This window comes from Poecile atricapillus, chromosome 6 (genome assembly GCF_030490865.1).
Source record: "Poecile atricapillus isolate bPoeAtr1 chromosome 6, bPoeAtr1.hap1, whole genome shotgun sequence".
In the NCBI taxonomy this organism is placed as follows: domain Eukaryota; kingdom Metazoa; phylum Chordata; class Aves; order Passeriformes; family Paridae; genus Poecile; species Poecile atricapillus.
In genome coordinates this window covers 9,809,930-9,954,108 of record NC_081254.1, presented here as the reverse complement: position 1 = coordinate 9,954,108, position 144,179 = coordinate 9,809,930, and the positions used below count along the sequence as shown (strand labels likewise).

Sequence of the window (144,179 nt, the reverse complement as noted above, 5' to 3'; positions counted from 1 at the left end):
AATGCTCCCCCACCTGCCAGCCCCAGCCTTTGGAGGCAGTGACCTGGCACTAAAATGGTGTGGCTGCTCCCACTCCCTCCTCTGCCTGACCTCCTGGCTCCGTATTCATCCCTTTGGCCCTCAGAGACCAGCTCCTCTCCATGTCACAGGGAGTGCTACACCCCTGCCATCTGGAGCAGCATTTTTGTTGTTCCAAGCCTAAATGAATTTGAAGAGAAGCAGGGAGCTGGTCCTGAGGAGAGACATTTCCTTACCCTGCCTTATGACCCTGACTCCTCCCAGTGCAATGTCTGCTTGGAAGATTAAACCCCTCCTGCAGATCTGTTCCTTTTCCCCCTCCACAAGGTCAGGGATTGCCTCCTATTTACCCTGTGGACCAGCACATCACGGAATGATGTCTTTTTCCTTCAGCTGACTTCCACGTTAACTTCCACAGAGGAGCCCCTTCTGTGACAGGAACATCCCACCATTAGCCTGGTCTCAATCCTGTGCACTCAGAGCAATGAAATCTGCTTTTTCCCCATGTGGAAAGCCCCCAGCTTCCCTCTCACTCTGAGCTGTAATATAAAAAGATCCCAACAGCCTGGAGGAGAAACAACACCCAGACACCAGCAGCCCTCCACATGAAAGATGCAAGGAACAAAACAGGGAATGGGTTTGCTTCCTATGGCACCAGGTGAGCCATGCTTAATGAATGTATTTATTTTATGGCTGGTGAAATCCAGCAACAAGAAATCTCTAATCACTGCTCAAAGAAAATACAAATTAATGTAAATTAACACATATTTCAGATGTGCTTACAGATGCCAGCATTCTGGCAATGTCACAATATTAAGTACCTTATTCTTAGTATCCATTATAATATTAGACAGACATAAATTAGAATCAAGTCTGACCCAAGCCAAGAACAGTTCCATGCAGGCAAGGAACAAGGCACTAAATTAAATTCCCAGATAGAGAAGGAAAGCTCAAGGATTTCTGATGATCACTCCTCTTTGACAAGCTCCTGTCCAAACCTTTGAGGAAACTTCTTCCTGAAATGGTTTGGCATTACATTGCCCGAACCCCCAAAAGGAAACTGGGCATGGGAGCAAAAAGTCGAGGAGCTGCCAGTGCAGGACATCACTTATGGGACAGGCTTCTCAAACCACTCTGTGCAGAGGCAGTCCTAGAACCACAGGATATCCTGAATTGGAAGGTACCCACAAGGATCACCAAATCCAACTCCTGAGTCCTACTCCAAGCAGCTCCCTGGAAAGCTGTACACTCACAGGGAGCACTAACAAGGTGGTAAAAATTTAATTTCCCACTGAAATCTAAAGACAGGACTCAGCAAGAAATGGCCACTGGTCAGGTGGTAAGACAAATGAGGCCACTGTTAGGAATAAATCTGAAAAGCTGGACACCACCAGAGCTAACCCAATGACAGTCACAGTATTTTAACTGAGTCTGACACACAAGTAGCTGTGTCAGCAAAGGGAGAGCACTGAATTAGTTTCCCCCTGAGCTTGTGGCTGCACTTTCTCTGCACACACATCTCTGTGTCAGTGTAAATTCAGTCCCAGTAAGCATCATCTGAAGGGTGGGGGCTCCCCAAATCCTCTGTAGTCCTGCCTTTGCAGTGCCATCACCTCCTGTCAAAGTACCTTCCAGATGCCCATCCATGAGTGCAGGGAATTGGCCATGGGGACTGGGTGTCATTTGCATACAGCAGAGGCAGGGAAAAGGCAATCTCTCTTATCCCTGCCCTGGATAGCTCAGTATGTGCCACTGAAGCCATCTTAGTTTTCCCTTTGAGCTCTAGAGGCTTCACGGGGCGATTTATTGGAGTCTTTTCATGGGGATGGAGATGAAGCCATGTGGCTCTGGAGTCAGGACAGAGTCACATTTGCTGTCCAGGCCATGCTGGAGCTCTAACAGATAACCTGCAATCTGCAGAATGTGAGGGTCAAACATCTGCCATAGGAAAGGGAGCACAAGGAAAATGCAAAAGAAATCCCTCTTGCACCAAAGAGCTGAGCTGTGCTCAGTCACTGCTGCTAGCAACTGCCTGAAAGCATAAATGTTAATGTTATGCCAGATCCGGCACAGAGGAAGAGAGATTCATTCCATTTCATAATGAAATGATACAAGCACCATAAAGTGTCAGCTTTCAAATTCATAATTTATAAATTAAGTGTAAATAGCATATTCTGACCTCCTCCCCAGCCACTCATTTATCCTTCCCCCGTGAAAAATTAATGAGTCTATAAAGTAGCTTGTAAATTTAAAGCAGTATTTTTATTTTTTTTTTAAATCAACAGTGTGATTTTCACTGAGGCCCTGAAGCATTAGCTGGCTGCAGCCACTGCTGTTAATCACTGTTCTTAGGTGTGCTACTATGCCACAGGAAAACCTCCTGCTAAGATTTCCGATGCAGACCACTGTCAGGGAGCAGATAAAACTCTGAGGTTTTTAGGCTGTCCTTGTAGAGCATTCCCCACTTTCCACAGCCTGGCAGGCTGCTTCCTTCAGGGGGTGCTTGAGGACTTAACATCATATCCAAGACATCAGAATAAGAATTAGCAGACAATTCTTAAAATAAGACTTTCTAAGTGGAAAATTCACCCCGGGCAAAACTTTTGGTCTATGGGAAGGGAAGTAAGCAGAACCAGACCAGCTAGCTCCCTGTTTCCACTACGAGGATTCCCTAAGGGGGTCTTCTGCTATTTGGTGACCTTTAAAGCTTCCCTTTGTACAAAAAGCTGCATTGGTCATTTTGCAAGGCCCTCTACAATTTTGGGAGGACCTGTATTCCTGTCCCTTGGTGTGTGCATTTACCAATTCCATGCAAAGATTGGAAAGGAGCAGGTGACAATCAGGGAGGAGAAGGAGACAGGTAAGCTGAGGAACAGATGGGGTAAGCACAGCATTCCAAGGTCTTGGAGAACCACAAGGAATGAGTGCACAGAACAGGAAACAGACTGGGGTGGGCCTGGAGGAGCCCACGTGGCTGTGAAGGTACTTTCCATGCAGCTGAGGACATGGCTAAATAAAAAAAATGTTTCACAGAAATAAACTCTTATTGCTAAGGTCTGTCATAAAATAACTATCTCTTTTTAATTGAACAGAAAGAATGCCACACACTGAAGTAAACAAGGCAGAAAAAAAGCATGGAAAAAAACTTTCTGCTCCTATAGGCCCAAGTATGATCATGTTCAGTGTTCCTTCTCGCCAGTCTGATTATCATGAACAGAAAGTTACTGTGATGATTTATGACAAAAGTGGCAGATTTTATTCATCAGATTCCTACAATCAAACATTAAAATCAATACCATTCCTCTGGGATCAAGATGGAGGGACAAGCATAATGAATTTATCTATGCTGCATGTAAAATATTTGTAATTGACCAAAAAGCCTTTTCTCAAATACTTAAAAATATACGGCTAGGGCAGCAAATGTGATTGGATTTCTTATAATCTAATCATTTTCATCCATATGCGGCCCCCAATCTGTTTAGGATTGTTAAAATTCCTGGATATTGTAGTGCCTTCCCCAGAGAACGCTGGGAAGAGCTCCGGACAGCCTGGACCAGATGGGATGCCAGTGATTCCAGCCAGCAAAGGCAGAAAAGAGGACAGTGGTTAACTCCTCCTCTGCCAGCCACCAGAGAGGAGGTCTGGACAGGGAGATTAATGCATGCTGCTTTCCAATGCTGCTAAAGGCAGGTTTTGTTTTAAAGCTCTCAGGAGCAAAGTGGCATAGCCCATGGGGACAAACAGAGCAAGGACCAATAATCACATTCTGAAAAACTGTTCAGTGTTGTGGGTGGAAACTGGGGTTGTTTGCAAACTCCCCTGGCTATGCAATGGAAGGAGAGTTCCCAGCAACCCAAGAGGAAAGTGAAATGCTGTAAATGAAACCTAGGAGATGAAAAGCCTCTTGGTCAGACTGAAGAGGTTTTTAAAAATCTCATGGAGTTGCACAGGACCCGAGAGCATTGAAAGATGCACAAAAGTCAGCAGGCCCCTGCTTGTTAGAAGGACAGTCTGTCTGCTCAGCATTCCCTGCCCCTCTCTAACCTGATGCTGAAAGGAGTGACTCAACACTTCAGAACCTACATCACAGGAAACACTTGGGTGCTCCTTGTCCACCAAGCTGGATTAGTTCTGTTTGCACAAGTTTAATCCTTTGTCATATAAAACAAACAACACTGTACCTAAAAACCAAATACAGAATTACCCTACTAGAACAGTGTACTGATTACAGACAACAACACTTCATTCTGCCTGTGACTTTCTTAACTGAGATAACCAGCAGTTTTCACTAAGCTGGAAACATCACCTTATTTTTCCATACCTGCCCAAACTTTATGCTGCTTTGATGACTTCTAGGAAATTCTGTAGGTGTTTTCTAAGGAATTATTTAACAGGACCTAACCCAAAATCCTGGAAGCCTGGGGGCTATGGTAAAAGGAAAAGGAGATGAAAGTAGCAACTCAGGATTTTCAAAATGTTTTCTTCTTTAACTCATAGAGAGGCTGTCAGTGTGTCAGTGTAATACTGACTCCTAGCTAAATACTTTAAGACCTTTCTATTGCACTGAATTTACACTTGTGGAAGAACAAATTTACCCTAAAAATCAGGAGTTTTCCCATAAAGTTGAATATACTAATCTCAAAAGCAATTTCTCACATCCTGCAAAAATCAGCTTTACACAGGAGATACTCCCTACTTCATCATTTCTTGAGAGACTTGTGTGAGCAATTACAACCATTCTTGAAAGTATGGAATATGAGAACAGTGAGGAGCAATCAGGCATTCATAGTATTTATTTTGCTGGTCACTAAAAGACCCTTCAAGACCCCATTTGGTTTGAACAGCAACAAAAAAGATTATTTTCAAGTGCCAGCATCTTATCCTGGCGAGAGACTGCTGAGGAAAAATTCAAGTAATGTTAGTGGATATCAATTATCACTGTATCATTCCCTGAGAAGTTTTCAACACAGAGATGCCACAATAGGAGCTACAAGTCCAAAGGGTAGATCACTGACTTTTTATCCTACAAAGCCACTATATACTGTTGGGGTAACCCACCAGCCCCCTAAACAACCTATTCCTACATTCTCACCTGGGTACAGGCTGCAGCAAAAGTTCAAGTCTGCCTTTGACTTAGAAGCAATTCCCTGTTTCTCCTGCTTCTTAATGCCTCTGAATAGGATCAGAGTTAGGGCTTTTCTCATTTGACAATCCTTTGCATTGCCAGGATTTGACAAAACCCGGAAGAAATAAAAGCAGCTGCCCCACTAAAATACCCTCACAGTAGGTTTTAAGGGCCAGACTTTTGCTTAGGATTGACTTCCACAGCTTCAAAGGAAAGTGTGATTCTTTCTAGAGCCCAGATGTGTGTCTAGGATGATATTTTTTGAGCAGTAATACTAACCACAAGTACATTAAATCATCAAAGACGTGCTGGCTCCAGTAACTATCGAGCAATGATTTAAACAAACTTTCTACTCGGAAGGGGATTTTTACAGAAATTTGCATCCCCCTTTCCATAGCCATAAGGAAAGTCAGATTCTTCTGCTAAGGGGAATAGATTGCAACTTATAGCCACAGAAAATGCAGAATGTGTTTGGATGCTATAATTCCCCCCACTAGACAGCCACAGCAACTTCTGCTCAGGGTTATGAAGGTAGTTTATGCAGGAAGATTAGTTCAAAAGGCATTTTGCAGGCAGACAGGTAGCTGGGAGCCAAAGACTACCTCAGTTGTTAGAGTACATATGTGCATGTGTAAAAGACAGAAAGGGAGAATACTGTTCACCTAATACCTGAAAGATTAGATTTCTTTCCCCATGCATTTTTAATTTGCTTACAGAGTTTCATGAGACAGAACTCCCTAGGCTGGGCTGGGGGCACAGGGAAGTTCCCTGTGCTTGGGAATTGCCAGAATTAACAGCCAGGGGCTGATACAGCTGGGTGGTGGATGAGAAGACACTGCATCCCTGGTCCCACTCTCCCCTGTATCACTCTGACAGGGAGGACTGGAGCTCTCCCTGCCTTTTCCCACAGTTTCCTGATGGAAAGTGACCAAACCAGCTCAAAGAAGGGTTGCCAGGGCAGGGAAATTCTTCATCAGAAATACCCATGGTCCATGTTTTTGCATTTCCCTGCCCAGTCCAAAGCAACATGATCCAATTCTCAGAGCTGCGGGATGAGCCTCCAAACACCCCTGTGCAAGGCATGCCATGAAAGAGCAAGAGAATGCTGCAGGCAGGGCCTGCTATGGGACACAGCTGCCAGGACTGCAGGACACTGCCCTGGCCTGCAGAATCCCTCACCTGAGTACAGAACTTTGGACTGCACTTCCAGGAAATGAACATCTGAAGCGTCTTTGAGAGCTTCAAGCTAAGCCCCCGAGTCTGGCTTTTTGCTCCCTTTTCAAAGCACCTCCTTTGTTTTAGGATTACCAATCTTTTAGCAGAGCTACTACATAACTGAGTATAAATCAAGTCTCTGGTGTCAAAGGTGCTCTGTCTCTCACATTTATGAACGGTGTGGATGGGCAGCAGGGTTGGAACAGAAGTAGGATCTCTGAACAGCCCTCTTGAAGTCACCGACTCGGCTCTGAGGGGAGCAGAGCCTGCTCATTACAGACTTTTTCTACTGAAAAGGCCATTGTACCAATTTTTTGCAAAATCAAGGACTGATTTATCCCTGTTGTAACTTCACTGAGTTCAGTCAAGCTATACAAGCCATGAATTTAGCTCTTAACTTTCTCCATAGAGAATACCTTTTTCCCCTTTGATAGTGCTTCAGTGACTCTCTCTGAAAATTGGTGAGCACAGATTCTGCTCCAGCAAAGCATGTAAGCAGACACACATGGGAAGTACGTGAGAAACTGTCCAGAGAGGAACTGGATTATTTCCATGCTTAAACCATCACCAGCCTTTTTTACCTGATATCCTTGCTCGTGTTTTATTCAGTGGGAGACAGAGGGTTCCTTCAAGAATTTCACTCCCAACTCTGGTATGATGGTCAAAGGAAAGACTCCCATCGCCTCCCCTGGAAGGTGAATTTTGCTGAGGGTAATGGTTTGTTTTGATGGCAGGGGGGAGGTTTGGAGAGGACAAGACCAAGAGTCTATCCCTTCTACAACAAAGATGTCCATTCTGTCCAGATTTAGGGATTTTACCAGACATGAGTAACATCTGCTTCTGAGATTTTCCCACAGGGATCCCTACTTAGCACAGGTTACTGGCCTACAATTCTCCCTGCTGTCTTCCACCCATGAGTCCCTCCAAATTCCCAGCAAAAACCAGACTGTAGTCTCTGCACTTATATTGTGACCAATATTTTTTCTGTGAAAATAAATTTCATGTCCTGTTTTCAGGGCACATTTTTGATGCACCTCCTCTGACCTACATTTCCCTCTTTCAGGCCTGCTCTGGGACCTTACTGGACTTTGCACCAACATCTTTTTCTCCTGTTTCTCTTCCATTAAGGAAACAGTTTTGTTCTGGCTAGGTGCTTACATTTGCATTAGTTCCCAGATCTGTTACACAGACTTGACCTGGACTGGATTTCACACCAGAATGATGGTTTGTCTGACAGACCCCATTTACCATTGACCCTGCTTTTGCCTGTTTTCTAGCATATGTCCAGCAATGTCCTCATAGCTTCACAGTGCCAGTACCCTGATCATACAGTGCCTGTACCAAGGTTCCCACTTGCTGTCCCTTTTTAAAAGGCCAGTTGCTCAGCAAAATTTTTCAGCAAACAATTCATGAACACCTTAATTATTCCTGCTATCTTCTACACTGTAAATATTATTCTTACATCAGTTGATGAGCAAATCTATATTTTCAGAAGGATCTGCTATGCAAAATATGTTGAAACATCTTTCTGCTTCTCCCTTACCTCCCCCTCTTAGCAAACACTTAGTCTTGGGAAGGTTTAAACAATCTAACTCTGAATCCAGGGATACAATAATAAAGGGTTAGTGCAAGTCACTCTTCAAACACTGGACAAGATACTTTATTTAAAAATAGAGCCTCCCTGCAATATTGATTCTTTGCCCCCTGCACATTGCCTGCCTGCTGCTGCTTCCTGGGGCTTGCCTTTCTGAGCAGACATCCCCACAGGAGCAACCCCAGGGCATCTCTCCCGACATCCCAGGCAAGAAGTACACACAGCATGTGAATCCTGGCCATCCACTGCTCTCACTCAGCAGGAGAGGCATGAAAAGAACCATGGCTTTGCTATAACTGCTTTGTAGCCCCAACAAGCAAGTGCTTGGCTTGCTGTGAGCCATTTCACATGCACCCTTTTGCTGCCTCCTCCCTCGGCCACACTGCTTTCACATCAGAAATGCTCCCCCAGCCCAGACACTTCTGGAGTTTCTTTCTTACACAGCCTCTCTAAGCCAAGAAAACTGCTCAGCTCTATTCAGTAGATTCCTGACAGCCTTCAAAGGATTGCTAATTCCAGTCGGCTTTAAAAACGCAGAGTACTCTCTCCCAAAAAGCAGCTTTTTTTGCCTTCCCTGCTTTAGGTCAGCACTTGTTAGGCCCATAAAGCACCGCAGCAGAAGCTCAGTACACCTGAAATTATCTGGAGCTTCTGCAGTGCTGAGGGCAGGGAGATCACACACTCCTTGGGAGGGCCATCAAGCTGCTAACACAAAAGTAGTTTTCTGGAGGAGAGTGGTGCACCCCTGGCTGGCTTGGATTAAGGGCTGATAAGGGTTAACAGTGTTTGCTCCTCTCTCCATCTCACCCCCTCCTCCTCACTGTGCATTTCAGTCCCAGACCCCGGGCAGGCAGTGCTGGGATTAGGCTGCAGGAGCAGTCTGGCTGACACTCGGTGCAGGAGCAGCGTCCCGGGCTCCGCAGGCAGCACAGCCCGACTGCTGCACAGCTCCAGCAGCGCAAGGACTGGAGGAACAACCATCAGGGCTCAGGAGGCTGCAGAACTGGGCAACTTTAAAACAACCTTTGGAAACACCCAGCTGAAGAAAATACCAAAATCCTGTTGCATTTCTTAATTTTATTTTATTTTTTTACTTTTCTTGAAGGACCGCGAGCATTTAAGTTGCTATATCTGCTCAGGAGCCATATGGAAAAATCAGTTCTGTCCTGTTAAACTGGTTGCAGAGTTTTGATTTTCATCTGCCTACAGAGATCTGAAAAGTCTGTGTTCTTTTATGCTTTTTTGGCAAAGAAAGCAAGTGCTCTGAGGATCATCTAGCCAGGAACACAATAGGTAAGCACAGTATATTTTTGTGTAACATATTTCCAACAGTCTGAGAATATGTTGTTTTGTGTAGTTGAGTGAAAATAGCCTTTGGGATAATGGTCTCTTTGGGATAAGCTGATTATAGGTTTGTTGATCGCTTGGTTTGTTTGTTTTCCTGGAGAAGAAAAGCTGAGCTGCTGTGGTATCAATGTGGTTTGCAAGATCCTGTCATTTAAGCACCAGGAAGATTTTTTTAAATCCACTCCAAAGCACAGAGCAACTCAGATTCCACTGTCAAAGGTAAAGCAAAATATTTGGGGTTCTATTTTAAATCTCTAAGCTATAATTAGACATCAGGAATAACAAAGTGGCAAAGCGACTCAGAGTCATAAGGAAAAGCTGTTATAAGATCATTAAAATTGAATTTATATAGAAATCTTAATATTCTTTCAACTTGTTCAGATGGTTGTTTAAGCTGCATTCAACCAGGTGCTAAAATAGTATAAACAGAGAATAAACCAGCTTTATCTAGATGTTGAGAGGGACATTCAGATGACATCTGAATTTTATGGAAACAATAATTTCCATGATCATCTCATTGATACTAAAGATGTGCTTGACTATGGGAATCCAAGATTTTGTACATAAAACCCCTCAGATGTATTTTAATGCTATATTTAAATGTGTGTTTGAAATGGATTTAAAAAGGAAGGGGTCCTTTTATAAAGTCACCTTAACTGCACTGGACAGTGGGTGTGCTGAACTGAAAATTTGACCACCTGAAATATTCCACACTTTTACAGGCACTGTGGGGAAAGAGCTGATCTCAGAAAGAAAAAAAAAATTGCAAAGAATTGAGCCTTTGTCTTGTATGTTTTCTCCTATCACCAGGCAGTAATCAGATTTAACCAGGATCTTTACTCCTAGCTGCTTGTAAGATGCAATAGGCTACTTTTTCCTCAAAAAAGGGATCTTGCACACAGAGCTCCCTCTGCTTTCCAAATCCCTGAGCTACAGCTGGCACATTTATTAAAGGTCTATGCCCTTTCCACTTTCATACTTTCTGAAACCAGATGTGGCAGACAAAGGAATTGTAAGTTATAATTGATAACTGCACATAGTGTACCATCAAAATTTCCTGTCCTAACTGGAGTCTCTTCCTTAGTGTGGCTCTGGGCAATGCATACAGCAGCTTAAATAATGCCAGTATTTGCTGGGGACTGGTTTTCTACTTTTCTTTCATAGATTCCAAGCTGATAATAAGGCCTGTTACAAAAAGAGACATTACTGATTTTTTAAAAATATCTTGCCAGAGTGAATATAATACAGTGGTTACAGCTCCAGTGAGCAGCAAATGCTGAGACAGGCTGGAAGTGATGCAGGTATGAGAATGATAAGCAATACAAAAGTCTAAGAGTAAGATTGCTGCCCTTCAGTGATAAAGTCTTCTTCCAAATGAGATACACAGAGCTCAAAATCTAAGTACCAGTTCAGGGATTCTTATCCAGGATTCTCCACCTTTGACCAAACAGTATCTTACACAGCTCTGGATAAGGTACAATGATCCTCTTATCTACCACACACCTGCAGACAAAATAAAAATTCAATGACCCCTGATAGAACAGCAGAAGCAGGGTTTGGGACATAGTGACCTCCTGTGACTTTTAAAGGCACAGTTCCACTACATCTTGAAATTTAGTAAGGGAACATCAAAAACTAGAAAAAAATATTTTAAATGTAATTTTCCACTCATTCTGACAGCAGTAAAAAGAATATTCTGAATCACTCTCATGTTGCACTTGTGTTGCATTGACTACATTTTTTTTCTCTAATCAAAGATTTCATAGTAGTTGCTGCAATTAAATCTTTGTAGAGAGATTCTCTGAGGAGTATTTCCATGGACTTTAAACAATTCAGCAAAATGAAGACTTGCACTATTTGAATTCTTGGCTTGCTGGGACTATAACAAATACCAGAAAAGACACAGAAAAAGGGTCACATGACTTTCTCTCCCATGACAGCCATTTCTGTTCACTTATGTCATCTCATTTTGCAGTACTGAAGATGTCCTGGTTCTGGATTTACCTTCCTCTCCATCTTCTCACAGCAACTTCTCTGTGCCATTCTATAAAAGCACCCACCACCAGTTCCCAACAGAGCTTCAAGACCAATCTCTTCAGTTTCTACCACTCCCTGATACTTGCAGATGGTAAGGAAACTACAATTCACCTGCTGAAGGATATACCCAAAAGGTAAGAGCTTGTAAGCCACTCCTGTTCTCGGGTACTTCCCCGTGTCACTGGACACTGCGCACTACCAGGCTAAGCCAAGAATCCCTGTGTGCCTGCAGGGCTCTATCAGTGCACACTGAAATGCCAGAAGAATGCACCACTCCTCACACGTCATTACACTGCCCAGAATCTGGAATGGACCTCTGAGATGGAGTTTAGATTCCTACACACATTTCAGCAGCTCTCTGCTGTGTTTGTCAGAGCAGCAGCAGAATTGATACAGGATGGGTGGGCTCCAGCAGCAAACAGCTGTGTCACTAACAGCCCAGCTTCAGGTCTGCAGAGACAGCAGCCATCCTACATCTATGGTGAAACACAAACATTTTACCCAGCAGATTAACTATCCCAAAAATCAATAAAAAATCTGCACAGATATCTTATCAATAAAACTTCTGCCACTGTGCTGCACACTAAAAGTATTTTTGCTGAATGGCACTACAAGTTGCTAAGATCAAAAGTGCTTTGCATGTGGAAATTCCACATTCTTCACCTTTCCAAAATATCTACAAAGTCTTCTGCCATACCTTGATATCTAGGTGATTAGCTATCAACTGGTACTGCATCTGGGTACCAAAGATCAATCTGCTTGTTTGGGAAGAGATGCACTTTGGACAGAGACCAGCAAATACAGATTTTGACATATAGCCAAATGGTCATGGAGCAGAGGGTGAGCCAGACTGCTCAGTCTTCATGTGCATTGCACAGAAAAACTGGAACATGGCACATGTTATATAATGTGACCATGCTCACAAAAACATAACTAGGGGCTCTCCTAGTTAAAGGACAAGGGGTATTGAAATCTCAAAGAAAAGGGAATTCTTCTATGCTCTTGCAGCATAACACTAAGATTGCAGTTAGGAAGCAGTTTAGTGTGATCAGGAAGGTTCTTTTGAACCCCAGCCATCCCAGCAGGAAGACAAGTGATGACAAGTTTTGGCTGAGAGTAAAAGACTCAAGAATGTGGAACTGGTTCCAGTGAAGCTTCACTCTGGCCTAGTAGCCATACCCTGAAAGTAATCCAGACCTCTAGGCTGACAGGATCTATCCATAATGACTAGGCTTCTCTCACTGGTGAACAACAAAAAACCCTTGGATTGCCAATTGCCTTGGCTTAAGTGCAGAGTGAGCACCCAAATCCAAACTTTTCTATGGCCAAGCCCAAACATTATACAGTCTGTATAAAAACAACAGAAATAAACAGAGCAAGACAGGAGGTTGGGCTTTTTCAAGGCAGGAATCAAAACCTGACCAAAGAGACTGATGTCCCTTTGTGGTACATAGAAGCCTCTGACACAAAGGCAATCAAGGTAGGACTGGCAACAGGTGGTTATGGAGAAGGCTGTCAGCTAAATCATATACTTCATCCAAAATAACCAGCTAAGGATGTTCAACCAGTAACCATGTTCAGCTGAAGTGTGGAAAAAAACTCAGAGGGGAAAATATTGCCTTAATATTTTAGAAAATACATGTGGATTAAAAAAAATGACCCCAAAGTGTGTTTTCTTCCTACAGCTGAAGACTGCAGAAGGCTGCAGACACTCATCATCCCTTTGTGTGGATGCACCTCAGAGAACAGTTATTTCTACCCAGAGCAAAGTGACACACATCAGAACGGCTGATTACAAAGAGTTTTGGGAAAATTTGAATTCCCAGATACATTCCCTCTATTTCTATTCACATTTACAGGTACTACTTTGTTTTGGAAGAGGGCAGGGTCCTTGCCCCTTTCTCAATAACAGTGACGCCCTGTGATGTTCCCATTGAATGGAGCATACTTGTGTACAAGTCTCCACCAGGAAAAGCAACACCAGGTAAGGCCTTCAGTCTGCCTAAGCAGAGGCAAAGGAAATAAAAGTTACTCATAAATAACTGTGTTATAGGAAATTTCCCACAAACCTAAACATTTTGTGGTCTCTCCTTTAAGTTGCCAGGGATTGATCCAGTCTCCATGGATAAAACATGGAAACCCATCAGATCTTGCCTTCAACACAAATAAATTAAGGATTAGATATGAAAATGTTTAAATCTAAGGTTAATGTTTGTACAGATTGTCCAGGCCGCACAAAGAGACCAACTGCATAAACTCTTGGTACTGGATTGAATTTCCCTATGTTGCCTCAGTTATTTTTCTGTGGCTTATGTTACTTGAGACAACAGTTTGCTCCCCACACGAAGCAGAGAAGATCTAACCATTTATTCTTGCCACTTCTACCATGGCAGTGGGTACTAAACTGCCTTTACCCTAAAAGGAAATTCCTTTCTCTTGCATGATTTTTTGAATTAATTTTTCAAACTAAAAATCTAAAAGCTGCCATTAACAAGTTATTACCTGTCAAGCAGGTACACCTGACAGAGGAGTTCAAATTACACTCCTTTGAATTGATAAGTTTTCCCTCTTCATGAGACAATGGCCTAAAACTAATCCAAAGGAAAAAAATCCTACCATAGAAATAGTAAGTCTCCTTAAAGTAAAGTACCCTAAGAGACACCAAATAGAAGAAAAAAATTGTAGGGGCATCAGTCATGATATAAGCCAAGCTTTTGCAAGTTGTGGTTTCATAATTATAGTATTTTTGAAAACATAATTCTACAGCTGCACTGCTAAAATAAAAGCTTCTCAAATTTTATTTTAATAAATTGCCAGTAGCAACATAGTTTTAGTAAAACATATTTTTACTTATAATTGCTGCTTTCAAGAAGAACATATAATGTTCCCTAACAGTAAAACTTGTATGAAGTGCTTTATTTCACATCTTTTGAAACAGAAGTTACAAGTCCGCTTTTTGCCTGCAGGTGACCATGATACACAAGAGATCTCCAAATCTCAGAAGGCTTCAAGCATGGTGTCCACTATCTTCAACTACAAGGGAAATTCTGTAGAGACTTACATGGGAATGTCTTCCCATTCTGCCCTTTACCTGCTCGAGTTCTTATCCACTGAACGAGACACACACATTACCGTGTACTTAACAACTGACACCACGTCTGGGCACCTCTACCCAGAGCTTCCGATGGATCCACGCATAGATGTCATTGCCATCGGCCATACAACAGTGACTCTGGCCTGGAAACACAGCCCTTCTGTCTTGCAGCACAGGGAAAGCATCCAGTACTGTCTCCTAGTTAATGAAAAGCACAACTATAAGAGCTTGTGTGCTGCTGAGACAGCCATCAGATCCTCTGGAATGAAGCTGCCCCCCACACTAGCTCTGTCCCTCTCTCCATACCTTCTTGAGCCGCAGCAGGTGATGATATTGTCCAACAGCGAACTGAGCATCATCAACAAAGTGAGCAGTGGGGAAGTCAGGCAGGTGTGCATGGGCACCAAGAACACTTACACAGTGCCCAATCTCAGCCCCAGCACTCAGTATTACTTTGATGTTTTTATTGTCAATCTCCTTACGAATGCCAGCGCTGCATACACCGGGACATTCGCCAGAACCCTAGAAGAACCTGAACCCAAGGTGACAGAGCTGAAAGATGGCAAAGTGATTCATGTGGTCCTGGATGGGAAAAAGCAGAAATTGTACAGTCTGCAGTACCAGGCGAGGCACAAGAAAATCCATTTCACCTTTCAGTTGTGTCAGGGCCAAATACGGGTTCACATAGCAAGAAATGGCAGAACAGTGGCATCAGAAAATCTCTCTGGGCTGAGGTATTTCTCCCTGAAGGGAAAGCCACTAGACATCTATTTGGTGCAGCTGAGGTCCACAGAGGAATCTAACTCTTCTGTGAAGGTACAGGCATCCCCCCATTTCCACAAGCCCTTATTCCCACTTCTTCCAGAGAGCTTAAAAATCAAATCCTTCAGTAAACTGAGAACGTGCAGGTCTGTGACCATCGCCTGGCTGGGAACACAAGAGGAGAGCAAGTACTGTGTGTATAGAAAAAGGATTGAAGAGGATCAGATCTGGAGGGAACTGCAGAGTGCAGACAGGTGCTCTGGGCCTGAATCTCGGCACAAATCAGAGAAAGTGCTGTGCAAGTACTTCTATGATCTAAACCTCCAGCGAGCCGTCACCACAGAGACCATCAAAGGGCTGGAGGCAGGGACACTCTACTTGTTTGATGTTTATCTCTTTGGGCCATCTGGCATCCCTGTCAGGTATCACAGCAAAGTTGTGAAGACTAGGAAAAAATGTTGAAGGTTTTTAGGGGAAGTTTTGAAGTGAGTGAATGAAGATTATTATCAAAATCTACACCAATCCAAGTCAAAATCCCTGCAGTTTGAGCTAACAAATTCAACAAAAACAAAAATTTAAAGCCATAAAATGCTACAGCAAAGCACACCTTGGATGATTACACTTCTCTCTCGTGTAAGGTGGGGTGCTTTTTTTTCTTTCCCTATCTCATTCAAACATTAAAAACAGAGCTGTGAAACAAACTCATCCACATGGAAATAAAATAGGCCAAGAGCACTAATGAGAAATAGATTGGTTACCTAAAATGCTTCTGAAATACAGCGTAGAAGTGGTGGGGAAATACTTCACACAAGTAATTTTCAAGTCCCAGAGAGTTTTCCGCTTTCCCTAACTCATGCAGCTAATGAGGAACTGAGAGACCCCACAAATCAGACTGCTCTTGAGAAACAGATTCCTCACTGCTTGAAGAAGAAAGGAGACAAAAAGAAATTGAAAAAGCAGTGGAACTGATGTATAGCTCCACACACTGAGTAAAGCAGGCTGCACTACATCTTCCCCTATTACCTGCGTGCTTGCTTGGTTTCATGCCTACAGACAAACTGTGTTTGGTTAGAAACAGACAAAATTCCAGCCAGTAACTGGCTCTGGATCTGGCTTTTCTGGGGAGTGTACAAATACACTGCTGTGCTACTGCCCATGGAGGAAAGCAGCAACTGAAAAATCTTGCCATGGAAATATTCATCACCTCTAGCCTCTGATGTCAAGCCCGTGTCTATGACTCTGACCCCTGACTGTAGTATATTCATTCTTTGCATCCTTAAGCCAGCCTATATCAATGACTATATTGCTTTGAGAAAAATTAAGTGTGGTTTTCCTACTAAATATCATGGAATGAAAATATTTGTAGTAAAAATTCTGACAAACCTCTTGGTTGTCTTGTTTCCTTAATTGCCTTCCATATATGACATGAGACAGTGTAAAAAGAAAAAGAAAATTAAGCCTTCATAAACTCCCTCAGGTTCATCTTCAATTATCAGTAGAAGGTATTTTGCATTTTGCAGGCTCTTGGCAGGCCTGGAATTTACATATAAAGAGATACAATAGCTTCAATAACTCAGAGGTTGCCAGAGAAATCTTGCCTGTAGTAATTCTTTTTCCCCTACAATTACACTAAACACATACATAAATGATTAAATCCATTATTTTGTACTTGAGTCATTCTCTTGCAATTCAGGGTCATCGAAGTCCCAGTTTACTCTGAGCAATTATTACATCCAGGCGTGTTTGGAGGCCCTTGGTAAGGAGCGAATCAGTCCCATGTGCAGGCCAAGGGTTTTGTTTCCTGCTCCAAAGGCTCTCAGCCCTGAGCACCCTGTCCAGGGCACACTGAGACTGCTCAGCCCCAGATGAGGGGCTCAGGCCTCCCCAGGGATCAGCTGCAATATCTGGGCTTGGCTGGGCTTCACATTCCTGCAGGCGCTGTTCTGGACTGAGCAGTGCCACGGCAGGAGCCACGTGCTCTGCAGCCTCCTGTCCACACTCCACAGGCCTTTTGGCTAATTACAGGGGCTGGCAGCTGCTCTGCCTTTCCAAGGCAGGCCCTCGCTTCATTTGCCTCCTGCCAAAAATAGTCTGAGCTCAGAGAGCAACAGAGGTCATCTTCACTTGGAAATCTCAATGTTTTCTGCCTTCCTGCTCAGTTTCAGGCATTTATATTGTGGATGAATTTCACTTAGATGCCCTACAACTGACTATAATTACAACCATAATTATAATAGAGGAAGAACAGGAAGATCTGTCTAACTGCAGATACAATATATTCTTAATCCCCTGACCTCAGACCATCAGAACATTAACCCTTGCTTTTGCCCTCTATACAGAAATGCCACAAAAAAGTCCCTTGGAAGAAGACACATTGGCACTTTGACCACTACCAGTGTTCCTACTAAAGCAGGTTTTTGCAACAGAACTGGCCTTGGGCTTCTCAGTAATATCTTGGTTTAGGGCTGTAGTCAAGAGGCATGAGGAAGGGATAGAAGGAGAGCCTGAAAGAGAGCAGAGAGCTGAGCAGTCAAAGGTGGCACAGAAGCAAAGGCTTGGTGTTGCACCAAGGTGACTGACAGTTAAGAACCTGTAAGGAAGGAGTTCAGGTTTGGAGGACAGCAGCTATTTCAGAGGGACTTGGAAAAGAGTCAGGAAATTCTCCCCATATTCACCAGCTCCACTTTACTCCTCCTCTCCCTGGCCATTGCTCCATGAAGAGGACCGGCTGAGGCAGAGCCCAGTGGGAAGCTCTGAAGAACACAGCTTACTGGTCCTGCAGCCCAGGCTGGGAGCCAAGCAGGACAGTGACCACTGGTGCTGCTGGGAGGGCTGATGCCAGTCCCTCATTCACAGGAGGAGCTTTCTCCCACACACACTGGACCTTCCATCAGCCAAGGCCCCTGCGCTCAGGAGAGAACTCAGCTGTACAGAGGAACATGCTGTTCTGTCAAAACCTATCACCTCTGACACAAGCAGAGCAGTACCTGCCCTCCAGGTAGCAGCCCACTTTGCTCATGTGCACAGCCAGACATGCTCTGCAATAGAGCCCAGGAGCAGCAGGGAAAATTCCTCTCCACTGATCTTTCCACTGTGATTGTGCCTGTGTGCACCAGGCTGCAAACCTGTATTCAGTTCACTCACACCCAGACCCTGCTCCTGAGGTGGCCTCCAAGAGCACTGGTTTAAGCTGGGTCTCAGTGCTGACTGCTGTCCTGGAAGTTTCAAAGGTTTATCCACAACAAAACAGAAGGTGCTGCATTACACCCTTGGTGCTCTTCCCACTCCTACGTAGGCAGCTGCTTATGAGCACAGCTCCCCATCTTCAGCACTAACAAGTCCTTTTCTTTCAAAGCTCTTTGGCATCTTTCCTCTTCCCCTCCTTCCTAGTTGACTAGTCCTGGCCTACTAAGCTATTTCTGACCATAAGCATTTCCCAAGCCACCTCTTTTCTTGTTTTTACACTTTCTGCAGTCCTTCCTGCTCAATTCTTTAGAGAGGCTCAATGCCTTCAGTTCAGCCCATCCTAAGCTGTCATCAGCTCTTCCCATGTGCTTCCCGTTCCTGCTGAATCTGAGTCACTTCAGAAGCACAAACAAATCTTTTCATGGAGAACATTTTAGAGAAATGTTTTGGTCTTGTGGATCATTTAAAATAAGTCATCAACATTATTATCAGGCCGAAGTATTTTCCCTGGAGTTCAGTAGTGGGTCCCAGGTTTTCTGTGTAGTTCTAGCTAAAGTATCTCAAGTCCTGTCACAGCTGAAATCAAAGGCCATACATCTCTTCCCAGTAATTTTACAGAATTGCTGTCACTGCTATGACACCCCCTGCACATGGGAAGTGAGGGTCAGAGTACCAAAAACAGAGAAGGCAAATAAGAGAAAACAGATTCAACTCCACATCCTATTTCCCAGTGGGCTCAGCCTCACAAATTGAAACTTGAACTGGCAAAATGAAGTGCTGGTATGTGAAACAGTGAAATAATAGAGCATGGGCCTAAGTTTACCATTGTGTGTTGCTGTTTGCCACAAACCAGAACAATGAGGGACTCTTCAGCATCTTTGTATGTATGAAGCATCTTCAGCGTCCACATGTGTGAAGCCTTTCAGTGCTTCCTACAACTGCTACCAATAGAAACTTTGAAACGTGACCCAAGTCAGTAACAACTGCTTGTTTAATTTATACACATTGAAAGATATTGCTGTCTAAAACCAGTGTAGAGGTTTCAGACACTGGGTTCATGGACTAACGGCATTTATGAGTTAAATATTAACTGACAGCAAAAATAATCTATATTACCATTTATTTCTTCTTTCCCATATATAACAGCTCATTTATTCATTCCCTGTTACTTTGAGTTTGCTAATAAATTTAAATATCCTTCTAAGTGGACCTGGTAGTTTAATAAATTGTTCCTTATCTGCCCACATTCAGGGATGCATTCTCAGCTTTTAAAAAAATAAATAGCTCAATTTCTTCTTTGTATCTTGCAATTTCTTTTTCTGACTGATGCTTTCTCACTTGGAAGAGAGAATCATCCTTCTAGCTTAAACAACATGTTAAAATATTCTTCCTAGTTTGGCCTGTGGTGCTGAGGTGAAATCCTGCTTGTTATTTGCTTTGAAAGACACAGAGCTGAAGTGTTGGTTTGCATGCACACACATCACCCCTGTTTTGGGCTTCCTTACTATTCCCTGTTGGGTTTTGTGGGTTAAAAATTTATGAACCATGGACACTGCAGTTAAACATCCTGGCCACATGCAGCTTTGCACAAGGCATAAAGTCGCATATTGAAAATCAAACAGTATTGGCACTGACAGCAAGTACAGACCAGTGACCCCAAAATGCCAAAGGCTTTCAGGGTGTGTTAGAGCAGCTGAAGCTCTCTGGCATTTAGAGAAAAATGGATGACTAGGCAGCTGATTAGTCATTCAGCAAAATAACCAACCCAGGCAAAACAAAATAGATGGTGGCTTTGGGGGAAGAAGGTGAACAAGCGATGTGTGGCTGCTCATCAGTGTCACCTCTTCTGCATGTGCAGGACTGAGAAATCAATGACAGGTCAGTACGCTTCTCTTGCACAACAACAGGGATTTCCTGGACAAGTCTGCCAAGGAATGTTAAACAACAGCATTGTGAAAAAAGCAGATCAGTTTAGCAGAAGAGGCAAACAACGAGTGTGTCTCACTGCTGCAATGCATTCCTCTGGGCAGGAACGCGCTCCAGCTGAAAGCTGCCCAGCAGGGCGGGCTGTGGCTCCGGCAGCCCCTGCCAGGCGGTACCCGGAGCACCCTGCTGCTGGTACCCGGAGCATCCTGCTGCTGGTACCCGGAGCACCCTGCTGCTCATACCCGGAGCACCCTGCTGCTGGTACCCGGAGCATCCTGCTGCTGGTACCCGGAGCACCCTGCTGCTGGTACCCGGAGCACCCTGCTGCTGGTACCCGGAGCACCCTGCTGCTGGTACCCGGAGCATCCTGCTGCTGGTACCCGGAGCATCCTGCTGCTGGTACCCGGAGCACCCTGCTGCTGGTACCCGGAGCACCCTGCTGCTGGTACCCGGAGCATCCCGCTGCTGGTACCCGGAGCATCCTGCTGCCACCAGAACTGACAACACCAGAGGGCACTCGCAGTCTGCAGGAGGAGCATAACGGGTGCTTGATAAGGCTTATCAGGAACAAGTATTTCAGCAAATTCAACAAGTCAGGCATCTTTCTGATAAGATTATTAGAAGGAACAGTTAGAAGAAAAATCCAAAGAGCTCACATTTTGTTTTCTTTTAGTCTTTTAAGTCTTCCAAGTTTGAGGGATTTTTGTTAAAGTGTGTAAAACCTGACAGACAAGGGATAGTAAGAAATAGGGACTTGTTGAAAGGACCAAAATACCAGTGCTCCCTCTGCCTCTGAGACGTTCAATCGATCACTAATGGGGCTAAAGCTTGTATAAAACAGAAATAATGTGGTACTGAGGACAGACAGAGATTTTATGATGTTCAGGTGGGGAGTCTTATTTCAGGCACGATTTGCTCAGCAAGTTCCTATCCCAAGCACCCCATCTCTTCTCCTGTAGTGCCCTTGCACTGAGGGAGATTCTCTGGAGTATTACTTCCCTGACTCACCAACGTTTAGAGGCTTACCTCTCACTGGTGCTGAATGTCCCACCTATACTCTGGGATACAGGAAACAGACTGCAGTTTGTCAGGGTCTTGTTTTTTGGGGAATTTGGTCACTGACCTTGTAGCCTCTATGAGAGACTAAGGATTTGCTTACAGGAGCCATCCCAGAAAAAACTGCAGCCCCGGACCTAAACTGCTTTGACAAGTTCTCTGAAATTCTGCCTCTCCACTGTACATTTACAAAAGCAGGTGGACAAGGACAGGGCTGACAGCAGGAGGGGACCAAGGAAGTAAGAGCCAGCAATGCTGGTTTTTTTTTGCAGGTGTTGGTATCAGTGACACAAGAGGAGCTTTGAGAAGGTGGTCCAGAAGCTCAGATTCAAACTTTCAGACTCCCATGGTAATTTGCTCTGAAAGCAAAACTCAGTAGATGACCTCCAGGGGCCAGGGTAAAAGCAGAAGAAAACCATGAAGAATCTGAAAGTAATGAGGCAAAATTTTAATTTCTTAGAAGCTTCTGAAGAAATGAAGAGCCAAACCTGGAAACCCATTTTCCATCCAGCTCCCATTTTTATAAGACAAGACAGGAAGCCTATTTGCCTGGACTGATTTCTCTGGAATGACATTCATTTTCAGAAGGGTTCTGCAGGAGCCTTGATAAGGACTGTCAGTGGGATACATCAGTCCTGGCCCTTCCCAAAGCATTTTTCAGGCACCAGCACCATGGTGGTAACTGATACCAACAATTTTTTCATTCTCCTTCCAGCAGCAAGAAGATTATATTTGATTTAGCTTCACTACTGATTAATTTCTGTCTCCAGGGTTCTCTGCCAGCATATAAACCCACTAAGCCCCCAGTATTCCTTTAGCCTGTGACTCATAGGAGAACTCAGCATGCAGGGCATTTTCTGCCCCAAGACTATGATCCTAAGGAAGTACTCAATCTGAGTCTCCCTTAGAGGCCTCTGCAAATAACCACACACAGTCCACTGTCAAGGTAATGTTCTGTTAGACCTGGATCTCACATCTAATATATCTGCTACATGAAAAATACCACAAAACCAAAACAGGGCCTCAAAGCAAATAGCCAAAATCCAGCTGCCCTGCTTTTAATTTTCCTCTGGGACATATAGCTCAAAATCAGCTCAGAAACACCCAAAGTGGTACTACCCAGCACAGTTGAGGTGGTACTGGTGTTAAGAAAATCTTCAGTTTTAAAGACAAGAAATACCAGTGCTGGATCCCACACTTTTTGTGGAGGCAGGTGATGGTTTTAAAGAGATTAAATGCAGCTCCATTCTGAGTTTAGGGAATTATCTGTCTTACCCAAGGCTGCAAACACAACCAGAGAGTTAGAGCAGAACTGTTGCTATTGATTGCAGTGCTGACAAGTGCTCATCTCCTAAGGCTTCACCCACTGAACCCCCATAATTAGAGAGTTAATTCCTTTTTTCCTTTCTCCATTCCTGATATACAGAAAGTGATCCTAAACATGAGCTCCTTGGCTTAACAGTATCTCAGTGTCATGACTTGGGGCCAGGTTCATGATTTTCAAGCATTTGGAGTTGACAGTTACTTATGACTGGGGCTTATGTGCTGCAGATCATGAGGGATCATGAAAGCAAGAACAGCTTGCTTACAGTGACAAGCAGGAAGGATCAAGATGCTTTCTGTACTGTGCTGGAAAGTTTTTAATTGAATTATTTGGCCTTCTTTCATCTAGAAGAATCCTAGCCAAAGAGGGAGCCAATATTAAGCACTACAGTCATTGACAAGTGCCTTTGAGGACAAGAGCCATCCACCCACAGAAAAGGATTCTTTTCTTTATCTACAACTCAAGGAAGGAAACAATTTTATTACTGGGTTCTCCTAAAAAAACCAAAACAACAAACTTCTATTCAAGCAGTTAGTTTCATATGTAGGCCAAACCCTCTGGTTTTGTAACATGGTACAGTCCTCAAAGCCAGATTTTCAAAAACAGAGTGCCAGTTTCTCAACTCAGACTGAGAACCCACAAATTGGCCAGACCATCAGCAGTGCTTTGCACATATTATCTCCTATTGCGACAAAATCTTTTCAAATCTGCCTGTAACTCAATGAAACCACAACAGTTACATCTGCAAACAATTTGGCCCACAATATTTTCCTCCCTAGTCATGCTTATGCAAAGGGAAAAAATGCCGCTTTTATAGTGACTACTTCATCCACGTTATTCACATGTACTAATGCCCAATAGCAATAGCATTCTTTTCCAGAGCCCCCAGGAGAAAGCAGAAAGGTGTTCTAGTTTATTCTTCCTAAAAAAGAGAACTTCCACAAAGAAGCAGTCAACTCTAACTCCAACTATTCTAAATACAACTATTCTATACCTAAGCAGCAGAACAATTCACTTTGAAATGAAACTTCTCCAAAAAGCAGTATCAGAACTCTTACTCATGCAAATGTTTTTTGTTTGCAAGGGTGGTTGTTCTTGAAGAAAGGACCCAACAATGGAATTGAAAGGTGGTTCAGAACTGCAAGTGTGGTGCTAGAAAGGATATTGGATTAGAAATCTGCAGCTCACATTGTGTTGGGCACAGACAGTTCTAACTAGAATAACTGACAATTACGTTATTCAATAGCCTTTTGGTTCTCAGAAATTGGCAGCAAACCTAATATTTCAGCTATTTGGCTAAAACTGTTCCTTGTCTCTTGGGTATTGCTGTTTATTTGCCTCATCTCTATTAATTCCATCTAAACCAGGTATTCAGAAAATGTGTGATAGCAGAATTGATCAGTCAAAACATACCGAACATTCCTTTCCAGCAGATTGCGAAATAGTTCATTTAAGTAGTTCTTTTGCAACATTCTTTGGCTACACTGTCCCTCCCACCAGCTTCTTATAAGAATCATAGAATTACATCTATTATTGCCCCACTACAGTTTCTTTCCCTACTGACTTGAGACAAATTATCACAGAGTATTCTGAGTTGGAAAAGTCCCACAAGGATCATCAAAGCCCAGCCCTTAAGTGAATGGATCATACAGAGATTGAATACACAGCCTTGGCATCATTAGCACCGGGCTCAAACCAACTGAGCTAAGCATTCACATGCATTTTTACTTTATTTAGAGCAGGAAGCTACTTCTCCCCTAACAGAACAAACAGTTCCCCACCCACTCCAAGAAAAGAATGTAAACTGTCATAGCAAGGCCCCAGTGGCATCCAAAGGTAAAACTGTGTGCTCACTTCCCATCCTGCTGCTAGAGCATATTTAAAGGTTGGAAATAAAAAGATAATGGAAAGACCAAATCTTAAAATGGAAACTAGAAAGCAGCCTACAGTCAGGAAGGAGCCAGATCCATGTGTCTTAAAGGTTACTTTGGGCAGGTAAAGAGACTGGCTTTCTGCACCCTGCCTGCCCTGTGGGGTGTGCTCACTGCAGTCATCCGTAACACTCAGGGGCTATGAAGGATGAAAAAATGAGGGGCACTGTTCACATCTATCCTTACTGCATTTCCCACAGTCAGAGAGGCATCTCTCCATTTCCTGGAAATTGCAGCATTGTGGCAAGAATACAGAAAAAAAAAAAATAAACACATACTTATATCACAAATCTGAATGTTGTATTCCCAGTAGAATAAGGGTGAACAGCATTTGACTTTTAGGAAATTATGGGTTACTGTCAGAACACAGCTTTGATTTAAGTTCTAGTTGGTTTGGTTCAGGCTTGTGTCCAAACCTTTTAAAAAACAGTTCAGTTAGAATAGTTAAAGGAAGTACTACAGGGTTTACTGTATTTTTTCCTTTAGCAGTGAAATACTTTGACTGGAAGCAATTAGGATCAAGAGCCTTTTTTTTATTCCGTGCATCTTCGGGCCACAGCACTGATCCCGATGGGTCTAAGTGCAGCAATAAACCTGGTGGGCACCCATTGTTTATTCTCACTCAGAGTAAGTGGACAGTTTTACCATTAGGTGGCACCAGAGAATATTTGAACGTTCCAATGGAAGGACCATTGGAACTGGGATCTGGGACAGTCTAAAGCAGATGTAACCACGTAATTAAATATAGTCCTCTTTGCTATGCATATGAGCTCTTTAATTACTTGCTACAAGGGATACACAGTTCATCAGAATGCAAGCTGCAGCTACAAACATGATTTATTAGCAAATGGTTTTTAATCACACATGAGAAGTATTTAAGATGAAATTGCCATACAGTTGGATTTAACTGAGATGAGTGGCTTTGTAGGGTTTTATTTGTCTTACTGAAAAGAAAACTATATTTCTGCCCAGACAATTCCAAATGTGAGCTGTTAAAAAAGACCCTTTCAAGAGTCTCTCTGTGTATCTGGTACAGTTCCAGCCAGGTCTATGAATAATTTACCAGCTAATGAGCTCTTTTCTGTTTATGAAATAATACTCTTAAGAATAATAAAGCAGGACATAAGCAGTAGCCATATGTTTCTTCTCAAGTTCTAGCCAGACAAATGACCTGAAAATTGCTGTTGCAAGAACTTCTAAAGCATATGGCTAAGTACAGGGAATTTGTTAACTTCTTGTGTCAGATCCAAGAGTTTCCAATTATCAACAAAAGATGGCATACCAACCCAATTACTCCTGATATATTCCAGTCAAAGACAAATTCCAAGTAACCATAGCTGTGTGGGTGTATGTGGTTTGAAATAACAGGAATCACTGCAAATTTAGTGTAAATAAAAAAAGTAGACCCACAGATCACATCCAGACAAATGTGTCCCAGTGTGCTGAATGTACTTTCAACAGGAAGCAGGAATTTTTAGGCAACCTACCAACACTGATTTCAAGCCACCATAAACTATTAGAGGTACATTTACTTTCCAGCACTACAGAAAACTCCAGCAACAGCTTATTTCATTTGTTAGAGAGGAAAAGAAATACATCTTTCTTACATAACAAAACAAAAAGTCTACCAAATAGTTGACAATTTATTTTAAAATTATTAATTGTAGATTGCTTTTTAAGACAACATCCTCATCCAGCTGGATAAACACCAGGACACTTGTACATTATGCATATTTCTGATATATCTGACTAAGCAACTGAGTCCAGTGCCATGTTCTTACTCACAGGAATCCTTAGCCCCAAACTCCAGGACACAATGTGTTTTCATACCATGCCTGAGCCATAGAATCTCCAACCATTCTACTTGACAGAAAGATGGAAAAGAAATTATATGTTCATAACAATGGACCACAAATCATAAAACCTCTAAGCGAAAGACATAAGGATCCCATTTGTACACTAAACAGTATTTCATATTTATACTAAAACTTATTACATCATCTTGAGAGCCGTATAAACTGTCAGGGATTATTCCCACTGTACTGGGTCAGTGTGTCAATCCAGGTCAACAACCACATATCCTTCACTAAGTTAAGAATGTTTCTGAGTTAATTCTTTTTAATCACACATCTTGCCAGGAAGACAGAGGTTCACAGGTCATTTCATGCTGCATTTTTTTGAATTCAGCATGCTGACAGTCACTGCTTAGGTCCTTTATTATTTAGCTTCCAGCAGCTGTGACTGTTCAAGGTTTATGACGTGGGTGGTAATAAACATACAAAATGCCAGTTATCCATGGAGAAGCCAATGACTGGGATGCTTTCCTCTTGGTCAGCCACAACCCTGCAGGCACTTCTCACACCTAGGTCCCCTTGGGCTGAGTTGCTCAATCCAGAGCAGATTTCATTCACTACACTACAGACCTCTGGCTTCCTCTAGGGGAAGTAAAGCCTCAGGAGAGGCCGCTGGAGAATCCCTAACTGGCCACTGGCTGAGCAAAAAAACCTGAAAGAAATCATGACACTGGTGAAGGGAGAGTAAAAAGCCCTGCAAAGCCTGAGAACCACCTCCTCTTCCTTGGGATCTCCAGCCAGACAAGTTGATCTTGAGAGAGACTGGTGCATTCCAACAAAAGAAAGCAAAATCTATGGAAAATGATCCCCAAATACTTAGAACAGACTAAACATTAAAATAACTGCATGGGTAAAAGATGTTTAATAGTCTAGAAATGCAATCTTTTCCAAATGGCTCATGTTTCACTTACATGAAACTGAAAAAAAATCACCAATTTAACTAATCCTTCCTTTATTATACTGCCTTTAAGAGTAGTACCTGAGATATAAGCGTAAAAATGGACTTTAAAAAAAACCAAAACAGAACCCTGATCTAATTAATGCATCTTAAGAAAAAAAACCAAAAGGTGAAAAACCACATTTATACGTGCCTAAATTTCTGCAACTATAGTAGAAAGATCCCCCAAAAACCCAAAAAGTCGTTCTGAAACTTGTTCTGTTCATCCTATCTGAGTGTACATGACTGATGCATGTCTCCCAAACACAAGATTAGAACTAAACTGTTGTTCCTTATCATAGCAAATAATACCTGGGACTGTTCATAGGGATTTCCAATATTAACTCACCTGTAAACCAAAGAAAACATTTTCTCATAGCTCAGGAATCACAGTGCCACGGCAGCTCATTGCCGAGACCCAGGAATGCTGCCTGTGAAACTTAACCTGGTGTGAGTACATGGAAGCTTTTCAATGATTAGCTATTGTTTTATCAGCTCCATGACAGAAAAAGGGGAGTTTTCACCAGAATGGTAATGGCATCTAACTGGCTATGCTGCCTCAAAGCCAGAATAAATATTAGTAGGCAACAGGGTTTTCTTAAGTGTCCTTCTACAACTTTTTCCTACTAAACTGTGAGAAAAGTATTCAAAACCTTGTGCCCCCAATTAAAGCACCTACTTTTAAGTAGGCAAAAATCTACTTTCCAAAACACTTCCCCATTGCATGTATGTTCCACTTGTCAAGCTTTGTCTCTTTCAGGCTTGTCTATAACAGTCAAATATAAATTTTTATCTCCTCATGCCATATTGTTGGGGATCATGCTTTCCCCTGAAGTGCATTGTTTTACCCACCATAGTTGGAAGTACCATTCCAGCAATCCTTCCAGCAAGAATTAAGCAGACACATGAATACAGTCAATTAAGCCTATTGATTTTGGTGATTTTGTTTGTGCACATGAATCCAGGTTTAAGCACCACAGTGAACAATGCCTTTCTTTATCATCTCATGCACTGTCCACAACCATCCAGCTATCTTCATATCAAGGTGTGCATAAACAATCAAATTCAAAGCAGCCTGAGCTACTTCAGAACAGTTGTGTCCATGGTTTTGTGGTATTAGCCAAACATTGATGCTGTGGTACCACAGGGCGCCTATCTATCCCTAGGTATCTGAATCCTGCTTTCCCTCCCCTCCTGAGGGACAGGACACTGCAGGTGTGTCTCTTGACCACTACATTCTGCAACGGGACTCAAGAAGTCTGCTCTCTATGTCAGTGGTCAGCATCACTGCAGTAGTTGTTCATCCACTGGGGAAGGATTGTCTGTTGTACAGTATTTTTGTCTTTTTTGTCAATATACAATGATTGTGTACCTTTCATCTTCTTTCACCTCAAGTCCTGTATGCCCTTTGCCACCCCAGCACTGTGCAGTTTGTTACAGAAAATGGGTTCAGGAAAGCTACAGATTCATTAAGGGAGTATCATTTGGAATACAGCACCTGTACAGCATCCCTTGGACTGCAATATTCTCAGTTACACCTCAAAACTGAGAATCTTCACCTCCCTGCTCTTACATCACTCTGCAAAAACGACAATGCTCTTCCCTAACTCCAGCAGCTTCTTCTCAGGCATGATGGCTGTGTGGAAGTGCACTGCTCTTGTCAGCTGAAATCCCTGCTGCACCTGTTTGGATTGATTTAGCTCAATGGTCTCAGCCAATGGTTTTGTACTGGATTCAAAAGATGCATTTAAAATATCCTGACAGAGTCAGATACTCTGATACACTCGGCCCATTTCAGCATAAAATGCAAAACATTCTTGGAGCAAAATGTGCAAAACTCCCACAACTATTTAAGTTAATAATTAAAAGGCCTTCCCCTAGGGTTAAGCAAGTCAAGTTAGTTATTCATCTTATTTAAGGTGCACATACTAGGACCAAAAAGGAAGATCGTTGGATGATTTTGCATTTCATCCATGCAGGGTTGTGTATTATAACCACATACAGAAGTGTGATACATGCTTCCAGAGAAGTACAATATTGCTCCAGACTTTGGCACTGGTGACAGAGTGCAGCAAGCCACATACCTTAAAGACACCCAGGCCCCTCAGGTTGCTCTAGAGGCCATATGTGTATACCTGCCACTGCTCTGGTGACTGCCCCAGCTTCAACAGTATGGCATTCACACAGAATGAAGGCAAGCTGTACATACAACAGTGCATTTACAAAGTTACTTGCACTTCATACCTCCTGTATACCTTCTACCTATATGGACTTGTGACTGGTAGTCACAGCTATTTGTCCAAACAATGCTTAAAAAAAAGCAAATTTACTTTAACCCCAATGTTCCTAGCTTTGTCAAAAGACCAAGCCGTAGGAGAAGGTAACACCCTGTCCACATAACTGCTACAGTAACTGACCACCCTAAAGGTGATCATGTTCTGAATAAAATCCATTCAGGACTGGGGACTATCCTGTGCCCACTACCTCTCTCCTGTCATCAGCTGACCACTCTTTTAGAAAAAGGAAAAAGAAAGGCTCAGAGTCAGACAGCCCTGCTATCTTGGCCTGCTGGAGAGTGTGCTGAAGGCAACGCAAATTATTCCAGAAAACACCATTAAAATAAGTGCTTAACCTTGGAAATAAATACTATATCACAGCATAAGTTCTTCAGATGATTCTAAAATATCATAGAACCTTCTGAAATTTCTGGCCTTTCTTTACTTTTTGTAGCCTATCCATGCAGTAAGACAGAGTGCATTCCTACATAATTAGTCTTACTAATAAATGCATTTAGAGGTACCTTTTTTTAAAAAAGGGTGTATAAACATTTGCCCAAAAACTAACAAAGCACAGGATTTTTTTTGACAGCAGCTCCTTAAAAATTAGCATACTAGAATTTTGAGACTCAGGTATTTATTAATTAAACAGAAACACGTGCTTCATGGCATTATCAAAGAGCATGCATTACACTGAGATCCCTGGATCAAATCTGTACTTGCTTGGTCTGCAAAGTCATTTACTCCAATGTGTCTGTGTGAAAACATCCAAGAGCAAAATGTATTCCTACATGTCCACTGGAGTTCTTGGACATCTATAGTCACTAACCTGACAAAACACTATTACAGACTTGTTTTAGGAATGCTATTCAGTCATTTCAGTGCTTCCTGTCTCTGCCTCTGTGGGCTAGTAAACTTGACTTGAACAGTTTGGTTATATTAACCTAGCTTTCCTTGCCATTACTATGATATTTTTCTTTCTTGTGAGTACTGTGAGTCATTTCCTTAAATCTTTGCTGGTTTGGCTACAGTCTTCAGGATAGTAGGAACTGCCAATGCTCCTCTTCTGCTCCTGGTTTTAATTGTGCTGTGTGCAAGAGCCATTTCTTTATTAGAATAGATTTATCTGTTTAGTTGAAATAATTACATTTTTATCTAATGCAAATCATTCAAGTTCAGTTATTGACATAAGCCTCTACATCACAACTTCTTCAAAGCCATACAAGGCTCCAGTTGTAGAGGATCTGAGCCCAGTGTTTTTTGACTATTCTGATAAAACCCCTGCAGATGAGCAGTTGCTTTCCAAGTCTTTAGAAACACAGTCATACCACTCTATTCTTTCATACCTCCATTTCAACAGAATAAATAGAATACACCTGATTGTATAAAGTCTAATGATGCATTCTAATGCTTGAATTACAATTGAATACTCCTGTGGGTATTCTTCAGCCTTGGGCAGAGGAAAGCACATACACAAAAATGTATGTTAAAGACCCATCCAGGGAGCCCCCATAGCAACAAGAGACAAGACAGGGAGCCATCTATCTACAACACAGGACCAACATCCAACCAAGGCAGAGACAGAACACCAGGCTGAGACCCAGGGAAGCTAAAACCAGGAGTAGGTGCGCTGGGCCAAGCCTAAATGGAGCTCCTGCACCCATGGGGAGAGGGTGTGGGTGGGGCCCCAGTCCAGCTGGGGCTGATCAGGGCAGTTAAATCCTGTTAGAGCCCTGGCACTGTAGGAGAGAGGCTTCCCAGGGTTCAAGGATGAGTAGTGGTGAGAAATAAAAACAAACCATCTTCTAAGTGCTAAATATATCCAGGTGCTTTTTACAGAATAGTGACACACCAAGTGTAAGCAATTTTATAGTAATGAAGTCACTTATTAAACTTGTCTGAAAGAAACAAAACAAAACAAATCTTCAAATCCTATTTTTTGTTCAGTTTCTGATGGATACCCCAAGGCTAATCTCAGCAGCTTTACTACTGAAGGGGAAGGGCATTAATTACTTGTATATAATTAATTATATACAATAGTAAAGCCTTGAGTGACTGAAGGAACCTCTGCAGTGTAAAGGAGATGTTTTCTTAGTTGAGGAACTACTTAAATAATTGAGTAAATCTTATCTGCTGAGACAAACAGAAGAACAGATTTTTTGAAATACATCATTGTTAAATGCAGCATTTTAGCTATGCAGGATGCTAAGAAAAATCTACACTACATAATAGCAAAAAAAAAAAACCAAAATACTACTAATAAAGAAGGTTGATCCATTTGGAACCTGAACCAGCAAACACTTTTACTTATCTGTAATTTTATTTACATTAGTTTAGGGAGACAGAGAAAAATGGCTTCAGTATATATTTAGTTTAAATTGAAGCATTAACTCCTCTCACTTGTAAACTTATATCACAGTTTAGTTCAGATACCCTCTCCTTCAATAAAACCACTTTTTCCTGTTTGACACTTTATGAGTGCAATAGAAAGAACAAAAAACACCTAAAAATCACCTGTGATGATTACAGTGTAAAGATGCAAGTTTCAAAACAGTAATATTTTTTCTTAATCCAGGAGAGCTTTTTTCCAGTGGCTTTTAAGGAAGAGAGAGAACATTTTGTGTTCTTAATTAAGGAAAGAACATGGTTATCAAGTTCAGGATTTAAGTTAGAAACCAACTTTTCCTTATTTATAGATTTGTAATGCAGGTCCTTTGACAGCAATGTGGGATGTTGCCTAACATGACAAGGAGATTGCCAGTGCAGGATTATTGCTCTCATTCTTTTTGGTTCCTTAGAGTGCCATATTCTATTCTAATTAATGCTTTTATTCATTAATTATTCTCCTTACAAATTAGGCAATTTCAATTTTCTTTTTCTAATTGGTAATACTTAAATCTCTCTTTATAGTATTTTATGATTAGATTTAGAATGTGAATGATGACTTTGCTTCTGAGAACCAAAACAGACAGGTTTCTCTCCTGCCAGAAAGCACCCGTGCCATTTCCAAGAGTGAAAATTCCTGGACTTCTGAGCCTTGTACATTTGTTTCTAATTCTCCTAACATTTCAGAAAAGACAAGGTTCACATAATCCATCTGTTGAAAAATCTTCCAGAGATTAAGATGTTTAAAACTGAGTGGCTCTAATAAATAACAGTGTATATATAAGGTTATACAGCACATTGAATGTTACCAAATGTTAACACCTCGTGTGTGATCAGTCAGATTTTTGAGCTGAGATCCAATGGTTTTCTGTCAAGTTCACCAAGGATGTATTTATTTCCCTGCTCATTCTCACAACCATTAATGGCTCTCTGTAAAATCCTTTGGTGATGGCTGAGGTACCGGAAAATCAAAAAAGGTCAAATATGATGACTGTCTGTGTAAAAGGCAGGAAAGGAACCAATAAATTCTAGACTAATCAGTTTAACTTCTTCTCCCAGAAATATTCAGGAGTAAAGAAAGTAGTTGGAACAGGTAATTGGAACAGGTAACCTAATAACAAGAGTTATCCACAACAAGTGTAACTATGACAAGAATAAATCCTACTAGACTAATGTGCTACTGTAACAAACCAGGAATGTCTGCAGACAGGGGAGCAGCAGCAGAAGCCATAACTCAAGACTTCAGCAGAGTTTAAATACTATTTCCTGTAACATTCCCATAAATATAGCAAAAGTTGTTAATGACATAAAAATACGTAATAAGCATCCTCACACAGGACTGTTGTGACCATTAGGATGGAAGGATGTACCAAAACAGACAGATATTCTGTCCTGGGCCATATCTGTTCTGTGTTTCATTGATGATTCTATGAGAAAACTGAAAGTATGCTTCTGAGGGGTGTAAAAACTGAAGCTGCAGAAGTACAGCATTAGTGCAAATAGATGTCAAAAAAACAGGAACACAATATTTGAGAAAAAAAATACCAGGATTAAATTCATTTGGGACAAGACCAGGAGACTATGCTGAGCAACAGTATTCAACACCAAAGAACAATTAGCTGGACAAATGATATTTTCAGAAAAAGACCTGGGGGTTACAGTACATCAACACAAACCAGCAATGCCATGCAGACAGGATAAGCCCTGCATAAAAATGAATAATCAGGAGTACAGGTTGTGAGGCAGCCGGTAGCATCATGCAGTTCTGTCCAGCACTAGTGAGGCCTCAGCTGGGGTACTCTCCCCAGTTTTGTGCTTGTATTTCAAGAAGAATGTAGCTTACTATGGAAACAGTTTGTTGCAGACCAACAAGAAATGCAACCTCTGAGAATGAGCTGAAAGACTTAGGAATATCTCCCTTAATGAAGGTAACTCTTAAAGATTAATCAATAAAAGTATTCAGCACCAAAATCTGATAGAAAGAAATAATTCATTCAATGTGTCCATGGTGGAGTGGACAAAAACTAATAGCTTTAGGTTGCAGAAAGAATAATTCAAGTTATTTATTAAAGGGAGAAAATACTTCTGGATGGTAAGTGAAGTACAGTAATTTCCTGGATAGGTCATGAAGACCTCATCATTAGAAATTGTAAAGGAGTGAATAAAGAAATATCTATCAGGAATGAACTCAGCATAGTTAGGAGATGAACAAGATAACCTCTTAGTGATATCTTTCAAACTTGGTTAGAAAAACAATTTATCTGGGGAATTTCTAGGGATGGAAAAGTTTGTGTAACAGCTGTGGAAGACGTTTTATTTATTTCCTGGTGGGTACACAGTACTTTATAAAACAGTAGGCCACATTATATTATTCTGAAAAATTTAAGTTAATGAGGCTCATTTGGGGAATATGGCATAACATTTTTGCAATATATTAGGAATGGTAAAGTGATGGCACAGACTTCAGCTTTAGTTGCAAAAGAGAGCATTTTTTATTCTTCCAGATCTTCTTTTTCTAGACAGTTCCAAGAAGGTCTGAAAAGGTAAAGCTTTCATTGGTCATCAAACCAACACATCACTATCATTGGATAGTTAGTACCAACACCACTCGACTGTTTCTTACAAGTAAACAACAGGGAGACAAACAACACCTGCAAGTTTGTTTTCCTTCTCTAAGGACTGTTTGGATTCTTCCTTATGATTTCTCAGGCCATGCTTTCTCAAGCCAGTGTGAGAAAGTTATGTGGCTTAGTTTCACACAGACGCTGTGCTACCTGCCTGATTTCTCACATTCAGCATCCATACAACATAGTGAAAGACAAAACATTGTAGGCTCTTATCGCTCTGTTGGGAACGGTGAGAAGAATGGCACAGACTTCTTGTGAGTTGAACAGGAGAGTTCCTACTCTTAAGGTTTATTACCTCAGATCTTCTTTTATATACCGATATGTGAAAGTACAGAAAGGTAAAACTCTTTTTGGTTAGTAAACTAACACATCACCACCATTGGTCAGTGGGGTACACCATCCCTCAACCTTCTCTTGCAAGAAAACAAGAAACTGACAAACAGCACCTGCAAGGCTGTCTTCTGTCTCTGAGGATTGTTTTAATTCCTCCTTAGGATTTCCCAGGCCACTTTCTCAGGGGAGACTGAGAAAGTTATGTGGCCTGCTATTCCACAGGCACTGTGCTCCCTGCTTCATAGTTAGCATCCATAGGCTCTTACTTCTGCAAAATAGTGAATGCAATAAAGCCTTTCAAAACATCACCAGCTTTAATTTTCACCAGCAATAAACCTCTCTCAAATAACACAGCCCAAATTTAGCACTCTTTCCAGAAAAGCATTTCTAGATACTACAGATGATGAAAGAATCTGTGTGCTACCTTCTCTTTCCCCACCCTCACTTTGCAGCTTTCCAAACGCCCTTTTTGCACCCACCACAGGGAACTACAGAAAAGAGCACTTTGCTTCATCGTGGTGCTGTGAAGTAGAGAAACTTGAGCTCAAGAACAATAAATAAATGCAAGCTCTGCAATACAGACTGTGCTCTGTATTAACAGTAAGTTACACTGTCTTACTCTTCCGTTTATATTTAACTTCTATCTCCTGGGCCCGTGGAGTGCAGACACACCCAGCCATCACCTCCTTGCACTGGGAGCTGCCCTCTGCATGGTGACTCTCACTTCTCATCCCCAGGGCCAAGTGCAGACCCACACCCCTCCCAGGAGAGATCCTGCACCACTCTTGGTCTGGGGACTTGGTGCAGTCCCAAACAGGTGGGATTTAGTACAGGAGATCACCCAGGTTATGAAGTTGCTTTAAATTCCAGGATCCATTTCACCCCAAGGAATATGGACACTGCACAGAGGCTGAGTGTGACAATAAAACATTCTCCTGTTCAGTTATGCTTCTTCTGGGGTTTGTAGATGTCGTGTGTGTGTGTGTGAGGTGAGGGAAAGAGACCAGGATGAAAAACGGAGGCAGAGAATGTAGGAAAATAGACATGGTACACCAGAATGAGAAAGATCCTGTTATTCTTTCCTTTGATCAAGCTATTGGCCCCAGAAAAAATGGCCAACGTAAATTGTATATGCCAAAGTCAACTTCAGCTGATGTTCTTTCTAGCCATTTGATCTTGTATCTGACAAATTCCGCCCATTTCCCCAATTTTATCCACATGTAAAATTATGCAGCCATTAAAAATGTGTTCTTCTACTTAGTTCTAGTTTTCTGTGTAACAGGCATTTTATTCTTCCCCTGCAATATACTAGGAAAATAAAATGTAATTTATTCAATTGAAGTGGTAGAGTACTGAATTTAACTACCAATAATAACGCCTATTCACTGTATCCTTTTAAAAGCATTTATATAGATTTAAATAGGAAATCAGAGAGTTTACTTCTCATTTTTTAATCTAAAAGCACATTAAGAAAGAGTTCTTTTCAGTGAACTAAACTGTGGACAAAATTATTTTTTAAGAGGTCTTTGATTGATTATATTATTTTTATGGCTGCTGAAAAAAAGATTACTTCTGGGTTCAACTAACTGTTGAGAAAGAAGGTTTCTGTGGCTGTATTGCAGGAATGGATAAAACTCAAAGAAAGGGACCTTCTGGATGTCCTGCACTGAGAATCTCTGACTGTAAATCTCACTAATTTATGAGTGGAAAATACCCAAATAATAGTTTTGCTCTGAGGAGCTAAGCACCTGTAGGTGTTGTGGATTGTAACTGGTGCTGTCAACACTCATAACTTGTGAATATTTGGATTGTGCAACTCCCAGGTCCTGGCATCTAGAGGACACACAACTCCAGCTGCTGTTGGTCTGGGGCGAGGCAGCACACTTCGCTGAATTTCAAGTTGGTTTGAGAAGGACAATGTTCACTTTCCCACTTTCCCATCTGCCAAAAAAAAAAAAAAAAAAAAAAAAAAGAAAAAAAAAAAAAGGTGCTTGATGACTGTAAACTTCTCAACTGAGAAGGACAAGACTTTCAGTCTTTGCCCTTCACACCTATAGTGAGATCACACTACAAGAAAATATTAAGAGAAAGGGAGATTTCACTGTTTTCAAGACCTACATTCATATTTTGTTCTATTGTTTTTGACTTTAGACACTTTATTTCCTGGGGCCAGGGAAAGTATCAAAGGACCTCGTGAGCAGCGTGTTGCCTGCAAGCTGCTGCCTACCATCCACAGAGGCTGAAAATGCCTCACTCCATGCACAATGTTTGGTGATTTGGACAGTCCCGCTTGGGCAGCGATGGGTCTCCCGGGCAGCATCTGGCTGCAGGAACAGCAAAATGCCACCACTGCCGCCAGGCAGCTCATGCTGATGTTTCCTCTACACCACCGCGTGCTTCTGGGCTCAAACTGCTTGCAAAGTGGTATGAAATGTGCCACTGTACATCCAGCTGGGATTCTGTGCGTGGATGAACACCCAGCTGAGGGTGCTGGATAAACACCAGCAGGTGAGGAATGAGTAACCCAGTCTCTTGCGGTGCAGCACAAGGCACTTCTCCATCGCGAAGCTTCGTGCAGCGAGACGTCCGAGCGGGGAGGCAGGGCCCGCCCCGGCGGGAGGGGATGTGCCAGCCCCGGCACGGCTCAGGACATGCGGCGAAGGCTGGTCCCTGCCTCCCACACCGGCGTGACTCGGGATCGGCCCTGGGCACGGTGCCTCGCCCGCCCGTCCCGTGTGTCGCCCGGCACCGCACGGTCGCTGCGGACGCGCTCACGGGGTCGGGGTGTCGGGATCCCGGCTGACAGGGTGACCCCGGCTGGCAGGGGACCTCAGCCAGCAGAGACCCCGGCCCAGCGCCCCGAGGCGGGGGCGGTGCCGCTGGGGGCGGCGGCATCTCCCCTCTCCTCCCCTGCCCTCCCTCCGTGCCTCCCCGCCCTCCTCCGGGGCCGCGGCGCTGCCCCCTCCCGCCGGGGATATCCCCGGCCCCTCCCCGGCGGGCGGCGGCCCAATGGAGGTGGGGATGCTGTGCGGGCTGCGGGCGGGCTGGGGGCGCCGCCGAGCCGCGGACGCCGCCGGGCCGGGGCCGCGCTCACTCGGCGGGGAGCCGCGGGCAGAGGCGGGCGGCGCCGGGGCTCGGTGCGGCGGCGGCTGGGATGCGCCGGCCGGGCGGCTGTGGGGGCAGATAGCGTCCCGCGGGGAGGCGGCCGAGTGGGGCCCGAGGCGGCGGCCGCCGGGCAGCGCCATGGCGGCGCAGTGCGACCCGCTGAGCGGGTACCTGCCCCAGCCGCTCTCCGACCCGGGCTCCAACAGCGAGCGCAGCGCCGACTCGCCCGCGCCCGGCTCCGAGGAGGACTCGGCCGCGCCGCCGCGGCCCCTGCACAGCCCCGAGTGGGGCGAGGAGCGATTCCGGGTGGACAGGAAGAAACTGGAGGCCATGCTCCAAGGTGAGGGCGGGAGCGGCGGCGGTGCCCGGGGGGCGCGGGGCGGTGGCGGCGGCCGGGAGGGGCGAGAGGGGGCCCCGGCCCCCGCCGTGCCTTGTCCCGGCTCCCCTTTCCTCGCCGGAACGGGAGCCCCGTCCTGTCAGCCCCTTCCCCGAGCGCTGGACGCGGGCCTGGGTCGGCGGGAGCCCCGTGGGCCGGTCCCGGCTCCGGACGCTGTCGTGGCCTCTCGGGCCGGGGCTGCTCTCGCCCTGCCGGGGGAAGCGGCTCCCTGTGCCCCGGAGCGGAGCCGAGCGCCCCGGCCCCGTAGCCCGGGTGGCCAGACGCCGCTCGGGGCCGGCCCCGGCGTCGCGGGTGGTGCCGGTGCCCGGCCCCGCCGAGGCTCGTCCGGCGCCGCGGGGCTGCGGCTCGGAGGTCCCCGTCCCTCCGAATTCCATCTGCGGAAACATGCCATCTCGCTCGGGCGGGGCGGTGCGGGCTCCCGGCTTTCGAGGAATAGCGGGAAGGGAGCCGCTGGAGCCGGGCGTCCCGGCCGCAGGAGCGGGGACGGCTCCGCAGAGCTGACAGCGGCCGCCGCTGCCGTGGGACCGGCTCGGCCCTTGGCTCCGCTTTCTCGAGGATTTTGAAGTTCTTTTCTTTCCTTGAGGCTACATATTTTATCCTAGTATGTTTTGAATTATCTGCTCTCAGTGGGAGTTACGTAGGCAGCTCTTGACAAAACAGGAGTAGTAATTGCTGGTTTTGTTGCTAAAGAGCACATGAGTAAGTTTGAACCAGTTGAGGATGCTGCTGAGCGGGGTAATTCCCCCGGGGTGTTCCCGGCTGTCTGGTCTGAGGAGCCCGTGAGAACCGAGGTGAGTTTTAGGCCTTACAGTGTCAAATCTCGAGGTGTGTCTCGGTCAACAATAAAAGATGGTGGCGGTTTCAAGAGGGCGCTTTTTCCTTTGGAACTACTGTTTTGTAAACATTTAATGTTACACTAACGTGGTAACTCACATATTTGTGTACATTTTCAGAACAAACAAACCCTTGACAAATGTTTCACCTGGCGTGTCACGAGGAAGGCATTTCAGTCACTTACTGGAAACTTTAGGTGCTCCCTCGTGAGCATCCCCTGTCAGGGCACCTGCCTTCCTCCTTGCAGGTGGAAGGGAGCCCGTGGGAGCAAGCAGGGGAACAGGAGCTGGTGAGTTGGGCTGGTCACCGAAGAGCTGCGCTTTGACTTGGTGACTACAATGATTGGAATTTTTTTAATTGAGATGCTCTCTCCTGGGGGTGAGTTAATCTTTAATCAGTTAATGCTTTAGTGCTAGTAGAGAAATCTAATTATGTAATGCAGTAAAGAGAAAGGAATTTGGAGAAACAGACCAGCAACAACTATTTATAAAGATGTGCTCATTGAAAGTGTCTGAAAACCAAAACCACATGGGTATTTCTGTGTAAGAAAATGTAGAGAAGGGTCAAAAGTTAGAGTTCTGTAAGAACATGAAGGTTGCCTTAACTTTTTCCTCTAATAGCCAAACAAATTTCCATTATCTCATCCCTCACATAGTCCTTTCTTCTACTGCCTGAGGTAGCGAGCATGAAGGGGTAAACAAAGCTCCCAAGAAGAAAACAAATACCGTATAGGTTGTGTGACCCAGCAGTGGCCAGTGTCAAAGTGTAAGATTTTTCTTAGCTCCTTTTTAAAATTTTATTTCTTATTTTTATAAGAAGAATAAAGTAGTAAAAAGTATGTGAATGATAGAACATAGTGAGTAAATGCAAGCAGAGTACTGTCTGCTTTTTGTGAGGTTGCTGTCTGCCCTGTCTAGAATACATGTTCTTCAGATGATGGTTTGAGGAGGGTTTGTATGGGATAATTGTCCTCGTTGTGGTGGAAAGTTTATATTGGATGTGGAAATAAGTGGCTTTATGTGAAAATCTGAACTGTCTGGCTTACTGTTAATGAAAAACTGCTTATTAGGAGACAAGAAAGAAACGTATTAGTTCTTTCTGTGAGAAAAACGATCTGTTTGTTAAACATTGTCACTTTCTGTCAGTGTCCTTTCAGTTTCCTCTCTGTGCTTTACAAGTATTTGTCTCATCTCTTGTCTTACAAGAACCTCAAGCACCTCTGTCAGGGAAAGCATTGTGAGCCAAATCTGTAACTGGTACCCAGAAATTCATAGTCAGTTATGCTGCTGATTACAAGCCAAACTTGATTTTATGTTTTAGCTTCCTCTGCACTCCCCACCTTTTGATTGTCCCTGTCTTTTGGGAATAGAAGCTTTGACTTGCCCTAGTAGGAAAGGGACAATGGAAAGGAAGCAGTGTGAACCATCTTCAGGAACAAACATTAGTCAGATAATTTGTAAGGTTATGTTCCCTATGGTTTCTAATACCAGATCCTTCACTGGAAGTTCTTAAAATATGCAGAAATTGCATCATGGAAGAGAAGCATCTCTTCAATCCAAATGATGATGAGTGGATTTCTTATTTCCAAAAGTTAACCAATTTTTTATGGTTTTTTTTGGTTTTTTGTTGTTTTTTTTTTTAATTTAGGGTGGTGTAAATACAGTTTTTTTGTTCATATTAGATGCTTAAAGGCTCCTCTTCTGCTTTTACCAGCTACTAGATAGCTTGTTTACATTTGGTAAAGTTAGTGTTTAAATTATTAAAATAGTTAGACTATCTTCTAGTGATCACCACACCTTTTTTATATTATGGAAGAGTGAGACTGTATCATCTTTAGTTCAGTTACCTTTAAAGCCAAGTTTGAAAGAGCATCTGTTGAAGGAACTTATATGAGATGTTCACATTCTTGCTTGGGGGTGCCTTGGTGGGTTGTTTTGTTTTTTTGCTCATCAACATCTGCTGTTTACTGCACTAATTGTGAAATGTAAGAAAAACTGTTTGGGAGACAGAATATGCAGCAGCTCCATGTTCAGCTCAGTGCTTCTGTTACTTTTTGCATAGCTGCTGTGGTTATTTTAATCTTTCCCACAGTTGATAGTTTGTGGGCAGTTTCCTGAGGGCCGGGGATGCTCCCAGCAAGGCTCACCTGGGAATAGCAAACTCTGGGGCTCATCAGGGGACTGGGACACCTTCCTGTGAGATACAGAGTAACTGCAGTAAGTGCTGTAGCAAGAACTCAGTAGCTCTCTTTCAAAAAAGAGGAGTTGCAGGTGGTTTGCTAACTTCAGTTATATCTGAAGCAGAAATCAAATCTGACATTTGAGGTGTCAGAAAATTTTAATTGATTTGATGATGCTTCTGCTACCTTTTTTTATCTCCCCCAGCTTTAAAATAATTGTATTGATACTTCTTGAATGGTTCTGTTTGGAATATGAGAAATTGCAATCGCTGTGGTAAACCCCTTGCAAATAATAACTGTTCCTCTCTTGTGTCCATCTTCTTTGTATGACTGTTTTATTAGTTGCACATAGATGATTGGAATCATGGCCCAATAAACAAATCATAGTCTTTACAGTGGGGTGTAAGCTCTCTTATGCCTCATGTTTTCATCAATTTGTTGGTGAACAGATACTTCTAGAATTAATTTTTTTTTCTAGGAGGCTAACATGAGTAAAACAGATCAGCTGTTCTTTTCGGCAGTGACAGAAGGTGGTATTTCCTAGTAGCTCAATTAATTGCAGCTGCTCTACACAAATTCTGGTAAATGCTTAGGTGACTTCATATTGTGGGATTATTTACTTAGTGTGTGTTTTCATGCCTGTTACCATAGGAGCTGAGTATTATTGTAAAGATGCAGGACAGTAAACTTAGGAAAGCTGTCCAAAAAGTATAATCTATCAGCTGATGTTGCAGCAATCAGTAGGCTTAGACAAGTTGGCCATCAACATTAAAAAAAACCCAAACCAAAGAAAGGAACACCTTTTTTGCTTGTGTGGTGTGTCTCATTCTTGGTTACAAAATGTTATGCCAATCTTGCATTTCAAATAACCCTTTTTCTTTGTCATGTTCTTTAGCAGATGTAGGGGTTTTTTTTATGTGATATGTGGTTTAAGCACTCACAGTTAAATAGTTTGACTTTATAATGCACTATCACATGATAGGAGTTTGCTAAAAAAACAAATCCATGCTGTTTTTAATAAGAGTCTAAATCTACCAATGGTGTGTGGGTCCATATTATATATGGCTCTTTCATTAAAGAACAAAACTATGCTTGTTAAAATTCTGTTCTTCTTCTTCTGTTTTGTATTCTTTTATGCATCATCTTTCATTTTGAGGACTCCCCAAGGTAATTTTAATTAGGGATCTAAAACTTTATGGCTGGTGTTTTTTTGTTCTGTGTTTTTATTTGTTTTATTGGGATTTTTTTCCCTTATGAGGTAATTCAGCATTTGCCTGACTATTTATTGATAAACAATAAACATGTGTTTACATGAAGAAAAGCACATACCTACATGCCCAGGAAACTCTGAAGAGCATTCAGCAGCACAAGCATCCAATTTGCTCTCGAGCTCGTCTTACAGAACAGGTTGTGTTGCAACCAGGTGGGCACCTTGGAAAATAGCAGTGGGCTTGGTTATGTCACAGGTCAGCTGGAGTAGGCCAGAATTATAAGAATCATGTCAATATGAGTTTATGTAGAGTAGACTTGATTTCTGAAAATAATAGTGGATCACTGCTTGCTTTGCAGGCAGTAAGGACACGAGTGCTGTAACAAATTGAGTATGAGCAGTCAGTGCAGGCAGCTCACTGAGGTGCCTTTGTGTAGCTCTGTCCTGCCATTGCAGCATTGGGTGCGCTCTCCCACATCCTACTCCCTCTGTTTTGGTGCTCTTAGCCTGTCACCAGGAGCTAGAAAAATGCTCAGCTAGTGATGTTCTGCCAAAACAAGCCCTGTTTTTCTTAGGGGGAGGTGACTTAGATAACTTTTTTTACGCTGTTTAATCCAGGCGAAACTTACTGTAAATCAATTGTTAATTCCTTTGCCTAAAGGTCACCACTATTGTCAGATCTTGATGTACTTATGCAATGCCTCTCTCTGATGCCTGGATGATAACCAGCTTTTGTTTGCTGATCCATCAGGTGAAACCTGTGTTTAAGCAAGTATATTTTCCCTACTTAATGCATAACTGTACTTCAGTACTTTTCCTATCTCTGCACTAGTTTGTTTCACCTACAGCAGATGATAAATCAATACATGTGACAGGCAAAGTTTGTGGGAAATGGAGTGGGAGGGGGAAGAAAAGTGCTTTAATTGGAATGTGCTAAAGAAGACAGATATTCTAAGAAACCCGGGCTTCTGATGAGTGCTACAAACAATGGTTTTATTAGAGGATGGACCCTGAAGGTACAAATTTTGAGCAAGTTGGCTGCTTAACAGGCAATTGTAATGCTTCTGTGATGGAGTCTATGCAGGGAGGACAAGTTCTGTGTTAAATTTATTTTGGGGTTTTATGTTTAAATGGCTATGCAGGAATCATTGATATTCCTCTGGATTTTTTTTGTGTGTTTGTGATGGTGGCAGAAATCTGTATAATAATACTGTCTTCCTTCAAATAATTAGTGTACCTTGCTTGCAGCTGAAGTTAAAAATACTCAGAGTGCTGTTGATTTATACCCCTGTTTACAGTTCCCATGTCCCTTTTGGAGCTCCAAGGGTTGTGAACTATGTCTTGTCTATGACCAGATTCATACTGAAATATTTTAGTCTTTATTTTAGTAGGTCCTAACCACAGTTGCTTTTCCTAGAGGAAGAAAATATGGGGCTTTTCTTCTAAATTGTGAGATTTCTTTTGGTGGTTTTTATTGTATTTTTTTCCTTGTAATGGGTCAGCATAACATATATGAGGACATAGTTGTGGGGAAATTGGAACCTTCCTAATAGCATTTACATTTGGTTTTTAACTTATATGTAGTAGGAAAAAAGTTCTTTGTCAGGTTTTCAAATCCCCAAAGTGCTGAATAGTCTATTTCTACAAAAAAATAAATAAATGAAATGAATTTGTGTGACTTGTAGTTCTTGCATTCCTCTATTAACAATTGTAATAATACCACTTTCTCAAGTTTCAGTGTTCAAGAAGTACAACGGACTATCATGGTTTGGCATGAGCTGCTGAGTTAAGTATTGCTGGCTTGCACATTCCTGTTGGTTATATTGTAATCTTTACCTCCACTGGAAAATATGTCCTATTTTGAGTACTCATTTCAGGCTCTTGGCTTTATGCCTCTCAAACAATGAAACATGCTAGTTTTCTTTAATTTCAAACCTCTGTGTGGAAGTTCTAATAGCTTTTTAAAAAACATTTTTACAGTAGTGACCTTTGCTGTGAAGACTGGTGACTTTCATGAACTTTGAGCTTAAAAACTAGTATGACATGAGTTGGAGTTCAACTACAGAAAATACACACACCTAATAAGCTATCTGAAGGAACAAGCACTTGATTTAAGGGTTTCTTCTTTAAGAAACTACCTGTTAATTGGTGATAGTTTCTAAAATAATTTTGACTTAAGCAATTCAAACCATTCTTTGAACATAGCTTCAGCTTTTGTTCGCTATTTGTTTTTGTTTCTTGTCTCTGGCTCAGACCAGTGTGAGTGTATTGCATGAAGCAAAGGAACTCTTCATGTTTTGGTGACTTTAATAGCTGATTTATGTAAAGATGTCTGCAGTGATATCCTCTTTTCTGGAATAAATAGTTTCATGTTAAAGTTTTATTGATGTTTTGAAGGAACACTCCTGAGTGAGAGTGTTATCTCACTAGATAATACAGTCTAAGGAATCTCAGTAATCAACGAGTTCTCTCATGTGTGAAAGTGGGTTTTGAATATTGCATGGAAAAACTCTTGATGTCTCTGCAGAAAAAGATGGGTGTGATGGATAGGGGATTGAAAACAAATACCTAACTGAACACTGAGTGTCTGAGTAAGTCACTTTCCTGGTGGCATAACTTCATTTAATTTTCTGCTGCAAGCCAGATTTCGTGGAGCAGTTGCTGGGCATGTAGCAGCACTGTTCTGTCCTAGCTGTTCTGCTGTGCTGCTCTCCTGAAGTAATAGGCACCAGGACATAGAAATTGGGAAGGCACAGCATAGGCAGGTGCCTGCAGAACTGTTCCAGGGAAACCCGTGTGCGTGAGTACATCCCTGAAGTGCCTGATGGTAATGCATGGGTAGCAAACAGGTGGAACTGCAGGGTTGCCATCTCCCTGAGGCTGGAGAGGTGTGATGGGCCAGCTCTGGGGACTGGACTCTTTCAGTGACAGGGTCTTTAGGGTGCACAGAGAGGGATGCTGAGGAGGAGGTGTTGCCTTTTATGTGGGGGAGTGGCAGGATTGCAGGAGCTCTGTCTTGGAGTACACCACCAGCCACTTGAGAATGCAGGGTCAGGAGTGCTGGGTGGCTTTACAGACCATCTGATCGGGAAGAAGCAGCAGATGAGGCCTTCAAGCAACTGCAGGGAGGCTCCTGTTTGCTGTCCATCCCCATGAAGGAGTTCAACCCCTCTGTTCTCTGCTAGGGCAACAGCCTGGCAGGACATGTAGGAGATTTCTGGAATGCTTTCCTGACAGCTTCCAGACAGGGAAGTGACAGCAGGAACTGGTTTGCTGGGCTTTTGCCTTGCTCGCAAGGAAAAATTAATCATGAATGTGAAGACGGAGGGCAGCCATACGGAGGGATCCTGGCAAGCTGAAGAAATGGACCAAAGGAATTTAATGAAGTTCAGGAAAGGGGAACATGAAGTGATGTACCATGGGAGAAAACTCTCACAGGCTTGGGCCCAAAATGCTGGGCAGCCCTGGTGAGACACATCAGGAGAGCTGGGTCCAGCCCTGGTTTCCCCAGTGGCAGAGAGACATGAGCATTCTGGAACAAATCCAGCAAAAGGCCACAACACTACTGAGGGACTGGAAAACTGAGATAGGAGGAGAGGCTGAGACATCTGGGATTGTTTAGCTTTAATCTTGAGAAGGCACAGGGAACACCGTATGAATTGTGTGTGTCAGAGGATATAAGCAGATGGACCCAAAGTCTTCTCAGTGGTGCCTTATGATAGGACAATCAGAAAAAATGTCATTTGATGACTTTTCCTTTTTTTCTGAAAAGGAAATAATCCATAAAATCTGGAGACTTTCCAGGTTTTGCACTGTATAGTGCTGAAGTGAGGTCACTGCTGTCTCTTTTGGACAGCAAAGGAATCAAAGGATTCTTAACTACAATTTCAACTGTTGAGTTAAAATACTAAATCTGAGATTGGACTGTAATATTAAAAGCACAGTGTTGATTAATGTTTATTAGTGAGATAACTGAAAATACATTTTTAGGTAAATTCTTGATCAGATACCAGAATCAAAAATAGCACTTTGCAGCCTGAAGCGTTCTTTAGAGTTGATAAAATTGTGATTGATTAAGGGGTCAATTTGCCTTCCTCAGGGCACTGAGAAACATCTGCTGGGAAAACTGGTCTGTATACCCCATCTTTAGCAGTCCTGGTAGGATTTGGTTGTGCTGTGGCCCCCAGGAAGATCCCTGCAATCCCCAGGAAGGCAAGGTGATGGCTGGGTCAGGCAGCTGCTGCCAGAGCAGGTCTTCATTGTCATGCACACGAGGGGTGCAGGGGGCTGTGTTTGGCTGCAGGGGGCTGTGTTTGGCTGCAGGGGGCTGTGTTTGGCTGCAGGGGGCTGTGTTTGGCTGCAGGTGGTGGTGTTGGGGTGCTCTGGCCTACAGGAGCACAACTAGAGCATGTGGCAGTGTGAGTGCTGCTGCTTTGCTGCCTTCAGATAGCTGTCCCTCTGTTGGGAATGGTGAGAAGAATGGTACAGACTCTCTTGTGAGTTGAACAGGAGAGTTCTTGCTTTAAGGTTTATTACCTCAGATCTTCTTTTATAGACCGATAAGTGAAAGTACAGAAAGGAAAAACTCTTTTTGGTTAGTAAACTAACACATCACCATCATTGGTCAGTGGGGTACACCACCCCTCGACCTTCTCTTGCAAGAAAACAAGAAACTGACAAACAGCACCTGCAAGGCTGTCTTCTGTCTCTGAGCATTGTTTTAATTCCTCCTTAGGATTTCCCAAGCCACTTTCTCAGGGGAGCCTGAGAAAGTTATGCCGCCTGCTTTTCCACAAGCACTGTGCTCTCTGCCTTTGCTCATAGTTAGCATCCATAGATAGCTTTTGAAATGATAGTCCTACAAGGATGCAGCTGTGGTTAGCTCTGTGCCTCCCACCTGCTGGAGGTTTTGCTGGGGCTTTATCAGGGTTTGGTCCCAGGGGTGGGATAAACTAAGTGGATGCTCAGTGGCCGAGCAGTGGGAGCTGGCCGTGGGCTGCAGTGGCCTTGCTGGTTCCAGTGGTGTGGTTCAGGGACTCTGTGCTCTGGATTACACTACATCCTCCTAAGCTTTGTGTTCTTGCTGATGGTATGTGAGCAAGCTGTGAAAACAGGATTTGGGAGTGCAGCTGGGATTGGAGCGCAGTCCTGTTATCTCTATTGCTTGGATTCTGTTGTGTAAACCACAGAAGGACACGTTGCTCAATTTATCCTTCCTGGAAGTGTCTTCCTTGCTCACATGAGTGAGAACAAACAGGAGGTAACTTGTTCTTTAGGTTTCTTTCCCTTCAAGGGTGGAAGGTTTTAAAAAAATATCTTTATAAGTGTATCACTTGTGGTGAGAAAAAGACAATAATAGATGATACATTTAAAAGGCATGAGATTTCCAGTCATTCTGACTACCTCCCAAATGGCCAGCTGCCAGCAGCTGTGTCTTGAATTTGGCATCTTCAGATCAACAGTTTATAAATACTGTGGAGTAAAGCTCCTTTTTTATTGCTTAGTTTTGTTTTTTGTTGTTTTTTTTTTTTAATTGCCCAGTTGATATGACCTAGAACTTTAAGGATTAAATTTTGGCCCATTCCTTTAAGGGCTGTGAAGATGGCTTTCCCTGTCTGATTTGACTGCTGAGCCTCTTCCAAAAGGTAGGAAGCTGGTCAGTGTAGCTGGTGCCAGCCACAAGGCAGCTGCATTCCCCATTCTGATGCAATTCCAGGGCTTGCCTGGCATGTAAAGGTTGCAATAAAATTTGTGAAAAATACTCCAAAACTTGATAAATTTGTGTGGAGAAGATTTTTCTTGAATATTAATGTATGAAAATAGTGAGTCCCCATTCCTCTTCTGGCTTTTTCCCTGTTGGGAACATGTGTCGATGCAAGTGAGGCATGAGCCATCCATTTTCATTTACTAAACTCCTCTGCAGGCCAGGCCTGGGAGGCTTTGCAAAATCTTCATTCCATTTTCCCCTAAAACTATGTAATATGAGGTCTGTAAGAATGGCTTTCAAGGAAAAATAAGCAGCAATCATTGTGCTTATGTGGTTATTGTCAGGCTTGTAGTATGTAGATGCTATGGAATGTTTATTGTACCGGGATTTTATAGCTACTTCTTTTCCCCCATCTCACAGAAAAGTTTTTCTGGTTGGTTTGTTTTCCTGTGTGCCTGCCCAACATGTTAAGAAGCTTTGGGTTGATAGTTTTTTTACATCTTTCAGTCCTTCTCTACAGCTTTTTAAGTTGCAAAAATAACTTCCATTTGTAGGAGTTACAATGGCACAGGATTTTGCTCTGGCTGCTAAAATATAAAATATTGAAAGCAATAGACTATAAGTAAGAGTGCCAAGGAAAGAAAAAAACGAAGCCTCTTTCCAGATTATTCAAGTGAAATATATCTGTGTGTTCAAATTATGTACTTAAAAAGATTGAGATAATGTGTTTTCTCACTTATTTGGCACAAAGTATGTGTAAAAGCTTGAATGATTGTCCATCCTAGTGATGAGATGACAAGCAGAACAAACCCAAAATACCATTCTGCTCCTTGTGGAACAGCTCAGATCATGAGCTTCATCTGTTTAAACTTGGTTCTTGGAAAGGAATTATGCTAGATTTTCTTGTGAGGAGAACTTGCAACATTTTTATAATCAAGCTGAGCTAAATGGTCTCTAGTACAACATATTTGAAAATTGGTATTAAGCCAAGTAAATCTGGTCTGAAAGAAGCAATGCTAAAAGATAACTGGAGGGAGAAATTGGTAACAATGATTTATCCTGTTGTTTTGCAGCGCTGCTTTTGTTTTCTGGAACACTTACATGTATCTGTGCTGTTCTTACCTCACACAGTCACAGAGTGGGTCAGGAAAGGACCACAGGGGGTCTCATCTGGTCCTGCCTCCCTGTTAATCCTGGAGCACAGAACTGTGTCCAGCTGGGTCTGGAATATCTCCAGTGAGGGAGACTCCACACCCTCTCTGGGCAGTCTGTCCCAGTGCTCAGTCACTGCACAGTAAGGAATCTCTTCCTCATGTTCAGATGGAACTTCCTGGGTATCAGCTTCTGCTGTTGTCTTTTGTTCTACCTTGCTATATAAAGCTTTAAATTTTTTGATTATTTTGCTAGTCTAAGGTTCCATGGTGAGGTTACCACGTATTCCAAAGTCTTAAATAGATTTTCACCTCTTCCTTTTTTTTTGTGTATAAAACATTTTTAAATTCAACATACAGGTGATGATATCTTTTACACATTTTGATCAAACTTTGGTTTGGGGAATCTGTGTTACCACTCTGAATTAGTGGCTTAACCTTTAAGTGTGCCTTTTACATTATTGCCAGTCACTTTGTGTGAATGGAGGGCTTTGATTATGTCTATTTTGATTGGCTCTGTTCTGTTCAGTCTGTGCCTGCAATAAATTTATGGCAGTGGAATATACAAAATTGGTAACTTAAGACCAAGCATCTTGAGAGATGGAAAAAATGAAATCCATAATTCCAAAATAAATATTAAGTCCGTTATAAGAGATGCTGTAAAACACTTTTTATGTTTAGTTACATTGATGTCTGAAGATATTCCCCATGAGATTGAGAGAGGTGGTGAGATTGTGTTCCTTGAGGGTGTGTAAACTGGGGTGCAATGTAATTAAACCAGGAGCATTGTTGTAAAGGAGTTCTTGTGCAGAACATTACACTGTGGTAGAGAGCCATGATGAGTGAAAGATGAGCCATGTGCTGAACAGAAAGGGGTTAAAATTACCTGTGTTTAAAACCATTTCTCTGTGTGTGTAGTACTTACATTTGAATAGGAAAACACACGTATGTATTTATGTGTAATTGAAATGAAGGATACATTTGCATGTCACCCTTGCTGGGATATGGAAATCCTTTGGTTCATCGAAGGAATATGAGACTTGGTCTCCCTTTTTCTGGATGTGTAAGCACATCCATGGGTGAGAAGTGCTAGAGTGGTGAAATAATAAAGTACATTAGATGGCCTTTGTTCATATGCAGCTAGAGCAGTTAAATTAGCATTGATTTAAAGAGTCTGGAGGTGGAATACATTTTTAAAATACTGTTTTATATAGTGGAAAAGAATCCTGGTATGTCTTCAGTTGTTTAATTAAACAAACACAAGTGATGTTTTTCCTTAGTAAACTTGCTTTCGGAGTATGTATAAAACAGTGGATAAGAGAGAATCTGTTTCTAACCTGTTCCACGTGCAGAACCAGTGAAAAAAATTGATCAAATCTTTAGTTCTTTATAAGCAATTCCTTTTTTAAATGCAAACATATTCTGCAGAATTTTCTTTTCTTCCTCTGTGTGGAAGACATTACCATCATTAGAATGCAGAATACATGAATTCTCAATATGTGTGAAATTTTTCAATGCACTAAACAATTGAACATGTAATGATGTTTTCTGGGTTGCTTAGCAGCACTCAGGTTTTTTACTTTAAGTGGTCTTCAGTGACATCTTTAGATTGTTCAGAGACTTGGCAGAAATAAAAATATCATTCCAGTGCTTGAGACATGCGGAATCATTCAAGCTATGGAAAAAAAAAAAAAAAGAGTGGGGTATTGCAAAGTTCTGTATATATTTAAACATTTACAAAACTTTATATTCTGTGTTCTTGTTAAAGTGGGGGAAGTGAGTGCTAGAAGATTATTCTGCTGGATTTTAAGTATTGTTTTAGGTATTTATCACCTGAAAGATGGAAACTTAGACGACTGATAAATTTTATCTGACTGAAGTTTTTTAAATTGGTTTATAGGTGGAAGTATGTTTCTTGTGCTTGTGCAGAGCGCCAAGGGTTAGTGCTGTTTTGACTTGAGAATATAATACTAATCAACTAAAATGTAAAATGGTAATATACTTTTTTCCTTAGAGGAGATCAGTTGCATCTTTGGAGGAATCTTTTCATTGGGTGACTTTCCTGTATCGCTGCAGAGCTTCTGTTGGCACTGCTTTCCCTCCAGGCTTGAATAGCCAGCAGAGAGTTTGAGACTGGTTTTAATAACGTGTTAAAAAATTAAGTGCTGTCAGCTTTGTGCTCCAGCTCTGTGCTGCCTGAGGCTGCTTTTAGTGTCTCTCCCTTCCCTGCTCCTGCTTTCTGCGTTGCACGAGTTAAAGGAATGTTCATCCTCCAAGTGGAGCAGTGGCTTGGGTCTGGCCGCTCCAGGACCGAGCGAGGCGTGGGTGCAGCGAGTGGCTGAGTTAAAGGAAAGAGTTACACAACTGCCCCTGCAGGTTAGCCAGACCAGAGGGTTAGTGGAGGGTGTCAAAGCCAAGTTTTTCAGACGGATAGGAAATTTCAAAGTAGGAAATCTCAGGACCCAAGAGGCGAAGGGAGACGTGACTAAGAAGATTATTAAAGTCCAGTAGCTTTGGATGTGCACAGGAAGGATCTCCCCATACGTTGCACAGCAGCCAGGCACGCTGTCAGGAGAAGAGCTGCTCAGTTTCTGTTCAGCCTTTCTTGTGCTCTCCTTCTATTTGTAGTGTCTTATGGGAGGAGAGGAGGAGGAACCATTCACCAGCTCTGTTCTGCCCCCTCTCAGCAACGTGATGGATTGAGATCCCTTGGAGTGTGTTTGGCATTTCTGCACCTGGTACCCAGGCTCTGGGCTGCTGTGCTTCACGTGAGTGAGAGGCAGACAGGGAGAGCTGGGAGCCTGCAGGGGCTGGATGAGCACAGCCTTTTTCCATTCTCTCCTAGATACCCTTTCAGATTGACTATAGATCTTTGGCAGACATTACACATGTAAGCTTTGGTGTAGGTGCTTTGCTATGTACCTACCTAGGATGGGTTCTTTCTGTGTCACGTGTGTCTGAAAACAGCTATTGAGGGTCATCAGGCCTGCTTCACTGGAATGGAGGCAGTTCCAAGATGGTTGGGACATTTGGGTGCGTTTTGTTTGCTGCAATAAAGCAAAGTCAGATGCTGCAGTGCATGTTGACTTCAGTATTAGAGATGTGAGCTGGAGGACCATGGTGTGGAGCTGCTAGTCAGGTGTCAGAATGGATTTACACTTTTTCTAAAGAGAAGAGCCACAACCATAAAAGAATTTTTGCAGTCTTCTGAATAACATTAAAGACTTTAGGAGTGTAGTTTTGCATACAGCTGAGTTGTCACTTTGTAAGGGATTGGTGTTGTTCTGTTTTACTCATCTTAATTACTTGCAAATGATTAAAAAATAATTGGGGGAATACCTGTATTTGTAAAGTAGATCAATTTTACCTGGTAGCGTGAAGGTAATGGTAAACTTAGACGGAGCTTTTCATTCTGAAACACTTGAAAGTTCTCAGTATTTAGCATTTTGTTGTAATTTAAACTTTCTTCTACCATTTTAATAATCAAAGGAGTAAGAATGTGCTCTTAACAATGTCTGAGTAATTTTATATCCTGTAAAAGGGTTTAACATCAGCACAAGGGAAAACATGGTTCTCTAATTATAAAATATAATTATCTTTGTCATCACTTGTGATTCCCAAGTGATGTAATCTTCTCAAACATTCTGCTCTTGGGCTATGTTTCTTTTAGTTCAGAAATACAAAGTCAATTTCTCTTTTGAGGTAGTCCATGAGTTAAACCTTATTGAATTTAAAGGGAGGGTATCTCAACATTTTTAAGGACAGAGGCAGAGATGAAGAGGCTGTTTAGGAGAAAAGCACCTTTTCTGGTAAGTTAAATAACTTTTAATTAAAATTTTTTTCATGTGCTCTACTGAGACTTGTTTGTTCTTCTGTAAGTTGTGGTTACTGCTGCAGGTGGATCCTAGGTTGGCTCCTTTTGCTCAAATACAGACTGGTTTGGGATGTTTCTGGCAGGAGCTGGTTAATTACTGCAGTATAGAGATTGAAGTAGACTGAACACCTTGGGGACTGGTGCTCGAGCTGTCTCAGTTCCCTGGTGCTATTTCTTCATCAATGGAGTAGTAATAGTTTCCTTTTCTGGAGAAACCTCTGTGGTCAAGTGGGCTCAGTGTAGACGCAGTGAGAGCTGGTTAACATTTCACTGTGACAGCTTAGGCAACAGATTTTATTTGCTTTTCTTTTCTAAAACAAAGTTTTTCTTCTGACACCTTAAATTTGGTGATTATTTTTCATTAAGTTACAGAAAAGATTTGTATCAATTTCTGCAAATCAGTTTTGCCAAGGTTGTGGATTTGTGGTAGCCAAGCAGTCTCATGATTTCAGGGTAGCAACTTAAAAAGCCGGAAAGTATTTTATGGTGAAATACAGTTGAGCTGTAACAGAATACCCAAATTCAACCAAAATCAAAACAGAAGAAAAAAATGCAAACAGGAAATGTTGCTTTTTTTGGCAGTCTTAATAATAATGGCTTATGAACTCCAGAAATGGAGCACACCCTCCAGACTTTCACCTCTAATGAATTCTAGATGTTTAATTCTAGATGGTTTGGGTTGGTTTTTTTCTATAATTTTATGGTTGAGATAGGCTGAGACTTTCAGAGTCTAGTGAGCTTCTTTGACTGTAACTTCTGGCTGTTTACAATATCCTTTCCTTCACAAGAGTAATTTATAAACTAACTTGCTTGTCCTTACGGAACAATCTACTGGTCTCCATGCCACTTAATTAGTGCTAATTGTATGCAATGCCTCATTGTTTTTAGTAGTGTGCCAAAAAAAGCAAACTATTGCCAAATTCTGTTTTAAAGGAACATCTCAAATAGTTGAAATAGCAGTGGTAAAAAGCCAGCGTGAAGAAAGAAGCATAAATTAAGTGATAAAGTAATTTCTGGCACAGTAGGAAGCACAATACTGTCATGTTTATCACAAGAGCAGCGTGAATTGTGAAGACTGGAGCCACATTTGATGGGTCATACTTGTACTACTGCATCTATGCAATAAACTATATGCACTTGATACTTCTGTATTATTTTTGAGCTCAAGATTAAGTGCTATTGATGGTATGCATTGTCTTTAGAGTAAATAAGAGTCTTTATAGCTTTATGTTTTTTTAGAATACCTGTATTTCAGTACCAGGAGGCGGTGTTTGAATTTTGGGTTTGCATTCCTCTGAGTATATGGACTTTTTTTTTAAGCTGGAAAAACAGACTTGGTATAAAAATCACCCAATCTCTGCAAACTTAGGAACTTGGAAAATTCCTAGGGATTAATTGCAACTCTAGGAAGACCCAGTTAAATAAAGTCAATAGTAGGAGGCTTTGCCTAATACTTATCATGTGTGGGTACGTCTGTGTTTGCCATTTTTCTGCAGGAGGCATAATGCAGTTTATTCTGAGGGGATGCTTGCACTGTAGGGAGGATTTTTCTGAACTGGAAATGCCCATTTTCCCTGGTGTGGCTGTGTGTGCTGTGTGACAACAGGGCTGAGCTTGGCTCCAGTTCTCTCTCATCCTTACCCTTTCTCAATTCATTTGTGATTCAAGATCCCTGACTCTGCCAGTGTAACTTACTGTTTAACCTTCTTCCTCTTCCAGTGCAGTCTCCTGCTGTTTACTCTGCTTAAAGACTCCTGTAACATGAACTTTCCAAACATTCAGCAGAAGAACTAGAGCAGCAAGTCCTCAATTTTTTTCCCTTTCTCCTTGGTTTTAAAGCTAATCCATTTTAAAGTGCAGAAAGAATGTATTTTTTCTGTTGGCTGCTTTGCATTGCACAAAGCTTTGGTTCACATTGTGGAACATCTTGAAATCTATATTATTGTAATGGAAGAAGAATGTTTGGAATTTTTTGTGGACAATTTTTTTTTTTTTTAAAGCAGAGCTTTCTGGATGGTGAAGAGCAAAGGCTGTGATGGCTTTTTTAACTTTTCCTCAGTAGCAGGCATTTTCAAATACAAGGACTGCATGATCTAGCCTCGCCTTTTTTTCTCAGGGAAATTATTGTTGGGTTGGCAATTTTGAGTAAAGTACTTAGCCTTAAATTTTCAGTTTTCAGCTGGTGGTACAGCTTTGTTTTTATTTTTCTCCTGGATGGCTTGTGGCTTATTCAGCATTATTCCAGGCTTTGCATAGTTCTTGCAAACCTGTGGGAATACTGACCTGGCTTTTTCAATCCTGAGTTGCTCTGTGTGATTAAAAAAGCTGAAATAAAGGTCAGAGTCTCACTATATCGAGAACAACAGTTTAAGAGGTTGTTCTGTGGAGGGTTTTTTTGTTAAATTATAAGGGGAAGGAGCATTAGATGTTATTTTGTGTTTGTTATATATATGTATGTTTACTTTTTTTTTTTTTAACTTGCAAGTTAACTTTCAGAACTTCCCCTAAATCTCACCCAATACGTGAAAGACTTCTTTTCTGAGGGCTTGGTAAAGCTTTGAGGAAGTAATGGAGGACTTGGAAAATGACAGGTTTTTCTGTGATAGTGATGCTTGCCTGCATGCACTGCAATTTGGTGTTGAAAAATTACTTGGCTTGAAATAGTCATCAGAGAGAAAGTGAGACTGAGTTAGAGTGTGTTCACCTCTTACATAAACTGTGTGGTTTTTATTGGGGTAGTTTTGTTCCTGCTATTCATTGTTCATCATCTACTCCTATTACACACTTTGAGAGAGAATGAAAACATAAAGCAATTTTTTTCAGTATTTCTTAACTGGATCTGCTTAGGACTAGAACAAGGCTTTGTTGCACGCTTTATTTTTGTTTTTAAAATGAACTACTAGCTAGTGTTTACTGGAAACAGTAGCCAAAAGTGGGCACATAAGGGGTATTGACCAATCTGTGCTTCAGGCTGGAGATTGTTTTTCACTGAAATACAAAGCTAAGATCCCCTTGGCTGTCAAGTAGCAACAGTTCCATTATATTTTTACTCTGCAGCAAAACTGAGTGCTTGAGGCTTGGTTTATTGTTAATTCTGTTGAACATGAAACACTCACATGGCTTGGTTTTGGTTGAAGAAACTACTGATGGCTGTTGCAAACACATATATAGACATTTTATCATCGCTGGGCAACTCGTTTCTTTTGCAGAAAGCTGACCCCAGTACATGCTTATTTATGTCTGGGAATGCTGACTTTGAGCCACTTCCCCCTGCTCTCAAGTGGACTGTATTTCCTTAAGAAGGTTTGTAGTTCAAAGCCCCTTTGCCTGCTTGAAACAAAACTGTTGTTTGAGTTAGAAATGATGCATTTGCACGGCATTCTTGTTTTCCCACATGCCAGCATACAGATGTGGTTATTGTAAATTAAAAGATACCCTGTTTGTATAAATGAATTGAAGTACCTCATGTATGTGTCTACTTGTGCTTTACATCATATGAGTCACACACAGGGATTTCTCAGGAGCAAACCTGGCTCCATAAATAAATAAAAGAGCCCTTTTTTCTATATTGGCTGTCTTTATCATTCCTAGCTAGAATTATTCTCAAGAGCAATCTCTTCTAGTATTCCCTGTGTATGGCTCTTGGCTGTGCTTATTTTAAAGACTTTTGGATAATATTTTTCCTTTTGCCAGACTTCCTTAATACTTAATTTGATGTTTTATGCTAGTTATTTATTGGTCTTTTTTAAAAGAACCTCATCAATACTTCTCTACCTGTTTAGTAAAACAATCTTGCTTTCCTGTGGTTTCCAGCCTAACTTATTTGCTTCCATAGCAATCTAATCATTACTTCATTATCAGATGGCACTTTAATATTTTTTTGGTCCAAAAACTGGCTGCAGTTTTGGTTTTATTCACTGTTGAATCCTGAGAGTGACATTATGCTTCTTGATTATCAAAGATACCATAAAATTGCTAAGTGTGCCATGTTGGCTCAGCCTCAGCAGATCTGGATGTGTGCATTAGTTATGTCTGTTATTTATGATTGCTCCAAAGAACACCAATTGCCAGGTAACAGGGTAAATAGCAAGGTTTGAAAGTAGACTTGATTTTTCTCTTTGGTTCACTGACATTCCTTCCAGATTACTAAGCTTTCCATGTCACTTAAAAAGCGAGTGTTTTGGCAAAAGCTTTATGAAAGCATGAAACACATGGGCAATATTTATAAAAACTGGGTTATTTTGCAAGTGCAACATATTGAGAGATGTTACACAATGCTCAACCCATAGTGTTTGTTATGAATAGGTGGTAATGTAATTCTGTTTTTGGTGATAAAGAACTGTTTTTGTATTTGGTACTGGAAAAGGTGTTGATACTTGACATAATACAGAAAAAAAAATTTACATAAGCTCTTGCAGAAAAGATCCAAATTGAGTAACACTGAGCAAAAATGGTAAAACAGTCCTGAAAACAGCATTGCATTAAATCAGCTGCACTAACATCTTGCTATTTAAGCCTCTTTTTGTTTGCAAAAATATGATATATCTTGAGCTAATGCCCCCATGCAGGAACTGGAGGCAGAAGTGGGCCAAATATTAGTTCCTTACTTGTTATTGTTTGTTTTTCTAGACTTTGGCAGAAATTGCACATTCTTTGTTTTAATTTTTCACTTCCCCACACTTGACGTTTTATATCCTTTAAGTTTACAAGTTTCTTTCCAGTTTATTTTGCATGAGCTTAAAGGGTTTTGTATTGTATCAGCTCTTCTAAGCAGGACTCTCCTGAGTCTTGAACATAAAAAGGGGAATTTAATTTCAAAAATAGTCAAAGTTTCTAGATAAATGAGTTGTGTAATTCAGAATTACAGTTGTCTAACCACAAAACAATGCTTTCTTGTTTACTTGTGGTCATTAATTTAGCTTAAGCATTTCCTGCATTGTATATACAAGGTTGTGTAAATGCAGCTTTGTAGAATTTTCCTGACTTATATATTTCTTATAAACAGCAGTTGTAGAAATAGCTTTGAGTCCATAAAAATACAAATTAGATAGCAGGGGGCCAGATGCAAGTCTTTGAGATCGTACACTGTAGTCAGTGATTTGCTTGTGCTTGAAAGGAATCTTAGGATTTGAGTAACATATTTTGGGCCTGTTTGTGTAGGCAACATAACTTCAACTCCACTTCCTGCCCGGTCCTTAAATGCCTCGCTCGGTTTCATAAGGTTTGAATAAAAGTTTCAGCAGCCCACAAAGGCTGGCTTTCAAGTCTTGGTGCACACACTCCAAAGTGTTTATTTAGAGTTATTCTTATGCCCACAGCAGTGTTGGGATAGGTTTGAGCAGTCCAGGCGTGCACTGGGGGTTTTACCCCTCTGCAGGGTTGCTTCCTGAGTACTGAAAAGTGCAGATGAAGATTCCTCTCACCTTGCAAGTGTAGCAGTTCAAAGGTGTTGCCAGGACTTTGCAGTCCCTTGGGAATGTTTCAGCTAGCCTGTGGCAGGACCTTGCCTGTAGGAGGTGGAAATCACAGGGAATCCAGTGGTTAAAGCAGCTGGATTTCTAAAGACTCATCTGTTTAGAGATTTGGGGTGGAGGGAGCTTTGCATTTCTATACATCTCCCCTGTTAGCCAGAAGACAGCTTGGAAACCAAGAAAAATTAACTTCAGCATGTTAATGTATATGAAAGCATGGCCCAAAAATGCATACAGGGTTTGATGGCTGAGCTATAAAGCTGTTGATAATGGTTATTCCTATAAGGTATTTATTTTTATTGAAGTACTGCAGAATTTGCATCCTGGACTAATTTTGTTTTGGGAGTAGTCCCCATGTGAAGTGGGCTAACAGCCTAGATCTGTGCTTTAAGGTGAAGGGGCAGTTAAAACTTCTCATCCATGAGTAGCCTTTAGTGATGTGTGCTTCCAGCATGTCTGTGTTCAATTTCAGAAAGAGCTTTGGGATCTTTGAGAGACAAATCTCAAAGGCATTGAGGTATTTGAATAAGTATCACGGTATGTTCTGCCAGATAAGATTTTGGTTTGGATTTATTTTAACCTTTAGGTGACTAACTTGTGGTCTCTTTCCTTTGTCATACACAGCCTGAGCTCAGTTTCACGGTACTTCAGCCATCATGCTCACATCATTGGAGTGTAAAGCACTTCACAATGAAACAGTAATGAATCTGTGACTTTGGTGCTTGCTTGTGTAACTTGAAATTCCACTTGAATATACCTTGTTTGGGTGAGAATACTCAGGTTTTCTGAAAGACTATATAGCAAACTAAATACAGCCATCAGCATTATTTATCCTCCTGTTGTTCAGCTCCTGTTCCACCATAGAGAAAATTGTTATTTTAATTATTTACAAATAATTGTTATTGTAGTTATTGATGTTTATTAATGAGAATTTTTTAATGAGTTATTGAAATTTTTTATTGTAGTTGTTGATGAAAATTAACAAGAAATAGATGGTAGAAGAATGTAATTCTTGTTTACCTGAATTTCACATGGATTTATTGTCACTCAATGAACTTTTCATAGATGATGATTTACTTGGAAAAACTTACAATAAAAAGAAATGCTACAAGAAGAAGTGCAGAATTTCTCATGGAGTTGTATCTTTTTGCTCAGAAGAGACCTTCTCCTGATGCCAGCTCAGAGTGGTGTTTTTGTGGATATATGCATCTGCTATGTCTCAGTTCAGAACTCTTTATATCTGTAGTGCTGCCTCAGTGAAAAAGCAGGTAGGATTTCCCAGGTGGAGATTAAAATGAATGTATCTGGTTTAATTTTTTTTTGTTTAACACCCTAAAATCAGAATGTTTTTGCTTGTCTTAAGGTAGCTGTCCTCTTTTTTTGCAAAACAGTCCACAATTCTAAATTATAAGGTAATAAAGTATTCCTAACTCCTTATGCAGTCCTCATCTCCTAATGTGGCATGATTGGAGCTGGTATGGATGCCAAGCTTCTGGACAAATTTTACCACTCTAAACCCATGCAGGCTTTTATCTTACTGTAAACTATGTATTACATATATAATATTAAATTATACAGCCTGACATTCTTGATTTGCTGTGAATGTGTATGTTTTTGTTTACATGCATGCACATAAATGGAATAATTTAATGCTCTGGCAGCTGTATATAGCAGTTGTGTTTTTTTAATATGAGAACTGTTCATAAGAAAAATTCATGTAGATGATGAAAATGTGGACATACAACCAGCTGTGAAAATAAAACTTGTTCACCTTTACCAGAAGGGTCTAGACTTCTGTTGTGCTTTGATCTTCTTACCTAAACAATTACTTCATTTCCTTAGTTTCTTAATAGCAGAAAGATCTTGGTGTTGTGAGTAAACTTGAGTTTGGCAAAGTAGCTTATATCTGTCACATATTTTTGTGCTGATACACAATTTGGATTTCTTGCCTAGCAAGTGCATGGAAAAATGGGTGACAAGTTGGTGCGCATTTTGTTGTGGTGACACACAGCTTTAAACTGGGTGAATTTACTTCCTCTGCTTCCACCCTTTAGGGGGATCCATTCCACTCTCTCTTTACAAATCTGGTTTGTAATTTTCTCAGTGGTATCACTTGAACAAATTATTTTGGTTCTTGGGGTCAAACTGATGAACTTGCCTTCTTCAAATGTCATGTAGATTATGATGGTGTCCAAGAATGGACACCAATTTTTTCCTGGCACTATTTGGCACCAAAGATGGCACCATTTTTTCCTGTCTTTAAAGCTATTAATTGAGACATACAGTGTATTCCTGAAAATGGGGTTAAGTGTGATTTTTACCTTTGTCTCCTTTTTTTTTCTACGTATGTAAAAATTCATTTTTACAGAATGTATCTGTGCCTTGCCCCAGTGCTTATGCCTGTACTTACTTGAATTTGTTTAACTTATGCTTTTCTTCTTGGCTTTTTAAACTTTTTGTCCTTTGCTACTTAATGCTGGTTTATAGCTCAGTTATCCTTCTCATGAGCTGTTTGAGTGGGTTTACATTCTTCTGCATGTAAATTTAAACTGGTGCTTTTTGTTTGGGGGGGTAAAAGATACAAAAAAGATCCAATTTACTTTTTGCAAATACTCAAGGCAGTAGCTGATGTCAAGTGGGCACTGCTTCAGTAGTGCTATCAGTAGTCTAACATAGTACAAATTTCGTATACAAGAGTGACTCAATTTTACCCTGACTGTTCTAAACTGAACAGCCCTCTGCTAGAATTCCTCTATTGTCATATGACTTAGAACCTGGAATTAAAATATAGCAAGAAGCCTGCATTGGATTTCTATCTGGGGAAGAATTTACATCTAAGGCGATCAGTGTATTTTGAAACTGATGAATGCAGAATAGAAGATGGCAGACATTCAAAATTCTCAGGTTAAGGGAAAAGGAGATGCCAGGCAGCCTGGGTGAGTGGATTTGCAAGTGTTACCAGCTGTATGGACCTGCAGGAGCAGGAGAATAGATGCCTAGAAAAGGGTTCACAACGTGTCATTTAAAAACTGAGGCTGTTGAGTTTTCTCTTCCGATACAGACAGAAATTAAGAGTGAGTGGGTTTTGAACAGAAAGAGGAAGCTCTTGTTTTGTTCTCCAAATGTTTCCAAAGTTCTCTCCAGGAAGCTGGAGAGTGTAGGGCTAGTTGAATTTTAGAAAAGCAGGAGACTTTGTAATTCCAAATAATGTTGGGGGGTTTTTTGTCCCTGTCAAATGTATTCCAGAATCTTGTTCAGCATAATAGGTCCAGATACAGGCGGTGTCTCCTTACTGTTGGAAAAGGCCTTTGAGCTCAGTGTTTAACCTGCATTGCAACAGACTTAAACTGGTTTCCTGTATAAAGCTTTGTCTTTGACTTAATCTTGGCTTCTATCCTTTAGCTCCACATCTGTGAATGACTCATAACAAGCAGGACCATCAGAAAAATATTGTGTACATTTTTATCCAAATCTGTAGGGGTTTTGTTTCTAGTTTTTTTTACATCCTTGCTACTTTCTCCCCTCCCATGCAATGAATTATGCAGTATCTATATTCATACCTGATAAGAAAAATGGTTGGGCCTTGAGGGAAAGTTGAACGCTAAACAAATAGAAAGAATATCCCCAGCCATCAGTCTGCTGAGAGCAGAGCTTTTATATTTGGCAGGTATCCTCTGTCAGCCCCCAGGGCACTTCTGATATTATGATTTTCTTTCCTCCTGTAAACAGCAAGTCCTGTTAAATGGATACTCTGGCTTGGGGGCAGAGTTGGATCTGTCAGGCACTGGCAGCAAGGGAGGTTCTGCCTCCTGAGGCACTCAAAGACTTTTTTTTTTTTTTTAGCTGTCACATCCAGTGACTCAAGGCAGTCCCACTGCAGAGGTTTTTGGAAAAATGCCAGGCTTTACATCTCTTATTTCTCCTGCCCTTCCTTGAATGCTTTGGCCCATTTTCAGATGTATGACAGCACAGGGGCAGTTCACTCAGCTGTCCTGTCCCTTCTGGAGTGTTTACAGTGGCCACACTGAAGGGAAGGAGCAAAATGCTCCACCCTGAGTCCTTGTCTTCCAGGTTTTTATTTAAAATATTTTCCTAGGGAGCCACAGTACCCATATTTAGTGCAGGTTATGTGCATGGCAGCTCATGCACTAATAACAATGGGGGAGTCAACTGAGGCAGGCAAGGTGAAAGAAGGGCTGGAGTGGCTTCATCCAGTCACAGTGTTTTGGTCTCTTCCCTTGTGTCAGGGGGGAAGCCTAGAGTAGTGAGCAAATGAGCTGCTGGCATAAATATTCATAATATTTATTGCTGTGCAGAGAAGTATTTTCTAACAGCAGTATGGTATGTTGATGAGATTTTCCTGCAGCTGCTAGAGCTGCCCATCTCCAGCTGTCTCCTCCAAAACTGCCTCTCTTTGGATGACAGGGCAAGGGAGCATCCAAGCTGTGTTTGAAGAGGGAGAGTGCTCTCGCAGCCTTCACGGCTGCCTGCTGACTGATGCTCTCAGGTTTTGACTACAAAGGATTTGGATCAAACTAATACAATGTGAAATTTTTTTCTGGCCAGCCTATCATTGTGGCTACAAAGTTCCAAATTTCCTGGGATACTGAAATGCTGAAAGGCCTGTTTGAAGGTAAGGAGGCAATTAACTAACTCCTTGTTTAAAATAATAGAAGCCAAGGCACATCACCTTTCCTTTACACATCTTGGTATATGTGATGCTTTTTGGATGTGACTGATACAATTTTGCATCTCTCAGGGAACTGCCTGGCAAAGATTGAAGGAGGACTGAGGTCACAGATACTTCATTTTTATATACATAGGCAGCAAAAAAGGCTTTATAAATATGAAAGTCATAGAATTGTTTTCTTCCCTTTTTATTACTGTCTCCAGTATCATTTCAAAGATGTTATTCTCAAAACTGGGGTAGATACTGGGGGAGCTACAGTGCTTGAATGTGCTTAATGTAAGGTTTTAATCAAATTTCACTCATGCTGATAGCAATGGATCTTAACAAAGTTGTCTCATAATTGACTTTTTGATAGGCTCACTTGTAAAAAAGTGATTATCAGTAGCACAGATGGAAATTTTCTGTCTTAAGAGGACCTAGAAATAGGGTATTCACCTTGGCAGTTATTAAGGTGTCAAAAAGGTGTCTGCATCCATTGATGAAAATGGAAGAAAAATGTAGCTTGGAATTAAAAATTTGGGGATAATAGTGGAATTACTTGATGAAAAATAATCAAGTCTTTTTCTTGGAATTCTCATTGTCTTTCCCACAACCTGGCAGCTGGGTATATGTTTGCATGGATATTCTCCTTTCACAGTACCGTCAAAGTGGTTACAAACTTGAAATGGGAAACTCGTGTTGGTTTGAGACTCCTTACACTTTCAGGAAATCCTAAATGAAGTTATGCTTTGTTTGGTTTTGTTTTTCTTGTCAACTTCAGTTCAATTTTATTAGTTAAGCGATTTCCAAGAAGCCCTCTGCTGATCCTAGAAGCTGGGCCAGTGATTTTGTCTCTGTCAGTCATGGGAATGAATACTTCAGTAGGGCTTGGAAAATTTGTTTGGAAGTGTAAGCTGGTATATCTTTTATAGGAAACAGCAAAAGTCCTGGAGTGCATCTGAAGGACAGTATAGGAGACTTCCAGGAATGTTTTACCCTGATAGAGATGATAGAGCATTTGTGGCTCTAACAGTGAACAAGTGGCAGCTAGCAGAGTGGTTCTAACCAGGTAATACAGTGCTGACAGCTACTCAGTTTCCCTGGCTTTGTTCTGGAATGGCTGCTAGGAAGCAAAGCAGTGGCTTCATTATCTTCATTAAACTCCTCAGTCCTGTGCCACGCACTCGCTGTGTCACACCAGGCAGAGTTCTGTGCTTCTGGGGGTGAGCTGCACCCGTGTGTGCCTTTGAAATGAGAGATTTCCACCAAGAAAAAAGGGCCTCCCAAAGCAGCCCCAGCTTCACAGCCTGCCTTCAAGCTGTGACTTGTCTCTAAAAATAAATAAACAAGCAGACTTATTTCTATGCAGAGTCTTGGCAGACATCTTTTTCCCTAGGGATAAATTTGTTTTGCAAAATTAGAAAAATCTGTTAGATATCTAAAATTTACAGTTGTTATGTATTAAATTATTGCTTTTAGATAGAGTTTTGTAGTTACACAACTCTACAAATATTGATGGTGGAATGGACAAGGCAAGTTGCTCTCTGTATAACCTAATTTTTTTTCCCCTTTTTTTCCATTTCTATTTGTTTTTCCCCTTAGCTTTCTGTCACCAAATCTGTCAGGTCCCTACAAATACTACGAGGAAATCTCCAGGAGTATTTGTTGAAAATCAATGTATTTTGTCCTCAGAGTATGCATGTTGTTTTATTTTCTTGCATTCTTTCTTGGCAGTGCATGCAGAGCTAGTGGAAACAAGTGTAGTTTATTTCAAGCTTTCCCTTTTTCTCTGTGTTTCTGTTTCTCTTGCTGTTCCCTTTATTCATCACAAATGATGGATGGGTGAAGCTTTGTGAGTTTTGGTTGTAGAGCTGGTTTTAGTTATTTGCCAACAATCTTAATTTTGGCATCAATGATTAATTATAATATAGTATTCAGGGGAGTTGAAAAGTCAATATTCTCATATGTGAACATGACTAATATTACTGGAAGAATGAAGATAATGGGTGTGTTACCTGTCTGTGCTTACAATCACATTCTGATGATGCAGGCCTTGATCCAGGGAGGATCCTTCAGGTGGCAGAGGCTCCAGAAAGAGGCAATGGACCCTGCATGGCCAAGGGGACTCACTGATGCTGTATTTCAGCACCAAGATAAAGGCACCCTGCCTCAGCCTGCTTTGTTCCAGCACTGCTTTGGTCTGTCAGATGCTGGAGCGCAGCTGGCCTCTCTGTGGATAGCTCAGCCATTGCGTATTGAGTTCCTGCTAAAAGGAGGAGATACAGTGGAACCCACCCAAAACTGTCCAGATATTTGATAGGCTACTTACTGTCATTTACTGAGCATGCTGAAATTCTTCCAGTTCTTCTTTGGCTGCTCTAACAGACAAAGAATGCTCCCTTATAAACATTTTAAGTTTGTATCATGGATGATTTTGTTTGGACTTTTAAAAATTTTTATCTGACTTAAAAAAAATGTGGCATTTTCACCCTCAGTCCAAGAGTCTTTTTGTCACAAAATACATAGATATTGGATAATTTCTCTAATATTCCAGATACCATGCAGGTCCTTTGTCATTACTTTGTGTCAGTATGCTGTATGGACAGGTATATTTTGCTTTTTTTTCTCATTTGTTGAATGTTCCATTAATTTCTCAAGAATTTTGGAGCTTTTCTCCCTTTGTTTGATCTCCTTTGCTGGTATTGTCAGTTGACTCTGACCTGTCTATAGTGAGCATCCTCTAAACCTGAAGATTGCTCTGTATATAAGTTTAAGAAAATTTGAATGTCTGATTTTCATTCATCAACTCTGGGAAACTCCATGAAGCCACATAAGACTCTGAAATAGTGAGACTGCCATGTGTAACAGGTTAGTTTATGAAGCTTATTATAATTACAAAAGTAAAAAGAATATACAACCCTATTAAAAAGCCAGTTAACATTCTCAAATATCTGGATTTGTCATGCAGATTTCTTTCTTGTTTAAGCCTTGTTACTTCTCTTGCCAGACTGTATATTTTAGTTGAATTGTCTCTGTGACTTCTTAGTTCCTAAGCTGAGAACTGGAAGTAAGACTGGTTTTGCAATTACAAGAAAAATGGAAAGTTGTTTTGTTTGGATTTCAGCAAATTCGATTTAAGGTCAGATTTTTTTTCTTTAACAATGTACGCTCTATCTTTTTATTCCTAAAGGCATATTTTCAGCAATTTGGCTTAACTCTGTGGTCATGGGGGTGGAATTCTTTATCTTGGCTTGATATAAGCAAGCTTTCAGAGCATGTGTGGGTTAGTGTCTGACTTAGTGCACAGGAAAACACAATCTCTTTGTCAGGTGGTTTCTGGTTCAATGAAAGAAGTTTTTGGTTGGGTTTCTTTGTGTATGACAGCAGCTTTTGGTAACTTTAGAGAAATAGCTTAGGGACTCAATAAATAACTGTTCATTCCATTTAAAAAGTTAGGACTAAATAAAAATCAACACTGTTGCATAGCTGTCATGTTTCTATGGCAATTTCAGAAAAAACTCAAACCTAAATAACATGAAGACACTCTTGACATAAGCATTATGAAATCTTTCTCATTCAGCAGATAGGAAAGGTGAAGGATAATTGAGTACTTACCTTCGAGTATATTATTCTACAGCTTCTTGAAATCCTGTTGATTTGTGTTGATAAAATGAAAACAATCTAGTTATCTGTCATTTTAAAGAGTATTTTGATGCAAGGAATGATTTTGTTTCATCATAGTTGAGACCTGAAGAGCAGAACATACTTTTTTGTCCTCTTAAAAATGTTGTCTTTCAGTGTAGACAGAGGAAGAAGTTTTGACACTAATCAATGTAAAGGCAAAGTCACCAACTCAGTCACACTTAGTTACCCTGAGTTTTTGATAACTTCAAGAGCTTGGAAAATAAGACAGAAAACTGATGTGTGAGGTCAGCAGAGTTATGGTAATTCATTTAAAGACTTGACTTAATCAGTGTATCTTGGGTTCCCTTCCTGTAAAATATGACCTGTATTGTAATAACTTTTTTAATAACTAAAATAACATTTGAAGTGAAAGCTCAGATTCATTTTTTCCATGTGAACCTAGAAATTACAATTGGGCCTTTTTATGATTTGGTGATTAAGTAGACAAATGGTGCACTTCATGGGTACCATAACAGTTAACACCTGTTTCAACTGTTTCCTATTTGTATTGGATGGAACCTCAGCAATCCAATATGTCTTGAAAAGCGAAAATCTAATATAAAATATTTCATGGTATGGAAGAAATTACAATAAACAGAGTATAGCTTAAAATATAAAATGCTTGTTATGCACATTTTCATAGGTTTCATCTGTATTTCTGAAACCAATGTAGCCACCTTGTGTAAAATTAATTTTAGTTTTTGTGAGGATTGGTTAAGTGATTATTCAATACCAAAAAGTAAATACTGTTTTCTAAGCAAACAGTATTTCCTGAGTTGGCAGAAATGAAACAATTTGTCAGAAGTCAGGTACAAGTGGATTACTTAGCATTTGGATTTCTCTCAAACCTACTTGGGGACAGGGACCACAGGCAGAAGGGTGGAGTGGTCTCCTAAGGCACATGCCAGGCAATAATGTCACTTCTTTAAGTTGTTTGTTACTGGTGTAGTATTTGGAATTCATTAATTTCAGAAAATGTGAAACTTTGATTAAAATCTGAAAGCTTATTTCAAATTTGGTCGAGATGGCCTCTGTTGTGCTGCCTTCCATGCAGCACAGGTACAGCACTGCTGGTCCCCTCAGCCTCCCACAAAAGGCTTGTTGTCTTTGGTGTTTGATAACTTGAAAACTTCCTGCCTTTTTGAATAAAGTTTGGTTTGAAAATATTATTATTATTACAAAAAGAATTTGCCAGAGTGCATTGTAAATATGTAAATATTGTGTAATTGATGTAAATATCATGAGCTTCTTAATATGATATTTCAAAGCTGAAGTTTATTTTGAGAGTTGGGGTTAATACTCTCAAGATTTGTTTAGATCTTTGGATGTGATGACCTAGGAGATTATTTTTTCCTAAACATAAATTCAAGTTTGCTTTTATCTCAGTTTATATGATTTGAGGTAAACCTCAATGCCTTACTAGATTGCATCTGCTTGTAGAGAACACTGCAAATGATTTGCATTTTAATGGCTTCTGCATAAATTTCATAACTCTGGAATGCTTCTCTTGCTCATTTCCCTGCGAAAGATGCTGGGTTTTTCTTGATATAACAAAATTTGTTTCACTTTCCTATTACAAAAGAAATGGATAAATTTGCCCTTTCCCTTTTGGCTATTCCTACTGTTTTCAGAAGTGCTAGGACTGCCTTTATCTGCTTTGGAGAATAGAAAGGCTTCAAGATAATTTCACAGAAATCATAAACATTTCAAACACATGTTAGAAGCTTTTTTAAACATAGGTACTTAGTTTGGGAGTAAACATATGCAAATGTAGGTCGTTGTGGGTAGCATCACAAAATTCATAAACTGCTGATAGAATTTAAATTTCTTTAATTGTAATTGCTCCTCATAAAAACCAGAGGCAATTTAGGAAGTAAAATTAATAGGTAGATAATTGGTACAAAGTTATATCATAAGAGGAAGGAGGGAAAAGGGAGAAAATAGGTGAAAAATGGCTAACCTCAAAAGAAGCATAATGCATTGATTCATGTTGTTTTATTCAAGATTTTAGGCATTTTTTTCTTTTATAATGAAATATATCATTCTAAGTGTAACAAAATACTTTAAGCCACAATTCTGAGCAACTTTTTTTTATTAATTCAATGCATAATGGAGATGGTAATGACTAGATCACCTTAATATAGAAAGATGAGGTATGATCAGAGGCATACTTCTTCCTGGATTAAATAGTGCTGCAATCTGTTGGACATGAAGTGACAAAATTCCAACAGATTGCAGTATCTCTTAACATGTGAAGAGGTGTTTTAAGGTACAGACCTGTAACTTCAGTATCTTTCCAAAAAGTCTCACCTTAAAGTCTGCACTACGTTTTCACAGATATCAGGACACCTGACAAATGGGTCATCATAAAGCGTCTTATGTACTGAAAAGCTCCAAATAAAGACCACATCTTTATAGTATGTTGTAACAAGTAAACCCACTAGTTACTAGCTAAAGATTTTTCTGAAGTGCTATTTGCTCCAACTTTCTATTGTCTCTACTGTTGTGGGATTTTTCCTGTGAACCCATTTTGGGATGTTTTCATTCCCTCTTCTTTCCCACTTTGTCCATGCTTGTTGGAGTCTATCTGTTGTGCCATCAGTTGTTGGTGGGGCTGAGCTGTAAATCAGATCACCAGAATGATTCATATTAAAAATAAACCTACAATAAAAAGCTTGGAATCCACTTTGTCAGCATTCTACTTAATGCCCTGCAGAGCATCACTGCTATTATCTTAAGCCATCTCTTGTTTGTATTCAGTTTGGAAATTATGCATTTACAGCTGGAACAAAATCTGTCTATTCTCAAAACGGCGTCTTCAGCTGCACATCTGTGACGTTCTCATTTCCAGTTTATCTCGTGTACTCTCTCATTAAAAGCATGTTGTTCCCATGTTCCATTTGAAATAGAGTGGTGGTGCTTCTCACTTCCCAAAAGCATTTCCTATCCCTGAGTTAATGGAAAACATGTCAAGCAATGTGCGCCTATCAAGGAGCTGCTTCAAGGAAGTTGTGTTTTTCTGCTCAGATCAGTAGCTTGTAAATCTGGGGAAAAAAACCCTTCCCCGGTTGTTTCCTCTGCTTCCAGAAAACCTTGTTCTGGTGAAATACAGACCAGTTTGTTCTTCTCATACAGACATTTATGGGTTTTGAAGGTGGGGAGGGCTTTTTTTTTTCTCAGTCTTGTTGGAACTGGGGAGTCTGGAATTGTTCTGCAGCAAAGTGAGTGCTTGACAGGTTTCGTTTGCTGCCTCTGCTCTAGCTGCACTGGGTTTGAATCATGATCTGCTGAACTGTATTAGATAAAACTTGCTAGTCTGCTCTTCTCTGTGGTATTTAAGTGTTGTTATTGAGATTTTGAGAAGCTTATTTCAAATGTAGTGGTATTTCTTCCTCTGGGGTAGAAGTCATCTCATGCCTCCAGCCTGTATCTGCTCACTTGCATTTGGTATCACATTGCATTAGCTGAGGTAACAGTTCCTTAACCGCTTGGAATTGGTTATGTAGTTGGAGGAGGGGGCAGAACTAAGTAGTTGAAACATTGCTTTGAAGCCAAGGTGATGGGATGAGCTTGAGGGATCAGTTTTGTACATGAGAAATACAAAAAACCATGATGGTGTAAGTTGCTTCAATAATCCTGTACCATTCAGGAAACTCTTTTCCCACCCTTGGAGTTCTTTTTGAAGGCATCTCTTTCTCCAGGGGAAGAGGAAATGATCCCCTTCATAATCAGTTCGAGCTACTGTACTAGATCAACACAGATAAACTATGATATAAGATAAATGCAAACAGTTGTACATTTTAAGTGCAATAATTTGCATTAACTAAGCTAAACTTGCAGTTATGGCTTTAAATACAAGTGGGAGATTATCCAGGTCCTGGTCTTGAGATCACTGAATAATGTGATATTTGATAGAGCAAGTCTTGTGCTCTACTAGCTTTCATTTGATCCTGCTGTTGGTAGAATTGCAGGGCAAAATATGCAGTGTGACTAAATTGTTACACTTAGCCCATGTGTATTTTATAACTGAAGTAAGTATCAGCGTATTAGAGCTTGAGTATGAAAATACGAAGGGTTTGGACTCTGTTCTTGGCAAGTGACTTGTAAAAGGTTGATCTGGGTATGACTTAGTGACAAATGTTTATTGCAAGAGAAAAAATACCCAGACTTGTTATTTTACAGTAGCTTGTAGTCACTGAGAATTTCTATATGTAAGCCTGCAAATTTTCTCCTGTGTATTTAGTAACCAGATCCCACTTTTGTTTTACAGCTGCTGCAGAGGGCAAAGGGAAAAGTGGGGAAGACTTTTTTCAGAAGGTAAGAAAGATATTTCAGTTCCATAGTTGCACCTGACGAGAGATAAAAAAAAATAGCAATTACTCACTCATGTGATCAACTAATTAAACTTCATGTGCAGTTTCCACCATATTGATCAAATTTTTTTAAATTATTTTGTCATTTAAAGTGTCTCCTTGGTACCAGCTATGCATGGAATGAGGAAAAAAACAGGTTCTTTTGTGTATGCTCCTGTCATCTATGCCCAAAAACAATTTAAATTTTACCAATTCTTTAATTCTTTAAAAAATGTTAAAATGTGCATGATGAACATTTGTTATGCTAAATTGTGGGTGTTAACCCAGAAGATGTTGTGAGGTGGCCTTAGGAATTTTTTCTGTGGATAAATGCTGGATCCTGTTATTAAAAAACTGACTTGCAACTTACTGTGGTATTGTTGAAAGCATAAATATTTTGTTGAGAAATGCAATGGCCTTTTAAGAAAGAAATGCACAATCCACAAAACGATTCAACAAAGTTTGTGGTTGGACAGAGGCATGGAAGGACTGGAAAAAGGAGTCCTGCAGCAACTAAACTACAAAGAGAAACATGGTCAAGAGTAATGAATTGGAAATAATTTTTACAAAGCAGCATGGTATTGGGGTTTTTTTGTTCTTTTTGCTTTTTGGTTCTTTTCAAGAATAGAGTGAAGAACATTATTTATGAGTTATGTTAATGAAAATCTGCATGCTGCAGGCTAATAAAAACGATGAGATGTTTTTTGTCTTTAGTACAGAGAAGACAGTGTAAACTTTGCTGTATGCTGAAATGCCTTGACACTACTTTTTGACTTGTCCATTGAAGTAATTTGCTGTATTTTGCTGTAAGTCTAAGTGGTTGTTCCAGAAAGGAAGATATGAAAGGTTGCTTTGCCCTGCATGTGACTGTGGGATGCCTTGATAAAGGCTGGTGAGGAGGAGTATACATGCTGCCAAAATGTTTGGATTTTCAGTATTATGTTGCTCTTGACTGACAGTGAGAGTTATATTTCCAAATGTGGTGCTGGTGCTTAACTGTTTGATATTAGTGTGCACAGAGAATGTGTCATTAGTTCCTCCTTAGGATTTTATAAAAATACTTTGAGTTTTTTACTTGCTGAAGCAAAGCTAAGCCTTAGTAGCCTACGCTGTGTTCCACACATTATTCATTTTAGCACGGTGTTTTTTCTCTTTCGTGGATAATTCTTAAAGATGTGGATAAAATATTTCTTCTTGAGTGGCTTATCTATTTGACCATTTGTACTTGATTACTTGATTATTTACAATTTCTTGATTACTTACAATTATGCAGTCGCTAGTGTAATAGCAGAAAATACTGTGTCAAATTTAATAGGGAAGCAAAATATTCTAAATTTCAAGTATTTGAATGAGTGCACTACTTATCCACACTGATGATACAGTGGCTATCTTGGCTTTTAGATCTTGTCATATTTGTGTATGATTATTACCTAGGCACAGTGTGGGTGCTGCAATAGGTTAAAGCTGCTTCATTTTAACTGGCATTTTTCTTATAGTATCATCAACTCAGCAGTGTAGATTTCTGAAGTTTCTAAGCACATACACATAATACTATAGCTAATAAAACCAGATGGAAACTATCTCCTTTAAGTTATCTTTTGTTGGAAGAAATCTTTGGACGCTTGCTCATAGCTTACTCACTGTCTCTGTCTGTGCAATTTCCTTTAATCAGAGTTAAACTTTTCCTGTCTCATGTGAAATGAATAAGACAGAGTATGTGGAGGTAAAATGAAGACTCATTTCATGTGTTTCAGGTTGGTGCAGTGAGGAAGAAAGTGATTTGTGGCATTAGAAACACATTGCAAACTAAGACAGCAGGATGCTTCCAGAAACTCAGTATCAATGCAAAGCTGCCACAAAGGCATTTTTTTAAGCAGTTCAGATACTGAGACTTCAGGACATTATTGGCAGGAATTTGAGTGGAACAGGGAGGGGGAAGTGCATCCTTGAATAGGCCAGATCTAGAACCTGAGGGCAATATTTGCATAAATAGTGCCATGTTTGGTGTATTCTGATGAACTGCCCTCAGTGTGCTGAGGTTAGTGTTGGCTGGAAGTGGTGTGCGAGATGGAAGAAGTTTTCATAGCAATGTTGAAATGACAAGGTAAAAATTCAGGGACGTGATTCCTTATGTCAAGGCATGCAAACCAAGAGGGAGGAGAGAGAAGGCTGTGACTGGGGGGTTGGCAGAGACTCAGCCTGCATTGTTAAGTGGCAGAGAGGCTTTTAAACAAAGTTATTACAAGGGTTTGGTGCTAAGCAGTCTTTTGCTGGTCTTTAAATATGTGAGAAAGCATTATTACTTGGATTTTCATAATCAAGCACAATCTCAGTGGATGTGAACTGTTCCTGCGAACTTTGATCTTGCAGAGTTTAATAATTTAAATGTCAAAATTCATTATTTCACTGAGCACTTTAGCAGAAACAACCAAATGTCATGCAGTTGCTTGTGGAGTTACAGAATAAGCCCCAATTATTGGTGAAATTCAGGTAGTATTTCTGCACTGTCGTGGCAGTGAAGATCACATGAGGAAGTGCCCCTTTCTCTGGTCCTGAATTCAAGTGAAAAGTAGATAAATGTCTTTTGGTAGTGTAATTTTTAGAAGTCTGAAGATTTTGTCACACTTTCTTCCAATATTTCTAAGTTGTAGTACTGCTTCAGATGAGGGAAAGCCTAACATCATCTAATGAGGATTTTTCAAAATCACTGGGAGCTACTAATAGTTTAGCAAGAAATAGGTAAATTATGGTATAGTTTTCTCTGTAGAGCTCTTGGGTCTGCAGTTAAGTGACAGGTAATAGTAAACATGGATTGCTCTCCTGTTGTCTTACATACTATTTATGTAAAAGATCCTTGTGGACCTTGTACTCTGAATTGTTCTAATTTATTCTGTGAGAGGAATACATAATATTATACTTATTATTATAATATATATTTATTTTATATATATTATAATATATAGAATATTATATGTTATTATACTATTATTACATGTCCATGATCCAAAGCCCATTTTCAGTTGATAGTGGATTTTTTCCCACCAACTTCCACAACATCTAGTTCACACCTCATGAGAAGCAAGGCCCTTTCCCCAGCAAAGCCAGGACATTGTTCCAGGGAACAGAAAATTTATAGCCCTGTAGAGACACGTGACACTCTTATATAAAATGTAAGAAGGTGGTGATTCTCTGTCCTGAAACTTTCATAATCTAAAGCAGGTGAGGGTCAGCCATATGGACAGAGAAGAATTTCACGCATCGTTTTGTTTTGCTTTTAGCTCTGTCATCATCAAGTTGGTTTCTTCTTTTTAAACACTTGGGAATCTTAGTGCTGATGACAGTATTTCATTCTGAAACTTCTCAGGACAGGAGTGTATCAGTAGCCTTCTCGAGGGCCTGTGAGCAGTTGGGTGGGTGAAAGATGAAGACTCTGGCTTGGGTGGAATTTGGGTGGAGCTCTTGGGCTGAGTGGGACTGCACGTGCAGAAGGCAGTGGCTGGGGAAGCGTGTGCTCGTGGTGCTCTGTGCAGGTGCTCGACTGCAGGTCACCTCCAAGCTCTTCATTTCAGTATTCAGTGTGTATGTGTTAGTCGTGGCCTTTGGGAGTGTGCCTGGAGGGGCTCCTCAGCTCTGGCTTTTCTGGCTTCTAGAGTTCCTTTGCAGAGCTTGGTTTTGTGGGAAGCACAAAGTACTACCAGTCAGCTGTAACTTGTGTGTTTTACTGGTCCTGAGTGTTTGGCGTTCTTTTATGTGTTGTGTTTTGGGTTTCTTTTGTACCTTTTTTAAGCAAACAGAAGTGTGGGGTTTGTATGCATTTGCCCAGTTACAGATACTTGAGGGGTTTTAAGATATCCCTGGATTTAGGCAAAAAGCGTACTTAAATGCTTACATTTCTCTTGACTGCAGGCCCTGTTATTCCCTGAGGGAGACATAAGTGTTCTTGGAGTTGTGAAGTTGCAACTGGGCAAATGTTTCACATGTGTACAAAAATCTCTTCTGTTAATTATTAGGAGCTTAGGAGCGTAAAGGAAGTATGTAAAGTAAAACGTAAAGTGGTTTCTTTTAATTTTCTTTCCTGGGCTTTCATGTAGCATGTTTAAAATGTAGCTTCTAATTTTATTAAAAAATTAGCACTGTAGAAATTACTGAGGCCATTTTGGAAGCACAATGTGGTGAAACTGTCCTTTAAGCACAGTTGATCTTTCAGTCCAGGTATTTGGAAACAGTAGTAGCAAGAAACTAAAAAAGAAAACAAACAAATGCCTAACCAAAGCCAAAAAATAAAGCCCCAGCGATTATTTGAAGATGTGAAAATTAGGTATATCTAACTGCATCTTTAATCATACTTCTGTTCAAGTCCTGTAAGCAGTAGTTATTAACAATTTTGCATTTTTATTTATTTAGGAGGTTCTGGCAGCAAAGAAGCTTCCTCAAGCCCTGTTTGCTTACTTAAGACAGTAAAAGAGCTTGGTTTGCAACATCCTGTGTTTTCTCCTGTATCTTTGAAAAATATCTTTTACTTTGGTCTGGGACAAACCTTCTAACTGTTGCAATATTCTTACATATGAATATATTAATGCAGTGTTGATGAATGCATTTTGTAAGTATAGGTAGTACATTCTGATACAAATAAATTTAATTTTCTGTTTGCAGTAGGTCAGGCTGGAAGTGGATCAGTCTTACATTGTAATCTCTGAATGTGAGGCATATCTAGAGCTTCAAATGCAAGTGGCTTAGGGCATTTTCAGGCATTAAAAATATTAATCATTGACCTGAGCCTAAGATGTCTCAAGGTAATTATTATCCACCTTCAGGAATAATTTCTGAAGGGCTTTCTGTGTGTCTTCAGCCATGACTATTCCTGGGCTGCCTATTTATAACTGTAGTTCCCCTGGGGCTGTATTTCCATTTCTGATGGCAACCACTCAGCTCTTGGTTTCTTGCCCTGTTATTTATCTTGGTGGTGAGACCTTGTGAGTTGGTGGTGATCAGATGTGATCATGGGTCTTGTCTCTGTTTCAACCACAGGAGCAGTTTGGAGCTGCAGGGACTGGTTCCACACATTCCACTTTCTCTGGGTAGAAATCAGGATCTGCACTAGCACTAAAAACTCTTGAACATTAAAAGATCTCTTGATGTAGAACTTGGCTCATAGCATGTGACAAGGATATATTAAGGCCATATGTTTCCAGAGTGCCTGGCTGGGATGGGAATGCTGGCATGCAATTTACATTGAGCTTCCTCTCATTTGGCTTCCTGGGAAGAGGAAGCAACTGCTTGGAGAGGGCAGCGTGGCTTAGGAGGCTGAAGGAATGTCAGTGGAAGTTAACATTTGCAGGAAATCTTGGGATTGAGACATTTGTCTCCCTTTTGGCAAAACCCCACCCAGTGGAAAGAGGACTATTTAGGTTGGATCAATTTCTCTAAAAAGGTAAATCAAGAATGCTTACTTAACTTTTTGCTTAGTTCAGGCAGAGCTCAGTGGTGGGAAGGCTTCATTTTTGTGGAAAGTGGCATTCATCCCATCTGTAGTATAGTGACCATTCTGCTAAGGCAGTGGAGTAATTCCAAGGGTTTTTGGGGTTTTTTTATTTCATCTCCAGTTTTCCCTGTGCTGCTTCTGATACAACAGGCATTATCTTGAGATTTTACCTGTAATATGAATCTTAACAAAGTTCAATTTTGACACTTGATTGCTGTACTTAACACTGGTGCAAGATCTCTTGTATTGTAAAGCATTAGAGGAGGAGTGGTTTGTCACCACCATCTCAATTGAGGTGCTCAGTGCTTTTTATTCTGGGAGTTAAACCCTCCCTTAAAAAAGAGGAGGGATTTCCTTCTCAGAAATTTTAGTACTTTTACCTTGGGGAAAAAAATTAATAGAAAGGAGACAAGTATGAGAATGATGCAACTCAAGAATATACACTGGGTTTCTGGCTTCTAAGGAAAATTACTGATTTCGCTTTCAGAGAGGAGCATTGGATGCATAGTGGTGTTTTAGCAGTATTCTGTGGGGCTTCATTTTTCAGTGGTACTTAGAATTTTTTTACATGTGTAATTCATTAATGCTGTACAGGCAGATACTTCTATAGATAAATCTTTTGCATGCTTCAATATTTTCTTTGTTTTTGGCTATGCTTTGACAAGTATTTAAGACAAAAGTGTAACCTGTGACCCTTGACTAATATTTATATTGAGGGTAAACAAAACATTTAAATCAAGCGAAGGACTTCAGTGTTTCTCCATAGGTAAGGGCATTTGATTGATTGATTTTTATTCTAACTTAACTTTATTTGCTGTATTGGTAAATTAAGTACAAAGTTCTGTAAATGTTGTTGTTACAGAAGGTTCACTTAATGCGGTTTTTGGATGCAGCAACAATACTGTAGTATTTGCTTAAACAAGACCCTAGTTTTAAGAATCATAGTTCTTTTTAGGTGAAATGAAGGTTAAAAAAAGATGCAGAGTGTGTGTGCATGCATGCATGAGTTCTCACCCTTTCTAGGCTAAAAATCCCTTACTGGAAGTGGGAGCAATGAAAATTCCTAAGCCATGTCCATATAGACAGCTTTCCCAATTCCATCTTTAGTGATTTAGAGCTTTTATGTACAGTCTGAAACTTTGATTTGTGAAACTGATGTCTCTTACTCTGCTGCCTTATTTAGTACGTAAGTTTTGATATGCATTGATCAAAACTATGAATAAATATATTGCCTATGATATTAATCTTGACCTATAATTTTAGCTTTAAGAACTCTTCATCCTGCACATGCTTGCCTTAATTATTGATAGAGTATTTAGGAAAAGCTGTGAATACCTTGTGAAGATACTAAATTTGTTTGAGTCAGTATGGGCTAGGATTAGTCCTTGGCAACAAAACAGCCTTTTTGCTGCTCTGGGGAAGCATTGCTGGTGTTTTGCTTAGCTTGCCATGACACTGTGTAGCAGTATGAAGGTGGGAAGCAGGCAAGTTTTCCTTCTGTTCCCTTTTTATATGTCAGTCAAACACAGTTTTTTGATACTTATTTTAACATTGAATAAAAACTTGAAATAAAAATCAGTTTAACAGAAATGGACAAGTCCGTAGGTGAAGATCAATTTCCTGCAGTATTGAAGCAAATGACTTGCAGTGGAAGCATGAACAAAAACATAGGAGAGTATTGATCCTTATCCATACTGCTTATTCCAGAGAGTAATGTCTAAAATAATTTACATATTATCTTTTTCCAAGACAAGTAAAACTAGGGAAGAAGGACTAGCCAAGCAGTCACCTTCTCTGAAAAATGTCTGGGTTTCTGACAATTGGGCTATAAAATGGGAAAATGAGGAGCCCTGCCCATGAAGACACAGAGGCACTCATGTCCTTGTGTGTGGGAAGGCCCTGCTGTGTCTCACTGCTCCTTTCTGTACAGATACACAAGTGGAGCTTGATCCTTGTCCTCCCTGCTGATAGTTTGGCTGTGTATTCTAAACTGATTGCACTTACATGTGTGCTGTCAATACTGACAGTCTGAAGTCAGAACAAACTTACTAGAGCATTTTTTTTGTATTTTTTGGCTTTAATTCTTGTTCTCTGCATAGATGGGTTTTTTTTTGCCATGCAGGAGCACAAACTGGAAACTCTGGACAGTGTAGTGTGGAATGTGGAGGGGCCATGTGCCATTGCTGCTTCTCAGAAGCAGCCTCTCCTCCTTACTGCAGAATTAGTGCTAACACAGTGGGGTTAGGCTGTACTGTCTAACTTTGAGTAGTAGCTGTGACAAACAGTGAATTCTTGATTAGAATTTTATATGTTGATCACCTCAGGGGGAAAGAAACCACAACATGGCTTGGGATGCAAATCCATTGCTGAGCCCAAAATGTTGGCTGGACTTCCACAAGAGCTGCGTATTCGCACCAGGCTTTGGGGCTAAGTTTTGTAATCTTATTTAACTCTTTATATTCCTCAAATTTCCTCACCAAACCAGTAGTCCTTGATGTGGCCCCACTGATGTGTTCTGGCAATGCAAGTGCTTTCTCTGGCTTCACCAGTTTTGGAGTTTGAATTCACAATGGGTAACTTTACACAACCCTCTTTTGTGTCTTGTTCTTCCTTCCCATCCTTGTTCTTGCCTTGCTTTCTCTTCTCCCCAAACCAAAAAAACAACAAACCATTAAATATAATAATTCTGGTTCCACTACACCCATTGCTCTGTTCTCACTGCCAAAAGTCATGTTCAGGGATTAGTCATCCTCTCAGATTGTGCTGCATCACCCCTTATGCATTGTAAGAGGAAGAACTAAGGATTACCCCATGTAGAATTTCACTTGTCTGCTGTGTCTCTTCACTTCAGGTCTTGTCCTATGGAAATTTATTTTTCTTTAATGCTTATCTAGGTTATACTCCATGATTCAAATAAACCATAAGAATAAACTTGTTTATACAGCTGTAGATATATACAAAATGAGGGGACTAAGGCAACTTTTCTGGAAGCTGAAGGTGCAAGATGAATATTTTAAGTCTGTGAAACCAAGTATTCAGACTAGGCATCTTTATGGTGTAAAGTGAGATGGTCTCTGAGTTACTTTCCCACATGGTATTGAAGTCCAAACTGATTTATTCTTTTTTTCTTTTCCCACTTGCATGGAAAAAGAGTCTCGCTAAAGTGGGGAAGGAATTCAGACTGGGAAACTGCAGAGGCCCACTAGTAGATTAACCCACTGTGATTAATACCCAAGGCAGAAAAGGCCAGGATGCCCAAATCCCAAAGGTGGGAAGGTCAGAAATAGGTATCTTACCAACACTAACTATAAAGAATAATACTTTGATTTAATGTGCTTGCTTTAAATGAAGAAAGGTCTGTTGTATATGTTGTTTGTGTTCATCTACTCTGTGTAAAATAGTTCCTTTGAATTCTGAAATACTTGTGGGCTTTGGGGGAGTTTTGTTTGGTTGGTTTTGTTGCATTCAGGACATTCCAATTTCCATCCAAAATCAGCTAAACAAAAAATACAGCAAAAGAAATAATAATTTCTTACTGTCTTAATGTAAAAAATCCCTGAAGTGCTTAAACTATAAACTTTTCAAGCTGGAATACAAGGAAGCCAAAAGCTTGTCTTCCAGCTGCCTTACGGTTAGACCTTTTTTTTCTTCCTGGAGGCCCAATGATTTATAACTAGAGCCAATTTTTTCAGGGTCAGAGTACAGTCTGATTTGTTTTGTTGGTGTCTTCCAGTGTCTTGTCCTCTTCTGTTTTTTCTCCACTGAGAATAGCTTACATATTTTGGCTTGTAAACACCACAATTGCACTTGGGAAAAAGGGGAGGAAGGAAAGCTGTAGAAAGATAATTTCATAGGTTTTCCTTCTTTTTGAGAAGTATGAGGTTATTTACTAGTGGATTAAACCTTGATGCTAGATATGCCCTGATCCCTTTGGTCAGTTGACCCCTCAAGGTGAGAAGAGCACTGATTAGTACTCACTCTATCACTTATTATATATGGAAATAAGGGAAGCTATGCAGAGGTGCTGTTCTGCAGAGAACATGAACTCTGAGTCATCCCTAGGCTGAATTTCCTCTAAATGTTATGTAACCCAAGTATTTATAAAATTGGAACAAATGTATTATAGCTGGAGTACTTGATTTCTCTCTTTTTGTTCATGAGAGCAGAACCCCTGTTCTCAGGATATGTGGCATAATACACTGAGTTTTCTCTAATAAAGCTCTTCCCTTGCAACATGCACTTGAGGTTGTCATGGAATGGTTCCAGATTTTAAAAGAAAAAAAAATAAAATCCTGGTTTACTTAAAACTGCCTGGGTTTGAATGGTAAATCTGAAAAAAAAAAAAAAGTTGATGCAACAGTGATCTGCACAGTCTTCAGTATCATCTTTACTTTCAAGTTCAAACTGAGTTTTTATTAGAGCAGTTAAAGTACTCCAGAGCTTTGTGACATTCTGGTGTTAAAATAAGTACAATACATAAACAATAACTTAAATATAATAATAATTTAAGAAGCAGTGTAGTTTAATTTCTTTTTAAGCGTTCTTGTGAAGGTCCTGATTTATTGTAACATTACTGCCAGGAGCTGAAAGCCAGCACAGACTGAGCATTTTGATACTTCAGTAAATGTACTTCATTTAAATGCATCCTGACCTTTTTTTCTTACCTGCCTAGGATAGTTGATAAACTTGTCTTTATAGTGACCAAACTGAGTTGTCTTTTTTGTTCTAATGTGGCAATTTTAGGATTATAAAAAGCTTAAAGATAGTAGATGGCCAGCTCTCAGTGGCTGGCAGTCAGACTGCTTTTCCTTTGAAGATCTCATATGCATATTTCTCATATGTCCCCAGAATGTGCAGCTGTGAAGTTGTGGGTTTTCCTTTTATTTTATTTTAATGTCGGAAATGGGGAGGATTTAATTTCTTTAATACAGAAGTCTCCAACCTTTATTGAAAGGGTAAAGGACTGATGGGATGTAACACTTGCCTTGAATGACATGCATTCTTCTTCTGTCTCCTCTCTTGTGGTTCCTTTTATGTTGGATCTTCTATAACTCAGTCCCGTACCATTCTTTGTTTAAGCATCTCCCGTTTCCTTTTAGCTAGTGCCTTCCTATTTTTTCTATATTTCATTGCCTGTTGCACAGTTTTTAAAAAATCCTGGCCCAAAGCCTTTTATCAGAGACAAGTGGATTCTTTGAAAAAGGTTTTTTTCACATCTGGATTGAAAAATGGTAAAAAGTATATGTATGTTGCTGGTAGAATTTCACCCTCCTGGAAATGTTTTATTTCAGCTGTAACTTATTATTCAATAGTGCTGAAACCAAAAATATAGTATAATGAGGTCTGGCTGATGCTTTTAATTTTTCCACATGGCATACTAATCTGAAAGTTGTCGTGGTGTCCTTGGGATTGGATGTAGAAGATAAGAAGTAGGAACTATTAGAGAAATCTGCCTTAATTGTGAATTATACTGTTGCAGAAAACTTATTGGTATTATAGCTGATTTCTTATTGCATTAGTTTTCTTCTTGAAAGTGGCTTTGCTAATTATTTTGACATTTTATTTTTCATTCCATCTTAAGTGTGATGAGGGGTATGAGCTCCCCATGCTTGTTGATGAGATCTCAGTATAAGAGATGTCCTTTTATCTCAGTAGACATGCCCAGAATTTCTAGGAGCTGGGTTTCTGTTCATATATCTAAAGTCTTTGGTGTCAAGTAGTTGCTTCTCATGTGTTACAAATAAATGGGTTGGTGAAGCAGAGTAGCTCTGTGCCAGGATGAAATTTCAGTATAATATGCCTGTAACAGAGCTGATGGAATTTTCACTGAGCCAAAGGTAGCAGTGGAATGAGAGCTGACACTGAGCTAAATGACTGCATGGTTTTCACAGTATAAGAGTGTGGGAACAGTTTTTTCCCCTGTTGGCTGGTTGGAGATGTACAGATAGGTTACACACTGTGTCATAATAAATAAATGTTGTCAAATGTCCTCTCTGACCTGCTAAACCAAAAAGTAAAAATTCTACAGTCTGGATAAGTTTAATAAAAAGCTGGTTTTGGGTAAAGGTGAGGCAAAACAATATATCTTGACTTATGGATACTCAAAAAGACTCAATTTAAATTTGATAAACTTTACTTAAAAACCATTTTAAGGTAACTGAAGAAATGTTTGTGTTGAATTGTAAAGGTTTGAAATTCCCCCTGAGAAGGATGTAGAGCCTGCTGTAGCTATTAGTGGTCATTTGAACTTTGTGGAAGCTATTGAGTGTCTTGGGTTTGCTCTGTGGAATTCTTTTGAATGGTCAGAACTCAGACACATTTATTAAGAGACAAAAGTTCTCAAGAAAACCAGAGATGCTTGTGCTATTTAGTGTAATAATAATAGCTTAATGGCTTGTGCTATTTAAAAGTAATAATAATCAACATGTTTAAGAATGGTAAACATCGTATTTTCAGAAAATGAACGTATGCCTTTGCATGAGAAAAATAAAAACTTAATTGTTTGAAAATGCTCTTTTTTAATAGATTATGGAAGAAACGAATACACAGATTGCTTGGCCATCAAAGCTGAAGATTGGAGCAAAATCAAAAAAAGGTATTTTATTTTAATCTTATTATGGGGTGGGATTCGTAGTAAAACCACAGAATAAAGAATTGGATTTTTAGAGTCAATCAACAATACTGGTCACCTGCAGTGTTTTCATTTCAGTCTGCTGTTTTTTACAGAAATTTCTTGTTGAAATTATCTTGGCTTTATGTAGGTATTTGATACACAAACACATTTGAAGGAGCTTGGAATTCTATGAGTACTTCATTTAATCAATACTGTTGTACTTTTATATTAAGCATGTGTGCCTTCTGCTGTATGATTCTGGTATCTAATCAGAACAGTTTCTTTATTTTACAGCAGCCAAAGTCAGTGTTTCTGGTAACATTTCAGATGAGTGGGTGTTTTCTGGGGTTTTTTGTTTGTTTCTGTAGAGTACAAAGGGGTTGGTCAAGCCCAGCAGGAACAGTAAATACTCACTGTGTCCCTGACAGGGACAGCCTGCATGCTTTTTTGGGCTCTCTCAGAAACCTAAGTGAAGCTGTTTCTTAGGATTGACCAATATTATGTTTAAATTATGCTTCTTTTGGAAGTCCAGCCTATTAGCGTGAGCTAAGTATACAGTCTGGAGTATCTCTCTTTGAAATAAACCTTCTTGTATTCTTAAGAAGTCATAGCTGTGACTGATTGAAAGCAACACTTAATTTCTCTTATGCATAAAAAAACTAAATTTGGTATGATTTTTAACATTGCATGCATATCTGTCCAGGCCAATACCTATTTAAAAACCAAGAAAATGAACTTGAGATAATTTCTCTCTATATTATATATAAAATATATAGGTGGAAGTGTGGGCTAACTGTAGTGAATGGGTAAGATTTCTTGAGGAGAAAAATTATGTTTTTAGAAAGGTGCAGGATTAAAAAAACTTCTATGGTGTAAAGTGAGATTGTCTCTGAGGTACTTTCCCACATGGTATTAAAGTCCAAATTGATTTAATTTTTTCTTCTCCCCACTTGTATGGAAAAAGAATCTTGCTTAAATGGGGAAAATTGGGGAAAGAATTAAGGCAGGGAAAAATGCAGGTGTTATGTATGTAGGCATTTGTGGCACTGTTGGGAATGGTGAGGCAGTATGACACAGACTCTCTTGTGAGTTGATCAGGAGAGCAAGGTTTATTACCTCAGATCTTCTTTTATAGATAAGTGAAAGTACAGAAAGGTAAAACTCTTTTTGGTTAGTAAACTAACACATCACCATCATTGGTCAGTGGGGTTCACCACCCCTCAACCTTCTCTTGCAAGAAAACAAGAAACTGACAAACAGCACCTGCAAGGCTGTCTTCTATCTCTGAGCATTGTTTTAATTCCTCCTTAGGATTTTCCAGGCCACTTTCTCAGGGGAGACTGAGAGTTCTGTGGCCTGCTATTCCACAGGCACTGTGCTCCCTGCTTCACAGTTAGCATCCATACTTTATTAGTGACATGAAGTAGAAGCTCTATCAGTACATGGAATGAATTTGAATACCATGAGAAATAAAACAGCTAAGAGTTATGAGCTGAGAAGACTAAAAACTGAGGAAAGGGAGCACACTACAGCTGGGGCATACTGAGTGTGTCTGCAGTGGGAATGATTTTCCTGGAAAGTCTTCATGATGAAAGAAACTAGATAGTGAGATAGTGATGTAAATAAGACATTTTAGCAATATGCTATACTATTAAAAAAAAGTGCTTCAAATGCCTGTGGATTTCAGGGTGGCTCTAGAGTTAAGACTCGTACTCTCTGGCTAGTTCTGGTGTGCTAAGTTTTGTGTATATACACCTAAGATAGTAAATTACAGCATAGGAGCAAAGAACCCCTTAACCCCGAGGTTCCTATGTCTTGTGAAATAAAATGTGGTTTATATGTTCTGTTTACACTTAATACCAATTGTTTGCAATTCTGTAACTTTCCATTTGCAGCTACAGCAGCTGTTTATATAGGGGTAAATATTCCAAGTGTTTAACATACTCTTAGATTCTCTTAATGACATTTTGTGATTGAGTGGAGAGTCTGCAACAAATAACTGGCTGGTTCTCCAGGGGTTGAACTCAGAACATGCTATCTCTGCCGGTCTCCTTGGCTGGGAACTGGGTGCCTGAGTCATTCAGTGAGGGATAAGCAGCTATGGATGGACAGTGCTTTACCCCAGCCCTGTGCTGGACCCAACCATCATTGAGACATGCCACACTTTTTGTATAGTTTTGCAATATAATTTGCCTGCAGTTTCAGCAGCTTCACATCCTGTGTGTTGTGGCCTTAGGTCATTCACAGCTTTCCTCCCAGTATAGGGGAAAAACAGTTAGTAGGAAAACATTGCTTTTCTTTGAGATATTGGTCAATCTGTCATGAAGCACTTCGGGCTTAGTGGTATCGTTCTTCTCACTGCTGTTGACAGTTTTAATTTGGCACTACTCATAATAAATTAATAAGGACAGACCATGTTTTGTTTTGAATTGAAACAAAAGTACTGAAAATTACAGCCAAGGTATGCATAGTAAGATTCAACAAAGATATGAAGATTAAATTCTGTACAAGATCCAGAATCTTTTAATGATCTTTTAGAAAATGATGTACTATAATGAAGCTGAAGCACTAAGAGTAGATGACTTGTGAACTTCTGTATTGTTTCTTTTCTATTGTATGGATTATAACTCTTAAATTGATGAGTCCAAAATTCTTTAAGTATCATAATGGTAATTCATTAACTTATACTAGATAAATATTTTCTGATGGGTTTTTTTTAATTGCAAAAGACTAATGTCGAATTTAGCATAAGTAGATTTTAAAAATTTGATAATTCAAATTTATTAGCGTTTTCTAAAACACCTCATCACAAAGCTAAATTTAAAAAAAAAAAAAACCAACAAAAACTATTATCAACTCTCAACAGTTTCATAAGGGCAAAACAAGAATTTCCTAGTTTTCATGAACACCAGATGCTGTAGCCTTACTCTAGTGATGAGGAGGGTTAAAGTATTTTGAAATAAAAGTTTAGAAAACACACAAACAGATACAAATCTTCCACAGCATCTTAAACAATCCATTTTTTCAGGTTGCCAAAGACATCCCATAACATTAAGGATTTAGGGAGGGAAGTGAACAATATAAAGCACTTCATGACTGATTCCATCAGTAATGGAAGAGTTGGCACTGTCACAGTTTGCTCTGCTTTGCACTGGTGCTTAGAGCTCAGGGTGTACCAAAGCCTCATGTTCTGGAGGTCTGAGATCTTCTCTTCTGGTGAATTAAAGACCAAATTGAGAGACAGTAACTTTTGCTCTCAACATGCTTTTTCACCCTGTTGTAGTTACTGTTCCTTCGGAATGCTGTTAATTGTCTTTTAAAGATTTATTCAGTAGTTTGGAAGCATGAGTAGATTGCCAAATTCTAAATGGTCAGGTGCTGTAGTTCCACAAACACTTTCCAAAAAGGGATTTTCCCTCTCCCCTTCCGAAACACTGAGCTGTCTTGTTCTTGTTGTCCAGCCTTTTCTGCTGTGCTGTCATTGGTATTTGCATGGGGGACCAGGGTGGCTTAAAACTAGCCATGGATAATTTTTACTTTTGGAGAGGGGGTATTATTCTTCACTTGCTTGGTGTCTGAACCCTAACTGTATGTGCTCTTATGTTTCCTCATCTGTTTGTATGCATCTGGAATGCTTAATGCCTTGGAAGCAGGTCAGTGTCACGTTACTCATGAGCAGTGCTTTGTGGATGAGTATTGAGGGTGTTCTTTAGGAGATGGGTATATAGGAGTCCAGATTCCACCTATATTCCTCATTCCTTTTTATTTCTAAATTTTCTCTCCCCCGTACCCTGGGTCCCTTTGTATTCCAGCAGCCATAAAGAGTTTATGGGATATGTGTGTGCTCAGAATGCTGTTGAAATAGCTTTTGGGTAACAGCCACTATAAGAATCCCTTCAGCTCTTGGAAACTTAGTGGCTCTAAGCAGGAAGATGGTCAGAGAGTTGGAGCAGGGAATGTTTTGGGAAGGTATAAAAGGGGAAATGCAAGATAAATTTAACTTAGGGAGCAGGTAGAACTCTGGGGTCTCATCCACCATTCACTTTTATAAAGGACTTCTCTCGCTCTTTTTTTCTTCCTCCCATATTTTTATTCCTCTTCTGTCTACTTTAGTCTCCAGCTAATTTTTTTTATCTGTATCATATCTTGAAGTTGTTAATTTATTTTCTTTCTCTCTTGAGCTGCTATTATTTTATTTTGCCTCTTCTCTTATTTGCTGTTTCTGGCTTTGTGGCTTTTTGTTTTGCTTTTGTTTTTTTCTGGTTTTCCTCTGTTATAACTGATGCATTTTAAGTTGGTCAATAAAAATCTAGTCCGTGTCTGTTTATACTTCTTTCATTTGATTCTACGTTTTACTAATTCTTTCATCTTTTTTAATAACTTCAAAAAATGTGAACTAGTTTCTGTTATCAAAGCATTTCCTACATGCTGTTTTTCATTAGCATATCTTAAACACAAGTACAGAGCAAGTCAAATTCATATCCAAGGAGACTAGCAAGAAATATGGTGGTACTAAAGGTACTGGAAGGAAGGCAGCAATAACTAGCATTGGGCACTGCTGGAATTAATTGCCTGGCAATCTGATTTCTTACTTTTCATTAAACTTTGCCTTTTGCAAATAATCTTGCAAGCCAAGTGCAACTTGGCTGTTTGAATTTTTGTTGCCCTCTTTGCATCCTAAGCCGTGAAAGTAATATGCACAATGAAGTTAATAACTGTAATATCACACTTGAGAAGTGAAGAGAGACTTCAGCCAAATTATTAAAACCTCATTCTTGTACCTAAACAACATTCCAATAAACAAGGGAAGCACTTTGCCTGTTTCAGGAGGCGTTGTGATAAAAGCTGGAACCTCTTCTTTTGTTAAAACAAATGTCACTGCATAGTGAACTCAAGACTAAACTTGTATGGGAGTTACTGCCTTAGATCTCTAGAGTAAGCTAAAATGTTTGTCATTTCAGACCTTTAAATCAACTTCCAGTTGTTTCCCAGTACTGTGATAGAAGCTTAAGTTTATCTTTTCAGACGAAACAGGGAGGGAGAACGGTGGTCTCAGGCTGTGTGGCTTTAGGAAAGTGTGCAAATAAGTTGCCAGGTTATTTCTTCTTTTGCCATGGGCTTTCTGATAAATCTTAAATCTGATTTTAAGCTTTTTAGATAATTTATTTTTCTTTTCAAAGTACCTAATTTTCTCAATTCGGTTTGTCAATAAAATCTTTTTTGAAAGGAGTGTGATCTGCTTTTAAAGTTAAACCTCTAGCAGTAAAATACCCCAGGAGCTGTTAATATATGAGTAGTTCAGAGTTGTGCCTGCTAGTTCAGTGTCCTATGTGCGAGCACTTCATCATCTACACACGTGTTCCATGGAGGAATTACATCACTGCTTAAACACCAGTGCATCGTAAGTCATGCAATATTGCTCTTGGTACTGCAACTGAGCTGAATCCCACATTTGTACAAAAGTGAGACTGTCACGCAGGAATTCCACACTGCAGAACTCCCACCTCAGACTAATGGATGAGAGAAGAATTTTGTCAGTGCTCTTGTCCAAACACAGTATTTTATTATTAAATATCACTGATGATGGAAGAGTTAATAACCTTGCACAGCATCATTATCTAGGAGTCTTGTGAACTTTAATCATTGCTGTAACCTCTTGGAGCATGTCTGGAAGTCTCTAGAGTTTCCTTCCCCCCAGGAAATGCCCAGCCAACCAAAAACCACAACCCCAAAAACTCCACCAAAGCAAAACAGCCCTAAGCAAAGCAAAGGGCTCAATGAGGCAGATGTTGAGAACCTTTGGGTAGAGGGAAAAGTACTTGTGTGCTATCAAGTGGGTTTGGACCCTTGCTTCAGGAGATTCTCATTACATAGAGAGTATTTTGTAGTAAATGGGAAGTTTAGTGGAATTAGATTTCTCTGCTTTTGGTTACCACTGGGATTGCTGAAATACTGAAAGGATTTTGGTCTATGACACTAAATTTACATTACATACTTAATCTTTTTCTAAATACCAGGTGGCTTGGTGTTCCTCATATGCTGGCATGCCTGCAAACTGCAGTTATATAACCTGAAATTTCCCCAAGAAATTGGCCAAGTCCTAGTTCAGTCAAATAAGCATAAAAACAACTAGAAAATGCCTAACAGTTTAGGCAATTTGCTTCTTTGTCTTACCTAATTCCTAAGCAGATAATGCTCTGCTCTATGTGGGTGTGTGCGTATCTTTACTGAAGGAGTGGTGAAGAATTGGAAAATTGTAACAGGGAGTTCCAACAGGTGGAGCTGCCATCCTTGGAAGTGTTCAAAAAAAACAAGCAGTCATGGCACAGCTTAATTGAAGAGGTGGTATTCAGTCAAAGGCTGGACTTCATGATCTTGGAGGTCTTTTCCAGCCTTAAAGATCTTGTGATTCTATACAAAATAATGTTAGGATCACCTTATTTTTTAGGTTGTTGGTGTTTTCTTTAAGGCTTTGCATATATGTTACTCCTTCTTAATGTAGTTGCAGCCATAACAGAGGTTCTTAGTGGTTTCCTTAAATGACTTCCTTCTTCTGGGCTAAAGAAACATTAGTAATTTTTTTGGGTTTTTTTTTCCCACTGTATATATATTATGCCTGGTCTTAATTTTGTGAAAAAGTGATTTGGAGCTAGCTATATTGTGGAAAATCAGAAGAAATTGAAGATTGCATATTTCAGAGATGCTTTAAGTTGCATGAAAACATTTTCTAACAGAGGCTACTTTTCTTAGTTACAGTTTTAATTTTTTTAATTCTTTCAGTATAGAAGTGAATCCTGCTACTTTTCTAAAGACTATGCCCATATAAAAAGTACTCATGTTAATATGATTACAAGTTCTCCTATAATTTCATTCACTTCTAGAATTGCAATTTCATTTGTAGCCACATATAACCTCTAAAAGTGCATTAAAATGTTGTGAATAATAGGAAACAGAACTTCACGTGCTGGAATTGCTTGTGTGCTTTCCACTACTTATCTCTGTTGCTGATTTATCAATCTTAAAGGAAAACACTCTTTACTGCAAATTACTGCAGAAGGAATTGATATTTTGTGTTCCTGTAAATGCAGCAAGGCACTGAGTTTTATTTTGCACCTTTATTTCATCTTAAATGCTGAATCAGCCCCACCTGGGAAGGTCAAAGCATCCCAGGACTACCAAGTGCTTCAGACCTGTTAATGAACCAAGGACTCTAACAATGGCTTTTCATAGCTTGGATCAACTCCTGCTCTTGACCTGCTTTCATATCTTTGTGTGCTGTTTCTGGTTACAATAATTGTAGCTTCTGCTGTTCTCACCAAAAAAACCCCAAAGCCAAAACAGATCAAGTGAATGTGGGATGCAGTCAACTAATTTTCCTACCCTAAATTCAGTGCTATGAATAGCCATTTAGTTGGTTTAGAGCTTTAAGCTCCAATTAAAAAAAAAAAAGGGTGGGGGAATTAATCAGGCCCTTGGAGATCTGCAGTGATATGTGTTTTTCTGACAAACTTGAGTTTCTCACCCACTCAGATGCTTTTGAAAATTGTGCCAACTGTCCTGAAAGGCTATACCCCAATTCTTAGTAGGAGCCAAATGTGTGGAATGACTCTTCCTGTTCCATGGTCTTCAGCTAGGGATGTAGTGATGCAGAGAAGAGAGCACCTCAACCCCTGAAGTGCCTAGATGCTTAAGCACTTACAGAGGTAACGTTTATATTAGATCATGATCAAGGTTTAATTTATTTAGTCTCAGCATTGATTTCAGTGTGCACATCAATGAAAGTGTTGGCTCAACTTACCCAAAGTCATCCCACAGAGTCGTTCATACAGAGAAAGCAATGTACTTTATCCCAGCTGGAACTCTGCCAGCCACTCAAAGGCTGCTGCTGCTCCAAGGTTTAGGTCCTGACAGAACCTTTGGGTGTCTTCCCTTGCTCGTGTGCAGCCCCACCCTTAAAGACGAGGAAATAGTCCCCTGTCCATAAGTGATGCAGTGAGGTGAGGGAGGTGCTGGTTTGATGGTGCTGGGGGGTTCTCTCAGGAGAGGAGCTTTTCACCTGGTTACACAGCAGGCGACAGAGAGGTGCTGCAAGATGGGCTTTTTCACTTCATCAGTCTTTTCCAGAGTCTGTAAATGGAAAGGGAACCCCACTGCAGCAGTTTGAGACACCTTCATGTAGTAACAGTAGGCACGATGATTTTTGATCACCAGAGCCCAGGAGAGCCTTATTCCATTTGTTGTGAATAATGATAAAGGTGCACTCGCTTGGGCCTTTTGCAAGCACTTGGAAAGGCAAGAGTGGTAACTACTTCTGCTAGAAACAGAATTGGGGGAGACACAATTGTTTTCACAGCTGGAAAACAGCACAATTGTGGTCTTCCCTCTCTCTCCTGCCTTGCTGCATGCTTCCAGCTTGTCCCCTGCCTCCATAACTCCCTGCTAGGCAGCTCAGCCCTGCAGCCTGGCATGCCCTGGTGCCAGTCCCACTGACGCAGGGGGCATTCAGGGCTGCTGGCTTATGTGGGCCAGCACTCTTTTGTCAGTAGAATTTTTCCTAAAGCTGTTTAGTTTTGGTTCCCAAGGTATAAAGTTGTGGGTCTGACTTAAATACCAGTTTAGCAAAGGTTTTCTCAAAAATCTGGGCATTTAAATGCCTTTTCCTTGTTGGTGCCCATGACAACAGAACCGTTGGTTTGGGTATTCTGTGTCAGCTCTCTGTGTGCAGCAAAATTCCTTTGCAGCTCTTATTTGACCTCACTAAAAACAGGAAAAAAGATTCACCCTGTTATGCAATTGTCCAGCTAAGAATTGTGTATACAAGTAGATTTCTTAAAAAAAACAAACAACTCATATCTTAAAAGTAGATGAATTGCACATATAATTTTGCAATGGAATTGAAAGCTGCTCATGCCAGGAGATAAAGGGTGCTCTGCAATGTTTCTTGGGAATGCTGGCAGTATTTGGGAGGGGGGAGCAAGATGGTTTCTTATCTATGCAGTTGCTTCATAAAATAAAATTTCAGTCAGATCTGGTACGTGGTCTGAGAAATTACAAGTTTTTTCTGTTCCTTAGAATGGCATTAAGCTTATTTTTGTGCTTGACCTTGTTGCAGCAAAACTAATGCTGTTTGTATTACTCTGGTACTTTTTCCTTTAGAGAAGGGGTTGTTCATCCTCTTGAGTATTTTTCATGAGAGAAGATGAACTCTTGGTGTTAAGTGTCCATAGTACATTTTTGTTCTTTTATCACCATGTACTTTTCCCTGGATTTGGTTGGGGAAGTGTTAAAGAAGGGCAAGTGTCATGTTTCATCTTTTTTTAAGTATCAATGTTTCAGTGTTTCAATCCTAGTGGTTGAGAAGGCATAAAGGGATGTTGAGAAATTCTTGCTGCCAAAATAATGCATTATTTTATGCAAATATCTGACACTAATATGAATAACTGAGGGATGCTAATTTCAACACACCAATTATGCATTAAGCATTGTTCAGTGAGTGGCAATGATATGTCAGGTTAATAAACCAGATTTGAATTCTTGTTTTGATTTGGAACAAAAAGTGTCTTGAGTGGAAGGGGCCAGAACCCTCCAGCTCTCAAAAGCATGGAGAAACAAAGATACATGATGGAAATCTTCTTAAGAATCTTGTTACAGTTTGGAGGGAAAAAAAAAAAAAAAATCATATGCCCTTGAATATTGCTGGTGAGAACACTACATTTTATACTTTGAAGCAATTTTGTGTGATAGTGTGTGATACTCTGTAGTTGACCAAAAAATTATAGTATTTCCAGTTTTTTGATACAGTGTTTGTAAGAGCCTTCCCCAAGGAGACTTTCCTGGGGATGGGAGCACTTGCAGGTAGGGCTGGCTACTGCATTCTTCACTCCAATCCTGATCAAGTTCTAGAAACCTTCTGAAATTACATGAGTGTCATCATCTCCCTGTAAATTTGATGTGTTACTAGTAAAATTCTGATATTTTTGTGTGCTTTGATTTCAAGCATTCTTTATACTGTGCATTCTAAATATAGACAGAGTCCATGTTAAAGACCAAGTGCAAACTTACAAAACCACCATTGATAGCAATTCCAGTCTCTTTCATGACTTCCTCTGGAAACGGTAATTTGAATCGTGATTTTTCTGAAGTAGCAGTAGGAGGGAATATCTGAAAAATAGCTGTAATACAGTTTTCAGAATTTTAAACTTTACATCTGCACAAACTTAACCTTGTTTGTTTGTACTGTACTGGTCATTTAATTCCTTTATTATTTGGGAAGGCTAACATTTTCTGTAAATAAGTCAAATCTAAAGAGAATCCCAGGCATAGCTAGTACTCTGGTGATTTTTTTGGTCCAGATTTTTAATGTTTAAAAAATTTTGTGTTTTTACGGGAAATGCTTGTTGAGCACTCTGGTAGTTTTGGCTTTGGAATCGATTTCGTTTAGCTGGGGAGACCAAATCCATCTGGCAGCGCTCACCAGCCATGGCCAGTCTCAGAGGGCTGCTGGCAACATGTTCTCCCTGTGTTAACTCCTGTGAAAGGGAAAGGCAAATGAGCTCTTGTTAGTGGGAACAAAGCTGTGGGAAAGGACAAAGTTGGGAATGGAGCAGAGACTTCCAGAGAGACACTGAGAGGAAATGAGAGGCTGATGAGGAGACTGAAGCCAGTTGGAAAGAGGTAGGTGGGATGGCAGGAAACGTGAGGTTAGAATGGGAGTCCTAAATGAGGGTTTTGAAAGAATAGAATAATAAAGTTAGTGACAAAGATGGTGTAAAGATAATGGGAAAATAGATGGGAGGTGCAAAGGAGGAAGATGGTGAAAATGCATATTCCAAAAAGTGGAGGGGAGGATTACAGCCTTGTGTTGATCGGTGTTTGGCATGAATTTCCAATACATATCCTTGTCTTGGAAATTAGATCAGATACAATTCTGAGGTTCTTATTTAATGAATATCCTAAGGAAAATCTAGGAAATGCTACTGTATTGATGTGTACTTTCATTACTGTCCTAGACCAGTGTCAGTGTCTAGATTCAATGTCTAACATGTCACTATGCCCATCCGATGTTTTTGTGCAGCTTCCATGAAGATGCAGTTTTGATGGCTGCAATTTAAATTTATTAAACATTTACCAGGTGTCTTGTCTTGCATCAAAACGTATGTATGACTTAAAATACCAGGAATCCTAAATATGATTTCTAGTTCATGGGAGCTGAGGATATTGGCAATTTCTACTAAAAAATCATGAAACAGAATTAGAATGTGTGCAAGTAAACCAAGATGGCAATAAGAAGGATTAATTTTTAGTGCAGCTTTCATCCAGCTGATTTGGTTTGTGTCCAATGCAGTGTCAAATAATGTAAACTTGGTTTCACAGTGCTGAGACTAGTAGCCAAACTGTGAAAATGCTGGGCTTCAGGAAAGTGCAAGCTGTTTTGCTCTGTTGGCTTAAAGTCCTCTAATGCCAAACAGCTCCCACTGAGATTTCCAGCAGTAAATCTGTAGCCATACCATGTGCAAAACTCACTCCTGTGTATAGTTCCCCTCTGCTGTTCCTGCTGCTCTGAGTGCAGTGAGCAGCAAAGCTCATGTTCAGCTCTCCTGCCTTTGGGGACTGTCATGTGAAGGATTGCAAAGGTGAATTGACTTGCTCTTAGATGCACATTTGGTCACATCAAAGAAATCTGAATTGGCAGATTGAATGTGTACTTTCTGTGAGGGGAAGAAATACTGAAAGTGGCTATTCGTGTGCATAATTTTATTTGCTTCTTGTGGATTTGCTTACTAAAGGATGCTGCAGGAAGGAATCCCTGTAGGAATGCCATGACAGCGTATACAGTGCATTTGGGAGGGGAGCAAATTTTGGATTCCGTAAGTAAAGATGGAGTTAGTTCCAGAGTGTTGGGGTTGGAAGAAAAAGAAACCAAAATAAACTACTATAGAGAAGGTCATTTATAGCATAAATTATTGGTAGAATGCCAGATAAAGATAAGAAAGCTATGACAAAATGGGTTATGCTTTTAATCAGCTGACTCATTATATTGAAAATTGCTTCTTAGCAGTGTAAGCAGCATATAAGCCCAAAAGAAGAAATTGTCAAGAAATAAGAGACTCTTGGCCATTTACTCTTGTCTTCCTAATGTACAATGACAGACACAGATATTTTTTTCATATTTTCTGCTTCTTCATCTTCTGTTATTTTTGCAGATAAGACTTTAACCCCAGTCTTTGCCAGCATCAGCAGCAACTGAGAATGAACATCTGGTAACTTAGAATGTTTAAACTGAAATTTCTAAATCTGTGTCTGCAAGTGGTGCCCTTTGCTGTTCTGCTCTCATCTGCTGGCAGGGAAAAGATATGGGCAAGAGCTGTGGAGAGAGGTGGTGCTGTTTACTTCCTGATATTAAGATGGATTTTTGTTTTCCCAACCTCTTTCAGTTGCCAGTCCCTTAATAGCCCTAATGACACAGCTCCCTCCCTCCCTCCCTCCCTCCCTCCCTCCCTCCCTCCCTCCCTCCCTCCCTCCCTCCCTCCCTCCCTCCCTCCCTCCCTCCCTCCCTCCCTCCCTCCCTCCCTCCCTCCCTCCCTCCCTCCCTCCCTCCCTCCCTCCCTCCCTCCCTCCCTCCCTCCCTCCCTCCCTCCCTCCCTCCCTCCCTCCCTCCCTCCCTCCCTCCCTTTTTATTTTTGTTTTGTATAGCAGGCTAAAGATGATCCAGAAAGAGTGAGGTATGTGCTGACTAAATTATTGACATAAACCTATGTCCAGCATTGGCATTCAGGAGTTAGGTGCAATATGGGGAGTGCTGGGTTGTATTTTGTGGTTTCTTTCAAGCAATTCTCTGGTTTTTAAATCTAGTGTTTGCTGGTAATTCTTGAAGTAACTCATGCCTGGTATGATATACAACGTTTTAATGCTGGTTGAAATTTACCCAGGTAAAATCAGTTGAAGACAACTCTTTGAATAGGACATAAAATTATTATTGATCGAGTTATCAATTTTTAGGAGTTTTTTTTTGCAACGCTTGTGAGGTAGAATTTGATTTTGCTGCCATTAATGGAAAACTCGTCTTCTCCCACAAGTATTTAGACAGCTAAACTGTGGGGAAAATTTTCAGCTGACTTTTGTTGTTTGTCCACAGCTGTTGTTCTACATTTTCCTGATTCAAATTGGTGGGACATGAAATATTTGTAGAAGAGAGCTGGAAAGGGGCTGTAATTATTTTTTCTTTAGACAATCAGTTACTGGAAAACTAACACAGGGATTTTCAATTTTTTTCTTCCAACTGTGGATGTAGAACTTGAAACGACAATGATTTTCTTTGATTTTTCTCAGCATTTCAAATGTAACAGCACTGCCATCGTTTTTCTGAGTAGACACAGTCTCTGTCTGGAGGCCCAAATTTCCTATGCCTCACTATCTTCTAGTCTAGTTTTTTTAATAACTTGCCAAGAGTGGCAAGATTTGCGTGTTTGCCATTTAAAATGCATGCATGCACATGAATTATCCAGTTTTTCTTTGCCAGTGGCTGGTCTCCTCAGGGAGAGATGTAAAGGTGGAAAAATTGTTTGTTTGGCTTGTGAATATTTTGAGGGAAAAAGTCTTTTTAGTTTAAATATTTCTCCATGTATTCAGTCTAGGTACTCAGTGCTAAGCTTCCTAATTAACCTACAGAGTACCTGTTGCAGCTGAAGGATTTCTTACCTCAGTGCAGCTTTGTAAATGGTCAGTAATTTCTGTAATGTGTTGCTGAGACAATCGGTCTGTAATTGACTTAGAGATTTAAAGTGAGTCTCTTGCTGACATTGTGTTTATTGTTTGGAGTGCCAGATTAATTACAGCATGTATTGTAGTTGCTGTATTATGACCTCCATCTGCTTTTTATTAACTTTCTCTGTAAATGAGAAGCTGTCAGTGCGTACTGTTTCTTATATTCTGAAGAAAAATTTCCCCAAACCCCACAATTGTGTACTTTAAAAATTAAAGAACCGTTGTGTTTAGATCACAAGTTTGTTTATTTCTTTTGTTTCTGGAGCAGCTGACTCAAGCATAGATGACTCCTCCTTGTTTTGCAATAAATAAATGGACAGAAAGACCATCCCAGGCCATTTGAAACTCTGCCACAGGAGTTCGTGTTGGTTCTCTCTGATCTGAGCAGTCAGACACGCACAAACCCACAGCAGCCCTTGTGCCAGCAGCTGGCAGCAAATCCCTCCTTTACTGGGGTCACTTTTCCAAGCCTGCAGACTGCTGCCACTTCAGCAAGCAGCACCCAGCCCCAGGGTGGGTGACAGGCGAGGAGGCTTTGAAAGAAAGTCACGTTTGCTTGAGCCTTTTATCTCGTTAGTGCTCAGCTTGCCAGTGTTGCTGTGCTGGGGGTGTGTGCCTGCAGCCACGAGAGCTTAAAGGCATGAGTTTGTACTGGCTCAGAGGAAGATGAAATGTATTTATGGTCACATTGGTGAATGTTTTAAGGAAAATCTAGGTAGTGAAGGAGCCAGCAGGTGGCCATTGTACTTTAACTACACTTACACAAGGATGATTCGAATTTTCGTCATTCCTGTAGGAGTAGGAAGATTTTGGACTTTCGCGTTTTTGATCGGGGCTTGCTGTGTTTTCTGCGAAGAGCAGAGATTTGTTTACACTTGGCCAGACAAGGGAGGGTAAAACACAAACACAGTTGTAATATGAAGGGAATTATCAAGGGGCTTAGCATCCAGTGAGTGTGCTTGGCAGTAACTGCAGTAAAACTGAAATTTCAAGCCCTGGAATGTAGTAATATAAACTTATTGCTGTAATTAAATTACTTGAGAGTACAAATTTGTCATGATCTTTCAGTGAAAATTGGAATTAGTTGATGTATTGGTTTTGGGTTTTTAGGAGCTTCTAGCAAGCTTGTAATGTACTCTGCACTGCGTTTGCATGTAAACTGACTGTGTTCCACTCTGGTGCCCATCTTTCTATTTAAACTCAATTTTTGGGACACAAAATGCAGTTTCTCAGAGTGACTGCTGAAATTGACATTGCAGAGATGCTCAATAGCTGATTAATTTCCCAGAGGTGAGTTTTGCTCTTAGTCTCATAATGGGGAGAGACAGATGACAGAAGTGATGCAGAGAAAATTCATCTGAGAAGAGCTCAGGAATGATTTCTTGATTTGAAAGGCAATGCTGGACATCTTTCAGGTGTTTGGTGTTTTTATTTCTCAGTATATCACAAGGAAGTTACCCTCGCAGAGGAGTGTTTACCCACAGTGTGGGCAGTGTTTGCTTGCTCTGAGCCCCTCCCTGAAAAGAAAAGCAGATGTTTTTAAGTCACTGTTCTTCAGGAGATGAAGGTTTGCTTCCCAAACCAGCTGTAAACTGCCTGTAATACTGGTGAAATTAATTTAATATCTGTGGATAAGAACCTTTTGATGTAAGGTATACAGCTCTCAGAGTGCCATATACATATTGCCAAGCTAAAAGCTAAGAAATGATCAATCATTACATGATTAAAATGTGATTTGGTATTCGCATAACAAACTGTTGGTGTAAAAGCATCTAGAAGGTTTTAGTATTCAAAACCAATTGTCACCAGATGGATAATATTTTTGTTGATCAGGTGCATCCCAAGTGGGTTTAGAAGGAAGATGGAAACACTGCTTTCCTTATCTCTCTATTTGCCTTTGTCTTCCTGGAGACTACAGCCTGCACAGTGGTGGTGCATGGAAAAAGCCAATACATTGCCATGCTGGCTGGAAAAAAAATGTGTGCCTTGTGCTTCTAAAAAATAATCAAACAAATAGTCATAGTCAGTGGCAGAAATTTGTTGATAATGTAGCAATTTTTGAGTCAAATTTCATACACTTAAGGTCATCATAACTTTAAAATATGTATTGATTCTTCATATTTCAAGCCCAAGATGTAGAGAGGGGTATGTGTTAATGATCTAACACTGTCTCAGAAAATGACTTTACAGCCTCAAAAAAGAGTTCAGGAACTTTTTCTTATTTAGTATCTGTCTGTTGTAAGCAATGTAATTAATGTCTGGTACATGGGAAGAAAAACTAGGCAGCAAAAGTTGTCTGCTTGTACTGGAGTTCTTTTTTTAAGAGCCTACTAAGCCCTTGAATCAATATTCCTGTGGACTCTCAGACTGAAGTTTTACTGGGTTGTCATCATTTTCATCTAATTCATGTAGCTGTTGCTACTTGAATAGCTCTCAAGAATACAGTTTAGATGATTCTTTACTGGACTTGGCATTTTTTTCTTTGTTTAGAAAAAACAAGCAAACAACAAGTGCTACCTGTTCACCATGTTCATCAGGAATACAGTTGAAATACCGTGTAAATATATAATAATTTGGGCAAGGAAAACTTTCCTGGGGAAAATTCATTTCACAGAGTGTGATACTAAAGCAGGGAAAGTAAAGTGTTTGTAATGGTGATCAAAAATATTCTATGAACTCTCTTTGGCTCATCTTTGTCTGATGTCCTGTTGGGAGGCAGCTGTTTTTATCTTTCTGAAAACATTTCATTCCGTCCTGATTCCCAAGAGGACAGATCTGTTTGTCCTGCTCATTCAGGCCTGTATAGTGTCTTAATCTTTGCTGCAGACTAACTGCATCCTCCTGGTCCAGCCACAGAATTCATCCTTTTGGTGGCTGTGCCCAAACCAGCTCACACAGCAGGATGCAGTCAGAGAATCAGACATTAAAAGGTGCAGCAGTAGCCAGGGATTGGATGTGGGAGCACTGCAAGGAGGGCTGAGCCTGAGGCGTTAATTTAAGATCACGAGTCAGATGATGTTTTTTGTTTTGAAAAACATAGTCACAAGAACTTTTTGAGAATGTGTGTGAGAAACTAAAATTATCTCATGGCTTATGCATCAGAATTGCAACCCTGAGTATGAGTCTATGTCCAGTGAAGATAGAGTGGTGTTATTTCTGGTAGGAATGTTGTGGCTGTTCTCTAGGTCCTCTGTTAAGCTGATTTTACGGTACTACAGCTTTTTTCTTCTCTGTATTTCTTATTTTCTTCCCCAGGCATTGTGATTGTGTCTGTGCTTTGAGATACAATGGCAACAGATATTTAAGTCGTGAACTGTGAATTTGTTTGGTCTGTGCTGAAAAAAATAAGCCATAGCAGACTTTGTGTCCTGCTGAGAGATTGCCTTGCTTAGGGTGGCTTCTTGGGCTGAAGGCTGAAGAGCAGCTGCTGAAGAGACAGCAGAAGGGCTGCATGGCGTGTGCCTTTTTGTGGCTGACTGTATTTGCAAAATGTCCCTAATGGCTCTTTTTAGAAGTAAAAAGGAATTTAAGCTAATCATGGTGGTAACTGAAGTTGTGTAACTGAAATGGAGTGTCTTGGTGATTACAATTAATTTATTCTCGTTTTTCTTTTCAGGTTTTCTTCTCCATCTTGGCCTTCCCCTTCTCCCTTGAAATCTGGTCACTTTTCTGTTTAAATTGCCATATGATCTGTTACCTCTTCCTTGTCTTCCCTCTTTGCTTATGCTTTAAGAGAAGTCTTTTCAACTTCATTTCCTCTGTCAGTGGTCTGAAATCCAGTCATCAATAGTTTATTTCTCCAAACATAATATTGTACAGGTAATCTATTTTTTAAAGCTTATCTGATGTTTCTGGCTAATTTTCACTTAATTCTGGGCATTTTGAATTTTCAGTGTTCTGCTGGGATATTTCAAAGCTGCTAGGAGATCCAAATGTGGGATTCAGCTATGATTCATGTACAAGTGCATCTCATTTCTTTTAATTTGTGAGGCTACATCAAACAGATATTTCACTCTAAGGGCCATTTTAAGTAGCCTCTTGCAGATACTGACATTTTCTTTTGAGCTACACTGAAATCTTTGAGAAACAAGATTCTTTTCTCTGCTCTACCGGATGCTGTGCTGCATTTCTTAAGGTTTTTGTGTCTGTAAGGTGGGTGTGTTACTGAGTCTGTACCGTGTGAATATCTGTGAATATCTGTGTATGTGTCTGTATATAAGTGTATTACTGTAAATGGTGGTGAGAAGTGAGGAGGGGATTGCTGGCTGCACATCAGGCACTGGTTACAGGGCAGGGTTGAGAAGCAGTGCTCTGCTGGTTGATGCTCCTCAGGTGACAGCACGGCAGCAACCAAACCGTAACAAGAGTGAAGGGCTGTGTGCCTGCTGCCTTTCCTGGGGGGAGCAGAGTGCAGGAACAGTGCAACAAGTGCTTGCTTTTCCTCAGCTTTTCTCATGTCCTGAGTTGAACAGAAGTTCTTCTAAAGATGGTTTGGAGTTAGGTGGCAGTAATGGGGAAAGTTAAGAGTGAAAAAGTGCTGAGGAGACAAAGAGTCTTTCAAATGTGTGTGCTCATATAGGCAGTGGCTCTAGCTCCTCCCAGAGACATTTCATAAACAGTTGTTTGTCCACAACAAACAGATGCCCCAGAACACCCAGAGCCTCGGGATATGTCTCTCTGAGGACACTGTTAATTGCTTGCAGCCCATGTTGAGTTTTATGAAGTTCTGGGTAGGCTTTTGATCATGTCCAAGTTAGCTGGGTGAAATTGAAAATGATGCTGCAGTCTAATTTCAGCTAAAATGAGGAAAAAAGATGTGTTGTTGAGTGATACCTCTGAGAAAACTCAGGAGTCTTCAGTAGGAAATGGCTCATGGCTTTCTGCCTTAATACACGAGTAGCTTTTTCCTTCAGTGGTTTAGGCCCTGGGAAGGAAGAGTGAGTGCCCTGAGTTGTATTGGAGAGAGGATAAATATTCTTTTAAACTGGCAAGCCAACAGCACCAAGTGCACAAGTGATGAATTTGCTTTATTATTTAATCAAGCTCTTTTGCATGTGCCCTTACTCCTGAGCATTTGCTCTATGCTTTTAGCCTTAATGTTGCTTTTCCATGGCAATAGTTTGAGCCTATTTCAAGTCTCTCTTGGCTATTAACAATCATCTACTTTGGTGAGGGAATATCCACTCCTAAAACTGTACACACAGTATTTCCTAATATATTTATCAGCATTAAATAAATTGTTCCAGTTTAATTATCCTTTTTCCTATATTAATAGGAAGATTTTTTTTTTACCTTTTTGCTTAATTCACTTGTTTTCTAGGTCTATGTTTCCTCATCTTGTAGAGTGATCAATTCAGCCCTTTCAGATGAGGACTTACCACCTTCTATGTGTTAATTTGTTGGGTTTTTTTTTTCCCTTTTAATTTCTCACATAGCTTAGTGTGTTTTTGTTGGTGTGCTTGGGACAGACACTCATAACTTGTCCCTTAAAAATGCTGGGTCTCTTGAGTCTTTGTTTGAATGGCTCAAGTTCTGTAATACTCTCAGGCTATTCAAATCTTAATCAGCCACTCTTAAGAATGACTGTCATCTGCCGTGGTGTTGCCCAGTTGTCTGGCTATTTTTAGAGTAATGGTATTTTGGTATTTGTGTTACTTAACTTAAGGCTGTTCATCCTGTAAACAAGCTGGATGCATAGCTGTGGTCTGAAGAGCTGCCCCAGACATTAAATGTAACACTTAAATTTCAGGAGAGGCCTACACAGTTAAATGGCTTCAATATCTGAAATAGTTATTGTGTGGCAGAAGTTGGTGTAGATGCATTTGCACTGGCACAAACATACTTTTGCATGGAAGAATTTTATTTTGTTTACTGAAGTGTCACACACAATAATAGTAAAAAAGCTGGAGGCTTGCTGGTATAGCTGTGAACAAAGACTGGGGAGGTGAAACTATGCCAAACTCTGGAGTGAGGAATCTGAGGATAGGAGCAATAAAAGACCACTTGAAGGCTGGAGTCTGGCAAAATTAAGACTCTTGAGAAAAATTTCCAGCAGTGTCTGTTGTGTAACTTTAGCTTCCTATTCTATGTAAATATTCATCCATTCTTGGAGGGGGCAGGGGGGGAAGACCTGTTATTTTTTTTTTTTCCTTTTCCATTCCTTAGGAAAAATATACTGCCCTTCAAAATTGATGGAAAAAACTGATTACTATAGAAGGGCATTTTTAATAGTTTGCAAGACGCTAATCATGTCACTTCTTATGGGTTAAAACCTTTTTCAGGGTCTGATACTGCACTTTAAATGAAGTGTTAAAGTCTTATATGCTTTTAGCACACAGACCTCTTCTGAAGCCTTTGTTCTGTTTGCAAAGCTTTGGTGTCTCATGTCTTTATTTATAGTAGGCACCTGTTCTTTGCTTTCTCTAGTTTTATATGGAGCATATCCCAGTTATATTGGGGTGCTTAGAAAAAGAGGTGATTCCCCCCCCCCCCCCCAGTGAAAACAGTTATCAAACCTCATGTTCCTTAGGGATGAGGAATGATGTAGCATCACCTGGACAAAGTGGGGAGTTGGTTGGCCTTGTTCAGTGGGAGGTTTCCTGCCAGCCAGGGCTGTGTGCTGGTGCCATGGCCACATGGATCAGTGGCAGCATGACTGGAGTGCTGGTTTGTGCTTATCTGCACTGTCACTACCAGACACGTGTCCCACTTGTTACAGTTTTGTACCTGACAATTCTCTTCACACTTGGGAGGGTGCCATGGATAATTTTGGGGGCTTTGACAGTGCATTGCTGACATCACACCTGTAGGTATTTCAAATATTAAATGTAGAGCTTTATCCAACCAAGATTTTTGGCTTAGTGCCTAAGACAAGGTAGGATTTTTTTTCTAAATTAAATGTGACTGTTAATCTGTGGAATCATCTGCAGAGCAAACAAGCTGTGATTCCACAGCTATATTAAGAAATTTTGTTTCTGAAATACACAGAAAATCAGGTTATTATGATCCAATTGTCTCTCTAAATTCTTAATTGATTCCTGAAATTATCTGTTCGTTGATTATTATTTGGGTGCCTGTGAGTTTTCCTGCAGGTCATACATAGTTTCAACGTGCTTTCAACTCATGCAAGGCCAATTCAAACACTTCAAAATCTTTTAGTTACAAGTAACTCTTTTCAGGCAAAATTTGATGAGGATGTTGTATTTAAATAGTATTTCACTGAAGGAAAAACAAACAACTCTCAAAGGATGAATTTCTTTGACTTAAACTGACCTCCTTTGTATCCATTTCCAACCACTGTGTCCTTGAGAAGTCAGGTAAGGAGAGGGTACTTAAGACCAATTTTGAAAGATTTTGGTAGCATATTTTAGAGTTGTACCTGGCATCAGTGGATTCTTTTTTGCTTTGTGGGTTCTTCAGGTTTTTTTTTCAATTGAGCGATTGAGCTTTTTTCATCTTAAAAGAACAAACAAGTGTAGAAATACAGGAGGCTTAGCTGATGCTGTCAGTATCAACAGAAAAGAGATGTCCAACTGAGATGAGAAATGGAAAAAATAGGTATTCTAAACTGTATTTTCACTCATGAGTAAGCAAATAATATTATGGAATGATGGTAATCTCCTTTGGTACTAATAGGATGCCAGGATTGATTTCAGGTAATTTTCCTACACACAATCTAATGTGTATTTAAATATAATATTTGAAATGTGTGAAAATCAGCTCCACAGTGGTGATGATGGTCTGGGCTTGTGTTTTTCCTGGTTGCATCTAAAGAGCACTTGGAGCACACACAGTGTGCTAGAATCTGCTTCTGGGAATTTCTGACTGCAACATCCACTTGAAGTATCATTTACAGCTTAAATGCATTAGAACCACATGGCTTCCTGTCAACTTAAAAAAGAAAAGAAAAATTGCCCTCAAGACTATTTTGTTGGGTTTTTGTTTGACTTTGCTCCATTGTGAAAGGCTGAAGCAGCAGATTTTTGAAGCTTCTGTAGCTTCTGTGTGCATAGCATGTTTTAGTGACTATGGTTTTTCCATTTTCAAAAATAAAATATATCTGCTTCTCAGAACTCAAAATGCTGCATTTTTCATGACCTTCATGAAACTTTGCAGTGGATCCTGTGTTCCTTCGGTATTTCAGTATCCTCAGCTGAATGTACTCAGGACTTCTCAGTGGTAAAGACTAAAGGCTTATTTTTACTGTTGGAATGAAGAGTATCCAGGCATGACTTAGAGTTTCAATTTTCAATTGAATAGAACAGGTTTACAGCTTACAGTTGTATTATTTCACATTTTTTTAGTAGGGAGGTGATTTCAATTACTGAGATGATGGAAGATGCAGATAGGTTGTGTTACAGCTATTTTCTCCTGCCATTGAGAATATATTTACTTTTATATTCCCTAAGATGTATGTGTTTGTCTAGCATAATGAATTACATTAATTAAAGAAGAGTCTTGAATTCAAAATTCAAGAATTCTGAATTCAGAAGAGCATTGGGAATTTTTAATTATTTTTTTTTTAAAGAACAGTCCATTACATCACAGGAGAAAAAGGCACTGAAAAAGGGAAGAGGACTCAAGAACAGAGGAAAGAGGCATCACCTGCAATATCATACCCTTGTTTATAACAGTTAGAAATGTGGGTGGTATTTGGGCATTTCTTTGTATGTTGTGACTGAAATTACATTTAATGTTTTGATTTGATGTTTTGCACTGTGGCACTTTGTGCTCCTGGACACCAGATGGTGCTGCTAAACTGGCTGATGAGTAATCTTCACACTTGGAGTAATTGTTACTTGATTTAGTTCCAAACTTGGGTCTGTACTGTCTGACCAGGTGTATATTATGCAGAACTCCACCTGCTAGCTCAGCCCAACACTTTGTGTTGTTTAAGGGCAGTGATCTCAAAATGATGATGTAAAGCAAGTGGGCTGTAGAATCAATATTTTAGATCTCACTGGGCAAAACCCACCATCAGCTGCTGTTCCTGCTAATTTATGTACTTGAACTTGAGCAATTTGTTTTAATAAACTGTCATTTACATTTCATTTGAAAAGTGCAATCAGAAATCTTTGGGTGGAGACACCTTTAGTGCCAGGTTAAAATGCCAAAGGATATTTGTAGAGACTAATTCAATATAATGAAGTGGTGATGAGGGAGGGTTAGAGTTTGGTGGGCTGCCAAAAAACCTTTGAGTTGTCTGCTATTACTTTTGGTTTGAGAAGATGTGCTATGAGCTATGTAATTGCATTGCAGACAGTGTTTATGATACTGTGATATACATTCAAAATTTGACTTCTATTTATTTTAAGTTGGTTCTCATGTTTAATAAATTCATCTGATAATCCTAATTGTGGGGCTGAAGGGATGGAATAAGACATTTTCGTCTTTAGCTGAATCCCAATGGCTGGTGGTACAGTTTATCAGTAGATTATAAATAATGGCCTCAAATTTATTTGAGCAGTGAGGAAATTTTTTTATAGATATTTTACTGTGTTTCTTACAAGTTTATTTCTTTTATAGATCCCCATATTAAAGTTTCTGGAAAAAAAGAAAACGTTAAAGAAGCAAAAGAGAAAATCATGTCTGTCTTGGACACAAAAGTAAGAAAACTTGCTTAGAATGATACCTTAGCCCCTAATTTTGTGGTGATATTGATCTCTTTAACGGGCATATTTCAAGAGAAGGTATTTATGGACTTTATGGAGCAAAGTCTCCGATAAATGCCTTGCAGATGTTTATATTGGTGTATACCCACATATTTAAGCATTTTGCAAGAAGAATACTTGCTTAAAGCAGCTTTTCCAGATCTGAATTATATAGAAATAGTATTTCCAGCCATCTGACTAAAAGCATAGGTGATTTGTTCAGTGAATTGAGGTTTTACTTCAAAATCTGAAATACACCTTCATTGCAAGCAATAGATTATGCAACCACTGCAGAGAACCTAACATTTTGTTTATTTGAAATTTGATTTTAGGAGTGTTTATGCTGTTGTATGTTTAATAGTTACTCTGTTCTTACACTCTGAAACATCAGGACGGGATCTAGATTTTGGTGGGGGTGGGGGGCGGTCTCTTCTGTTGATCAGATACTGTTTTCATTCAGCCGCAGCTCTTCTGGGGCAGTGTGTGTGGCTCCCGAACACTCCAGTGATAAGCACCGCTTTTTGCACAACTATTAACAACATTACTGTGAACAACAGAGCTTTTAAGAATAGCTGTAGGCAGTGTTTGTGTATTTTAAAAATTCCTGTACCAAAAAAAATTGTTTAAGGAAGAAACAACGCTGTTACTTGGTCCCATGGCTTTGATTTGCAAAGTCTTCATAATGTGATCCTTTCAGATCCAGCAGGGCTGTGTGACTTCAACTGAAAGAACATAGAATTAAAAGAAATTAGAATTAATTGCAAAAGGACATTTGTCCTTAGTAATTTTAAAAGCCTTAGTAATTTTTTTTTGAAGATGCATCTTTTGGACTATTTATCTCCACATTATTTCCTCACTAGAAAAAAACAAGACCAAATTGACATCCAACTGATTCCCATTAAAAACATCATCCTTGAGTGGAAGTTAAGTAATAGCAAAAATACCTTGGAAATACAATTTTCATGTCATTCTTGAAGTTATGTTAGCCTTAAAAACTTAAATACTCAGGTTCTGCTGTGACCATGTCTAACTGTGGGTGCTTGATTTCCAGAGCAATCGGGTAACCTTAAAGATGGATGTTTCACATACAGAGCATTCTCATGTGATAGGTAAAGGTGGCAATAATATTAAAAAAGTGATGGAAGAAACGGGATGCCATATCCATTTTCCAGACTCAAATAGAAACAATCAAGCGGAGAAAAGCAACCAAGTAAGTATTAATACTGAGCTCATTTGTATTGTAATTCCCTAGAGTATAAAACATTTCTAAACTTCTCTCATCAGTATGAGTTTTTTGGGGATGGTGTGTTCATGTTCAGGGAAATAGATTTTCGGTATTTACACTGTATGGAAAGTGCAGGGCTTCCTAAGTGAGCAAATCTTACAGATGGAAACAATTTGTGATGGCTCATGAATCATTTTAATTTTTTTAAGCTAAAATTACTTTGCACATGCAGAAGTCAGCAACTTAGTGTGAATGGTAGAGAAGTGGTATGAAAAATCTGCTTTTGTAATTGTTTTCCTGTTCAACACAGTGACTTACCCAGCATAGTGATTAATTTTTTGGTACTTTTTCTTATGGTATAACTTAGTTGAAGACTAAACTTAGCAAATAGCCAGCAGAATTGAATGTCCTATTGTAAGAGTTCAACTTCATTAGAATGACTCATTGAGCCTGAATTGTACATCTTTTCTAGTGCTAATATTAGTGCAATGTTTAGTTTCAAGTCTCTCGTCCTTGTACTTAGAATTCCCTCTTGTGCATCCTAATGGCTGCTGAGCAAAATGCAGTAATTTCAAAACATTCAAGAAAACCTACTGTTGCCAAATATTAGCATTGAGCACGTGTATACATTAATAATTCCATTATTTGACCTAAACCACTGTATTTGATATATCCTTTTTTTCTAGTTGCTTAAATGCATATAATCTAAGATGCTGTAACATTTATTTTACTATTGGCTAAAGTTCTCAGCTAGTGTTTAGAGAACAATTAGGATGTCAGCAGATGTGAAATGTGTTGATATTTTTTAGATTTTTTTTTTCTTTTGGGAGAACACAGCTATCTGAATAACTTTTCCATGCCTCACTTGAAAATATGATCCAATGTTTTTCATATTCTTGCTCTTCCAGGTGTCTATTGCAGGACAGCCAGCTGGAGTGGAGTCTGCAAGAGTCAGAATTCGGGTAATGCTCTAGCTCAGTGTAGGGTCCCTTTGAAAACACCTGTCAGGGAAAAAAATGCATGGTTTTGAGAACCCTAGGGTTGTCTGCCTCTGTCTGGTGACAGCCGAAATGTAGGAACAAATGTGAGTATACATATGAGGAATTTGCCAAGGGTATTATACCAGTGATTCACATTCTGGCCAAATATTTAACTGGCCCAAAGTGGATCATGAACGTGAGGTCTACATTCTAAGCAAGATGTAAATTAATTCCATACTGTGTAGAAAATTATATCTTAACTTACCCACCACAGATGGCCTGTGGAAGATCAGGCATCTTATGTGAATCTATGAATTGGGGAAGGCAATTTCTGCTTCTCACATTTTAACTGCTTTCATGTATAATTTGTTTAAAAAATTCAGTGTCATTCTCTACTTGTAGCTATTTTCTATCTTTTCCGTTTAGCTTCAACTCTTACGTGCATTTTGGCATAGATAATTAAAAATCAAATAAATTAAAAAAGCTTACTGCAATTTTTTTAGCCAGACTTGTCACACGACCTTATTCCAAATGTTCCCACTATTTTGGAGCATTGGAAAAAAAATCAACCAAACCAAACTCAAAAAAGCCTCTGCAAAAAAACTTCACTTTAGTATCCTTCAGGTAAAAAAGGTGCCTTTTTCCAAGTGACAATATAGTTTTATCCATGAACTCTGGGCAGAGGATGTGTTTGGTCAGTTAAGTCATCAATGACCAGTACATTATGATTGAGGACTAAAATTGTTGTAGTTTGAGTATGGATGTGGTTTTCAATATCTGCCCTTCATGACTGTTGTAGGAGCTGCTTCCATTGGTACTCATGTTTGAATTGCCTATTGCTGGAATTCTCCAACCCATCCCAGATCCGAATTCTCCAACCATTCAGCATGTATGTCAGACGTATAACGTTTCAGTTTCCTTCAAACAACGCTCTCGAATGTATGGTGCTACAGTCATTGTCAGAGGGTCACAAAACAACACTAGTGCTGTGAAGGTAATCTCTGCTCTTGAAAAGGTTTTTGAATGTCATATATTTATAATTTATGTCTAAGATGGTATGTCTTTCCTCATTTGCACATGTTATTGTATAATCACTTGCAAACCCTGAGAATTTGAATTTTTTCCTTTACTTAACTTATACAGGCAATGTTTAAAAGTGCATAGAAAATAGTTTTAAATTTTAAGTTTAAAATAAGTTTAGGATTTAGCATCGTTGGTGGTAAGTTCGCCTCCTGCACATTTGTTCAGGTTTTTGGGAATTCTGGAACATGTACTGGTCTTACCCATCTTTCAATTCAAAAACAACTCAAACAAAAACCAACTTGTTCATGCTGAGCTCTTCTCAATATGCACACAATTATATAACCTTGAAAGTTGCCCAGTCAGTCAATAAAACTGGTCTTGCAAATCCAGCACTTGGAGATGTAAATTTGACAGTCAAGGCAAGGAACTGCCAGGAGCCCGTTCATCTTAATAAAGTAAAAAAGTGTTCTTGTTAGCAACTGGAAGAATGAGAGATTGATGTCCCAGCTGGGTGTATCTCAAGCCAACTGAGCCCAACACCAAGAGGCAAGTTTTGCAAGTGTACCTACCCAGATAAATCTTGTCTGACTTTCTGACTGCCTTTGTGGCCACAAAAGGTCTGCTGGGACCAAACCATGCAGCGTTGTCCATTACAGAGTGGCAATTAAATGCTGTATTCAGTCATAAAATGGGACTAGGAGGTAGAGTTTAGTGTAATTCTTACCTTTAACAAATCAATCGTGGTTTTAAACCCAACAGTGTTTTCTTATCTTGCCTGTGGAGTGCATGACAAGAAAGGAATTGGTCTGAGACCTCCTTTTGTGTGCCTGTGAGCACTGTTTCACTGGTTTCTCCCATTTCCCCCCAGGAGGGAACAGCCATGCTGTTGGAACACCTGGCTGGGAGCCTGGCCTCTGCAATCCCTGTGAGCACGCAGCTCGACATTGCAGCGCAGCATCATCTCTTCATGATGGGTCGAAATGGAAACAACATCAAACATATCATGCAACGGACTGGTGCTCAGATCCACTTCCCTGACCCTAGTAACCCGCAGAAGAAATCCACTGTCTACCTCCAGGGCACAATTGAGTCTGTCTGTCTTGCCAGGCAATATCTCATGGTAAATACTTTCAGTGAATTTTGTGTAACAAAATTGCCAGATCATAGAAAATATGCTTGCTCTGTATCTATTTACAAATCACATGTAAATTAGCCTTAGAGAGGAAGGATTGCTGTTCACACTGCAAACAGCTCAGTTTTGGCCGGGGTTTTATCGGTGTTTGTAGTTATTGAAAATATTTGTCATCTCTGGTAGCATGACTTGAAAAATAACTGTGGTAAAATAAATGCAATAAATGTAAGTCATTTAAATGCAATAAATGCAATAAATGTAAGTCATTTAAACTTACAATAACAATATGCCTCTGAATAGAGGCAGATTTCTGAACTACACTGTGGGTGTTGGGTGACGGGTTGTGTTTTGTTTTGCCAACCTGCCTTTTCTATATTTGTCACATAAATAGATTTCTTTTGAGGGAAAATGTCAGGAAATCCTTAGCTCCCATGTAGGCAAGTTTCCAATGAAATTGGGAAACCATAAGAAATAATTATTTTGATGTCTTATATTCTTTATAGTACCACAGCCACAGTTCTGTAAGGCCTTTTATAAAAATAGCTCTGGTGGTTAATATCATTAGAGATTATTGGTCTTTAAACTTCTCAGGAGCCTTTAGCCATTATTTTAGTACTAATGTATGTACATGTTTTTTATATATGTGAATACTGAGGGACAAAATATGCAAGGACTACACCATTCAGTTTTACTCTAAAGCTTTAGTATTTCAAGAGCATTACAGATGTTATCCATATCACTAGAAAATATTTATGTAGCTGATCTGGAATGGGCAAGAGAAGAGTAAAATTTAAGACTTAGGCAATGGTGAATTAGAGATTTTTTACATGTGTGTTTCCTTATTTCAAACAGGGTAATGGGAGACTTCTAGTTCTTCCATCATTTCCTGACAAGACTGTGCTGATTGAAATGTGAAATATTCAGTATATCATTTCACCCTTGTGCTACCAAACTCTTTGTTCACAGTCCCAGGACTGGAAGATACACCTGTATTCTTGTATACAAGGAAATGGCTTTCCCTAAAATTTTATCGGTGCTATTTTATCCTGAACTTAGACATTTCCTTACATCATGATGTGTAAATGTTACATTGTTCAGTTTATTGCTACCATTTTAATGGGAAAATGGTCGGTTACAAATCCTAGGAATTTTTTGTGCCTTTCTTTTCAGGGTTGCCTTCCCCTTGTGCTCATGTTTGATATGAAGGAAGAAATTGAAGTAGAACCACAGTTTATAACACAGCTAATGGAGCAGTTAGATGTCTTCATAAGCATTAAGCCTAAGCCAAAACAACCAAGCAAGGTTTGTGCAAAGCTAATATTTTTCTTTTAGACTTTGATGACAAAGTTTTAGAGCTGATGAGTTGATGTGTGCTCTTCCCTCCCAGTTTAATGGATCATAAACTTGTGAAAACCATATCTATTTTCTTCTTGAAATATCAGTTTAAATGATACAGCAGCTCTAGTTTAGGGTGATTTGAATTTCATTAAATGCTTAATAATAAAGAAATTAGCTTTTGTATAGAATATATTGATAAAGGTAGTGGGAGTTGTTTATTGTAAAATATTTAGGCCAGTATGGATAGAGGACTCTTGCAGTTACCTGTGTTGTATAAAATGCCAAAGCAGACAAAAGTTTTAAAATTTTTAATGATCATTCCATTGTGTCAGTATGTGAACTTCCCTGTGTAGGGATACATAAAATCAATACAAAGAAACATCCTGTAGAAGATCTACAAAAAGCAATGGAGTTTTGTAATTTATTTTTCCATATAGTTTAAGTTTAAAGTTTAAAGTAACTTAAACTTGCTACCTTCTTCTCAGACAGCTATGAATTCAATAGGTTAATTTAATATGAACAACTGGGGTTTTGTCTACTTCAAGGTATAAAGCTCAGGTAAAAGAGAAGATAATATATTAATTATTGATTCAGTTATATAGCTCTTGAGGTGCTTAATATTTGGTCTACCCAAGTAGCACCAAGGTACTCTAGTAAGTAATTTTCTTAGAGAGGTCTTCCATCATTCTCATTGCAAATCCTTACGAAATCCCTAGTCTTACTCTTCTGAACATCAGACCCCTGAATTTTAATAGCTGCTAATGGATGTTAGCTCATGCTGTCTCACACTGCTGTGGTTGTGGTAACCGGGCAGGAGTATGAAGAAGAATTATCTGTGTTGCTGATATGTGTTATGGAGAAGTTTACTCACTGGTTTTCCTTTTTTTGTTGTTGTTTTCTTTCCCTGCAGTCTGTGATTGTAAAAAGTGTTGAACGAAATGCCTTAAATATGTATGAGGCACGGAAATGTCTCTTGGGACTTGAAAGTAGCGGAGTCACCGTAGTATCAAATCCCTCTACTGTCTCATGCCCTGTTGGTCTGTCTTGTCCTGGTTTGGATATTTTGTCCTCAGCAGGACTAGGACTCACTGGGCTTGGTATGCATCCATTATTTTTATATTTTCTTTTATATAGATTTGTTTTAAACATAATTCACTTTACTAGAAAGAAGAACCAGATGTGTGTTTTATGTAAGGAATTGTATTGCACAGAGGCCTCTGGCCTCTCAAAGGCTTGTTGTTAAAAAACTTCTCCAAGGCTTTTATAATCAGGTGTGGAACTCATCCCTGTAGAAGAATCTCTGAAATTGTGCAAACCACTCGGCTGAAAGGGAGGGAAATACAGGTGAAGCAGGACATGGGTTTTACAGCTTCTTTGGCTGTGTGATGTCTCAGGCTGTCCTGAATTTGGATGGGTACTTAAGCCTGGCAACAGGCTTATTGGGAAAGGCAACATGGCAAACACCACATTTCAGGTCAGTATCTCACTGTAATTGAGGGATCCATGTGCTTCTAGTTTAGCAGTAGGAAATTTAGGATAAAAATGAATAAACCCCTTATCTTAATTTTATTGAAGCAGCTCATAGTCCAGACTGAAATTACCATTTTATTTTCTAGCTCTGCAAATACCTTTGTATCAGTAATGTATAGATGGAAAAACCAAGTAGTCCCAGAAGAATCTAGTGAAAAATCTTGACAGAGGTCCTAGAAACTCTTGAGTTCTCATGTAACCAGCGTTGTCCCTTGTGACCTGCCATGCAGGAGTGCTGTGTTGTTCCATCTCACATGCTTCCCTGGGGTCACACAGGGGAAAGTGTTTGTGCCATTTCATTGTGATTTTTAATGCTGCTTCCTGTGTCATGCTGCACTTTGGGGGTTTGGGGTTTTTACCTTTTCAGTGTGTAGTGCTGAACTGCTTTGTGAATGCTTTTATACAAAGAGCTGGTTTGGGGGAATGTTTTGGGAGTGATCAATGCATTTGGGGGGTGATTTACAGCCTTTCTGCAGCAGTATTGAAGGTGCAAAAAGAAATTGAGTAGTTGTTAGTGTGCAAGTTGATTCACAGGAGTTCTCAGAAAAAGGTTACTGTGTGAAATGAAAGTGAGGTGGTGCAGAGGAGTTGCTTTCTTGTCTCTGTGATGCTGCTTTGAAACAAACCCTCCGAAACAACTGAGGGGATACAGAGGGGTGCCGGGGCTGAGAAGCAGCCAGTGCACTCTGTTATGACAAGAGGAAGGGTCCAGTAGAAGGACATAAAAGATGCCCCAATTTTTTTTGGATATATGATGGCCAGTTTAAGAACAATAATTCTTAATGTGCTTTTGATGTGCACCAGATGAACAGCAGGTTTGATGTTAAAATTGATTTGTGAAATACAGGCAAGTGCAAATTAGCAGGGTATTTGTTTCTTTTCAATTGATACTTCTGTGAAAAATGTTTTCCTGCAAGTCTAAATATTCACTTGCATAATTTTTTGCAGGCCTTTTAGGTCCAACAGCCCTGTCAGTCAACACCTCAACTGCTCCAAACTCTCTGTTGAACGCCCTTAATAGCTCTGTGAGCCCTTTGCAGAGTCCAAGTTCAGGGACGCCCAGTCCCACGTTGTGGACAACATCTCTTGCTAACACAAACACCCCAGGTTGGTAGAAGCTTAATGTGACTTAAATGAACTGTGCAACACCAAGTCATTAGAATTGCAGTTGCCAAGTTGAGATTAATTAGTTCTTTTGAACCTTAATTCCTACGATTACCTTAGCACAGATGAATAAATATGCAAATTTAAGGTTATAGCTTAATATATGATGTGCTGTCACAGGCAATGTTTTCATCTGTTTTGTGTAGAAAACAAAGTTAACCTACCCAGATAAAGCATTATGGTTTTGGCATGCCATTCTATTGGAAACTTTTTAGTAATGTTTTTAGCAATGTATCATAGCTCCATAAAGATTTAGATAAATTAATGTAATGCCCGAGGAAGCTAAATGAGACATTAAAGCAGAACATAACCAAATTTTGTTACAGGTTTTTCTGCTATTCCACACCTAATGATACCATCTACTGCCCAAGCAACCTTAACTAGTATTCTGCTGTCTGGAGTGCCTAGTTATGGTCAAAACACTCCATCTCCACCACCAGGCTTGACTCCTGTTGAAGTCCATGTCAATGGCATGCAATCAGAAAGTAAAAAAGGTTCACCTTCTTTAAATGGTCACGTAAAGGTAAGTGATACTATGCAGGAGAGTCTGATTTCTTTATACTAGATCTCTACTAAGAAAAGCTGAAAGAGAAAACTAACGATATTAGTAGATTTATAAAGCTTCTAAGTTTAAAAATACACTATGGTGTTCTTGAATATGAGTTAAAGATTGAGAAATAGAACATTCATACTGTTCTGCTGTACCAGGAATGAATTTCTCATTCTCCTGCACAGATAGAAAGGGGAAATTGTTTCATTATTTCTTGAAGCATAAAAATCACTTCAGTGATTTGTGACAATATTTTCAGGCCTCAAATATCAAGTATGCTGCACTGTCTGCCACATCTCTGGGAGAAAACGTGTTGAGCACAAACCACAGTGATGGAGTAAGGCAAAAAGGTGCTCATGGAGCCTCAGAACAAGTAGCTGCCAAGGCAAATAGTGAAGAAGGTGAGATTTTGACATTGTGTTCCTTTGTCTGGTAGTGTTTGTACAGTCTGTGTACAGTTCATGATACAAAAATGTACCAATATTCTCTCTGAATTGGTTTTGCAACCACGTTTAAAGAAAATATTGCTGGATGTCCCAGATTCATTGTCAAGGAAAGTAAATAGAGCCTGTAGTAACTGAGCTGTACTGTTGATAGAAACACCTTAAATCTACATAAATGTACTTGCAACATTTTACTTATGCCCTAGGACCAAAGGGAAGATATGAGGATTTTAGTATTTTTTACAGCATCTTAACTAAACTCTGATGGTTTAAATAATGTTTTATTTTTGCTTTTTAACAAAAGGAAATAATATCACTGAGAAATTTTTTACAGAAAATTATATAGATCTAACCTGGATGACACTGGGAAACAATTTTGTGTGCTTATCAACAGCATTTCAGTTATGCTACCATTTAGAAGCTAAAGTATTTAACTGTCCCCTTCATTCTTGGAGAGGGGGAAAGCCAGCTCCAGCATGAGCAAATATGTGTAAAGGCCTTGTTTCCCTTTTCAAAACTGATCAAGGAGATAATCTCTTATTTAGGGTTGTGGTCATTTGAAATGCTGATTTGAATTAAAGGTACATTGGCAATTTAAGGTGATAAATATTTCTAAAATCATGTTCTAAAGATATTTGAACATGAAGTGGGAGTAGTTCTTATTCCAGCAGAAGTTACTGAGCACCTGGCACAGTCTATTAAAACTGGGTATAAAATCAAATTTCTTCAGAATATTTAGTCCCTTTGAATTGCCAGTCTACTCATTTGTTATTAATTATTATTACTTAAAATAAATATTTGAAGAATGAATATACTTAGTGTGACTACTATATATGTGAATAGTGACACCTTTTTTCTGCATTTGAACTTGCACATCTAGACTGCTTAACCTTGACCAAATAGCTACCCCTGAATACAGTCCTGTAGGGAGGAAGTGGAGGTTTTCTCCCACAGGTGTTATTCCCTCAGAAAGCTCCCTAGAACACAGCAGTGTTGTTGTTGAACTCTCCTTTTCTTGGCCTTGTAGGTTGCAATGATGCTTTTGTAGAAGTGGGCATGCCTCGGAGTCCGTCCCACTCAGCAAACACCAGTGACCTGAAGCAGATGATAAGCTCTTCCAAGCAGGCCTGTTCCAAGAGACAAACAGTGGAATTACTGCATGGCACTAAAAACTCCCACTTACAGTAAGCTGAGTGTATAAACAGAGATTAGTGGAACTTTCACAACATAAAATTATTTCACGTGTTTTTGTGCACAGGAGGGTCGATTCAGTTATAAGATACTCAAGGAACTGATTTAATTTGGCCTTGATTTTCCATCACATTTGGTGTTAATATAGCCCTCTGTTTTTCTGGTAACTGCAGACTTTGAATGCTTTTTGTTCATCCTATTTCTCTTTGGGTTTAAAAAATGTCTTTCCTCTTCCAGAAAAGAGTGGAGATCTTTTTCAGTGGAACTTTCATTACCTGTTCTTAAAGTATACACTTTTGCACTTTCCTTCTTTATTGATTGCTTAGAGAATAATTTCTGACAGCTTTTTCCTCTTGTGTGTACCTGAGGCTGTTTTTTTCCTTAGGAAAGCTGTGTTCAGAGCATAGCAGCATGTTCTCAAACACTTGTCTCAGTGATGATTTTGGTTGGATTGTCTCTTTAATGACCCAACAGTAGGAAAGGCTTGTTTGAATCATAATACATCTTGGCAACACAGGTTTTGTTCTTAATGCAGTGTTTTTGTCCAACGTACTCATGTTCTCACTGGGCACTGTTTATCACCACTCTTTTGAGACATATTTTATTTTGCTTCATTTATTTACACTATTAAGGCTATGATATGCATTTCATTAATTCTGGTTTCACAGTTTAAAAATCCAAGGAATCCTGCTAACCAAATTCAGTTGTTTGTGTGTCTTGTTCTTTTTATTGAGGACATACTGCTCACAGTTTCCTTGAGGGTAGTAGTTTGCAGCTTCTAAAACATGATCACTTTTTCAAGAGTTCATACTGTTCTAAAGTAGGCCTAAAATATTGTTGAGTTTAGAAAAAAACAAAAATTGCACCAAGAGGTAATGCAGACACGCAGGACTGCAGTTATTGAAAGCAAGTAGGACCTATGTCAACTTTTAGTCCCTATTATGCAATCTCTTTTCATCTTACAACTATGAACCTGTTACAACTGCTGGCCCGAGCAAGGTGAAACAGGAAATTACACTGTGTAGGGTCGCATGCAATAATTCCAGATACCAGACAGCTCAAAACTGAATCCATAGGCTATACCTCTTATTTGGTAATACAGAAAGGAGAAACACTTGCTTTCCTTCACTGACACAGAAAAATGTACAGGAAAGCTGAAACATTTGGAAATACTGCTAAAAGCACTGAGATCTTTGTGTGCAGGCATGTCTTGAACTTGGCTGCCAAGCTTCTCAGGGTGAAGCTGTTAGCAGAGCTGCAGTGAACGTTCCGTGCCGGTGAAGAGGCGGCCCAAGCTAAGGCTGAGCTAACGGTGCCTTTGTCCCCCCAGCACTGCGGACAGGCTGCTCTCAGAGGCCGAGCTGGCTGCCCCAGAGAGCCCCGTGGCCGATAAGAAGGCTCCAGGCAGTGAGCGGGCGGCCGAGCGAGCGGCAGCTGCCCAGCAGAACTCGGAGAGAGCACGTCTGGCTCCGCAGCCCTCCTTTGTAAACATGCAGGTAAGGTCTCCCTGGATGAAGCCCAGTGGCGTAAATCTTGCTGATTGCAGAGTGAAGTTACCATAGAATGCAGAGGGGACTGGGGATTGGAGGCTGAATTGTCATTACCAGTTCAGTAAAAGCATTTGCAGCCAAGACATCAGCTGTTTTGACTGAGTAGTGGGTTTTCAGTACAAGGTCTTGAAAAGAGAAAAGCTCTTATTCTTCTGTTAAATAAAACAATTTAAGTACAGAAAATTGTGTGGCTGTGTTTTTCTCCACAAGCATCATGTGCCTGTTAGAAATCTTACATTGTCATGTGGAGAGAATTATAGCTACAAAATACATGTTACAGCTTTTCGTGTGCAGTGACAGCTTGGTTAATTACAGCCTACAAATATAAGCTACTGCCATGTTACTGCAAATCTCCCCAGGCAGGGAAGAGACCCCTTTGGCTGTTTGTCAGGAAGCAGTAACAGGGTTATTTTCAGTATAGATCTGCTGAAGTGTGGGCATAACCAGACTGTATGGAGTATTGGAACGAGAGGAAGGCTAGTGTTTTGCAGCCCTTTTCCTCAGTTATTCCTCTAGTTATTTTCAGTAGAGAATGCAGTACTTCAGGCTAATACAGCATTTCTGTAGTTTGTAGTTTTAGATTTCCTAATTTGTAATTCTGCAAAGGGTAGCTTGTTTAATCAGGGATATTTAAACTTCCCATCTTCCATTGACATAGGCAGAATACAACCGAAACTCAAAACTTCTTTTCTTTTCACAAGATGAGTGTATGGAGGAGAACCAAATCTGGAAGATGATTGTAAATAACTGTGGTGCCTAGATTTGCAAAGATGCATTACCTTTTTTGTTCTGTTGAGGAATGTTTTAAATGCCAAAAAGAGATAGTTAAAGAAGAGAAACTATGCTTGAAAGATATCTTACTAAAAAGCAAATTGAAGAAAAAATTCTTCCTAAGCTGTTTGTAAATACTGCTGCAGCCTCACTCATATGAAAATCAGACAGTTATTTAAAGTCTTTATCAATGTTTGAATGAACACTTTAATTGCAACCCAAGACAGTAACTAAGGCTACCATGAAATCATTGTGCAGTATTTCAGGTTTCTCCTAGATATATTCACTGGCCATTTTGAAAACCTTTGTTTTCACAGAAATGAGCACTAGAGTGACGTTTAGTTAGAATGGCAATTAAATTATCTTCTGCATGTTTAATTTTTAGGCATTTGACTATGAACAGAAGAAACTACTAGCGACCAAAGGTATGTTGATGAGCAGTGACTTCTGAAAAGTTTGTTGGCACATGGGTGAAATTATTTCCTCAAGTTTCAGTTTTGTAATCTGATTTTTAAGAAAATCTGAAAATGGTAGTGAAACATACTAGCTTTATGTTGCAAAAAATTTCTTAATACCAACATGGTAAAAAATACTGTAGAAGCAGCTTGCAGTTGGGATGTGCGAGTACATCCATGTGCAAATGATCAATATGGTTTTCAGAGAGCTCATTGTTATAACACTTTGCTTTATTTGGATGCAAATTAAACTTAAAGGTGTTTATTATATCAGCTAAATCACCTCTTATTTTAGGGATAACTTAAGCTGTAGAATTGGTAAGGAGCTTACCCATATCTTTGACCCTGTTATAAAATAAACCAAATTACCCGTTTGTCAAAAGAAAAACTGAAGTTCTTCTCTTTGAAACAGATTCTTTTGGCTTCCATAGAGCCCTGTGGGATTTGACTGTCTTATAGCAGAGTAGATTGCTTTCAGGAAGGGTAGGTTTCAAGCTGTGTAACAAGCAGGGGTGTTTAGGGTTCCCTGTTTGCTGGGCTCAGGCTGTTAGCGAACATCACTTCAGTATTATCCTCTCAGTACCTTTACTAGGGCTGAGATTTGCTGTTTGTCTCTGTATTTCCAGCTATGTTAAAGAAGCCAGTTGTAACAGAAGTGAGAACTCCAACAAACACATGGAGTGGTTTGGGGTTCTCTAAGTCAATGCCTGCAGAGACTATCAAGGAACTAAGAAGAGCGAATCATGTATCGTACAAACCTTCCATGACAACTACATATGAGGTATATAAAAGTATATTGTAATGGAAGTTTACTTTTAGTGAATGATACAGTTGTTTCTCTTGAGAAATGTCTAACTTCTGTAAAAACTAAGTCTTGCAGATAACTTCTACATATTTTTATAGTGAAAAATGTTTCTTAAAGTAATATTAAGGCATATGGTATACATTCAGCCCAACGTACAAATGGATCTATATCTGTTTCATAGATAAGTCTTAGAGCATAGACATCTGCTTCTTAAAATGTTTTTTTAAAGCAGCTTTGAATAACTTACAGGATCAAACATCTCAGTAGCTGCAAACAACCAACAGGGAATTTTTAACCTAATAAGAGCCTATTAAATACACCTTATAAGTGTATATATGACAGATAATCTATATAATGTGTATAAGTGCATGGTGGAGGAGAACAGCAGAACAAGAAGCTCTCCTTTCCTTCTGTGGACAAAACTGTAACAGCTGTCTCTACTTGCACTATTCACTGGGCTCAGAATTTTCCCAGGCAGAAGGCAGACTGAGTCCAGCAATTCTCTTCAGAGTCCCAGCATGGAAATCTTGCAGGAAATTTGTTCCTTTCTTCTCAAAGGCATGCTGAAGTTGCTTTTTAGTGTTCTTCCTTGCTGTAATCCTTCCCAGCTTCCATGGAGACACCATTTTCTGTTCTGACTATATAAAATGTAAATGGTATGTTTCTTGAAGGGGACTTCACAGTGCTCTAGGATATACCTGTCTGTTAATACAAAAGAAATACTCAGAATAAAAATGTGCCTTGGTGTTCTCCACTTGGCATATCAACTTTCTGAGCCATTCAGCTATATGTAGTAGGCTTGGCTACATGTGATGCAGTAGTAACTAGGGGAAAGAAAAACTTGCAGTCAAAATCTGCAATTTTTTTGGCATGCTTTTCTATGTTGGTTGATTTGGGGTGGAGTTTTCCCCCAGGCCTTGATGTCTAAAATCTCTAAATAGGTCTGTGATTCTAACCAAGAACAGTGTTTCTTCAGGGGTGTCAGTTTTACTAAATAGCATAAAAGATTACCTCCTAAGTGATGCTTTTCAACTGCAATTTGGTATAAGTTTATAGAATTAAATTGTTAATTTCCACAATTTTTAGCTCATGTAAGTATGTGATATCTATAATGTAGATTTATTTTGGGTACCTTCCCATGGAATACTGCTGCCTTGTATTGCTACATTCTGACCCACAGTGATGAAAATTGATAATAAGTATTTTAAAGGTATATGAAAATCTATTTAAAAAGACTCCAGACAAAGCAACTACAAATTCACAAGGCATTGCAGAATTGTTGTTGTAGTATTGTGTGCAAGACTTGTGTTGTCAAGCAGAGTGTACTTGATCCACTTATCTTCAGATAAATGTTCTGTTCTCTTCCCTGTGAAGGGAAGTAGTCAATAGACTGCTTTGTCTAGAATTTGTGTGGGAATTTGATACCATGGAATGTTTTGGAAACTTGAAAATACCGAGCAATTTGTTTTGAATCATGATCTTTAAATAACTCCTGCTTAAAAACTGTGAACTGCATATGTTTTAAGCACACCTGCTGTTTTCGTGTCCGGTTTGCAATTGTTTGACTATTTATCAGCTGCCAAAAGAATGTTTGTGAGCATTAAGAGCTGCTTTTTAAGTGAGCTGCTTCAAAGAAAACATCTGAGTCACAATGCAAGCTCTGTTTTCAGCCCAAATTATCTTTCTGTGATTTGCAGGGCTCATCCATGTCTCTTTCCCGGTCCAGCAGTCGGGAGCACCTGGGAAATGGCAGTGAATCTGATAACTGGAGAGACCGAAATGGGCTTGGACCCACTGCTCATGATTTTGTCTCCTCAATTGGCAGCCCCAAACGGAAACAAAACAAATCAGGTTAATAAACTCTTATTATCTGATTAAAAGAAAATAACCATATTGATATCAATATTTATTCTGATATGAATGTATCCTGACTTCACTAGGGCTTTAAATTACTGTCACCTTGTAAAGTAATTATTTCTTTTACAAACTGAGAAGTGTAAGCTTGTGCAACATGATGCAACAAATAATGGTCTAAAAGGAAATCTCTTAAGAATATTTATTAAATGCCAAACATCCTTGTTGAAAACTCTTTGCTGTTATGGAGTGGATTTTTCAAGGTGTACTGAAACTAGACCTGTAAAAAGGCTTATTTCTAGACTACTCTTACTCTGCTCTGTTGACAGTGCAATAGCAGCCTGGGCTTGATTGGGTTATTTACTCACTGGTGAAGTCATAGTCAGTGCTGAAACTGGATTTTAAAGCATTATTCTCCTTATGGGGATAAAATTTACAAGAACATGTAGTGACAGGACAAGTGGGGAGTGGCTACAAAGACGTTCAGGTCTTATGAAAAAGACCTGAATATTATGAAAAAAATTTTCCCTGTGAGCATGCTGGGCACCCTCACAGGGTGCCCAGAGAAGCTGTGGCTGTCCCTGGATCCCTGGATGTGTCCAGGGCCAGGCTGGACAGGGCTTGGATCAACCTGGGATAGTGGAAGGTGTCCCAGCGCATGGCAGGGGTTTGGAATGAGATCATCTTGCAGGTCCCTTCCAACCCAGGCAATTCTATGAAAAGGAATTTCTCCATGTGTTTGGCATGGCCTAGCATGATTCTAAATACTGGTTTCTGTGGATACAGGCTGTATCTTTCATACTTTTTAAACACTGTTTGAAGATCAAAAGTTGAAATTTACTTCAGTTAAACTCTTTGAAACTTTATTTTTAAAATGAGTTAATAGATACCTTTTTGAAAGAGTGAAAAGTGGAGGTAGAAAATACTAAATCCATACTATCTATCTACTTTATGGGGAAATAAGGACGCTCCCTGTTTATACTTTTTGTTGTTGTTTTTTCTTTTAAAAGAGTAAACCTAAATCCAAAATTCAAAGTACACAGATAGTAAAATTTGGACATAGTAAGAAAGGATAGTGCCAATTAGAAAAAAAATATTCATGGGTTTAAAGAGCACATTAGTTTATCTGTGAATGGTTGCACATCATATTCTAAATACTTGGAGATCTGAAGTGATGACAAGTTTATTTGATATCAATCTATTGATGTTTTCAACCTTACTGCCCAAAACAACATAAGAAAAATGGAAGTTCTAAGTTAATTAAAAGAATTAAGGATTAAAAATATATTTACATGTGTACTAGAAGAAAATTAGAAACACAAATACATTGGCAGTGAAAGAAAATGCTCTATGGCAGCTGTAGCTTTCCCAGAGAACAAAATGTGTGGATAAAGGATAAAAGAAACAGTGATGAGTTGGCTGGACAAAAGTAGGTCTATAGAAAACAAACAGTGGAACTTAATTAAGTTAATTAAGGAGGATCCTAGTAAATATAGACCAGTTGGTCTGACCTCAGTACCTGGTAAGGTAATGGAACAGTTTATACTGAGTGCCTTCATGCAGCACTTACAGGATGGCCAGGGTATCAGACCCAGCTAGCATGGATTTAGGAGGGGTAGGTTGTGTTTGACCAACCTGATTACCTTTCATGACCAAGTGACCCACCTGGTGGATGCAGGAAAGGCTGTGGATGTTGTGTACCTGGACTTCAGCAAGGCCTTTGACACTGTCTCCCACAGCACACTCCTGGAAAAGCTGGCAGCTCATGGTTTAGACAGGAACACTCTTTGCTGGGTAAAGAACTGGCTGGAGGCCAGGCACAGAGAGTGCTGGTGAATGGTGCTGCATCCAGCTGGCAGCCAGGTACCAGTGGTGTCCCTCAGGGGTCTGTGCTGGGGCCAGTCCTGTTCAATATTTTTATTGGTGACATGGATGAGGGTATTGAGTCTTTCATTAGTGAATTTGCAGGCGACACTAAGCTGGGAGTGTGTGTTAATCCATTGGAAGGTAGGAGGGCTGTGCAGAGAGACCTGGAACTGCTGGATGGATGGGCAGTGTCCATAGGATAAAGTTTAACAAGTCCAAGTGCCGAGTCCTGCATTTTGGCCACAGTAACCCCCTGCAGTGTTATAGGCTGGGGACGGTGTGGCTGGACAGTGCCCAGGCAGAAAGGAACTGGGGGTGCTGGTGACAGCTGGCTGAACATGAGCCAGCAGTGTGTCCTGGTGGCCAAAAAGCCAACGGCATCCTGGTCTGGATCAGGAATTGTGTGGCCAGCAGGAGCAGGGAGGTCATTCTTCCCCTGTATCTGGCACTGGTGAGGCTGTACCTTGAGTGCTGTGTCCAGTTCTGGGCCCCTCAGTTCAGGAAGGACATTGAGACGCTTGAGTGTGTCCAGAGGAGGGCAACCAGGCTGGTGAGGGGCTGGGAACACAAACCCTGTGAGGAATGGCTGAGGGAGCTGGGGTTGTTTAGCCTGGAGAAAAGGAGACTGAGGTGACCTTACCACTCTCTATAACTTCCTGAAAGGTGGCTGCAGTCAGGTTGGGGTTGGTCTCTTTCTCCAGGCAGCAGCTGACAGAACAAGAGGACACAAGCTGTGCCAAGGGAAATATAGGTTGGATGTTAGGAAAGTTTTTTACAAAAAGGGTGATAAAGTATTGGAGTTGTCTGCCTGGGGAGGTGGTGGAGTCACCACCCCTGGATGTGTTTAAAAAATGACTGGATGTTGGTGCCATTGTCAAGTTTTTAGTATTAGGGCATGGGCTGTACTCAATGATCTTGGAGGTCTCTTCCAATCTAGTCATCCTGTGAATTCACAAAAAAAATGTTTTATGCTGTTCATTCTCTCAGACCACTGGGAGGTGCTTTTTTTCTGAAGAATAAAGATTTATATACTTTGTAAATTGAATGATATAGCTGAAAACAATGTTGGTGGAAAACTATGCCCTTCTGTGATATGTCTGAAAAGTTCACTTGTTCTCTTCCAGCTGAACACTATCTCAGTAGCAGTAACTACATGGACTGCATTTCCTCGCTGACAGGAAGCAATGGCTGTAACCTCAACAGTTTGTTTAAGGGATCTGATCTGCCTGAGCTCTTCAGCAAGCTAGGTTTGGGCAAATACACAGATGTATTCCAGCAGCAAGAGGTTGGTGTTCCTTCAAGAAGCACCTTTGTGTTGCTAGGATGTTTTCCAGCACTAGTTGTGCTGTCTCTTCACTGCAGGCCACTTAGAACTCACTTTGTGACAGGATTTTCATGAGCTGTTCTTTCAAAGCTGGATCATACATCTTAAAATTGGGATAAATACTCAAAATCTCAAGACTCATTGTATATTTATATATTTATAAATAAATGACTCATTGATTTTCTCTGCTTTTCAAGAACTGACAACTTTTTAATTTCTCCTTTTCTGTCAGAAATGTAGCAAATTGAGCAACTGTATGAAGAAGATATTGTAAAGCCATGATTGCTGTTTACATGCAAAGAGTAGTTTGCATGTAAAATGGAGCAGGGAAAAAAAATGAAGCTGTTCTGAACCACATTTATTACTTAATACTTTTGTGGAAAGACTTGTTTTGCATAGTTTTCCAATTTATTTTTACTCTAGATTGATCTGCAGACATTCCTCACTCTTACGGATCAAGATTTGAAAGAGTTGGGAATTACCACTTTTGGTGCCAGAAGAAAAATGCTGCTTGCAATCTCAGGTAAAAAACACGGAATACCATTTATTGATTTTAAGCATTGTTTGTATTCTTCTCACTCAAATTTTATGTTTATAGTCAACAAAGGAAAAGAGCCTTGGAAAGACTGAAAAGTAGTGTACCGAGGTAATATTAGCTTGCCCCTCACCAGAGGTACTTAAACCCAGGCTTTATAGAGCTTTCCTATTACCTAATTAGCAGCTCACTTGCAATAGTCCTGTAAAACTGGAGCCTGGTAGAAAGTTCATCTCACACCAGATTGTGAAGTTTTATGCCCCAAAATTGTGGGTTGAGGAATCTCTGGGATTACAGAGCACTGCGAGGTCTGAACAGCACTACATACCAATCACAACTGGCATTTTCAACCTTTTGGTTCCTTGTTCTCCATTTTATTGATAAGCAGAGCAGTCATCCTACTGGAAAATGTGCCTGCTTTTGGGGGGCTTTGTGATTTGGTTATTTTTTTTGTTTGCAAATGTACTTAGTTCAGTAGCAGTCTTGAAGATCAATGTAATCGCTCAGTGATTTGTATCTAGCACAGTTTGTTTACAAGAACAGGAAAGTGGAGAAAAGAAAAATATTTTACATCATCTGTTACTAATACAAGATTAAGGTGCACATTTAAATGAGAGGTGAGCATCTGTTTTTTCTGAAAGTCCTTATTAAAATACTGCTTCAGTTTTATGCTTAAAGAATTGTGCATTGAGAAATGATCAAGTTGGTAAAGAGCTTTTCTGTCAGTCTCAGTCTACACTGCATGGTTGTGGCTCCAGTGAGATTGCAGTCTTTGAGTATTATAACAGAAACTTTTAAAAGTTTCAGCTATGTCAATTTTATCTAAATCAATATTGCGAAAAATTAGATATTTTACAGTGTATCAGTACCAAATAAGAATTGTCCCAAGTAGATACCTTCATCCCAAGGAGCCTCTGAGTCTTAACCTGATGCTCTTATTATCCTGTTGGACTATGTGTTAATTGAAGGAGTACCTCAGATATTTTCAGTGCATACTGTATCTGTCTAAAATACATTGTTTGTTTAAACAGAAGTTTTGCATTTGGTTTAGATCAAATCATGAAAATTAGTTTCTGATGGGAGATTTCTGTGGGTGTGCTTGACCTCTCCAGAACTGAACAAAAACCGAAGAAAGCTCTTTGACCCGTCAAACATCCGTGCCTCGTTCCTGGAAGGTGGAGCCAGTGGGAGACTGCCACGCCAGTATCACTCGGACATTGCCAGTGTCAGCGGGCGCTGGTAGCAGGAGGTTGGGCTCAGAAATCAGCTGGAAAGATGGACATGGCAATCCTGTGGACAGCCTTCACTGCACACCACCCTCTGCACTTTGGGAGTTTAGGTGTCAAGGACCAAAGCGTTTTGTCTGCACAATACTGTGCCAAAAAATCAGAGAGAACACATTTTGTCAGTTGTCTTTTGAAACACCAAATGTGGGTTATGTTTTACTCATATAGATTGGACAGAATTTGCAATAATAATAATATAGGGTTCTTTGTTTAGTATTTTATTGCCTATAACTATAATGTATGCACTGAATTTTGTACTTTGTTGAATGAAGGAGGAATGAGGAGCTGGGATGCCAGAGAGCATAGATTTGGCTTTATCAAGATGGATTCTTCTGGTACTGCTTAAAATAATTATTGAGGTCTTTCTGCACTTTACATGTTCTGATTTCTTGTCCTGTGGAAATCTATTTCTCTTTCATTTCCATATCAATTTTTATATTGGCACTAATCAAATTTTTTCAGGTGTTCCTACATTGTCACATCTCACTATAATGGTACTAGAAACTGGTTCTTAAGTAGATTTTCTTTTTCCTCTCTGTCTCCCAGGTAGTTATCTGAAGAGATTGTTCCAAAATCAAGTCACCTGGTAGTGGACCTGTCCTATTATGCTCTTATGAAGCAGTCTAATGCTGCCTGCAATAATACTCACTGTAACAAATGCAATGAAAGACCAAAATGGACCTTGCAATATTAACCCTTTGCAGTCCACATATTTAACTGCTGCCTTTATGCTCAAACTGTTTTTAATGGTTGTCTCAAAGCAAAGGGCTATTTTTAGTACCCTGCCACTAAAGGACACTTATTTATATCAGACTTTTATTTTTAGATTCTATACACCTACAATATGTAACAGATTAAACTGATCTACTGCAGATTTATGGTAGAGACCAAAAGGCATTCATCAAACTAGAGCTCTAGGCTGTCAGTTTGATTAAACAGACAACTAATCTAATTTGACAAGACAGCACTGTTGCCATTTAATAAATGACACGTATTACTTACATGACTATGCATGCAGCAGTGAAATGACCTACATAAAATAGGTGTAATAGCATCTGTTTTGTTCAATCTAGATTTGTAATTGTGAGCTGCAGAAGTGTTTGAAACTCTAGAGTTGAACTGTTTCTGAAACAAGTTATGTTCAATAGAAAGAGTCCATATTATAAGTGGCTAGAGTTAAATTTTGCATTATTACACTGTGAAAGTCCGAAAGATTTGGCAATGTTATTCCTCTGTCTTTACAGATGTTGTGTTATGAGTTTATGAAGGGTTTCAATGAATGAAGGAATCCATAAAGTGCCTCTTTTTGCAATGCAATATATTGTTTCCAAGCATTAATTGAAAAGCATTCCCATGAGAAATATTGTGAATTACCTTACCTCTACTGTAATGTATTATTTATGTTCACTATACAAGCCTTTTGAGATGGACATAAACCACTGTCAAGTGCTCTTAACAGAAGGCATTAGAATAGCTTTTACAGTAGTTGGGGTTTATGCAAAAGTGGGTGAGAGTATTGACACTTTCCATGGGTAATTCTTTCTTTGAAGGTGAGAATGCAAAATGATGTATGGAGAAAATTGTGTACACAAAGGGAATTTAAAGAGACTATTACTTCAGGGCATAGATGATCAAGCAATAATATAAAGTCTTGTGGTTAGCTAAAAATTGCTGCTCAGTGCTCATTTCAGCCATATCTACTTAATGGTGTATAACTGGGTGACTTCTGTAGATCAAGTAGCAGCATCATCTGGTTTTAAAATGGTTCTGCAGATGTGACTGGCTGAAACTGTATCTGGTACTCACAGTTGTTCACAGCAAGAGCAACTTCATGGAAACACTCTTGGTAGCCACAACTTCTCATTCTAAAGCTATTTACACTTGTGCTTACTTCTAAGCATGCAGATAGTTCTATTCACATGGACCATTTATGTGCTTACAGATAAGCTGTTGTTTAAATGTTCACATGTGCAAGCCCAATGCTTGCAAATCAAATTGTATTGAGACTCATTATTTTATAAAATATTTTTAATGAACTAAATATTCAGCAACACCGTGTACGGATTTTTCTGCAGCCCCTTCTTGCTTATTTTGGCTGAACTTAAAAGCATCCAAAAACCTTGCACTCAGATTTTTAGTCTTTTGTAGGTACATGCTATGCATCCAGACGGTACTATACTCAAAAACTGATTTTCTTACAATATTAAGTGGATGTGGTCTTTTGCTGAGCAGTGCTTATTTCATCTACACCAAAATGAAGAATTTCCCATGAACAACATTATTTTTCAGTAGGGCTTCACATAAAAAAAAAACCCCAAAAACCCACAAAAAAACCACACTGGAAATAAAGAAAATTCTCACTTTCTTTGATTCCACAAAGGGAATATAACAGTACAGTGTATCATATTGTTAGTGTTACATTATGCACAAATATTTGACTTGCTACATAAAATGTTAGTTTTAAATCTGTGCCTTAACAGTGACCAGTTATCTGTAAATATAGAGCAGATACAGATTGTATTTTTGTGGGTTGTGTCCTTTTAGTGATTTTTTTAAAAAATGAAAATTGAAATTAAAACATAAAAAATGGAAATTTTCAAAACTAATCAGTGTTGCATAAAATAAATTTATATAACTCCCTTGTATTCTGATTGGTTCATGAAGTATTTTTATATTGACTCAGTTCCAGGGATGCTTGCTTGTTAATAAAATATAAAAAGCAGTATTTGACATAATGACAACATGTTTCTTTCACATGTTAATGCTTCATGTGTTTTACTATTCTTTTTGTTTCACATACGGTGTCTTTGTCTGACTTTTAAGTGAGAATGCTTTTTTGGGGTGCCTCTCCTTAATCTAAGAAGCGGTAAATTATCACAGGTTCAGTTCTTGGCGGGTTTTACTGGTTTGACTCACAAGTTCTATTCTTTGGTCTTCCCATTTTAATGACTGTTTTAGTCAGGTTAGGAGAGGGTTGTGTGGTTTTTTATGATGGTCATTGTACTGTCACTTCCAGTGTAGAAATAAGGGGGAAGGAGAGGGAAGGAAATTCTTTCTTAAAGCTGCTGGGACATGACCAGTCAGCCTGGCAAGAGGCACAGCTGTCACACTGAGGTGATGTGCACACAACAGACACAGTCAGTCCTGTCTGTTTGCTCCACAGCTGCTGGTACAGGTTCAGTATTGCTCTACCTCACTCAGTGCTCTCAGGCATCTCATTATCCCGAGATACAGCATGGTTTCTGTTTTATAGACACAGCTCTCCAGTGGCTGTTCCTGGCTCACTGACCTTGCAAAACTCAGAGTTGTTTTTCTGAATACCTCCTGAGAAGTGCAGATGTGGAAACAAGTTTGTGAAGGAAATAGATCAACAAACTGTTCTGCTGAGGACAACTGAAGGGTGTGGTTCTAAGCACCGATTTACTAGGCATTGACATAAATTAAGTGGAAATTTACAGGCAGGTGGGCTTGCAAATTGCACAGTGTTTCTGATGTCTGACCTATAGTGAGCTAGGAGGGTCTGAAGCAAGGTAGTTTCCTTTGTGGACCATTTATTTGGGCATATTGCTTCCAACAGCTTTAGTCAGCAGAGTGTAAAACTGGTGTGGGACAGAGGAGGCGATGGAACATTAGAGCTTGTTGACTGCTCTCCTTATAGTGCAAGCGGTGTTCCCAGCAGCTGGAATGGTACATCATCAACAGGATTGCTCCCTGAACAAACTGGGCATGTCTCTCTCTGCTACCAGTCAGTGTAAGGAAACTAGTGATTTTCAGTCTGAATAAAAAGTTGCATTGTAAGAAAAGTTGCCAATACACAAGAAAAAATAGGTGGAGTCTCCAAGCTCTGGAAAGATTAAAAGTGAGGCATCTGTCTTTACATTTGAATCCTGCTCCAATCTAACAGTTGCTGGAGGACTTTACAGTTTTCTGAGTTGTAAGCTGGTCAGTACAGGTGTGATGGGCAGGAGTATTCAGAAACTTGTGCTCCTACTGTAAGAAAGCCAAGGCGTATTTGATTCCAGAGAAGTCTGGACACTGTTGGAAATACATTTTATCCTTGAAGAACTAACTTCCTTTGTATCACAGATACTTGAGCAGAAGGAAGCTTTGGTTTTATTTGGAGTTGCTACAAAATTTTTGAGGGTGTCAGAAGATGCAAAAACTGGGGAGCTTTATAGAAAAATTTGCAATATGCATGGTTGGTGTCTGTTATGTTGTTGAGAGCTGCTTTGAAAGCGGTGAGCTGTAAGAATGTTTGAGCAGGTAGGGGGAGGTATTTTAGCATGGTTAAAGATAAAAGAGCTCTTATTTTGAAATAGGTGTAGTTGTGAGTGAGGACTATCTTGTAATCTGAAAAGCACACAATAAACTTGTGCTTTGATATAACATTCCTTTATTTTTATTTGGGTTAAGATAGCATCTGGAGCAGAAGTAACAAGAATCCAGAAATTACTAAAGGGTTTTTGTAGATTATATATTTGTATTAAGGAAAATTTGAGTTTTGTCTTTGTTTCCTGTGCTGCAGATGCACTTTTTTATAGTGTTTATAATTTTAGTATTTTACATGCTTTCATGAGTTAGTAAAGCAGACCTAAAAAATAAAAGTAGTAGAACAGTCATACTTCACAATTTTGAATATTGACACAGCTATTAGGAGCAGTTAAACGTTAATAAAGATAAATTTTTCCTCTTACTTTGAAGAAAGTGTACTTTTAAAGAAACAGACTCAAACAATGTAGAAAGTTATTGCATTAGAGCATCATCTAGTGTCAAATTTCCCCACTCACTTAAGGAGTAAGATTTGGGGAATATTTTCTCTGAGAAATGCAGAATGATTCCAGATGTTGATGAAAATATGAAGAAAGATGAATATATTGTGATGGAAATTACCCAGTTTGTGCCAAAACTGTGTTGCAACTTCATGGAAACTAACAGATGGAAAAAGCAAAACATAATATGAGAAAAAAAAAAGCTAAAATAATTATATAATGAAGCAAAAATTTGTCACTTCTAACAATGCGTGATTAATGTTTTAGGAAATAATGTTGCTACTAATTTAATAATTCTAGAACCATAAACTGATATGGATGTTGCTACACTTCTTTGCTGTGATAGAAACCATGGTTTGTCACCTATGAAGGACAAAAGAGTTCAAGAGGCCTGAAATGCACGTGGCAACAATTTATGGTCCCAGAACTAAAGCCATCCATGGGAACTGTAATCTCACGCCGCATACATACAATATAGAAGTGAAGAGGATGTGAGTATTTTTGAGGTTGAGAACATAAGAAACCTTCTGTCGACAGTAAATTGTGCTGTATACTATTGGTGTATAAAATGCTCGCTCATGGTGAGAGACTTCTCCAGGGTCAAGCTGTTTAGGTATAAGCAATTTATTATAAGGGTGAAGAGAGGGAGAGGCCCGTGACCAGCACCAGCCTCGGAGTCCACGTGGTCAGGGGCAGAGGACAGAGTGCAGGGAGAGCAGAAGAGAGGCTGGAGATGGGGAGGGAGGAAACAAGAGCAACAGAGGGAGAGCGGGGGAAACTAGGGAGGCTTAGGAGAGAGGGGGAAACGAGAGGGGTAAGAGGGGAAAAACCAAGAGGGTAAGAGTAAGAGAGGGAAAGAGAGAAAAACCAGTGGGAGAGAGTAGGGAAAACTAGGGAGGGGTAAGAGCAGGGAAGGGCTAAGAGAGGGGGAAAGGCTAACAGTGGGGAAGAGTGGTAGGAGCTAAGAGGGGGGTAAAGGGGTAAGAAGTAAGAGCTCAGGTGAGAGCTGAGAGCGAAGTTCTTGTTACAATACAATATATCTTTTTTTATACTGAATATTCTAATTCCCAGTAACCAATCACTACGAGATACACCCACTAAAGAATTTACATACAACCTATGAGCGTCGCCATATTAACATACAGTGTTGCATTTTAAACTCTAAAAGCTTTACAAATTCTTCCCTTCCTTCTTGACCTTTGGATTCTCTATCAGCAGAAGGACATTGTTTCATCAGCAGGGATTCTCCTTTAGCTGGCTAGGCTATTGTTCTTTGGTCATATAGTAACTAGTACTCAGCATCATGGCTCAAAGCAGGCTTTCATTTCTACTTCGATTCTAGCCTTCATTATTTTCAGAATCTTCTGCCAAACAATCACATTCATAAGGTTTCCCTGTTTTATCCTCCCCAACAGTATACTACACATGAATATACTAAGAGAAAACAAAATGGAACCCAACGATAATTTCCTTTAGTTTTAAAGCGATCCAAAGTTCAGATAAAACAAAATATTCACAACCCTTTCCTTTAGCAGGAGTTTTTCCACCATGCAGCTGAACAATGTTTTTGGTTCCTCAAAAGTATGTTTCTGTTTTCATGTCAAAGCTCACCTCAGAGAGAAGTTGCTACTGCATGGCACCAAAAAAACCCTTTATTTGAAGTAGCTTGAATAAGCAGTGGGTACTTAGCATTGACAGTTCAGATTCAGAATGCTGGTTCTTCCAATACTACAAGATCTCTTCATGTAGCCCAGCATCTAGAAATCAGTACAAACAGAGCTGTCATTGTGAAGTTAAATTGCTGACAGATTTGAATCTTGCTTGGAAACCAGATGGGAGACAACTAGATAACTAATCCCTGTGGGGCAAGAGATGTTTTGGTGAAGCTATATTAAAACTAACTTTGTTCCAGCAGTGTTTCTGTTTGTACCAAATGGTGACAATAACCAGCAAGCTGGAATTCTGAAGGCATCTGGCATGTAGGAAGGCTCGTCCTGAGCATGCCTCCAGCACCAGTTATCTTCCATCTTCACTGAAAGTGGATGCAGATGCTCCACTGTTGACTCAGTGCTTTCTTTCCATTATACTTTTGGACTCCAAATGCTAGAAAGGGCAAACTTTTAAATTTTACATGCAGCTTGATGAGCTTTTTGCTTGCACAAGCATAATGTTTTCTTCTTTTCCTAGGAGTGATTAATGTGGACAGTATCCAGAACCACTAGAGTGGATGAGAGCTTTGAAAGATTTTTTTGAAGGGATTTAAGAGTCATGAGTCAAGACTGGAAATAACACTTCTGGCACTGCTGCCTTTCCTGGCTGCTGGTGGTGTCTGCTCGCCTCTCCTAGATCTCGGCTCTCCCATGCTTGGCTCAAATTTCTACTTTCTTCTGATCAGCACTCGAGTTTTGAACAAGTACTTTTGGGAACTTTGAAGCATTTTAACTTTTCAGGCAGACTAGTGTTTGCTTTTTGTGTTGGACTTAAAACTGTGGCAGTGAGGATACAGGTGCTAGTGGTCATCTTTGGCCAGTGTGAGGCAATAAAATTTTAAGCACAGCATAAACAGTACATTGTGGTTACAAGTAGATGAAGGCATTTCTTCAGATTCGGGCAGTTGTTTGTGAACATTAAGTAAAAAAAATGTTAGTTTGCTTGGCTAGTCCTTTTTTGAAAACATTCATAGAAAGGAGCATCCTTTTGCACAGTGTTCTTATTACAGTTTAAAGATGTTTTTGCAAAAGTGATGCCACAGGGCCCTTGCCTTAACCAGTAACAAAAGTCATTCATAGACAGAAGGATTCTTTAGGATCCATCCACTTTAATTATTAGAGTACAACAGCACATTTCTTCCTTGCTTCCCACCTGCCTGTAATAGTTCTCCTGAGGTCAATGCATCCATGTTCTTAACTTTTGTTGTATTTTATGTGTGATTATTCTGTGCTCTGGCTCTGCTGCAGAGATGAGGTAATGAATCTGCCCCAAACAGAATTGCATCTGATCTAATTCCTACTGCATCTTCTTGCTGCGTAAACACATCAGGAAGTAAGAAAGCACTTCTGGACTGAACAGGTATGTTGGTCTAGTGGAAGCTTTGAAACCCTGTATTTTCAAGTCCTCCTTAATCTTTGTGGTGAATTTGTCAGCTTCAAGATGTTTTACATCTGGTTCTATTTGTCAAATTCCTTTCAAGTGTTCAGTTTTTTGTGATTATACCATCTGTGATAAAATGGGCACTAAATCAAATACTACATAAAGATGCATTGTCTGTTCAAAGCTATACTAGAAATGGAATATTTTGTATCTCATATCTTTGGTTTATTTTGTGTTTAAGTGAAATTTTATAGACATTTCAGAATTTGTGTTTATACATAAAACCCCAGAATGTTATGACAAAGAATCACAGAGACTCTGTCCCTTCCACCTCCCTTCCTGAAAGTAGATAAGTCAGTGTTTCATTTTAAAGCATTTTTTTATCTAACTGAGATTTTCCAAGCTCACAAAATTTGGCAGAAAACAAATCAAGTTTTTTTATGGTTCCTGAAGGCAAATGACTTTCTGGTAAACACTCCAGTGTGTCATGTGCTATTCAACATGGGAGGTGTGCAGAAACATCAAAAAGATGTTGAAAACTTTCTTGCTTGACCTCTTAACTCTTCACCAGGTCAGCTTTTCCTCTGGCTTGAATCTGGTGAAATTGTTCTGTGTTTAAGCACAGCAAATAAATACATGGTAAAGCGATACTTCCTTACTCAGTGCATGCTGTGACCTTGCCTGCCTTTTTTTGAAAACAAGTTCTCCTGGCTTCTAGACTTGATAGCATGCTGTATGAAATGTCTAGTTGCTACATGTTCACCTGCTCAGAAATGAGAGGCTGTGCACTCCATGGTGAACGGGCTTTTAATTTGTATACCCATGGGAACCAATTATTTCATGTGTTTCGTGCTCAGGCATGGAAGGGGAGCACACTAAAACAGTATAAATTTTCAGGTCTTCCTTTTCCCTTAAAAGCTGTCTCTTGCTATGCTACTTTGGTGCAAGTAGAGTTCTTTCAGTTCCTGGTAAATAAAGAAGACTGTCCCAAATTTGTCAAAACAAATGTTATGGTTTATCTCCTGGTAGCTATCCAAGTCTCCATAAAACTGAGTTTTAATCCATGGGGACCCATAACTGAACCCAGTACTGGCATATGCTTTCTTAATAGTTTATTTTCCTTCAGCAGCATTCACAACTCTCATTATGCAATTATCCCAATGAAGAATTGAACCAGCACAATCTCTTATTATGTAGAGGAGTAATATTATAAACAAAGTGAGGAGTTGGATGGTAAAAGGTTAACAGGAACCACTATTAGAAAAACTGTGGATGACAGTCTCCATATTTGACTTTGGGAAGAGTTGCTGCAACAGGTCTCTAAGGAAGAGAAAATATTGCAAACCTTTGCTTTGCCATTGCTTATTTAGTTGGCGTGGTAATGCTTAATGATTAGGGAAGGAAACTGGCTGTGTGATGCACCTTTTAAGAAACATCACTAAATTATTGCTCTGAAGAGGGACGTAATGTTTCATTAATATTCTTAATATCTCTTCATTAAGTAGTAAGCCTATATTATATGTGTGGATTCATTCACTTACTGAGAAAGTGTTTGAAAGTTTTCAATTAGTGATGACAACAAAAATCCCTACTCTTCATTTTCAATGACAGTCTTCAATTTTCAATGACAGTCTTCAGTGGTGTTTGGAATGGACAGCTTCTCTTTTAAGCAAAAAAATCTAACCTTACTTTAAATGCAGATAAAGTCAGAATCTTTCAATCCACTTGTCACCCTGAAAACTCAGCTTTTGAGCTTGCTAACATAGTTTTCTAAGGACTTTCCCAAGACAGTGACTGTAAACATAGATATGTGTACATTCTTTCTATATTACACGTCTTGTGATAGACATCTCTCATGGCCAGTGCAGTGAGAAAGTGTTATCCTGACCATCCAATCCCTGGCCGTGGTAAGAAGCCTATAAATCCTGGGAGGAAAAATAAACTTTCTCTTTCTTTCCCCACACCTCAACCTGTGTCCGTGTGATCTATTCATCTTCAGCAGTAACATCCACTTCTGAATATTTGTCATATAAATTACATGACATCATCATACCTCAGGTTTCCCCAAGGAGATACGTAGGCTGCAGTCAAGTCATGCTTTGATTTCTATCCTTGAGAGCTGGCTAGATGAGCTTTCACTCCTCTTACTGGAAGTTTTTGGAAACCTATTCTCTACCTTTTCCATGGACTGGTTTCCTGGTTTACCTTTCCTCTCACTATCCCCCTTTGAAGGGCTTCCAGGTAATCCAGCCCCAAGCTGGGAGTCTCACAGGACAAGGTTTATTGCTGGGATTTGGGTGTCTCACAGGACACTGCTGGGTACAGGGTTTGTTGCTGGGATTTGGGTGTCTCACAGGACACTGCTGGGTACGGGGTTTGTTGCTGTGGTTGGTATGATGTGGCTGAGCTGTGGTGGGCCAGCTCTGGCCAAGTGTAAGGTGCCCACCTCAGCAGGGCCAGGCCACACTAGGCGGCAGCTGGTGGGGGGTGATAATGGGGACATCCTTTACTGTGTACAGTCACAGGAGAAACGGATTCCACATGGGGAAAATTGATTTCATTCCTTGACAATTACAAGACATTTGGGTGATGAGAAGCAAAGGGAAATGAACCCTGTTGCCACCTGTTTCTGCCCCCCTCAGCCTCACCTTGCCCCCCACGCCTGGTGCCCAGCAGCGTTTTCCCACCTCAGCCCATGAGGCGCCACCTGAGGGGCTCAGAGGGGCGGCAGGAACCGGCCGGAACTGGCTGGAACCAGCCAGGACCAGCTGTCAGCCACCTGAGGCAGCCCCGTGCTCCCCTCACGCAGACCCTCGGCCCTGCTGCTGCCCCAGGGACATCCTGCTGCCCCAGATCCCACCTTGGCCTGTCCGGGCTGTGTTTGGAAGTGGCCCTGGATAGCTTGGACACAGAAAACACTGCCAGTGGTCAGGGTGTCACCTTCAGCCAAAGAGACACGACACCTGGGGCTCCCCTCACGCCTGCAGGCCGGGGAGCTGAGCGCACACAGGTGAGGATGTCCCAGCTGCCCTTTGGGAGTCAGGGGACACCTGGAGGGGCTCCTGGGGAGCTACCCAGATTGGGGCCGATTTGGTGATGAGTTGCCCCCACCCACTTCCTTCCCTGGGTGGGATGGGGTTCCTGAGCACCATGGTTTGGGGTTGTGGACAGTGTGGGAAGCTGCTGCCTGAGTCATCCGGAAAAGGAGAATGCTGGCCCTGGAAAGCAGAGCAAAGCAGGAGCAGCAGTGCACTCAGAGCACCCACAAAGCAAAGTCCTCTCTTAAAATTGTGTATAAGAAACAGGCTGATTATAAACTTGTATGTCATCAGGCAGCATGGTCCCTCTGAGCTGTCTGTCGTATCCATGATGAGGTGTTTCATATCAAGGGTTTGGGTCTGCTGTTCCTCAGCAATATGTTGTCTCTGTGCTGGGTCATCCTGAAAGCCTTTAGTGGGTGACCACAAAGGGACTCTAGAGGATATTTAAGTCACCTAATGCTTGATTTTCCTTGCTTTAAAATGCTTCTTTGTAGCCAGGTGTATTTTGAATTGCATATCTGGCCTCATCCAAGGTTTGGCTTGTCAGTGTGAGTGCAAATTCATGAAACCCAAGAACACCCTGTGGAGGGTGCCCTGCACTGCTGCATGCTCAGCCTCTAGCTCTGGGTGCTGCCTGGGCAAAGGCAGGGTGTGTTTGTGTAGAATATTCTGTGGTTTGAAATTACATTCCAATGCAATAACTTGTGATGTATTTAGGGCTTGGTTTTGGGAAAGAATCATATGTTGTTCACACAGGTCAAACGTCATCCAAATCATAGTTTAAAAAAGATGTTTTTGTAAGAAATAGGCTGATGAAGATAGTTATTTTCTAGCTGTATAAATCTGACTTTGCATCTTTATCCCTTAATCTGTGCTCATTTGTTATGTTCATGTGAATACAAAAGCAATCAAAAAAAAAAGTCATTATTCAAATTGACACCACTTTAAAACGTCTGATAAAGGAATTGCTTTCTGTTTAGTCACCGATATTTTTGTGAGGCATGGGAGGAAAGGCAATAGCAGATGGCAGAAATTTCCAGCAACATGCAGTGCGAGATGTAAGCCGAGCTTTCCCAGCTCCCCTGCTGTGGCAGCAGATGGAGGGCTTGGCACGGCGGGAGGACGCTGCTTTTGTTCGCTGCTGCGAGAGCCGGGCTGAGCCGGGTGAGCCGAGCTGGCAGAGATGAGGGCACCGAGGCAGCCAGGGCTGAGGGAAGGGTGACAAGTGCCAAGGGAGGGGATGCCAGAGGCACCGCAAATATGTAGCAAAGCTCCTAATGGTGCTTTGAGGTTTTCCTCTCTCTAGACCTTTTATGGCTTTTTCCAAGGCAAGAGATCAGAATTGTGGCTTTCCCCCAGTCTGTGCCTCTGCGCAAACACACACACAGAGGTGGCATTTCTGCATTTTGTAAACCTCTGCAAAACGTTCGGAATCTTCACAGCCTGTTTATTCTGAAACAAAACAAACTTAAATATAGGAGAGCACATCATTCAGTTAACTGCTGTCACCTGCAGTGACCGTCAAGTGCTTAAAATAATGCTTAATTATGCTAGAAAAGGAATCCACTTTCTTCCGTTATAACTTTGAATTTTCAGCGCTGGTAGAAAATTTTATGAAAGCTTACAGGTTAGTTGTTATTTTACACCATGCATTGTGTTTTCTTGCAACCTGTTTTCATTCAACCCATCCAAAATGATAAGATTTTACCGCTCTTTTTAAGTGATCTCTGTAGAGCTGATACTTGAAATCGTCATTCCAGTTGTCAGATTAGTATGTGCAAATCTTTGCTTTCTAGGTTTGTGTTGATGAGGTTGTTTATTTTATGGACCATAAAATTTAGGGACTTCACATTTACACTGGTATGATGCAATCAGAAGTGCATATCCACTGTGCTATTGGACTCCTCTATGGGAGGCTAAAAAGCTCCTGGAGTCAAAGAGGAGTACTAGGAGAGGTGCAGCTTTTATTTAGGGCAGAAACAAAAAGAGAAACCTCCATGAGTGTTATTGATTAATCATTAAAGTGAGAGATTTTTTCTTCCTTTGTGTGTGAAGCTACAGTATGCTAAAATTGCACTTGGTGGGTTAGTACAACACGCTTAGATCTAGCTGAAGTTTTGTCTGAGGACAGTGACCTGTGAATTGTATTTTTAAATCTGTCACTGAGCTTTCAGGTAGCCAGGGGCACTGTCTGGACTCTTCAGGAATCATGAAGCAGCTATATTTTATGAGAGTCTGGAAACCTGCCGGTAACAGCCTCACAAACAGCATCCTTTGGCCAAAATGATAAACTTCATTAGGTCAGTATAACTCCACATACTAAAGAATTTTAAATGTACTTTTACAAGACTACATAAAAACATCACATGCCTACAGGATCTACAAGTAGTAAAGACTGAGGAAAATCATCTAGTGCTTATTAAACTTTCTTTCATCTTCGGAATTAGGTAGCTGAAGTAGGTCAGTGTTGTTGACGATTACTCACTTTTTAACCAAAGAGAAGTTAAACATTCCATAAACAGTTTAGAAATTTATATTATTAATAACTCCCCATTTTTTTTATGGTTCACAAAATTTCAGTAACGGCTGCTTCATTTTTTGTATTTGAGTGCATAATTTCTGGAACTTCAGGAAGGCAGGTAAAAGACTGGAGATGAAGTTGGAGAGCTAATGACTAATGTTTTATTTCTATGAATGTTGTATTGTGTTCTAAATAACTTTAGCTTTGGTCACAGGGAGAAATCATGGGGTTGGTGGTGTTCTGAGTATATTTATCCCGGCTCTTCTCAGTGGTGAATATTGAGTCGAGTGTCGCACTGGAGATGGGAGATTTTGACCATCTCCTGTGTTTGTTAAAAAAAGCTTAAGGTAGATTAAGTGTTGTGATAAAAGCTGATTTTGAGAGTTAATAAAAGTGTGTGGGGCCTTTGTTTTTGTTATGTCTTAAACCACTAAAAGTTACTGTTTGCATGCATGTGTGATTTTAATGCAGGTTTCTACACTTATTACTGTGCTACTTTTTGATTTGTTTTGAATTTAAAAGATTAGAAAATCGTTCATCTTTAGAACACCTGAATTTGCAAAGAGGAAGATCTTCCTGACAATACATGAGAAGTGTATTTGTGCTCCCAAGCAATACAAAGAGGAGAGATAAAACTTTTATAACTGCAGTGTACTGCACAAATATGTACTATTTTATTTAAATTAGTTTTATTTTTAGTACAGTGCAGCTGTATATACTGAAAAAAATCAACTTTGTAAAGCTCTTCTTGGTAGAAGCAGGCAGTGGCATACCTGGAACAGCTGCACTGGGGTAGGTCAAGGTCCATCTGGTCCAGGACTGTGCTGCCAAGAGCCATGAATATCTCCTAGGATTTCCTCTTGGCTTCAGCAGATTACACAGAGGCTTCCACACAACAGGATCAGCTTTCATTTTGATAGTTATGTTGACAACATGGAAAAAAGATCCACCTTTTGATTTTCTAAATGTCTTTTTTATCCTGAGTGCATGTGAGGTGAACACAGTCTGGGTGCCTGCCTGGGGCTGCCCAATGACCCTTTTTTGGGTGTCCATCCCTCTCTGCCTGTTTTGCAGGAGGGGGCAAATTTCCATTGCTGCTGCAACCCTAATGTAGCTTCTTCAAACTCTTGGCTTAATGAGGCTTGGGGTCTATGGTCTGGGGGCTTTTGTGGGGTGCTCTTTTCTTTGTTTAAAAATGTTAACCCCATTTGTTGTTCTCCCCTAGTGTTGCCTGAGTAAAATACATGGGGAGGCAATGTTATCCACAGGTTCCTGTGTTGCCCATGCAGTACAAAAGAGGTGAAACAAGCACTTTAGTGGCTCAGGCCATGTTCCTTCCTGGATGATACAGGTTGCAACATTCTACGCATGAGTGATGTCCTTTTGGTACAACAATGCTCAGAAAATGATGGGTTTTCCTTTTTTTTTTTTTTTTTTAAATAAGAAGTATTGGTTTTGTTATTGAACACTACAGGTTTCCTTTAAAGCTCTCAAAGAAATCTCCAGAGCTTCTCCTTCCCAACAAATGCTGCCCTTGATTTACTGTTGACCTCTGTGGGATGAAGTCATCAGGAGAAAGTTCTTGTTTTCTTGTATCTTTTTTCCTACACAGCCTTGTTGCTTTATTAAATTCACCAGAGTAGACATGTGTTTTAAGTCTGATGACTTGTGTTACATTAAGAAATCCTCCCACAGCACAGACCTTTCTAAACATTGTTTGTTGACTTACGGGAACAAGATAGTTCCTGTTGCTGGGGCTGACATTTGTGTGTGGTAGCCACATGCTCTGGGAGACTCTTTCCTGTTTGCAGAGTGAAATGAACAACAACAAAATAACAATGTTGTTGTCTGAGAGGGGTCCTTCTGTGTTCAAATGCATGGCAAGGCAGCTCTGAAGAGGCAGCACTTCTATTAAAAAGAGGTGTTTAAAGGTGCAGATGGGAGGCTTCTGAGAGCCTTGCACACAAGTGTTAGAGGGTGTGTGGTACATCTGTATCCATCAGCCTGCCTGAAAGAATCAAAGCAGGAACATCCAACTGAAAATCAAACAGGCACCCACTTTGTCTCAGCCTAATCTGCATCCACCAAAAAAGAAGGGAAAACTTGGGCTGGGGGGTATTTGGCATCTCCCCAAGGAATGCAATAATCCCAAATGTGGTGTGAGAGAGCTTCACGATCGCACACTGGCACTAGCTCCCGGTGGTTGCTGCCAGTTTCCCTCCCACGTGTGCTCAGTCTCAGAGGTAATGTGAGTCTGTATGCTGGACAGTTAATCAACTGCAGGAAAATTAACATTTTGGAGACTGTTCTTCTCTTGTGAGGTGCTTTAATAAAACACAGCATGCTGCCACGTATTGCATACTTGCAGGACCCTGCTGGCTGCCTGCTCTGTTGGCTTTTGGTTTTGGCTGGGGTTTAGCATTTCTCCGTGTTGAATTTCTCCTTTTGCCATTGCTGAGGGGAGGATGGACTGTACCGTACCAGTGAAGGCAGCTGAAGTCTGGCCCTGCCTGCTCTAGGTTTTCTCTAGGGCTGCAAACCCCCAACAGAGCAGTATTTCATTGTCCC

At 40.1% G+C, this 144,179-nt stretch overlaps 2 protein-coding genes across 3 annotated transcripts; both read left to right on the top strand.

The window, feature by feature from the left end:
• Window positions 1-11,282: 11,282 nt before the first annotated feature.
• Window positions 11,283-15,654, top strand: LOC131580576 (protein NDNF-like). The gene is made up of 3 exons (XM_058841944.1): window positions 11,283-11,470; window positions 13,196-13,320; window positions 14,303-15,654. Exons 1-3 carry the CDS (start codon window positions 11,283-11,285, stop codon window positions 15,652-15,654), a joined length of 1,665 nt encoding a protein of 554 aa, XP_058697927.1.
• A 22,416-nt stretch (window positions 15,655-38,070) lies between these two features.
• BICC1 (BicC family RNA binding protein 1) lies at window positions 38,071-130,835 on the top strand. Of its 2 annotated transcripts, none has more exons than XM_058841617.1 (21): window positions 38,071-38,471; window positions 71,578-71,624; window positions 83,667-83,736; window positions 107,044-107,123; window positions 108,220-108,378; window positions 109,302-109,355; window positions 110,173-110,367; window positions 111,265-111,516; window positions 112,699-112,830; window positions 113,777-113,963; window positions 115,345-115,503; window positions 115,887-116,083; window positions 116,370-116,511; window positions 117,581-117,737; window positions 119,075-119,240; window positions 120,451-120,490; window positions 121,147-121,301; window positions 123,023-123,176; window positions 126,170-126,330; window positions 126,793-126,892; window positions 128,017-130,835. In XM_058841617.1, the coding sequence occupies exons 1-21, from the start codon at window positions 38,270-38,272 to the stop codon at window positions 128,145-128,147; spliced, it is 2,940 nt and encodes a 979-aa protein (XP_058697600.1). In that variant the 5' UTR covers window positions 38,071-38,269; the 3' UTR covers window positions 128,148-130,835. The 2 variants fall into 2 exon arrangements, with proteins under 2 accessions (XP_058697600.1, XP_058697601.1); XM_058841618.1 differs by lacking the exon at window positions 38,071-38,471 and adding an exon at window positions 39,213-39,319.
• Window positions 130,836-144,179: the final 13,344 nt, after the last annotated feature.

Excerpts from the sequence above, each read along its gene's own strand:
- LOC131580576 (XM_058841944.1), top strand. The coding sequence starts at position 11,283 with ATGTCCTGGTTCTGGATTTACCTTCCTCTCCATCTTCTCACAGCAACT. Across the intron at positions 11,471-13,195 it reads CTGAAGGATATACCCAAAAG|GTACTACTTTGTTTTGGAAG; the intron begins GTAAGAGCTTGT and ends TCACATTTACAG. Across the intron at positions 13,321-14,302 it reads ACCAGGAAAAGCAACACCAG|GTGACCATGATACACAAGAG; the intron begins GTAAGGCCTTCA and ends TTTTGCCTGCAG.
- BICC1 (XM_058841617.1), top strand. The coding sequence starts at position 38,270 with ATGGCGGCGCAGTGCGACCCGCTGAGCGGGTACCTGCCCCAGCCGCTC. Across the intron at positions 38,472-71,577 it reads ACTGGAGGCCATGCTCCAAG|CTGCTGCAGAGGGCAAAGGG; the intron begins GTGAGGGCGGGA and ends TTTGTTTTACAG. Across the intron at positions 120,491-121,146 it reads GAAACTACTAGCGACCAAAG|CTATGTTAAAGAAGCCAGTT; the intron begins GTATGTTGATGA and ends CTGTATTTCCAG.